This window comes from Sphaeramia orbicularis, chromosome 8, assembly GCF_902148855.1.
Source record: "Sphaeramia orbicularis chromosome 8, fSphaOr1.1, whole genome shotgun sequence".
NCBI classification, from domain to species: Eukaryota; Metazoa; Chordata; class Actinopteri; order Kurtiformes; family Apogonidae; genus Sphaeramia; species Sphaeramia orbicularis.
In genome coordinates this window covers 13,810,627-13,940,615 of record NC_043964.1, presented here as the reverse complement: position 1 = coordinate 13,940,615, position 129,989 = coordinate 13,810,627, and the positions used below count along the sequence as shown (strand labels likewise).

Sequence of the window (129,989 nt, the reverse complement as noted above, 5' to 3'; positions counted from 1 at the left end):
TAATAAATGGTGATAAATAACTTAAGAAAGGTTCAATAGAGACAAAAATTAATTTGGGAATGGCCAGAAAAATAGCACTGGGTCTTTATGGGTTAAAAAGTAGTAGTGACACTAAGAATTAACTAAAAGTTCACCTTTGCTTTGAGGTCGTAAAGAAGCATTCCCTCATCTCGCACTGGAGCTCCCTCTTTTCGACTAGATTGAAACAGAAAGAGAGGACGTGACCAGAGGGAAATGGAGAGCACTGACACTAATATCCTCTCTCCTTCTCTCTGAAATGACGAAACCATGCCTATCGCCTGTTCCAACAGTAATTCCTATAAACGCAAAAGCTCACATATATTGAAGGTTTTCTGGAGGAATAAGCACACAACCATCAACAGGCACATCACTTAAACCACTAGACCAACAACTGTGTCTTCTGGTGTGGAATAAGTTATAGCCTGACACCGAGAGACTTAAAATCAGGTTTCTATCTATACTGTAATTACTAGGTTGGAAACATACTGACACTCTAAGCAGTTGTTTTCTTCTTGTCCACATGTTGTTGTTTTTCATTCGTCTCTTTCCTGCCTCGGCCTACATTAAATCTATATTTTATTCTGTGCACGTGTCTGCTGATGTCTGTGTTTCAGCAAAGGTACAACACAGACGAAAGAACAAGGTGCTGATTAAACACATTAGAGTATGCATGAGAAACGCCCGATGTGATCATCTGTCTGCTGGCCTCCGGACAAAGGACTCACACTTTTACTGTGTGTTTTGTCGTGACAAATGTTCTAAAAATGCTAAAAGTGAACTGATCTGAAAAAATTGTGACAGCCTTCATAGAAAAAGCAGCAGCACTGTAACTAGAGCTTGGCTGCAGACTTGGCAAAGGCGTGCACAGAAGCATTGCAGTAGTTCAGTCGCAACAGAAAAAGCATTAATCATTTTGTCGGTGTCTTTAAAAGCCAAAACAACTCTAATTTTAGATGTGTTTTCTCAGCTGAATAAAGAAAATACAAATGATCTCGGTCTTTTTTCTAATTTCATTTTTAAAACAGGGTTAAGTGTGACAAACTGAAAATGTTAGTTTGTAAAGGGAATTTTGTCGTTTTGGTGACAGCAAAATGCACATTATATCTTTCAATGTACTGAAACAAGATGGACTGATCATGTTACCTGTACCTGAGTCTTCAAATCTGACACCTCAGGTAATGTATGATCCTTTTAAAGGGAAGTCAGACTCTTTAAAGGGGCTATGTGTGGTATTTCTGTTGTCAAATATTTAAAAAATGACCTAACATTATCATTCAAGTGTTTAGAATGATGAGCTCTGAAGTTATGCTGAAGATTTCAATGTATTGGATTGTAGAGATATTGAACTGAATATATTTGTAGCGGCAGTAGGGCAAGTTTATGTTACCACTAGAGGGAGTAGTGAGTCACTCTGCTGGTTTCTCATGGTGAGGAAAATTAATGCCACACCATCTAAAAGTGATCAGATGGGATGAGAACCACTAAGACACACTTTTACTGTCAAAGAAAGTGACAAAGTGTTAAAAGCTTCAAACGCTGTTGTTTTCTTCACTGGACCCAGCTCTAAAGGAAAAGAATGGAGTTTGATGCTGAAATGGCAGCATTTCTTCAACACGGGTGAATTTGATTATGAGGCTTATGAGGAGAAGTTATTATGTGATGTTATTATCTTTGCTAAGTTGCCATTTGTTGATACTTCAGACACATATTCAGACTAAACTGGGACAGTTCTGACCTTGTTTGGATGATTCCAAACAAATCTTTAGTGCAGCTATTGACAAGACAAACTGGACAGAAAATGGAGGCAGTTTGTGGTTTTACTGTGGCTGTTTTCTGTCTAAAACCAGAGCTAAGCTAACAGAGCTAAAATGTAAACTATCAGCTGATGCATGCAGCACATGAAGATTATAAGACACAGCATTATTTTTGATCAGCTGTGAGTTTTTGTTGGAAGAAGAAAACATGATGATACCATAAACCAGTGTTTTTCAACCTTGGGGTCGGGACCCCACGTGGGGTCACCTGGAATTCAAATGGGGTCGCTTGAAATTTCTAGTAATTGATTAAAAAAACAAAACAAAAAAACTTACTAATAAACAATATATTAATGAGAGAGACAATCACAATCCACAAAAGACATGACAAACTGTGAAGCTGAAACTGAAGCACTGTGGTACTGTTTATCTTTCAAATGTTCATTGTGGTCGGTTTCAGATGCTGCAGCTCTTTCATAATTCATAGTTTGAGTTCTTGTTTGTTCAGTATTAATTGTCAGCCTTGTCAATCCAAGCAGGACTGACTGTACATATCCTGACCAAGGAAAATGAAATTCTCACTTTGTACAGTAATCTACACCTGGCTTTTCTGCCTCCGGCCATAATAATATACATTATATAGCCTATATGTCATCTAAAATGAACATTTATTTGCAACATAGTATAGCAAACTATTAAATGATCAAAAACAAATTAATTTTAGCAAAAGCCATTTTAAATGTCTGGGGTCTCCTGAAATTTGTGATGTTAAAATGGGGTCACAAGTCAAAAAAGGTTGGGAACCACTACCATAAACAGATGTGTGTAAAAAATGAGATTTATACTTTATTCAGTGATTCATACAGTGTGTGAATATGTGGCAATGATTCGTTGGTGGTCTTGGTAGTCCTAAACTGTTCTGGTACATAACTTCCTTCTGCTGTTAAGAGTTTGACATACCAATACTACATACAACCCTTTAATTTCCTCTACGTTAAAGATTCATCAATCAGCTGTCTCACTTACACACTGTAATAAGAATTTCTGACTTTCTTACTCCAAACATGTTGTTTCTTTAACATTTCTCACAAAATTACTTTCCTCCCCTTTGTCGTGGTCTCAAAAATCTATAAATGTGTCTTTAGATTACCAGGTGATTTACCAGCAGCCCAATAAGATTTCTTCTTCTTTTCATACTCTGCTTTCCTGAATAAATTGAATTTCTACTTTAATTTATTGTGTCCTCCCAGAGCAGCTACATCTGTACGAAAATGCATTCAATACTGTCTCCTTGAGAGAAAATTGTCAGCTGCAGTCTGTGTCCTTAGAAGTGAATAGGAAAAATGAAAAAAGTCTGTAACTAGACTCAGAACGAAATACGTGGAAATAACTATATTACCTTTTTTGGAGGCAATGAAACAATATTGCGTTATTAAAATGCTGATTTGAGGTCAGGGAGAGTTCAGAAAAACCCAACATGACTCCAGAATTGCAGATTAGAGTATTGTTTCCCTGTGAGCCACTTAGGCTTTTAAAATAAAAACATGTATTTTTAGTTGAGATACCCTGCAAGGAATTCCTCCCTGAAGAATCATTTCTGCACAATTAACCATCTCATTTAGGAGCTGCATCAGAATGTGGATGGATGAGCACAGAAACACTCCATGAATCCAAAAAGTCTTAAATACCAACAAAAGAAACATCTTTTCTTTCATTTCACCTCAAAAAAACGTGACCAGATATGAAAGAAAAGATGCCCACACACTCTGTGCTTTATTTCACCTCATGAAACATCCAAGTACAGAACCTTCCTCTGCAAAAAAAAAAAAAAAACCTTGACCAAAGACAAAATAAATAGTGCAGATTGTGAAAATGTGACACAGACTTTACTTTTATTTTATCTTATTCTTTGTACAGAAAATATCTTTAGCCAAGAAAGTTTCAGTATTAACCTCAAAAATAGTAAATAACTGTACCAGGACTTGAATAAAAATGATGCTAAAAGAGAAATGAAATACTATTATGTTCTTTTTCCATCTAGGGTACTTCTAGATGACTTGATAAAATGACTGTGCCAAATCCGACTGTATTTTATTTCCCAAATATGGAAAAAGTAATATAATAAAAAAAAAAGAAAGATAAATTGGATGACCAGAAAACGGAGTGCAGGCTGGAGTGTTCTGTTGTGGTGTGTTTGAGTCAGCAGTGCACTTCATTACTGACCATCTGATTTATTATGACCAACTTTGGCAAATGGCGCTCCATGTTATACATTCGTACTGTGGGGAATAATTGGAATGTCAAGCAGTCTTACTCACTCAGTATATGGAACAGGGGCAGTTGTTTGGGAAGGGGGAAAGCATAATTCATGTGCAATGTGTGCCCATTTTATATTAATGCTGGTGGGCAAAAGTTGAAGACAGTGCTCCGTATAAATGCAGAAGTGGAGCTTTGCAAATTTGTGAGCATTTTACAGTTAACAACCCTTCACAGAGAGCACTGACCTCTGCATGTCCAGCACACAGACCATCACCAGCCTGTCTAGCCTTTGGTCCTCACTGAGTCTACACATCGGGCACCAGGGGATGCTGGGAAATGGATCTACTTTCAGCCAGTGGAGAGCCATGAAATATTAATCTACACCTCTTCCCTGAAAGTGAGCAATAGTCTGGCAGCTCATGTGCATGTGTGTATCATTGTGCCTGTTCATGTGCATTTACACATATGTGGAACAATGAAAAGTAAAAGGTACGTGCCAGAATGTGGGTGTGTGAAAAGGAAGAGAAGATGAAATAGAGATATCTTTAGGCATGGATGAGATGCAGTAATGTGTTCTAGTTTTTCAACAGGCTATCTGGTTGTTTATATTAAGTGTTAACACAATTCCTGAAATAACTCTAGGTTGGTTTTTTCTCTTTTTGCATGCGGAGGTGCAGCGGTGGGGGTGGACTGTCCTCCTGTCCACACTGTGTGACTCTGATTCAAAGCAGAGTTGGAGTAGCTGCAGAATACTCTGAACAATAATAAAAAAAAACACTCATTCAGAAGTGACTTAAAGATGTACACACGAGCTGCTGCAAGCCACCACTTTTCACTTCATTTTCATCGAAGTATTGCCTTTTTTTCTCCAATCCACTGAGAGTGCACATGTCAAAAGTCCCCACAGTAGGAGGCAGAGGAGGAGTTAGATGGGAAAGGATGAGATGCTACATTGGGGATGAGAGACAGTGTTTCACTTTAGGGACAAGCTGAGGACCAGTGAGACCTCAAATGACCTGATAACTAGATTATAGAGCTTCTAAAAACTTCTACAAATGGTGCTGCTGAGCTATAATGGCAACTGGAGACAGGAATCAAATGTCAGAGTGACCACAAGGTTGTTCTTGTGCTCCACATGCTTTTGCAATGCACTTTCAAGGTCACTGATGTAAACACATCATTGGTTAAACATAATATACCATAAATACATAATATTTTACAGAAAACTGTACAATTTTTTATGTTAGTTTTCTATTTAAATCATATGGTAGGAAAATAACCTGATTATTCTTATTCTCAACATGACATAATGAATTGTGTAAATATACACGCCACTTTTAATTGGCATGTTATCTGTACGCATTATAAGCTTTCTGCGTGTATGTTCATGCTGCGTCAAATACCATGCAATTAGCAGATAGGGTTAGGATTAGCGCAATGTTTTTCAACCTTGGGGTTGCGACCCCACATAGGGTTGCCTGGAATTCAAATGGGGTCGCCTGAAATTTCTAGTAACTGATAAAAATTTTTTTAAAACAATTACTAATAAATAATATTTTTTAATCATTCAATTTATATTTCATTAGAATTAAAACAACACACACTTTTTCTAACAAAAATCCAGTTCAAATAAAATGCTGGATATAATATCTGAGAGGGCATATCTTGATTGAGCCAATCGTGAGCACATGCGTTACTACTCTTCAACCTGTCTGGACACAGTCACAGTCAGAAAACCGGACTGAACAGAGTATATGTATGTATATTATACATTATATAGCCTAAATGTCATCTAAACTAACATTTATTTGCGACATCGTGTAGCAAATTATTATATGATCAAAAACTAATAAATTTTAGCAAAAAAGAAATTCTCTGTTTTGAATGTCTGTGATCTCCAGAGATTTGGAACCACTGGGTTAGTGGTCACGGATGTGTAAACTGCAGATCTTGGCATAAATTGACACGCAATCAAATGGCGCTGAATAACACGCAAAAGGATGAAAATGCATATGTATAACACGCCAAATGCAATAAGAACTGCCGTGACATACAACATGATTTCATGAGATCAGTCTGTTATTCTTGACAGAATGACATGGAATTTATATAAAATTGAAGAGAAGAGATAAAAATCCTACAGCAAAAAATATAAAGACACAAACAAAAAGACAATCTCAGTGAGATCCAGTCTCAAATAATTAGGTTAAATCAAAAAAAGATATATATGTATTGGACAGAGCTAATGAATAGTGACATGATAGCAAGATCATTAAAGTAAGTGACCAAATTTATTAAATATAATATCCTAATAGCATCAGACTATAGTAAAAAAACAAAAGAAACAAAAAAAAAAACAAAATACACATATACTCGTAAGTATACGCGAGAGCAACCTGTATTATCAATAGCCAAGCAATTCTCGAGAAAGCATCTCAAAGGTACAGTGTTTCCAATAATACGCTACACTTTAGCAAGCTGCGTCAGGTGAAATAAAGGCTGTGCTTCAAGATAAAAGTGCGGCCTATCTATTTAGAGGATGACAATATGGGACAGGCGATATGATTCACCACGGAGAGGAGGAAGAGAGATGCTTTTGGTATATACACTATTAAACTCTCTACTCTCAACCAAAGAGAAGTTTAAAAACCAGGTTCGTTTCACAGCTACAATAAATTCCTGAGATTTACCTGTGAGCTGGAGATGTTTCATTTATATTAACACTGTATGTAAGTACCTCTTGCCCAAAACGTGACTTCTTCTAATGTCTATGAGAAGAAAACAAAACCAATATCCTTTAGTGTTTTGCTTCTGAAATGTGTGTTCAAGACAATAACAGTGCAGTGGCAGGGCATTGGTCTTATTTCCCATAACCAGAGATGGTTATCTCATTTTGTAAATGTCACAATGATATACAGATACACAGAGGATTGACTAGAAAAGATGAAAATGAAGAATGTAACAATACCCAAGCTTATTTCAGAGGGATAAGGTTATGTGTTATGGCTTGGAATTGAAATCCCCACTATAATATAATCTTGTTTGGGTGTATAAGCAGGAGCACCATTCAAACCGAGTGGCTTTCCCTGTTTCCAATGAAGCAAAAGGCAGACTAGTAGCTCTCTCCTGGGCTACTGAGATGTTTCCTGTTTTATAGACTGTTTGTCACAGGGGGGGAGTGGGCTGTTTTCTATGACTAATCCTGCTATAAACAGCTCTTGTGACATAGCCTATTTGGTTACACTTTGTCGCTCTTATATTGAAATAAGGCTGTAATAAATTATTGTGCAACAGAAATGAGATATACGAGTTCTATGCATTTAATCTACGTTCTAAACACCTGTTAAAATCAAACACATGTGGGCTATAAAACTAGTATAGAGCACTTATATTTCCAGTCACAGTCCATGAAGAAGCACAAGGAGAAACCTTACTTTTCTTTTATTTTCATGTTTGTAATTTGTGATAAACGGTGCTGCAGTAAGCTGTCTTTAGTGCTATTCCTTCTTCCTGTCTGTATTTGGGAGAATCGCAGGTTTCAGCAGCATTCACCAACAACTGTGCAGGGTGACTGTGTGGGTGGAAAAATGAAAGGCAGAAATCTAAATGTGTCTGACACACCGTCCACCGAGCCTCTGTGGATCCCTCCGAGAACTCTGAGTAGACTGGCTGCAGGTATGAGAACATAATTCAGGGGTGCCTGAAGCATTACAGACAAATATTACAGAAATAAACCCAGCAGCGGGGAAAAAAACACATTAATGTAATGGCACCAGGTCTTAAAAACAACCTCATCAATTCTTCAGTGTCCTCCTTTCTATTGTCCTTTACAGAAATATGACAAAAAACACGACTGTTTATTATGATAAACGTGTATTTTCCTCCATGCCGGGAAATGCCACAATCAATCAGTGGTAAAATAATAAATAAATAAAAAGGTGGTGTGTTTTATGTTACTGCTATTATATTTCTGTCCATCAAAGGGGAATGTCTGTCTGCAACTCTGCTCCTTAAGCTTCAGTGGGAGCACAAGAATAACATCTAATCAAAACCTTTCATCCCGATGGCGGCTGAGAGGAAAAGAAGCTCTCTTCACAGCCTCTTGCCCCTTAGCCTGTCCGAAGGGAGAAGGACAATAATGCAAAGAGCTCAGTGCCATCACGCAGCCAATCATCCTGGCAGACGACTTCAAATCCATTCTTGGCTGATAAGACCTCAATTGACTCTCCATTACCTTCAGGGTCGACTGAGAAGACACATCCAGTGACAAGTCCCTCTTTATTTAGTTTATAATTATATCTGAATGACAGTCTGTGTGTAGTCCTTATCAAGGTGAGGCGTTCCCACTCGCTTTTCAGTACAAGTTCTTTTGATGCCATTAACAAGGTTTTTTTTTAATCATCGTTTTTTGTTTTTTTTTTGTGCTCATAGCTGACTTTGAGATTTGTAGTTATTCATCAAGGCTGCATTAATTACCTTCACAGCAACAACCTGTTTAACATTCATACAGGTCACATTCAGAGTTCCACCATTTTAATTCAAGGTTTCTGTCAGCCACTTGTTTTCTCCATATCAGTGTACTGAAGAGAGCATTCTGTCATGGTTGATTACCCATCTGACAAAGCTAAAGATATGCTGACGTACTGCTCATGTAGTGAATATTGACAGAAAGGCTCTTTTGTTGTGGATAAAACATAAGATTGTCACCTGCCTCACTTGGAGCAAAAAAACCACTCCATTATAACTGAGTGCTTCTATGAAACTGGTCCCTAAAAACAGGACATGGGAGCTAAAAATTCAAACCAGATGTAGTAATGTTATGAAGCAAGTTTGGAAACACTTTGGGTTTATTTTAAAAATAAATAATTACGGAGATAAGAGAAACAAATTTTCAAACAAAACACATTTTTTATATTTTGTATATCATTTTTTATACAGAAATCTGGAAAACATGGTAAAAAGGACACGAAAATTACGTGCTACTATTTTTGCAGATATATTTTTATTCTCTCACAGGTACATTTTGGGAATCGAACTAATTATGCAAGGCAGAATGCTTGACAAAAATGATCACTGTTCCAAAATCACTTGCAATTTATTTGTGTTTAAACTGGCAGGTTCTGCATGTAGTGGACATCATGAGTTACACGCAAAACCTGGAATGAGACTGTCGATTAATGAAAAACCTGCATGTTTGGATTAGAAAAACCACTAGGATCATCAAATTTAACACAGTGTCTTTATTTATAGCAGTATATAAGACCATTTCAAGGCATGTTTTCAGATCAAATGCACTGACACCTAGGTAGCTTTTCATGTCCCAATTTTGGTCCTATTTTTGGCCCCAACATTTTATTAAAAATTCATTCATTTTGGGATGGCTCAGAGCAAGAGTATAATTTTTTTTGCATTTATCTGAGGTCATCATTAGGTACATCCTGGGGGGAAATATATTTAAATTTGTCTCTTATTATTGGGCCTAAACAGCTTTTTTTTTTTTTTTTTAAATATAGAATATACCAACAGTTTTGTCTCCTTTATAATGGCAAATTAATGTTACTTAGAAATAAAATGAGAAAATATTTTCACAACACAACATACTCATTATTGGGACACACTGAATTGAGGGGTTTCATTGCCAACAGGAGGCTAGTCTATAAAATAACAATGACAAATGCCATAATATAATTTTAATTGGAGATAAATATTGCAACATATGTTTTATTTGAAGGTTAATTTGTGCTACATTGTCACCAGTGCCGGCAAAATACTCCAGAATTTGTTAAATCATGAAAAAAAATTCAGTGTAGAGTAAAATTATCATCGTAATTGTTATCCTACGTCTAGATTTCTGAAATATATGTCAAATTCTTAGCATAGATAATCACTTTAAACTACAAGTGAGTGTCAGGTTTCTTCCACTCTTACTCAGGGCAAAACTTAAAAGAAATTTTGATTTGACATTTATTGTGCTAATTATTGACAGCAGCTGACAAACATTTTTATCGTAATATTTCAATAGGAATGGGATGTCCTAAAAACTGTAGGTGTGATGTGCTCAGTATTTTTGTCCTTATATTCTATATTGCATACATCTATAATCTGATGATAAAAACGTCGAACACAGCCTTTTCTTACTCCTGCAGTTAGGATTTCCTTGATATAAAGCTAAAAATTAAAATATATACACTCATTTGTTGAGAGCCACTTTAAGCACTTACACCTCATGGAATTACAAAATCCTGAAAAAGTTCAATATTATGGTGTCAGAAAATTTAAATTGTACATACTATCGATTATTTATATCAAATTTGAGTTAGTCACTATGCAGTTTAAATACCACGAATCTGTTAAGCAGGTTCAGTACATACTACTACAATCATAAAGACTGCTGACTTTCTTATCCAGAAGATACTCACTGTTGCCCTCCACTATGGTTGTAAGCCACAGACGATCACTACAGAGAGGCCTGGCTGTTCACTGAAAGCAGTTTCAGAGCATTCATGGAAAGTTGACAGGAAGGAAAATGTGGTAGGCAAAGGTCGATAAGCAACAGGGACAACCATGGCCTAGAGTAGACTGTCAAGTAAAGCCAATTCAAGATACTGGCGGAGCCTCACAAATTGTGTACTGAGGCTGGAGTCAGTGCATCAAGAGCCACAACACACAGAAGTGTCCAGGAAATGGAATACAAACGTTAAATTACTACTAATGTAAAGCCACCCCATAAACAGATTGAAATAAGTGGTGTCAGGCACAACAAACCTCACCCCTCCAACATATTGTTGCTTATTTTGGCATCGATCCAGCTGATGTCATCATGTCTATGCATGTGGTGATGTCAGCATATCAATCACCTCTATATATGTGCCAAGTTTGAAGTAAATTGAAACAAAATTGATGTTTTCGTAGACATGTGAAATTTCGCCCACAATAAGTAAATGAGAGGAAAAAAAAAAAGATTTTAAAAATTCATTAAAAATTTGATCTTTGACTTCCCAAAATGATGTCACAACTATTCTGGGTCACTGGCAATCTATAAACCCAATCTGGTATGAATTCAACCAATAGTTTTGCTGCTACAAATGTGAAATTTTGCCCATTATAAGTAAATGGGGGAGAAAAAAAAGGATTTTAAAAAATTCATAAAAAATGTAAACTTTGACCTATTTTTCCCAAAATGTAATGACATCTATTCTGGGTCACTAACAATCTATAACCCCAATTTGGTATGAATTTAACCAATAGTTTTGCTGCTACAGACATTTGAAACTTCACCCATTCTAAATAAACAGGGGAAAAAAAAAGATTTTAAAAATTCCAAAAAAAATTTTAACTTTGACCTACTGTTCTCAAAATGTAATGAGATCTATTCTCTATCACTGGCAATCTATAAACCAAATTTGGTATGAATTCAATCAACAGTTTTGCTGCTAGAGTGTTAAATAAACCAAATCAAAAACAATACCCCTTACATCCCCTTCAGGGGGCGGGGTAATAAAAAGTATTTTACCTGAACCAGGGAGAAAAAGAACTGCACCACTGCTAAGTGGTCCAAAGTCCATTTTTCAAATGCAAGTAAAATTTGCATTTCATTTGGAAATCAAGGTCCCAGAGTCGGGAGTGGAGAGGCTCAGAATCCAATCTGCCAATCCAGGCCAAGGCCAGTATGAAGTTTCCACTGTCAGTAATGATTTTGGGTTGCTTTTCACCTGGTCTTACAGTTTTATTAAGTCTGAGGTCAATGCAGCAGTCTCCCTGCATATTTTAGACCACTTGATGCAACATGTTTACTGACAAGTTTTATGGCGATGCTGACTTTCTTTTCCAGCAGAACCTAGCACCTGTCCGGACTGTCAAAAGAACTCAGCACTGCTCTGCTGACCACAGTATTACTGCGTTTCATTGGCCAGCCAACTCACCTGAACTCCATAGAGAATCTATTTGGCATTGTCAAGAAGGTGAGAGATGCCAGACATATGGCAGATGATCTGAAGGCCACACTGATGCACTTATCTTGTGCACAATGAGGCCTGATGAATAAATGAGGGAACTGAATTTTGGATTTTCATGACCTGTAAGCTGTAATCATCTAAATTAAAACCAAATAGGCTGAAATATTTCACTATATATGTAATGAAACAAACAAATGGTTTCACTGTTTGAATTATGGAGAAAAAATTGTTTTTCCTCCAATATTTTTTTTTTTTGTTAAATAGATGTACCTTTAGCTCTTAGATTAATTTGTGCCTGCAGTCCAATATAGTCATTATTATTATTGCCTCTGCCAAAGAACGGCGGAGGTTATGTTTTCGTTAGGGTTCGTTTGTTCGCAAGATAACTCAAAGTTATGGACGGATTTCCATGAAATTTTCAGGAGATGTGCACACTGGCACAAGGAACAAATGATTACATTTTGGGGGGGCGGAGGTCTGTGTTCTCCGAGTGCTTTTCTAGTTACTTAGTTACTAGTAAGGAATGTTCACTCTTACAAAAACAAAGACATCATAATAGTGAGTTTAAATAACATTTACTTGCTCTCATCACACACATACAGAGACAACCATGGCGGTACAGAAGAGACGTTAGCAGAATGTTATCCATCAGTGATGATTGTGACAGTACGACTGCATCTCTTGGTCCATACACAACATGAGCACTCTGCTGTGGCACCACTCTTGGTCACATCAGCTTTCAAACAGTCAAAAACAACGAAAACACAAAAAGAGCAGCAAATTCATCCAAAACACCAGACCGGAGGCAGGTATGATTCCAAAAAAAAAAAAAAAAAAAACAAAAGCTTTGGACTCAAGAAAATGATCAACCTTTAACTATTTACACAGCAAAGAACAGAAATGGTAAATGTAGATGGAGGCCAACACAGGGCAGGATGACATAACGGAAAACAATGTTAAGGCTCAAGTGTAGCTGCGTTTGCCAGCAGATGTCAGAGGTAATGGGTTATCACAATCAAACTGTCAACCAGATAATTATATATATATATATATATATATATATATATATATATATTAAAAAAAAAAAAAAAAAAAAAAAGACTGTTATGTCACTGACCAATTACCTGCCAGAAGCTTCCATTAGCACCTCCCAAGACAGACCATTACTGTAAATGTTAAAACATGGCGTGTGTCCATCATTTCAGCTGCCATCTACTTATCTAGTGAATCCAATCCATTAAGAGTCAGGCCTCCTACTGGGGACAGATATTCAAATTTCTTGTCTTCACGAGCTGTTAGAAGCTGAACAAATGGCACACAGTGCATGTCCACTGCCCCTCCCACCTGATGAAATCACCAAGGTGAGATGTTTGGACTTCAGACATTCAAAAAAATTTAACTTAGCAAATAGAACTCCGATAAACAGAAAAAAATATTCAACTCCTGGACATATGAGTGAGGGGAGGCTTGAATGGCATCTTGTTCAAGTGAGAACGGACCAGATAGTGACGTGTGCCCTCCAGTGCATCACTCAACCAGTGTAGAGAACCGACTCTGGAAACAAGTTTGAGGGTGTGAATTGAAAAAAAAAAAAACCAACAACAACAAATAAACGTGGAAAAGTTAGGGCTAGAGAATATATGCCAAAAAATTTTGCGAAGAAGCTTCACCTTCATAATAAAAACGGCTGTCATCAGTGGATGGAAAGCTGCATGGTAACCAACGAGAAGGGGCCTGAATCACATCCAGAAATAAAGGCATACAGCAAAACATAGAACCCAGTGGGAGGAAAGGAAAACAAAAACCCCATTTCTTCACACAAATTACTGAACTTTTTACATGAAAACATGGAGGCTATTTAAAAAAAACAAGTGTAGAGCCTTTGAATTAAAGCTTGTTGTTTTGTACATAATGCAAGTCCCTTTGCCTAGAACTGTGGACAGCAGCACTAGTGAGATGTCAAACATAAAAAGCAGCCCACAGCTGCTATTGAAAACTGGCTAAACTATCGATAGCTCTGAACATTCTGATACACCACACTCACAGGAATAAAAAAAAAAATTGCTTAAGAGAAAAGACTTAATTGCCAATTTACCATTTTTTCACACTTTTACAAGTTTCAACAGAAATTTAAAATTCAAATAAAATGAGAAAAGTAAAAACTTAATTTACCAACACACTAAAAATCATATTTACACACAAAGAAAAAAAGAAAGTCACCAAATATTCCCATGAAGCGACACAACTGTCCAGTTGGCAACAGGCTGTGCTCCTCAGCGCCCTCCAGGGGTCATTCAGAGGAACACACAGGAGACAAATCCATGGACTGGCAAGCTTTAATGTTCACTGGAGGCGACCAAGGGAAGTTCTCAGTGTGTCCCGACTACTTCTACACCAAGAGGCATTTAGAATATACGCTTGCGCTTAAGGTAGGAGTCTGCGTAATGGCCACCGAGGCCTTGGGAGTGCTGGCCCACATAGCCACCTTCAGGGCTCGGCTCTGGAGACGGGATCAGCCGTGAGAACACACGCTTGTGGCTCCCAATAGGAGTCTAATATGAGAATGGGGGAGGGGGAGAAATTAACAAACAGCAGCTCGACTTGAAAGCATAGTTGTGTACAAAATATTTTATAAAAGTATTACCTTAACTGCATTGCCCAGGCCTGGGGGGTAGCTATTGGTGTGGCTCACAGGAGGCATGCCCACAGCCTGAGGACAAACAACAAACTTTCAGTGACCTAGACTCTTTTTTTAAAACCAAGAGCTCATGCACTTACAGAGCAGCATTAATTATTGAACAGAGACTTGTAGTTGGAACCCAATAGTCCTCTTTTGATCTCTTTTCCTGCTACGTCAATGTTCTTGCATGAACACTTAATCAATAGTTTGAAACCAAAACAGAGGTACATCTAATAGAGTAAAAACAGGCTCACCCTGTTGAGCTGAGTGGTGGGGAGGCTACCGTTACTGGAAGCCTCAGGCCCTGAGCTGAAGTATGAGGACAGAGGTGGGCTGGAAGGGTAACTGTAGTGGGAAAACCTCTCACTGTAGTCAGGGTGACGAGACAGCTGCAGAGATAAACAGATTCACAACTGCATCACATTACCATATGATAACAGTAATCTACATTTAATTTGATAACAGTAAAAGATTTGCTCTTGCCGCTGTCAAAAATACTACCTGCTGTCCAAATCCTGCCAAGGCCCCTGTGTCAAGGTTCTCCTGCTGTTCATATAAATGGGCCAGAGGATCCTGAGGAGAAGCACCAGATCCTCGTCAGACCAAATCACATCATACGGCTAATTCAGTGAACACCAATAGGCAGCGCTCACTGTATATTCAACAGGTCTCTGCTGTATCGTCAGGCCAGCCTGAATCAATTAATGTCAGAAGAGAAGGTGAATGCTTGCCTGATGCAGAGGAGGAAATTCTGGGCTGTACGACTCCTGGTAGCGCAGGTTGTAATTTGGCTGTATGCCCTGGTGAGTGTGCTGGTTGGACACATTACTTAATGTGAGCCTCTTCCTGTAAGGGTGAGGTCTGCTGCTTCCTCCTGAAAAGTGCAGAGAGACATGACATGCTGGGCGCTTGGATGCTGAGCTGATGCAGGAAACAAGAACAGACTGCTAAGCGGGGGAAACCAGAAGCAGAGGGACAAAAAGACTACCTGAGGGATAAACACTGTTGACATTGAGGAAGGCACTCTGAGAAAGGTTCACATCTTTGGGAGGATCTCCTAATATGGACACCTGACAAGGGAGGGGGGGCAGAAAAAGTCATTTAAGTTGCCATAGAAACAAAAACATGGTGGACAAAATGCGGACAGGAGGCGTAAGAGACAAAATTCATAATTATGTGGGATCTCACCCCTTGTGGTGCAAGGCCATCTGCCCCCATCATGCCACCCATCATGGGCATCGACATGCCCTGCAGAGTGGGAGAGGAAGTCTGAGGAAAAGTGCATGACGCTGTGGGGGATTCCTGCTCTCTTGCCAGAGCTCTGCCAAGTGGCAATGGCTTTAAGGGGGCAAGAGGATCTGTCTGTAGACCAAGACCTGGGATTACACCACCTTAGGAAATGAGACAGGACAGAGTTGGTGATGCATTTTTAACATCTGAACTTCTCTCAATGATCATTTTCATCTTGATCGTTTTTTTCTGATCCTGACAGACAAAAAAACATGACCTCAAATAGAACTCATATAAATGACTCAGGATAGTAGCAAACAATTCCACTGATTTGTTGCCATGCATCATCTAGATTGCTATGCGACCATATTTACAAGTATGCGACACAAAAAGGGGGAAAAAAAAGGCCCAGTAAATGTGTTTCTCCATCTCTAAGTCTCCCTGACTTGAGATCTCAAAAGGCAATTACAGACACTGCTTTGCTCAAGAAATACAAACTCTAAGTTGTTCAGATTTAATGCTACAAGGTTGACCTTTGACCAAAATATCAAAAATGTATAACAGCACAGAGGGCCACAGATGTTACACATCATAAGCAAAAGTGAAATCATGCGGTTTGTGGCTCTAGCAGCTAGAGTCAACGGATGCCGAACCTTGAGGCAGGTCTCCAAGCAGATGGACGCCCTGCTGGACAGGCAAAGCAGCCAGAGGATTGTCCCCAATGAGTCCTGATGCCTGCTGGTTAAAGGAGAGAGCAGAGTTCAGTGTCATGGGAAGGTCGCACAGACTGGCTCCAACACTGCTGCACTACACAAGCACTCTTAATCAACACCACTGCTTACTCACCACATATGAAATTATGTCCTTACAGAATGGCTATTTACACTTGTTGTGCATGATGGAGTAGTACACCTACCACATCACTCAGCACCACTCAAAGTACATCCCACACATACACACAATCCAAATTAAAGAAAAAAAAAAAGAAAAGAATGTTTCCTAGCAAGAGCTTACCCACTCAGGCATTGTTTTCTCTGACCAAAAGCATGAAGTCCAGGATTCATCTAGCTTCATCACCTCACACACACAGATAGCCAAACACAAACTCCATTACCACTCACACAAGATACTAGAGGGTTTTCTTTATTTTGCAGCACCTGAGCCCATAGAAGATGATTTCCCAGAAAGGCTTGCTAATGGTGAAGAACAGATAGAAGGGGAACAAAAGCATGAATAGGGCAGGATGAAAAGGGGCTCAGCATCTGAAGAGGAACATGCAAAAGAGAGAAGACTGAAAGGTGGCACTACCTGTTGGGCTTTGGCCTGGTTTTGAAGGAGCAGCTGGAGTAGGGCAGCAGACAGAGCAGGATTGGTCAACAGAGGCACTGTAGGGGCTGCCCCAAGGATACCTGCGAGGGACATCAGTGTCACGATCTGCTCTTTAGGTTAGGTTTATGCCAATATTTAAAAGTTTAGATTCCACACCTTGTTTGTGGCCCTGCGAAAGTGGGTTGAGCAGCATCTTGAGCGCAGCAGGGTTACTGAGGCCTGTGAGTATCTGCATGGCAGTCGGATCAGGAAGGAGGCCTTTCCCCCGGTTCACAGCCTTAAATAGAGGAGCCACACAACAGGCATTTAGCACAGAACCTTTGAATACAACACATTAATTTATCAGGTAGCAACAACTATGGCTGGGTGATACAGTGAGGAAAAAAAGATAGATCCAAGTCTGATTGAATTATAGCAGTTAATATTATAAGGCTGCCACTTGAAAGAGTATCATGATAATAAATGAAGCCTAAAGAAGATGGTTCATTAGATTAACTTGCATGTGAAGCATTGTCATAGTCTCACGGATAGATACAACTCTGCATTTAAACAACGTTTGTGGCCATTAGAGTATAGATATCCAACTTCATGGAGTGTATACTAATGCAACATTTCATCTGTCAGTGCCAATCAGTTTCACCACATGAAGTAATGTAGATTTCAGAGCTTAAATGCAAAGCAGACCAACAGTAGTACAGACCATTTTACATACATAACATGACTACATTCAGCAACCCGCCAGTGTGCTGAATGGTGCTCTGAAATTTACATGGTGTACAGAAATTCTTTCCATATGGACGCTTCACAAGCGTAGCATTTATTTTGCTCTGTTAAATAAGCTGCTAAATGTACCCTAAATCTTGAATTAAGAACTAAATTTTAACAGTAATGTTTTTATAGTCATATAGCCATAATAGTTACATTAAATACCATGGTTTGGGCAGCAATCAAAGCAGCCAACATGCTTCTTCCAGGAGGACCAGGGGCACAGAACGACACCCTGATGTTTGTCCCTCCCAGCAGCCTGCCATCAGTGAGTCTCTGTGCCTCCTCAGCCATCTCAGCAGTGGAAAACTCCAACACTGCAAAACGTCGAAAACTTCCATCTTGTCCCTGAGCCAACTGTAGAGAGGGGGGGAAAAAAAAAAAAAAAGAGAAGCTTTTCTCAACAAAAACATGATAACAGTTAATGCCACTGCCAATAAATCTTTAACACGAAGCATCAACTGACCGATAGGCCTGTGGATTTTCCACTTTGACAATTTTAAAGCACTCTTGGAGCATCTTGTAAATGCCCTGATATGAATCACAATCTCTGCTACTACAATAAAAGTGGTGTGACGGAAAATGTTTTCTGGGTATGGTTATGAATTGCAGTAACAGCCCTTACATACAGTCCTTCATTTAAAAAAAAAAAAAAAAAAAAAAAAAAAACTGAACAAAACCATGATTTCCTCTCTATACAAAGTCAAAAACAAATCCAACACACATTTCTAAATTAAAATATATGAGATGTAGTAAGAAAAGTTTAAAGGCTGTATAAACCCAACTTAACATTGTCTAACTTTGGCTTTTCCTCAAACTCCAATACTGCATTTTCATAGTGCCTCATTTACTGTTCTCCAGCTTCCAAAATATTACATAATGTCTTGAAAATGTTACATTTCTCATAGAGTAAAGCCCTTTGAATATATCCCAACTGTAAGGCAAAGAAAAAAATTCTAAGCAGATTAGTTGCCATGTATAAAACCATTTGCTGGAAAACTAAACTGTTTCTCTTCAATTTTCACATGACCCTTAATCATCAGTGCTTCTGCAACAGTCCTAAAAAACCCTGAAAGCAGCAGAAAAATGCTACTATGCCTGTTGCGCTAAAAGGACACCCCTCTCTCTCTCTCTCTCATTCCAGAACAGCCTGCTGAATGACACCACCTGGGGGAGTCAGGTGGTCATCGCCATAGAAACCAGCAATGCTCATCGCTATAGAAACTTTGAGTGGCCACATGAAAACTGGGGTAAAGGTGAAAGGTACTGAAAATAGGCAGTTAAATAATCTCTGACTCCCATTTAAAAAAAAAAAAAAAAAAAGGAAAAATGAAAACTCCTTGTCAGTTGTAGCATATCCTTACATTACAGATAACATCTGGTCAATAGCAATAAAAGCAGGAATGGTATGTTGCATCGATTGAGAGCTGCTGGATAAAGAAACCACAGAAAAGTTAACAGGAGAAGGTCTCTACACAAGGTTGTATTCAGCATGAAGCTGTACGTTAAGAGTGGCAACCCACAATAGAAACGGTAGCAGAAGTACTGTTTGACTATGGAGGGCTCACCTGGCAGAAGACAGGAGCATGGGTGTCAACAAGTGCGTTGCGAAGGTCTTGTGCAGTCAGCAGGCTCTGAGGCAGGCGGTCCACACAAAGACATTTGGAGTGCAACAGTGGGTAAGTGAGGGATCCAACCTCTGTCCAGTGTACGTACAGCATACGGGATCCCAGCTGCTTCCCCAAGAGCTCCGACTTGGCCCTAGCAGCCGAGTCCTTCTTCATGTACTCTACAAAGCCGTAGCCCTTTGAGTGGCCAGTGGAGGCGCTGTATACCAGAAAGCAGCGCTCCAGGTTACCAAAGGGCCGCACCAACTCTTCAAACTGCTGCTGGGTAAAAGCACGGGGCAAGTTGGCAATGCACAGCAGAGCGTCTGTTGGCTGCAGCTGAACAGATATCTCCCGGTCTCGTAGCATATGCTGGTGGAACTCTTTAATGGCACACTGCGCCTGTTCTCCATTGAGCAGCGTCACGAATGCTGAGGGTTAAGGTGGGCACACAAAGAGGCAGAGACAATTCGATGTCAAGTGAGTGATTTGCAATTATTTCATCAGCGTTCAAAGCAACATCTATCTTTATACGCAGTAGGTCTCAGAGATAACTCTTGTTGTGACACCATTTCTCCTCAAACAGGTTTGATAAAAGACAACGCTAGTGGCATAATGTCACCACATACCAGCTTTCATATCACAACACCTTTCATATTATTAAAACTACAATGGCTGTCATAAATTCTGAGAAGAATCAAAGGCAATGTATTTGGCCGAGTTCCACGGTTGATAGCTAAAATAACTCGCATGGATCTGCCACATTTCAGATGTCTACTTATGTTACAGACCACTATATAATTAAAATTCCCCAAGTTTGTCTTTGGCTCGTTTTTATAAGTTATACACTCAGCATGCTGGCATAAAAGTAAGTAACAAATAGGAGTGTAAGAAAATATTAGTTTCCTTGGTATATCGTGATATTTCATGTCACAATACTGTAACGATATTAAAAAGTACTGCATCGACATTTTTAGGTATTTATTCAAATGCAGACATGGTAGAGGTTAATTTTTGTTTTATATTTTTGTTTGTATTTTTTGTGAATCCTGCAAGCTCTTATTTATATATTCACATGGGTATTTGGCTCTGTCGTTGGTGTACTAAAAAAGTAGTATTGTGATATTGCAGGTCATGCATGTAGTTTTTTTTTTTTTAACTGATAACACTGTTTAGTTAAATAATGGTTATTTCAAGCATCCTAAAAGCACTTTTTACTGTCTGAAAGAGGCAAATGTTAGTTTCTTTATGATGCTGGATGATTCACAGAATGTACACTTTGCATTCCTTTCACAACTAATATATGAGCAGGATTTTAAAGGTGCGGGAGACTTTCATGACCAATTTTTCAACAGATCTGTAAAACCTCAGTCATATCCTCAGTATCACGAATCTGTAAGTCTTTCTGTGATTACTCACCTGAATCTCTTGCATTACCGTGAACAATTTCGACGTGCCATCCACCATAAACAAACAGTGTGTTTACAGTACATTCAGAGCCAGTAGGTCACTCGGGCATCTTCGGAATTTTGTCGCGACATGCATTGTGGGAAATGCCGGTTCATGCTGCTGTCTAGCAGTGGCAGCTGCTACAGACGACGTGGAAACGGCAGGAGCTCACTCCTTTTATGCTTATTCCTCCAGCCGTTTCCGCGTTTCAGCTGTTTCCACGTTGTGTTTCATCCATATAATATCATATGCTCACGCCGCCGCTGTCAGGCAGCAGTGCGAGCCTTCCTTTCCCACAATGCACGTTGTGACAAAATTCCGAAGATGCCCGAGTTACCTCCCATGTAAACACATGGGTTTGGTTATGGTGGATGGCACTAAGAAACTGTTCACCGTAATGCAAGAGATTCAGGTGAGTAATCACAGAAAGACTCAGATTCGTGATACTGAGGATATGACTGAGGTTTTACAGATTTGATGAAAAATTGTAAACTGTAATTAAACTGTAATGTCTGTAAAACAAAATTTTATATATGTATTTTGTGTGTGTGTATTGTACTGGTAAAGTCGGATGTTAAAACTTTATCCAAATCCTGAACTTTGAGTCTTTACAGAGGAAAGTTTTGTGACAAAGCATTAGATCCCGTTCTGATCAAATAAACATTTTAATATTTGGGTTTGATCAAGCGAAAGTGATAATCAACATGAAAAAGTAAATTTGCATACATCATTTATCAAGTGGGCTCATTTTTTAGTTAAAGATCTCTATTTTATGGAACTGTTATCCTTTTTAAAATACCACTTTTAGAAAAAAAAAGTTCCAATCAATTTTATCGATTGTACTTTTTACACCATAGCTCGAATTTGATGCCAAAAATTATATCTAAAAAATGTGAAGATTTATTCAATCTGTTTATTATACACGATTGTCAAGTTTCAAGTATTGAATTGAATGTTAATTATTTTGTGAATATTATTGATATTTATGAGTTTGAACATTTGTGAGTTGCTTATAAGGCCATGTCCAGTTGTTACCACAAAAATACCAATTTTTAATTTTAATTCAGATATTTGGGTGAAACTATCAGACAGAAATGATCTTTTGATACTTTTTGGGTGATTCATACCATGGTAAAGAGTCATCCACGTGTTACTTTGGCAACCTGTCCATTTTACCACATTCTCATGTCAATAAAACAGACACTTTTCAATATTTTACTCTAAATTTATTTTCAGCATAGTTGAACATAATATCTAAAAGGTTTTGTCCTATATGATATCATTATCTGTCAAGAACCACATGTTTTGAATGCTTACATAAAGCTTAAAAATATATGTCCGTTTCAAGTCCACGTGTTACCGTGCAGTAATTTGACATTTTTCACCTAAAAATTTGATCTCCCCAAATTTCGTTACACATATTGTTAAAGTGCTTATAAATACCTACTCAAATATGTACAATACATGCATAGAAGTTACTCTGTTTACATTACAGAGACTGCTGAACACAGAATGTGTCCACATGTTACTGCTTGATCAGACCCATTTGTGCATATTTCTGGTATCACTCAGTTTCCCAGGAAATAATCTTTTTAAACAAGAAACAAAACGAACAAAAAAAATATTGCCTTGTTAACAGTATCATGATTAGGGATGTAACGATATGAAAATCTCATATCACGGTTATTGTGACCAAAATTATCACGGTTATCATTATTATCATGGTATTATTGAAATTGTGCTCAAAATATTCAAAAAGTACTTATACACACACTGAAATAATTTAACCAAGCTGTATTTTAAAATAATAATGATAATAATAATAATAATAATAATAATAGTAAAATAAAATACTAGGCACAATGTACCTTCTGTTGGAAGAAACATTCAAATATTAACCCTTAGTGGTCTGAACCTATTTTGTCTGTTTTTCAGTCTTTTTGATTTTGCCTTTACATACTATATAAACAAATGTTTACTATACCCATGTTTGGTATCTTATATATCATCTGCCTATTATATTTTTACTTTAACCTACTATATCAACAAAAAAGGACAGAAAACAAAAAAAAAAAAAAAAAATCCGATTTGAAAAATGTACACACTTTATTGCATGAATAACACAAAGATGCTAAACAAACCTTTTCAAAGACTTTAAAAGTGAACATTGGTTCCAAATATTAGGTATGCAATTTAAAATTGTAATAAATTAAAACTATACTCAAATATTTGACATAAAAGCATATTTTTACATAGGCATTTTTTTCCCCTAAAAGTGTGGTAATCAAACACGGTTATCATGATAATTATAATTTAAACGGTAATACTAACCGTCTGCAATTTTACTGCGGTTTATCGTTATACCGGTAATCATTACATCCCTAATCATGATACATCACAATATATCATGATCCTAGTATTGTGATTTGTATCGCATCACCAATACACACCCCTAATCAATAACACTGACATATTTCACCTCCAGCAAGCTTTTGGAGGCCTTCATAAGTAGTGTTTTTCATTGAAGTCACACACAACTTGACATAATGAAAACACCAACCTGTGCCCTTGTACTTGTCAACAAAGCAGTACTTCAAGTCATAGTTGCCCAACAGTTCATGGACCTCCTGTAAATGAGAAAATACAATTTACACAAATTTACCACAGAAAATATTTTAATTTCTATGTTGGAAAATGTGCCAGTTGTCAAATATAGATTGCTTATTGGTGATTACATAATTAACAAATTAATGTCCATTTGGCAACTTGCCACGTAAGAGCACCTGTGGGGGTGAGGGAGGTGAATAACTCACTCTTTGTTGTAGGAGAAATTGTTCTGCGCTGCTTTTGCCCATTGACAAACGAATGGCGATGCTGTCTAGCATTTTCTGAAATGTTTTGTCTCCACGCCTTCCAGCTTTTGTTATAATGCAACTCACATCTCGAACTGCCACTACTCCCCCCTCTCTAAACAATGGTACTGCCCGCAGGCCCACTGCTCCCCACGAGTCAGGCACGTTCCAAAAAAATGTGGCATCAGGAGTAAAAAAAAAAAAAATCACAGGCTGGTAGACACAACCAAACATTAACAACAGATGGGCTACTGACAAAGTTGCACCTGTGACCTCAAAGTAGAAAGCGTAAACCCCACTGACAGCATGAAAAGTGACTTTAACCTGAGGACAAAAACAATCAAAGCTAGCAAAATGTTAGAGACAAGGCCGGACAAGGCAGGTCATACAGGCCACAGATGACCATTATTGACAGCTATCTGACCACCTGGCTATTATCATACACCGTGTAAGTCAACAAACACTGACTAATTTTACTATTTTGTTATGTGTTTAGTGGTCCCTGTGGAGTATGTGTTAGCATTTAAGTTTAAATTTGCGATTCTACGCGTGAAATTAAAGTTACATAAAGCTAACGATTTAAATTGCTAGGTAGCTAGCGTTAGTAGCATGGCAGGCATATTGAAGCTAGGCTAATGTTAGCCAAACGAAGCCATCAATCAATCAATCAACCAACCAATCAGTCATTCGACAGTTGTAATCTCCGGCTGTTTTATTGTTATTCGCTCATACCTGGTTGCTAACATCGGAGGGTAGATTTTTTATGATAATTTTCCTGCGGTTGTAAAACTCCCGACGAGTTCTCTCCAAGCGGCTCTCAATCTCCTCTGGGCTCAGTGATGTCAAGTCCTCATCGACCCTCCGCTGACACTCGCGTCCCGGTGTGGTGTCGTCTTCACCGGGTTCGAGTTCGGGGTGCCGATGATCTCCAGGCATCCAGTTTTCGTGATCAGCGGCGAGGTCGTACTTTTCTTGAAGCGGACGAGAAGCGAAACTGAGCGCTGTGTCTGTGCTCTCATCTCCTGCAGCTGTGCTAACAGACACGACGGCCGCCATCACTCAGTTAGGTGGAAGTTTTAGCAGTCTGAAAACTCTGTCCGATTTGAGCAGTTTAAACAATACACACATGGCCCCAGCGACGCTTCTGATTGGACGAGAGGAGGACGCATTCTCCATGACTACGACGTAACGATTGGTGTGGGCGGGGCTACGGCCTGTCCTCTTCCAAACAAAGTGGTTGTAAAATGGTACGGATTTCAACGTTTTCACACTGGCACCATATGGGGCCATAAAAGGCACTTTAATTAAGGACATTTCAGTCTTCAACAAAACACAGAGGATATTTTAATCAGTGTTTTTACTGTGCAATATTATTATGATTACACAGATAATAGTCACTGCACATGTACATAGTCATATTTCTCATAATATCTTTTTTCCCCTCTATATTTTTATACTTTTCTTATTTTTGTTGGGTATTTATTGTTCCTGTATTACTATAAACAGTGAGCTGACTAGCTCCTTTCTTTTCCTTTATTGTATTGTTGATTCATATGTACATTTATGTAAAATGTATTGTATTTCATTACTTTTTCTGTGATGATTGACCATTGATGGGTGCAAATGTAATTGACGTCCATCAGTCCTGGTGCATCTCTAGCCTGTCCGTCCATGGGAGTGGATCTCTCCTTCACTGTGGTTCTCCCCGAGGTTTCTCCCTTTTCCCACTGGGTTTTGAGTTTTTCCTTGCCGAGAAGGAGGGTCTAAGGACAGGGGATGCCCAGGACGCTACTCATCTTCTTGCTGTTTATTTGACTGTTGTTTACATCCAACTGACTCTGTAAAGCCCTTTGAGATAACCTTGTTGTGATATTGGGCTATACAAATAAAACTGAATTGAATTGAACTTCTTGCTTTTATTGTTTTTTTTTGTTTGTTTGTTTGTTTTTTTAGTTCTTTCTTTTTTATTTCAAAATTTTAGACAAGTAAACAAATAAATTGTTGACTGTGTACAAATAAACAAAATCTGAATCTGAGCAGCCAAACCTAATACACAAATCTGGACTACATGCTAAAATTTTACATGTCCTTCTGTAAATATATTTTGTAGTAATTATCTCTGCCAGGAGGTATTGTGATCACTTTGCTTTGTGTTTGTTTGCATGTTTGTTTGTTAGCAACTTTACAGGAAAACTATTACAACCATCTTTACCAATTTTTACCCACAGATAGGCCTAGGCCCTGGGACCAACCCATTAAATTTTGGGCCAAGTAGGCCACAGTTCGAGGTCACAGCAAGGTCACAAAACCTCGAATTTTCCTATCTCTCATCATTGAGCAATTTTCGAAAATTCATAAAAAATTCAAAACGACTTCAATTAGCCTCCAATTTGATTCACCCGTAGCTTATAACAATATCTTGTATCTGGCACAAAATTGTCCACATCCACTGTGGAATGTGGACTCTGTGGACATTTCAATTTAACACTGAAAATCCCATTTCCGACACATTTTTCATTAGAACTCAACAAATATTGATTGGAATTTAATGTAATTTGACATACACATGACTGGTACCAAGCTTCAACCTTTTCTGCTGTATGGAACAACCTTTAAAAAGAAATAGTCCATCCACACATGCACACCATTCGGGGTGCTTGGCAGAGGTTTGCGTTCTCTGAACACTTGTTATTTTATATTATTTGTTTTCATTTTGTGACCTGTCATGGGAGGAGTATTCAGATCATTTAAAATAATCAGGATCAATACAACAATGTAAAACTGGGGCCCCGAGATCAATGTATGTTTTTTTTTTATTTATTATTTTTATAGATTTTTTTTTAAGGGACAGAAATGTTGGCCCTACATCGGTATCTGACAATACTAGCCATGTAGACAGTCACTGGCTTCAGCAAATAAGATTCCATTTCCCCGGGGGTTGTTATATCAAAGCTTGTTTCACAAATTTGTATGGCTGATGAATTAGTGTTATGAAGGTGTCAGACTTTAACACAGTTTGCTTTTAGAGTGATTTATTTCTTTCTCTAACTCAAAAGGGCATGAAAAACAAGAAACAAAGGAAGAAATAGAAAATAACACTGATATTGGCTAAAATCCAAACCATTTTAACCCTTGGTATCACATCGGCGCAGAAGACAGACAGGAGACAAATCTGAAGGTCATGAGACAATTATTGGAGGAGGAAAAATAAAAAAAACAAAGGTCTGATTTATAATCAGCATTAAAACACAGTATCCTGTATCTTGCATTTGAATATAAGTGCTGTACTTTGGTAATGACAGTGAATTGCTTTCCACTACTGATTGCAATAAGACAGCCAGTAGTATAGAAAGCTTTGTCCAGTGGAATATTTTGAAATATTTAGAGCCATCTGTCCATTTATGAGGTTTAACAGGTATTTGTCATAGCATCTTAGTACAATACTAGTTCGAACAAGTGTGTTGGAAATATCCTGTGTTTGTTCCACATATCATGTTTAGTTGGATATAGAACGGTCATCTTTAAAGCAGTGTCCTGGTGGCTCTGCGGCAAGACTGTATTCAACATCTGGGCAGGAGTGACATGTTTTCGTTGCTACAGCCCTTAGTTATAACTGTTGTTAATTATTTTGTCCATAGTATACACCTCCCCCTACCCAGCTCTAGTAGGTTTACACAATACATTTCATTAATGTTTTGATAAGGAGAAATCAATTTGAGTCATACATTAAAAGGATATGAAAAATGTTTTATTAGACTCTTTATCTGTTTTATACAAGACATAAAGTAAAGCTGACACACATTCAAAAATGTACAAACATTAAAAAAAAACAAAACTGTAATGTACTAATTTAGATTTTCAATACGTCTCTATGCAAACCTATAAGTTATCAGTTAACTGAATTTCTGTCTGGTTTTAACCCATAAGGACCCAGTGCTACTTTTGTGACAGTTCACAAATTAATTTTCCTCCCTATTTAAAGTTATTTATCACCATTTATTGTAAATATTATCCTCTATATTTTGTGTTTTTTCAAAGAAAATCAGGTATTTTCCAACATCTAATTCACTGACCATGTAGATAGTCATAAAACCTTAGATGAAAGTTGATTATCATAATATCAGAAACCAAGAAAAATTAAGAAAACATGACTTTTTCAACAAAAAATATCATTAACTGACCATAAACCAAGTGTCTCCATCCACTGTCATTGATCCAGCTTCATGGGTTTTACTGGTGAATCAATGTTGTAGAAGATGAGGGTGTTTTCCACAGTAACTACGGAGCCTCTGAACATCCAAATGGCTCATATCTGATGACCATGAAAAGATGACAAAGTGTGTTTTACAGCTATTTTTTAAAATGTACTGATAGGATTAGTAGATGGACAGGTATTAAACAGTTTAGATCAGTAGATGGTATTCGTCGCCAGTGGCTGTTTGGGTCTTTATGGGTTAATTTGTCAACCAAAAAGAAAACCCACAAATTGATTTTACTCTTGTGTTAATATCCCATATAAGAGGTGAAAGAACCACAGTATACTTTTATCAAAAGGAAGCCTATACACATTTATGTAAGTACATGCATCGAACTGTAGGAAACACACTATATAACTGCCATAGTGCTACATAGTGCTACGAGCAGGCCTTCTCAGCAGATCTGAGCCAAGGAGAAGTTTATGTTAGGCTGCCAGTCATATGTTTGCCGAATACCCTTAAACCTTTCGATGAGGGAACTGAATGGTGGCCGTTTTGAAGGGTCTGCAGCCCAACACTGCTCCATTAAGATTTTCACCTGTTGACGAGAAGGAAGGAATCTCAGACTACTTGGCATAGCACAGAAATGTCAGTTCGTTGAATGTTGATTTTTCCTTACCTCATGTGGACATTCTTTGGGGCAAGGCAATCTCAGCTGTTTCTCCAACAGTTTGATGAGTACCATCACAGTCATCTGTCCCTCAGCCGACTCCATCATTTCAAAGAACTTCTACATAGACGAAGAGGCACATAGTTTGTTTAACGCATGGATCACATGGTTACTCGATTAGCTTCATCTGAAAATGTGCAGGAGTGTTTGTTATCAGAGGCCAGTGATGACTTACTGTTGGAGGGCTTTGGCGATGGTCACAGCGGGTCAGGATCTCGTACAATGTCACACCAAAAGACCAGATGTCAGAGGAAAAGGAGAACTTGCTCTCTTTCAAGCATTCAATAGCATACCTACACCATACAAGAAAACAGTTCAGTTTAGTGGCCAAAATCTTAAAATAAGGCACTGACTATAGTTGAATACTGCATGAACTCACCAAAACACAGGACTGTCTCCATCCTCACGCACACGGTAGTAGATCTCTCCTTCAGGGATGTACTTTGTCAGGCCAAAGTCTCCGATCTTTACCAAACTGTCATTTTCCACGAGGACATTGCGGGCAGCGAGGTCTCTATGGATGTATCGCTTTGAGTGCAAGTACTCCATCCCCTTTAAAAGGAAAGACATCAATATAATATATGCTGGAAAGGGACAACATGTGGATTAAACCTAAAAAAAACGTAGAGCAACCACTGAAGAACTATTAAAGAAAAATAACTTTTACTCGAGCATAATTAATTTCACAATATTTCTCATTTGTTTGGTCTTTGCAATACAAAATTGATTGTACATTCATAAAGTAGGCCTATATTTTTTGATAATGGATAAAAAACCTCTAGATTATAATTGTGAATGTCATTTCTACATTTACTAAAAAAAAAATCAGAGACAGCAGACCTTCGCCCCTTTAGATCATATCCACCACACTGAATAATTCCACTATGTTGTGAAAAAAAAAAAAAAGTATATATATATATATATATATATATATATATATATATATATATATATGTTATACATCTATTCCTTAACCCTTAACACATACTCCTTGGCTTTAACAATGATAGTATTTTTATTAGACTGAGAGTTAATGAATGAACAATATGAAAAAACAAAAATAAAAAAATCTGAACTTACTGACTATGAATGTTTATGTATGGCTGTCGGATATAGACTATTGTATGAAAAGAAAATATACTCTCAGTTCTGGATTATCTTCCAAATCAGCCATAAATTAATCATTCAGCTTAATACTGTCATAGAGAATATGTTTGTTTTGTTTTGTTTTTCAGAGCAATAACTTCTGTAACTCACAGAAAAATAAAAAAGAATGACAAAGAATACTTTAAAAATTCCGGATCCAGACCATTTTCTAGGAGGACAGAGATATTGGACAGACTTAACTTGTGTAAAATCCTTAAATCAAAATTCATGGTTGTTTTTGAGTTATGGATGTGAATAGAGATATACTGACAGATATGAGGGGGAAAATAAATGACAGATGTGCATAAGTGTCTGTTATGACAATAGACTGCATTCTAAGTGTTTACTTCCTGGTTATTGAGAGAGAGCAGAATGTAACATAATGCAAGTGCAATTAAATTCCTTGACTCCAATAAAATTAAGTAATAGCTACGAGGAGAAGCCTTGTGGTAGAATTGAATTAAAGTTTAATGTGATGTAAAGTGTATGGGAGCTTTTAAGAAGGAAGGGGGAAAAAGCTTCTTCTGAAAAAAAGGGGAACAGTTTAACTGATGGTGTTCGTCAAGAAGGTTCACAGATACTCACATATATGTATAAACTCACCTCACAGATCTGTTGAGCAAAAAGAAGGCACTGGGGCACACCCAGCTTTCGTTTGGAAAGATACTCTCGCAGACTCCCCAGAGGAAGGTACTCCATTATTAGCTGCACCACTTGTCCTCCTGCCAAAGGACAATGCAACAGAGCTTTTATCTTTATGTTTCCATTACCTTTCAAAGGTGAGAAAGTCTTATTGTCTGTCCTGGTGGTGAGGAGGTTGTGGTGTTCAGCATGCTTTGTGTTAAAAACTCAATATATTGACATACAAAGGAAAAAGTGTTGGAATATTTGCAGAAAAACACCAGGGACCAAAATTCAATTCCCTGAATTATCCATTGTGCACTGCAAGCTGACAGATCTATACTCACTAAACACTCCAGATATAGAAACACTGTACGGTGACGCATTTTAATAAAATATGTTTGAAACAGACTGTGACAGCCACATAGATGGGATCTGAGGACTTACCCAGTTCAGTGCACAAGCCCTTATACTTGACAATGTTGCAGTGATTAAGCGATTTCAGGATCTCAATCTCCTTCATCCAGCCATCAGGCACATGACCATTCTCTTGTTTCAAAGCTTTCACTGCCACACACTCTCCTGTCCCATCGTTGGCCGGATCATACATGTAGAGAGTCACCTTTCCAAAGTGACCCTACAGACACAACAATGAGCTGTGGAATACACTCTGATGCACAGGAAGATGTAATCGCTAGTGAAATAGCATTAGAACTTACCTCTCCTAAGTCCCTCATCTTTTTCAGATAGCGTTTATGGAACACACTTTGGTTCATGCCAGGGAGCGGGTTACTCAGGGATATATCAGGATCTGTGCCAAGACAACAAACATCTGTTTATTAAATGCACTAAAAATGAATGAAAACAAACTAGGCTTTGCCAGGTAAGAACGCACTCTTGTTCATGATCTCAGTGAGCTCTCTAAGCACACAACGGAATGACGGCCTCTCTGTGGGTTCATAGGTCAAGCACATGCTGATGAACCTGGCCAGTTCCTGGGAAGATGGCTCAGCTAGACGGCCCCTCTGCTGGTAAAAGCGCTCTTTCTGCAAAGGAGAAATGTTCTGGTGTTTGACTCGAAACATCTGAAGATTGTGACTGTTTAAGATACGATGGTAGTTACAGCTCTAGCTACCTCAGCCAATGTGCTGGCACTCATTGGAAGATCACCGTTGTTGCAGATTTCCAGCAGTGTGACTCCAAAGCTCCACTGGTCAGCAGCACTGCCAATGGGCGCACCACTGTCAATGCACTCAGGGGCAATCCACGGGATACGCTCCAGACGCTCTGCAGTGCAAAATAGTAAAAATAAGAACTATTGGTTTAACTTTTGCTGTTTTAAGTGATACCTACACACAGCATCTCACAGTTAGTCATCTGTAAATTGTAGTTTGATGACATTAGGAAGTAGCAAGGGATAATGTGGGTTATTTTCACCATCACAGCAGAGAAAAATCTGACATGTCATGTTTACAGACAAGGTAATGTCTTAAAATTGTATTCACATAGCCTTTAGTGATGCATATTCAAATGCAGCAGACCTCATACTAAATAAAATTATAGATTTCTCTACATCTGGGCACCAATCCAATAACAAAATATCTAACATATGCCTAATTGTTTTTAAGATATGCAGAAATACACAATTAAATATCCTTTTGATTCTCTTTGAATACATGAGCTCAATTAAGGAGTATTGCCACAGACTCTTAATCACAGAAAGATGTGAGGCACTTCTCATTTCCCTATTTTTTGTCTCACTTGTGAAACAAAAATTGATCTTGACATGTCATCTTTAAGAATATTTCAGACCCCTAAAATGACTATTGAGTGTGTAATGTGGATTGACGACCACAGATAATAATAGGTTTAGCGATAAGACCTGTGATGACTCAAAGATGTATGACACATGTCTGGCTTTTACAAAACACAGCAGGTACAGGGCTTTAAAAATTTAAGTTTTCCTCATTTAGGAGTTGTATTTGTGTCTAAAAAAAAAAGGATGACGTCCTTAAATCACCTCCTGATGCATTATGCCATGTTGGGAATTAAATTAAAAATTAATGATTAGTTTACATGAATATTCATCTGACAGATCATAAAATATAACTGTAACTGTCTCAGAATGTCAGACAGATAATGTACAAGTCATGTTTAACTGACATTTATTTAAAATGACAGCTCTGGGACAAAAATGTCTCATTTTGTTAAATGCCTGTTTACTCAGATCCTCTCTCTTCACATTTCCTCTTTGACTCCCCCACTTGTATCTTGGGTGAGTTGAACTAACATGATTAGGAGTCAAGCAAAGGACATGTAGTGGTACAAATTAAGAACTGAGGGGCTGGTTGCAAAGTAGGTCATTAGTACATTTGAGAGGGTTTGTTTTATTGTTGGACAGATATAGTGACACATTGTGAGTTAAATCTGCAAGACAGCAGGAAGCATGTCACAGGAAGTGGGCTGGTTAAAGTTTCCTGTGTTCTTTTTCTGATTAGAATAAAACAGAACATTACTTAAAATACAGGATGCTTGTAGGACACTTCCTTGCAAACAGTTAGTTGCTGCTACTGACCTTCCCGTGACAGGACATTTAGGGCAATCCCTGGATCACTCAGCTTCACAAAAGGAGTAGTACCATGCTCCAGACCTTTCCTGGCCACAAGGATGTTCTTGGCACAGACATTTCCATGAACGAGCTGCTTGGGCTCCTGCAAACATTAATGGCATTAGTGTTAACTATGTGAGATGCAGAATATGATTAGAAAATATTATGACACTTCTTGTGGTAGTAAAAGTGGTGGTAAAAGTGAACTTCACTTGCTGCACTTATCTTAATGTTTGGTGTGATAATATGATTATTTCATTTCCTGCATGACTAAAGCTTAGAACACAGTGTCCAGTTTGAAATGCAAAAGATCGCACTACTGATATTCATTTAGCAGCAGCGTACAACGGATTGCTCAAGCATAAGGCTATCGCTGGATATAAATGCACAACATTAGCATAACTTTACTTAAACAATATACTGTAATGGGAAATCAGCTGACTGGTCATTTAAATGAACTGGATTGTAATTTATCACAAAAAAAAGCAAACAAGGGCATGAACTCACAAGGTAACTAAGGGCACTGGCAAGTTGTTTTGCAACTAGAAATTTCCACTGAGGAGTAACTGATGCTTTTTCTCTACGAAGGAAAACATCCAGAGGTCCAAACTCCACATATTCTTCAACCATGATGTCTGTAAAGATAGAAACAAGTCTGAGAGGTTTATCATAGCCATAAGCAAACATATAACCAAATAGCATCCTCACATGAATGGAACATGGAGAGAGATTAGTGTGACTTTGCATTACACGGTACACTTCACACAAAAAAATCAAACATTTTCTACTGCACAATGATCACAGTTACGATCAGGAAGTCATAAACAAGAAGTCGCGAACCTAAAAGTAGAAGTTAGGTTTTAAAACAGGTGAACAGTGTAATTATTCTTACTTTCAGATCCTTTGACAGACACACCATGTACAAACACCAGGTGACTATGGGATACTTGGCTCATGAGACTTGCGGTTTCAAAAAATGCCTTAAAAGACAAAAGAAAGATTACTGAAAGAAGACATCAAATTCACACAGACATGTTAATACCAAATAACATTTTCGTGACTTCTTACTAGTGCAATATCCTTATGGCTTTGGTCTAGAATTTTGAGAACCACTCTGGTCCCTTTAAGATCTGTGAAGTTGTTGTTGAATTCATCATACTCATCATTAAACCCTCCACCCTGCACCAGCAAACGTCCTGAGTAAATGTTGGTTCTTGTTCCACGACCCAAATGCAGTTCCTGTATAGAAACACACATTCACTGGGTCAGTTACACAGATGAGAACTCAAATTTGGATCATTGAGACAAATAGGAATAGGGAGGCGGCAGCTGGGTCCCATCACCTGTACAATTTCTTTATCCTTGATCTGGTGGAAGCGCAACTGGGTCATGTTCCGGGACAGAGAGTCCCTGTGAACACGGTGACTGATACCTTGCCTCATCACCAGAAGATTGGAGAGCTCTACAAAACATTAACACAAACTCTAAGGTTTAAAATATTCAACAATGCTGTAGTTCAGTCATAAAATAAACCAGTGATTTTGAGCACAAATGGCAAAATATGTCAAGAATTAACAAGATTCAATGAACACTAACCAGCTTGTCGTGGCAAGCAGCACTTTCTAACAGTAAAGCTGTCTGGACCAGACTTGAGCACAAATGTTTTGAGGCTGTCTGTGAGCTCCTTTACACTGGAGAATTCTTTATCCCAGCCCTCCAGACAGAACACCGAACCCTTATGCTGAATCCGAAACTGCTTGTGGCTCGGTGTCAATCCATTCTATGTGGAGAAAGTACATATAAACACAAGTGTCCCCACAGAAGCTGAAAAACTTCACCACCGCTGTAAGAGTGTGGGTGTTGTTGACTTGCCTCATTTTTGTTCAGAACGGCGAGGATGATGCGGCGATAGTCAAGAGCACTCCAACGTACAAGGAAAGCTCCCTCCTCTGTTGCCTCCTTTTTCAGCTTCTGTAGCACGAAATCATCACTGGAAAAGACACCAGACATTCAATATAATGCAGCTTTTCTTAAATGCAACTTTGTATCTGAGTGTGTAATAAGAAAAAAACTCACTGCATAGGTCCATGCAGTCCATTAGCTTCACTCAGCTCTACCCTTGGGGGAGCCACTTCATGACAAAGATAGTGGTGGGCGTCTGCAGTCAGCCGGTAGTATCCATCTAGAAGGGAGATGAAGGAACGAGCCTCCTGGCTGGAGTTCATCTGAACCTCCTACATACACATATAGAAATACCAGTAGCTTACAATCAGAGCTTCCACCTACAGACGCACATATTCAAAACATCAGAATAAAATGCCCAAAGCATAGCAAAACCTAAAGCTTCTTTACTGACAGATGCATAAAACTGTAGAGTATATGAAGTCTAGATGTGCAAGCTTATGGCTCACAGGGGGGTGGCTCATTACTCTAAAAATTAAGTAATGAGACATATTCATACTAGAGGTCAACCAGTTTTTACACTGAAAATGCATCTTCTGAAGTTAATCAGAAGTTAATCAGGTTATCAGATTTCGTTGACAAGTCCTATATTAACCCATTAAGACCCAAAGATCCAAAATGCTTAATAACTTTAGAACCAATAATCCTAACAATATATGTAAATAATTCAGGTAAAATGCAGTTTTTCATCTTGTCATGGTCATCAGATATGACCCATTTGGAGATTCAGAGGCTCCGTCTTAAACATGAAAACACTGTTATCGTCTACAGCATTGATTCACCAGTAAAACCAGTATAGTTTGATAAATGACAGTGGACGGAATCGCTTGGTTTATGTTCAGTTATTGATATATTTCACTGAAAAAGTCACTTTTTCTTCAGTTTTCTCTGTTTCTGGGATAATAACCATCATGTTTAATCTGAGCTTTTATTTACACATGATTTTCACTGGAAAAAAAATGCAAAATACAGAGGATAATATTATAATAAATGCTGATATATCATTTAAGAAAGATTAAATAGAGAGGGAGCTGTCATAAAAGTAACATTAGGTCTTTATGGGTTTACCATCCACACACACAGTCATATCTGTTTACATGTTCTATTTGTATCAGTTACATTCTAGTTGATACATGGACACCTAATATTAATATTTTCACTAAGATCTATGGTGCACATAGACATGGAAGTTGCAGTCTGTGTGAGTTAAAGATGCACTAAGCTTAGTCTGTATGCACTTTTACAGAATGTGATGACTGCGCTGAAATGACAGATGAAAAACTGCCACCCCAATGTAGTAGATAAATACATAACTCCTATTTTTTTCCCTCTAATAGGTGTATTTTTTCTTCTTCGGTTACACAGACATTTAGATCTATCATAGACATAAAGTATCAAGTGTCGTGATAGTATTGTATCATATGTTTCCCCACCCCTAATGCTTACCATGTATTCAGCCACACTTTAAACAATAACCAAATTGATTATTTGAAAGACTGGAGTAAAATATATCAATTACGCTAATGCATTACAAGGAGACTCATTTACCAAATAACAACTGCGCTACAGGCTGTACATAAAACAGTACACAAGCACTCTCACCATGGAGCGGTTATCCTCAGTGATAATGGACACGATGCTTTCTGTGACGGCTATGTGAGTAATTTCAGGAAAATCACAGAAGGAGGTCCACTCATCAGGAGCATTCGCATTTGTTTGGCTGGATTGAGGTCTTGTTATTCTCACGTAGTTCATGTAGTCATTCCTGAGGTATGTGTTTGCTTGAGCCTAGGTAAAGATACTGATTAAGTGGAAACTCAACACAATGGCAAAATGCAACATGAGATCACTGCAGTTTTATTCTGACAAACCTTTTGAGCTGTGACCTTCCTCCACTGGATTCCCTTGGGGCCACAAACCATTATTTCATGTGTGGAAGGTGCACTATAGTTGTCCTTTGAGACACCCTGGGCATGAGTGCTGTTGGAATAAGAGCTACTTCCGTCTCCATCTTTCCTTATTTCTAGGTGAGACACGAAAAAAGTCTCTGTCCCAAAGCGTGGTGCCAAGTGTTCAAGAGTTGAGATGTACTTATACATGATCTCCTGGGCACCCAGTCGCCCCTTATCCACTGTGTGCTGTTGGAAAGTCCGAACAAAGTCTGCAAACACTCGCCGGATCCTGATTTTTGTCAGGAAGTTGTCTTTGGAGATGTGTTTGGCAAAAGACCTTGGAATGCAGCGTAGGAAGCTAAAAAGAGATATACATGTTAATACCATCCGAATCTAGTTAGAGAAGAATCTTAATAATCCATAAGAAACAAAATAGCACTGAAAAAATTATCTAAAATGTATTTGCTTAGATTATTAGATTTACTATCAGTGAATCATTTGTGTTATTTCACCTTTAAATACGTACTAATAACAACAGAGTAAAATCTTGAACAGCAAGTGTTTCAGCTATATTATTCTGACTCCTAAATTTATTACCCGACTTTTTCAGCAACATCCTGTAGGGTGCTGCCTGTCTGCATGGCCAGGTGTGAAAGGTGAAGTACAGCCATTCCCAAGCTCTCATTTTTGAAGCGACTCAGCTCTTCCTCTGTCTTAACGTCTTCCATTTGTACGACTTCATTCACAAATTCATATTTAGCCTTTTGGAGATAAGACAAGAAAAAACAAATAGGTTTCTGAGCACAACAAAAAAACTGAATTTTCAATACTCCCTACAGAACAAAGGAGGCATATTTTATTCAACATGGCAACCATTCTTTGACTATTATATTAAAAATACCCTTTCATAAATAGGTAAAAAAAAACAAGCAAACAAACAAAAAATAAAACAAAGAGCATCCTCTGTGTGTTTTTTTTTTCCTCCTGTTGTTACTGTGTTTTGTCTGGTTTTGTTTGGTTTGGTGTGTATGTTATGTGCGTATTTATTTATTCACCCATCTTCCATTTCCCCTTTCGGGAACTTATAATATATGCATTTATTGATTGATTGACTGATTGCTGATGTGGTATGACTATTTTTGTGGAGCAGTGACCGTATTTTGTATTTTGAATTTCCCCTTGGGAATTAATAAAGTAAATCTATCTGTCTATCTATCTATCTATCTATCTATCTATCTATCTATACACACACATACATACATACATACATACATACATACATACATACATACATATGCATCTCATTGTACCTTGTTTGAAATGTACTTGTATTTGGAAAAACCCCAATAAAAAGAAGTTTAAAAAAAAAGCTGAATATTAATTATGACACATTGAGCCACATTGAATGTTAAATACAAACCTGGGAGAATAAATACTCCAGGGATGTAATCTCCAACAACGGAGAACCTCCCTGATCTGACCCAGACCTGAGGCCGTAACGGGATACAGTTGGTTCGCTCTTGTTCTGTCCATGCCAATTCCGAAAGTAAAACCTTAAACAAAAGGAAATAGCTACTCAGACACCAGCTGACAACTTATGCAACATTCATCGAGTCAACACTTGCGACAGACTGACCTCATACAGTAGTGAAGCACAAGGGAGGAGTTTTCATCTGGCCTGAAAATATGTTTTGGACTGTACCAACAGCTTTTCAGTGGTTCATACAGGGCAAACAACACATGGCACAGAGGTGTTATCCCTGGAGAAGAATAAAGAGAGAGGTTACACACTATTACCAGTGGCAGGCCAAAGAGCCACACGAAAAAGGACAATTACAGTGGAACACAAACAGCTCCCATCTGGATGTGTCTGGGTCATTATGGTCAGGGCTGCCATACCCACCTACGGCCTCGGCAGCAGTGATGCACAGATCCTCTGCTGTGACCTCTCCGCTTGTGTGGGACAGATATTTCTCCCCTTGTGGCGACCAGAACAGATAAACATGGATGCCTTTACCCTGAGGAGGCTCAGTCATACCTGGGCCAGCCCCTGATCTTGCACGCCTGGACAACCTGTTCCCTGACATAGTGGACAACCTATATCACTGGAACACACGCAAAACATAACCATGAGTAAGTGTCATGGATTTACGCACACATTAACCCTTTATCAGGAAAGTGACTATTTTTGGTTATTTCCACACACATTACAAGACAGTGAGAGCAACAGTTAGGACACTGAGTCTGCAATCTCAGGTCCAATGTGGTCTACAGGGTCTGTAAGGTCCACCTCTGCATAAACAGTGAGTGTACTTGCTTTGTTAGGTACCAGGAAGTAATGGAACTAGTGTGAGGAATGATGTTCAACGAGATAATGTGTATGTTGACAGACGTTTGGATCTGCACGTCCGTTGTTCTAATGTTCTAAAAGTGACATTCTAATGTTCTATCACTTGTTCCTTTTACATTACATACTTGTATTTTTTATATATTGTCAGCTTCATGATAAAACCTACTATGTGACATTTTTGGTTGGGAATAAAAACCTGCCATCTCCCCTATTATAGCTTCAAATTTCAGTCTCCTGTGAAAGTTGTTGACATTCCATCATAAGTACCCGCATTAAAGGAACAGATATGTTTTTTTTGTCATATTTCAGTTTCCTGTTATATAAACAGATTTTTGTTTCTCCTGTAAAATTTACCAAAAGTCACATAGCAGGTTTTGTCAGGAAGCTGACGATATATTTCTTGGATTTTTTTTTTTTTTTTTTTTTTTTTTGCCACTTACAGGCAAGGAACCAAATATGGTAACTTCATTGACTTTGATTTTCTACATCACAATAAATGTCAAAAAAAGTAATAAAGTCTTGTTATGTCCTCCAATAACACACTACGGTTGACATTTTAAACTTCAGAGTATATCTATGGGTGCCCTATAAAGGGTAATAGTAATAATAATAGTAATATGTGTTTTCCTGGATATCACAGTGTTAATTATAGACGGAAATAAGGAGTAAAAGTTTTTTAAGGCATGGTATATAGGTTGAAATAACTAAAACATTGCAGCTCGGGTAGATAAAACACATTTAAAAGGTCTTCCGGATATAAACACTTCGAGTTTATCTTTACATTACGCACCAATTTAGAACTATAACGAAACAACAGGTCTATAATTTCTATATTACACTGTCATACAGAGCTAATGCGTCACCGTGTGGCCCAAAAACATGGGTTCCCTAGACTTTACGCTGCGTTTTTTACGCAAACACAGCCCATAAAAACAAAAGCTGACCAGAGCAGTTCATTTAGCGAATAATTGTTAAATGTCTTACCTTTTGGCGTCAATGTTTGGAGATATTACATTAAACTTAGCACGGAAAGAAGAAGAAACAGCACGCCAGGCTTCATTGTGTTGTAAGCGTATTTCCCCTTCGCCTATTTCGGATTCCCGTGAACTGTGCGACAGCGAACTGCTGCTTCCCGAAACCTACGTGACCACTCCCTCCACAAGCATGCGCACGCACACACGCACGCACGCACCTACGTACTCACTTCACAGGATGTACAGCGGGCACGTGAAGTGTGTTTGTAAAGCATTATGGAATTCAACCTTCTCAAAAATTGTGTGGTCAAAAGCATGGACATTACCATATAAATACTGCATTACAAACCAAATTAGAATTTTACATCTCAAAATTGTACATAACGTATATCCCTCCAATGTCATTTTATCTCGATTCTCTGATGTGGAAGAAATATGTAACTTTTGTCATTCTTACTCTGAAAATACTGTACACTTATTCTTTTTATGTAAACATTCTTTTAATTTCTGGTCCAAAATTGAAAAATATATCATATCTAAAAGTAATAATAAGATAACTATAACGTCCCAAAATGTAATTACATATCTTAAACATGATATTCACAGTTTAGAATTTGTTGTAAATTTGTTCATCTTATTTGGAAAATTTCATACATACATAAAAATAAATACACTAAAACACACCCAAATTTTAAAATCTTCCTATTGGAATTTGAAAATAACATTAAATCTTTTGAATTTATCCATAATATTTATTTATTTTTTTTTTTTTTTAAAGCTCTAACACCTTGGCTATTTAGAAACAATTATTTAATATTGACTGAACTCTCTGTTGTATTTATTTATTTATTTATATTTGTTAGATCTGTTATTTTTATTTATTTATTTTTCTATACTATTATTTGTGTATTATGCTTTGTATCTTTCATTTTCTTAAACTTATATGTTCAAATGCCTCTTACTTTGTGACATCTTGATGTTTGTTCAAATTTTTGTACTGTATACTTAAATGTTTTCAATAAAGTTGAAAAAAAAAACAAACAAAAAAACATGTTAAGTATGTTTTCTATGTGGGGAGATAGGGGTAAATGCAAACAAAAATACCTCCCTACACCATCTATAGTATGAACATCATATTATATACACAGAGGAAAAAAATTTGAATGTGCAATATTTCAGCTTCTTTTTATCACCAGTAATGTTAAAAGTGATGATTCAGTTAAAAAAAAAAAACTCTTTTCTTTTTTCCCTCATTGCTTGTTATATTCATGTTTTGGACATTACACCTAAAATATTAGCAATACCAGTGATATAACCGATTTAAAAATTAATAAAGGGTTCAATTAGTTGCCTATTTCGTCAAGAAAGTCTAGTATTGGGGTCACAAACAACTTATGCTTTTACTGTACATGTGTAAGATTTAAACCTATAGTTGGTATGAAGTATTGCACTTCTCCACACACAAGCTTTGGAGGACTGAAAAAGACTCCCACCAGGTTTGTTTTAGCAAGTTGTAATAGCCATTTATACGTTATTCTCAGTCGGTGGTATATAAACATGTATAAAGAAATATTTTTAAAGTGTTTTTTTTTTTTTACTGTGGCCTCCCTTAGCATTTAACATGACTTAAACTTTTCTGTGCAGGCAATTATTGTGCACATTTTTGTGTTTTATGTATATTTACTACTCTGATTTACAAAGCTAAAAGTGGCCAGACATGCACTTTTTCAGTGACCAGACATGGTTTATAATATTTTTGTCCTACTGTTCATTAGATTCATGTAATTTTCGTATCAAATAATAATGGGCTGTGAAGCTGTCATTCACAAACATAAAACTGTAGGAGGTTTAGAGATTTGTTTTGTATCATTCAGATGGTTTTCAAAGGGAGTCCTGACAAATGCTAGTATTTTTAATCCATAATTGCATGCTATATTGTTGCAGAAAAGCTTGTAGAATATCAGTATTTTTCTCAACTGATTTTCCTTAGTTATATGAAATATAGTCAGTTTATTTGAAGACATTTCACTGTTTCAGCTGTTAAAGCTTTCTTACTTTCAAAACAAAAGGTGCGTGAGGAGTGTAAACCACACCTATGCAGCACTACTTGGCAATATGCCACTAACTGTAAAAACAAGGCCTGAAACCTATATGCAAATTGTTGTGCACCCATGCAAGCAGTCAGTGACTCTTGAGTAAAACTGGGTATACCCACTTAACCCACGCACTAGTGAATCATAATGAAAAGCACGTTATATTGGAAAGAACCCAATGCTTCTTAGAGAACTCATGTGCTTGCTGCACGTTAAAACACAGTGAATAAGAGCACTACAGACACTACATACACGTTTTTTGACTTATAATCTAAATACACATTCAAAACAAGTCAGCCACACCTTGAGTAGTTGGATACAATTCAACCTTTAGTTAAGCAAGTCTGTAGAAAATGTCACTTTTGGGGAAATAACCACTTAAATTCACTGGTTGTTTAAGCCCTAAATGCCAAACCATCTTAAATTTGAGAAGGACAAAAAATATATATATATGAACATCCTGAAAAGTATTGAATGTCTGAAAACTATACAATCACAGAGAGTATGCAGGTAGGCACGTGTGTACATGCACACCTACAAAACAAACATGTTTACATAGAAATGTAAGAAAACAAATTTTGTGTGGATAAAAACAATAGACTTCAACACAAGCAACAGGTTCTTTCCCAAGCAGGAGTTTTTGATACAACTGCAGTTGTGCCATTAGATGAATGCTAAGGTCTACAATCTGAGCTAGATATTTAAAACAAGTTATTTCATTGATCATTGATTGGCAAACTATTCATACACATAGTGGAGTTGCAATACAGCGATTAAGTACATTTGCATTTCATTTTCATACAAGCAATCTTGGTCATTCCTTCTTAGTTTCTTCCTGCTCCTGTTTCACTTCTTCGTAGGTAGGATCCTCCTCTTTTTCATCTCCATCGTCTGTCTTGGAGTTTGGGACCCAGAGCCCAGATTCTATGCACCTCTTCATGTGAGCCTTCGCTTCCTAAATGGAGTATCATAGTCACGTTTATCACATGATCTATAGTAAGAATCATCAAAAGACTGCGATGATCGATAATTCCACACATACTCATGCCGATTATCTTTCCTAATATACTTTACGCAAAATATTAGCTTACCGTTGGGTCCATTTTGCTAATAACATCTTGTAACATCTGGATGTCCTTTTCATCAAAACATTTCTGCATCTCCTGCAAAAACACATGTATTGTGATGCATTTTAATTTACAAAGAGAAAAAAGGAAAACACAGAAGCTTCTTGAAAACAAAAGAACTTACAGGTGGCAAGGACTCATACACTTCAACAGGATCTAGCCCTCCTGGCCCCAGGCGCTTTTGTCGTTCCTCTTCTTCATACTCCTTCATGGCCTTTTCTATGCGGATCTTCGCCCTTCCACGAACCCGTTCTTTAAACGACTCCAGTTCATCGTTGAAAGCTTCCTGGTATTGCTGATCTGCTGTCTGTAGAGGCACACATGCAGTTTAATGAATCATACAAAAAAATGTTTCTGATTTTTATATTACTTGGAGCAAAATAATGTCATTTAACCAACAACATAATCTTTAATAAATGAAAATGCATTAATGTTGTTCACACTATGTCACCTTAATCTTTGCAAAAAATTGACGGAAGCAACCACGGGGGTCCACTTTGAGGCTTTTTGCCAACTCTAAAATGAACTGCATGACGATGGTCTGATGAGCCACCTGCTCCATCAATGCATGTTTCTACAAAAGAAACAACAATTATTATTAGAATAAAGTGCATTTTCAAAGAACAATCAATGCAATCTAGAAAAATCAGAAATATAATTATACCAGTTTAGATAGCCATCCTTAAGTAATAGAATATTAGCAATATGTTAAGTTATATGTATGTTTAGCAATGGTGTTACTTGTGTGATAATTTCTTTTTATATTTTTTTTCTCGTTATTTGTGATGTGCAAATAAATAAGTAAATACTAAAACGTACTAAATACAATATAAGAGGGTGCAGAATATCTTCTGTTTTGAAGCATTTACCTCCTCAACTTCAAGGTCAATGCACATGATCACCAGGTAGTTAGCAGTCTCTTCACACACTAGATGAGGGTTGTCAGACAGATACTTTTGGCTGTCATCCCAACGTCGCATCATGCCTTTGGTAAAAACAGCAGTACAGAATTACCATTCATTCAGTAATTGCTGTGAGGCGACAGTACTTAAAACTGCACCGCTGTGTCACCCCTGAAGCAATACTACTACTTTCAAAAACGAACAGCCTGAAGAACAGATGATGAATGCCAATAATGCTTACCAAAATGTTTGATCTGCTTCTCATATTTCTCCACAAAGGTTTTATGCTTTTGCTCCTTCTCTTCCTCTGTCTCTTCCTGACTTTCTGGCTTGACATTAACAATGCTCTAGGGACGACAACATTACAAAATAATAATCAGAAACTACTGCTCCGGTGTGTTTAGAAAATGTCAGGACAAACATCTCAAGAAAATTGTGGTGTATTGATCTACATTTAAGTTCAAGTGTAAGGGATCCAATATGTGCTACCCTCAGACCCACTTGTGCTTTCAGAACCAGTACCATTACCAACCTTGTCTTGTATTAGGGCTGCACAATTTGATGAAAATACACATTGTTATTGTTTTGGACAATACTGCAATTGTAATTTGAGTTAGTCTATCTGCTTGGTGGTCAAGGCCAACACATAAATCACTATTTGCTTTGAAATGTGTTTTTTTTTTTTTTTTTTACTCAAACCAACAAACTAGACATGAGAAAGGAAACATGACACTGAATCTAATGGCACTATATACACATTGAACTTCTAAATTGCAGCCTTTTGCTATTACATAGTTGCACAGGCTTACACTGCAATTGGAGTTTGATTATTTGTGCAGCTCTAGCTTGTATTTAGCTTCTGGTGAGCAAAGAGATACAGCCGTAGCTACTAATGTTACAATGCAATGAGTATTTAAGAACAGGCACCAATGTATATTTTCAGTGTCAAATTTGGTGAGCCTGTTCTGTCATTTTGAATCAGATCAGTTATTTGTAAAGGAATCTGTTGCTTTTGTAGTCAATCAAATCCAAGTATCTGAGAGTGCTGAATATGTAAATAAACCACTGTGACCATGATGATACTGGAGTTAATTCAGTCATGAATGAATAGAGATCGTGAATAAAAAAAATCTGTAATATTGCTTTAAGTTTACCAAGTTATATTTTGTTTAGGGATAAACCAATTCATCATTTTGACCAATAACTCGTTTAATACACTACTGGTAATGACAGATCTTGGTTTCAATATCACATTTCTCCACTTTGAGAGACAGTAAGAGTTTAAAATAAATACAAAAAGAATCATCTACTTTGACAGCTGGTTTTACTAATCACTTTGGCTTAATTTTTGAGTGATAAAGACCTATTGAGTTAGGAAAGGGATGTGTAAAAATATTCCATTTGTCATAACAGTAAGCCATGTCAACTACTTTTTCCTTTTTTTAAGAGTCAGCAATTTTTTTCTTTGGTGTGGGTTTGATTATTCGGCTTATTCAGTTATTAAATCCTAATTAAGGAATTTATTCATTAGACTGAGATGTTTAGTTTAGCAGGTATCTAGGGTCTCAAGAAGTCCAAAACTTAATCCATGGCAAAGTTAAATTTTAGGGGTGACCACTGTGAACAAACATACATTTTTCTACACCAAACTACCACTATTAAATTGGCTTTGACTGGACGATGTACATTGTTTTCTTGTGTATTGGATTCTTTTTGTTTTCTATTGTTATTTTTTACTATTATTTATATTTGAGATGCCAATTTTTACTTTTTTAAATTTTATTTACACGTTTTTTTGTTTTTTTTTTGTAAAATCGGGGACTGTCACAGCTCCCATTTCAATGTCATGTGACAAAAAAAGATTCTATTCTTTTAAAAATGTTGTACTGGTTGATTTATAGTTTTGTTAGATATGTGCTCCAATAATAATCAAAGTGACAGACTACCAGAATTAGTGGAAGAATTGGTCAGCTTTCCAACAACCCTTCTATAACTACCTCACCTTGCTGAAACCATCCTTGCTGAGGGTGTCTACATTCCATGGCATCTTCTTTTCTTCCCGATTGTGATCCTCTAGCTTCTTCTCCCACTCCCGTTCCTCTTTTTTCAGTTTCTTCTCCTCACTCTGGGCTTTGCTCAGCTCTGCTTTGGAATCATCTGTCTTTGAAAGGCTCAGCTCTTTTACTTTCTTCTGTGCCTCTGCCAATTTACGCCGGCTTTCACTGAGTCCCTTAGATAACTCTTCCCCTTTTTTTTGAAATTCTTCCATTCGCTCCACACGTGCCTGTAGTATGTACATATTGTAAAATCAGACACAAACAGATGTAATGCTTAAGATATAACTTTTTTTGTTTATTCAAAAGAGTCTAATTGCATTTGCAAAAACAAACTTGCACAGACAACATCTACCCTTACGAGCTCGTGCTCAGTGTAACGTACACCTTTATTTCTCGCCATAAAACAATATTATCCAACTGTAAATCTCTGAAAATCTTACCTGGTGCCTCCATCTGAACAGACTCGGTGTGTCGATGTTTGGGTGGGTATCATCTTCATCGTCTGACACCTCAATGTGGTCCCACACGCTGTAGTCTATTCTCGACATTATGCCAGCAGAAATCTAGCGCAAACAGAGTTAGCTTAGAACAGGGCTCCGCTAAATTAAAGTCTTAAACGTAGCTCTCAAGAATGTTCTTTCAACAAAACAATTAAGAGAAGACCTCTGCACTTTCGAAAGATGTGTATTTATATCCAAAGCAGTGACTGACTATGATTTGACAAGACCAACAACGATAAACCTACCTTGCGTGTGCTAGCGATTGACTGCTACAAAATTCTAGAAAGAATTGCTGTAAATTTCCGGTTGACGTCAGCGCGTTGCAGAGGCTAACGATGACGCAAGACGTAAAAAATAATATCACACTACTGCAGCAGCAAGGCATTTTCTTTCCCAATTATTTAGATAATTTGAAGAACATTATAAACTCTATAGCGAGTAAAATTAAAAGACTATGTCAAGTATATAATCTTATTTAATTTATATAATTTCTGTTTTTATACCTCGAGCTTTTGTTTTTATTTAATTTTGATTTATTTATTTTTTTATCATTATCATTTTTGCTTATATTTATATCTATATATTGGAAATGTAAAATATAAGTGTGACTATTTTTTGTTTTTTTTTATCCTACTTTGATGTAATATTAGTATGTATATGTACTGTTCAATTGTTCATTGTTCAATAGAAAAAAAAAAGAAAAAAACATAAAAAAAAAATTCTACAGTCAAAAAATAAATAAATAAAAATACAGCAACACCTAGGCACCTCTTCTGGCATTGTTCATACACCAAAAAACTGTGGAAGGACTTCAGCAGATTTATAATCGACCATGTTTTCAGAGATTTTGTCATATCGTGGAAAAATGTACTATTTTGTTTTTACAAATACCCCAAAAAGGAAAAAAAACAAAACAATTTTTTTATAATTAATTTATTTCTCTTATTTGCACATTTTTTCATTCACGAATGTAAGTTCTGTAACACAAAACCAAATATTATTTATTTTTTGAAAGTTGTTGAACTTTTTTAAAAGCTTTTAGATAAATCTGGAAACAAAAAGGTTATAATAACCATCAATATTTGCTCTGATTTAGACATTGTACTATAATAATTGTATAACCTTTCCCCCTGGCAAACCTATTATTTTCTTGTTATATACACTGTTTGTATACTCTTCTTCACTGAATAAAGATTTAATGGGAAAAAAAACACACACACATATATGTATATATATGTATATATATGTGTATATATGTGTGTGTGTGTGTATATATATATATATATATATATATATATATATATATATATATATATATATATATATATATATATATATATATATATATATATTTATACTGCAGCAGCTAGAATTCTGTCAAATTTTTTGGTCCAACCAACTGAAAGCTGACATTGTGATGAAATAGTCAATATTATTACCCCTTCTCCTGTCAGTGGACATATTGTTATGGCTGATTGGTGTAAATATCATCATTAGGTTATGGTGAAGCATCAGCATTAGAGCAGCTGGAGCTGATTTGACCTACTTTATAGTTTTATCAACAGGGAAACCAGATAAAGCTGAGGGCTCATGACATCATTAAGGAGAGACATAAAAGGAAATTAAAAAAAAGTTATGCCAAAATCAATTTTCAGTTTTTAGAATTTTTCTATAATTTGGGAAGATATTAGATGATTCAAACATCAGTTGAAGTGAAATCATGTGAGAAGTTTATTTTGTAATAATTTAAAAGCTTATAAAGTACACTCATTAAAAGCTCACTATCTAAAGCTGACAAACACTTGTAAGGGAAAAGAGTACAACATTTTCTTAGACAGTGGCCTGGCAGTATACAAAAGTAACATAAATAGGAGATAAATATGTACAGTACAAGTACCTCAAAATGATACTCAAGTAAAAGTACTTAGCTGCTTTTCACCACTGTTGTCCATCTGTATCAGGTGCACTAAAGTTTAGAGGGTATCAGATACCAATCAAGAACAAAGTCTAGGCCACATGAGCCAATTTAATAATGTGTTATAAGAGGGTGTTGTACATCCAATAGAACAGCATTACTATAGTTATGCTGACTCTTGACAATTAAGTGTGGACATATTGGTAAGGAACGCTACAGAAAATATTTCAAACATTTCTTTCATAAAAATGATGTTTATCAGCATGTAATGCACATTTTTGAGCAGAAACATCAGCTATGAAAAGCTCATCTCATGCCATTTTAAGGGCATTTTGTCAACAAACCACTCTGCCCAGTGTTTTCCCAGTTGTTACAAGTGTCACAGTCTTAAAACACTGATGCAATGTTTCTTCTTTCAGCTGTCTCCTTCAAACGCATCCCAAAAGGATCTATGTGGTATTTTTGTTCTCCGTAGGCGTTGAATCCTTGAAACCAGAGCAGCAAATGGAGTTTTTTGCATGGGTCTGACAGCACCGCCGCATCTCTCGGATCACATCCTCACACATGCTCTCCACGTATTTATTAGCTGTAAAAGGTCATTGGAGTTAGCATAAATACAATGCTTATGGAGAATATTTAATGATATTCTAATAAATACTCTCGATACCTTGTAAACACTGCTGAATTGCACATGCTTGCTTTTGACACGGATCCTTCTGTGGCATTCCTGTAAGAGGGCACACGATAATACAATTATCGTTAAATTATTCCAAAGTGGCAAAATGTTAGAGACCAAATTAAACATTATAAAGGTCACAAGACCCACCTTTGTCAATTTAGAGTAGCTGACATGGACGTAATGCTCATTGCTGGTCAAAAAGGTCAGGTAATATTAGCCAGTCAAACTACTTCCTGGAGAGAGGAAATGTTTTGATCACGTGGTATGCAACTAGCCAATGAAGTTATCTCTACTTAAAGAGCAACAGTGACATCTGGTGGTCAAAATATTAATTGACTTATTTGCATGAGTATTTACATGAAATATAAGAAATGTGTTTTCCAGTAAAATTACACCACCAACTCAAATAAAACAAAGAATAACGTGACAACATTACTTTATTTAATTTAGCTTTTATTCATAAAGATAAGCAAATTAAGAAAAAGTTCATATTTACAGTACTGATCTTTAAAATTTGTATTAAAGTTGCAGTATTAGTTTCCAGCATACATTAATGCATTTATTACAATGTATCATATATTTATGGTGTGCATTTTATTTTAAAACTACATTTAATTAATATGTACGGAAAATAAGTCTAAAGCAAAAGACAACATAAATTAGGCAATATCCTCAAAAAACATACACTACATACTAAACCAACACTTGTTAATGTAATAATATACTGACAAATTAAATGACAGTTATCAACAAATCTCTGAAACTCAGTCTGACAACAAGATCCTCATAAATACAGTATATGATGAAAATATCTGATGAATGTGACAATTCAGCAGCAAAAGTAAAATCCCCTAAGTTGAATCATCCTGGTACAGTATGTCACATGTGGTCATCTGATTCCCTCTCAACATCGCTTGGTTCAAACGCCTAAGTAAAAGCAAAAGAAGACAGATTAGCACTCAGTAAACAGAGACAGCTTGCACATGAGCTTGTACCTCCCACTTCCCTCTACCTTTGGTCTTGGGCTTGACAATAAACTGTTTGCTTTTCTTCTCCAGTGTGTTGGAGGCAGTACAGGTGTAAGTCCCTGGAAGCAGTGAAGAGGAGGTGACAACAGCTTCATCTTCAAATCTATCCTGCATGGGATGGGAGGACTGCCAGCTGTACACAGGTGTGGGGTTTCCTGTGGCGGTGCAGTTTAAGATGATTTCAGCGCCCTCTATTAGGTCCACAACTTCTGGTTCAGGGCTGATGAATGAAGGGGGAACTAGAAAATAATAGCAGAGATTAAATAAACGTACATGTATTAACCCTTTCATGCATGACGTTCACATTTGAGGACATTAAGCTCACTTTCTAAGGGGTTATAAAGGCAATATTCTCCAAACCACATGGGGGCAGTCTCTATAGACCCTAAGCAATACAATGACAAAAGTATCATCTTAGTTTTAGAATTTTGACTGTTCTGTGATCTCATAAATTTAACCTCCTAAGACCCAGCTTCGGGTTTTCTGTCCATGTTTATGGACAAGAGTTGAACGGCATTATATAAAACAACAAAAACCAGAAAAACTGTCCACCACAATGGATATTCCATAAAAATGTAAAAAAAAAAAAAAAAAAAATGCATCAGATAAAACTGTTGCATCATGATGTTTCCAATATAGACAATTACTTAATTTAAAAAAGCCAAAACTTGCATTTTCCTGGGTCTCAGAATCTTCTTAATAAAACCATATTTTTTAAGAAAATTCAAAATGCATTTCAACCTTTGCCTAATTTTGAGTAATAAAATCAAACTAAAAAGAAATCTAGATACTTTTTTTCATAATTCATGCATGAAAGGGTTAATTCAAGTAACAGTAATGCAATCTAAGTGTACAAGTAAAAAGCCGCCCGTTTGTATTGTCTCTTCTGGGTTTTTATGCCACTTTTGTTTTGTTTCACCTTTCATATCATTTCTGACATATCACATTGTTTTTGTCTTGGTATGTGAGTGATGCATTGACAGATAAACCAAAGAATGTTAGAACAATAGTTATTTACATAGAAACTGATCCTTATATTAGGAGGGTGCACACTGATGCAAAACTTAAAAAAAAAAAAAAAAAAAGCAAAACACAAAAAATCCTTTCAAATGCATCGAAAGCAATGTAAAAAACCTGTTTTGAAAATGTAAACTAAAATGTAAACTCAAAAAAACTAATTAGAAAGGAAAAATGAGTAGAATAGAAATAGAAGAAAAGTGTGTTTAAATGTACTAACATAGTATTTGTACACAGACACTTCCGACCACTGCCCCTCATTGTGTTAAATATGTTTTAAGATGGATTCATGACTCACAGTATACAGAGGCATTAAGAGGCTCTGAGGTCACAGTAGGAGGTGGTTGTGGTCCCTCTGGTCCGAGCTCCAGCTCCGCTACACACCTGTACTGTGCTCCGTTTTCAGCTTTGGTTGGCACGATCACAAGGATAGAAGAGACTTGGACAGGTGAGGAAGATGTGAGGTCAGAGAAGGAGTGGTTATAAACCTCAGTCTGTCCTCGGTACCACTTCAGGGACAGGTACTGAACAGGAGCGATGTTCTGAACCTCACAGAGCAGCTGGTACTCCTTTCCTTCCACCATGGGGCCAGTGTGGTTCACGTGCCGGATGGAGACGCTATCTGGGGTTTCTAATACACAGGAATAAGACAGAAAGCTCATGTCAAAACCAGATTAATGTGAGTCATTCATTTCTACCATGCACAACAGTGGAAGAAGTATTCACAGGTTTTTCTTACTACAGGTCCAAACATCATAATGTGAAAATACTTCAATGCAAGTTAAGTTCCACATTTAAAACCTTACCTAAAAGAATGTAAGCATTAACAAGAAAAAGTCAAGTAAATGTATGTGATATTTTTCAGAAATATTTAGCATCCTTCAAGTATGAACAGTAGAAATAATGTTATCATTATGCCATAAAATCAATGGTGGATGTAGACAATTTTACATGAGGTGTAAAGAGGTCTTTGAAGGGTGACATGGGAGGTACGGTACGCTGGAATTCACATATATCTATACATAGATGAAACATGTCCTCAAAACTTAACACACTAACTCGATGTTCTTAATGCATAACAGGAAAAAGACCAGTGTTCCAATGCAACAAAACTGTGCAGCTCTTTAAAAGTAAAAGTACTAATGGCAAAATGTAAATACTCTACTACTAGTAAAGGTCTTTCGCTGTAAAAATAAAAAAAATTACTGCCTCTAAGATGCAGTTTAGTAAAACAACACAATTCTTTTTTAATATCTTGTGGTCCGAGTTGTGTAGGGCAATAGATTGCTCTACGGTTTTCAGTCACCTTAGACCATGTTTTTCGTTTGAAAAGGGTCAATTCTCCCCATCATAGTTACATAAATAGCTATACAGTGACAGTCAGGTAAGGAATTGTTCTGCCTACAGGTTTAACTAATGGTGTCATATTAATAAAAAATAAACATAAAAAAGCCAATAAACATTGTAAAACAGACATATTAACCTAAACAAACATTAACACAACCCCCCCCCCCCCTTGAACCCCTGCACATAAAATAGAACACAATGAGTAAAATGTCCAGTACCCACAATGCAATGCAGCAGACTGGCACTAATCATCACTCTGTAGAGTTGAATTTTACACCGCATCTGTGCAGAACTTTACACTGACTTCTAACTCTACTGTTAGAGCAGGTTTACTCTCAACAGAGCTATAAATACTCTATCTAGGTTAAAATAGCTTGACTTTGAAATACTGACACTGCATTTTTTACTGTGTACAACACTGTAAAACTTGAGTTGACTTACTGAAGAGGACAAGGTTGAGTTTCTCCTCACACTGTCTTGGAGCTGTGAAAAACACCCCATAACAGATCGGCTCCTCAATCCAGTCAATGAGGCTGTCCACCTTCCACTGGACGGACAGGTCCTGCTGAGTGTGTGCAGCTCCGATGGCCGATTCCCAGCCCAGGACGCGAACTGGACGAGTGGCTTCACAGCTCACAGTCACTGGTTCCCCGAAGCCCACCACTACCCTGGAGGGCTTGAGAACCAGGGAGCAGCCTTCACCTGACACTGAGACACACAGCTACAGTTGTCATCATCATCATCATCATCATCTTCGTCATCATTCTGAGGGTGGGAAAAGTATTAGTATATCTGTGTGTGGTGTTAAATTATGGAATGAATTGAGGAATGCACAAACATAAACCAATTCAAAACACTTATAAGACAATGTTTTTCACAAGATATAGGGATGAGGGTCATTAATTGGAACTAATATGTTCACTGTTGTTTATATTATATATATCTAATATAATATGTATATATTTCTTTCTTTGAGTTATTTATTTATTATTTATTTATATTTTGCTAGCTCAATTAAGAAACACATAGATAAAAGATTTTATGTTTATTTGTATGTGTGTATGTGTACTTGTATGTTGTGTGTATATCTACAAATGTATGTACTGTATGTATATATGGATGTATGTGTGTGAATAGATGTATAAATATAAAAGAGTAATCTAAAAGGAAGAGGGAGATAAATATATATTATTAACTAGAAGCACTCAGAGAGCGCAGACCTCCGCCAAGGCTGATCAGTGGCGCCCCCCATGGGCCCCCCCACCCCCGATCACCACCAAAATTTAATCATTTCTTCCTCATCCCATTTCCAACAAACCCTGAAAATTTCATCCAAATCTGTCCATAACTTTTTGAGTTATGTTGCACACTAACAGACAGACAAACAAACAAACAGACAAACAAACAAACAAACCCTGGCAAAAACATAACCTCCTTGGCGGAGGTAAATAATATTTTATGACGATGAGGTGGGATTAAATAAATTGCACTTCTTCCCACCCCTTTTCAGGCATATAAATGAAACTATTGTTCTGTTCATCTGTCTAAGATTGTGGTGATTGTTGATTTTTGTATTATTGTTTATGTTTTGCCTGGTCATATATATGTTAAATTTCATTGCATGTTCGGAATAAATCACTAAATCAAATCGAAATCAAATCATCATCATCATCATCATCACTAGGGTGGTCCAAAAAATTTTTTTTTAAGATTCTCTGGATTAGAACCCTGCATTTGGTTCCATATCTGGCCAAATTAGTTCGGTCCAAATTTTATGCAAATTAATTAATATTTAGAGGTTGCACAAGACACGTGAAGCCTGCTCTATATACTACATAACATAACTAGCCAAATGAATAAGGCATATTAGAATAATTTGTAATTTTATTCTCAAAATCAAACTGCAACTCACATAAAAATGTTACTTAGAAAGTCCAGCAACCACTGTTGCTTTATTGAAATTACAAAAAATGTTCCTGTGTTCTTTGACAACTTGGAGCAAGTACTGTTTCTGATCTTCATTTTTTGTTCGGCTACAGTTGAAGTCTTGAACAAGCTTCACCTCTCTTTCAGCAACATCATTGACAACTTTTCTGGCATGCACAATTTTAGCAGCCTTCTGAAAGTCTTCATCATCAGCCCAGTCTTCTGGAGGAATTCTTAAGAATGTTTGTGGCAGATCCAAAGTTTCAAAGAAACGCATGGTGCTGGTGGTGACAAAATCACTGATCTGCTTCCCTTCATAATCTGCTTGATTAAGGGCATCACAACGCTTCAGTGGAACCTCTGAACCTTCATTTTCCATCATGTTGTGAACCATCAGCTGCTTCTGCTCTTGTGTCACACTGGAGTCCAAGAATGCTTGGCCAACCAATTCTTCTCTAAAGTACCAAAGATGTCGGTGGCCTTACTTAATACACATATTGCTAGATGAAGCACTAAAACCTTGGTTTTGATAGTGCTGCTGCTTCTCTTAGCAGGTCAGCTCGGCTATGCTGAAAATGCAAAATTAGTCAATTTCCAGGAAACTTCCAGCAACTTGTGCAACCTCTAAAACATCTCCTTTTTCTTCCAATATTTTTCCTAAATCATCTTTTGAATCCCAAAACCTAATGCAGGGTTCTAATTGAGGTTATCTGAAACTTTATTTTTTATCATGATTGTTGGACCACCCTAATCATCATCCTCATCATCATTATCATCATCATCATGGCCACTGCTTCCCCCACAGCCTCCACTTGCAGCATTGTCTGCAGGACAGGCTTACTATTATGCAACCTCGTTACAACACACAAAGGACAACCCAGATAAAAAGTCTGGACCATTCATTATTTAACATTAATTTGTCTGTGTGGAAAGGTAACTGATTGACAAGCTTCTTTAATTATTTCTATGAGTAACCGTGTATTTAACATTTACAGATTAGTTTACACCCACGGGTTATTAAGCAGAAAATGTGTAAATGTGCTTGGAATTTTTATTACTAATTAACAGCCCACGGTGCCGTTATAATTTGTCAAATAATCCCAAACGAGGCGATTTTAAACTTAAGTTTTCACATTATATGCCATTCTAAATAGTGCAGTCTAATAATGTGCGCACTCCCGTTCAATTAAAACTCTTTGTTGCGATTTTCACACCGTTTCACGCTCGGTTAGTCATGTCATTGTTTGCCTTTTTTGTCAATTATCACTCGACTTGTCGCCAAAACTGCACCAAACACAAACTCTAAACTTAAACAAGTGTGTAAAAATAAACTGCGTCCAAATATCTTACCTGTGTAAAACATGCAAAACATCACAATCCGTTTCAGAAAGTTGTTCTCCATGTTATTTTTTTTTGCAGGGAGCTTTCGATTAAGAAGCGAGGGAGAGAAAATTCCAACTTGAACAAACTTGGCAACTCTGCAGGGAACTATGTTGGAACAAAAGGGCCCCCTTCATCCCAGATGACTTTGGGGGTGGGGGGTAAAAAGGGAAAGAGGGAAATTTAACAGGTGGTAGGGCCTCTAAAAAAGACAGCCTCTTTACTGCAATGATCCTACACTCAAATCGTCATTAAAATGACATTAACCCTTTCATGCATGGATTATGAGAACCTTAGTCTTTTTTTTTTTTTTCTTGTGTGTTTTTATTCCTCTTTAGGCATAAAAAAAAAACCCAATGCAATTGGAATTTTTTTTATGAACCTGTTTTTCATGGAGTTAAACAAATGTCCACTCAGCTGGACGTTTTCTTTTTAATTCCATGAAAATGTAAATAATTAGTGTAAAATACAGTTTGTCATCTTTTCATGGTCGTCAGATATGACCCATTTGGACGTTCAGAGGCTCCGTAGTTACCTTGGAAACACATCTTCTACAACATTGATTCACCAGTAAAACCCATGGAGTTGGATCAATGACAGTGGATGGACACACTTGATTAAAGATAGATTTGCTGAAAAAAAAAAAAAAGAAATCAAATCTTTTTTTGCTGTTTTTGCTGTTTCTGATTAAATAACCTTTGAATTTACTCTGAGTTTTAATGAACATCGACATGATCAACAGATTAAATACAATAAAATACCTACTTTATGCTGAAAAATGCTAAATACAGAGGATAATATAATAATAAATGGTGATAAATACTTAAGACAGGTTAAATAGAGAGAAAAAAAAATCATTTGGGAAGTGCCATCAAAGAAGCGCTGGGTCTTTATGGGTTAAATATTAATAACATTTTATTTCCTAGCCTTCATATTCACTCATACAGATATTATGCATGTACTGTTATAGAAGTTCAGGTTAAATTACATTGTAGAACAGCTGTCCACTGTAGTGACCACAATGCATGAAAGGGTTAAAACATTTGCTTGCACAATAGAGTAAAGTCTATTCTTGCAAATTGAAAGTATGCTTTGAGATTTTCTTTCCAAAACTTTAGACGTGGTTATCCTTTGTTGTCAAGTGTCTGAGGTGAAACAAAAACTTGCTGCAAACAGAATCTCATTTTCTCCTCTGCCTGCAGACACATCTCCTGTTGCTTCCTAACTTCATGCTTTGTTAAGTCCCAGCAGGCCGTAGGATTGTTGAGGATGTTTTGCAGCATGTAACCTGTAAGACTCACACTGTGACTAGAATGTTATACAGCACATCAACTCTGACCACAAGTGCAATGCGAGAGCGAGTAATCGGATGCTTTTTTTGGTGTATTTATGGAGAGCACAGCTGGGAATCTCAATATACAGATTACTCATTGGTTTCACTTTGAATACGCTGCTCTTTCCTCAAGTTCTCAAGAGAAATGTGTTAAGCTTGTGTGTCTATAATAAAACTTTTTATTTTCAAACTCCATGACAAATTGAGCAATATCACTCTTGCCAGGTTGTTATAGCAACACAGCCAGAGCATACACAAACAGTGCTTTCTGGCAAGACCTTCAGTGGGAATGACAGGGACTAAACATAAAGAACATGGTTTTAGAAAAGCAGGTTTATATTGGCAACCATGGGCAGGAACAAATACTCTCCTTTACATTCACTTTGCTCAGTGCTAATTAGTATGGCAGGCTTGGCACTGTATAATGTAAGCCAGATTGAATGAGAGAGAAGTCCAAGGGGTTGAAAAAAGGTGGCAGGAAAACATGAAAAGACACTAGTTTGACTTTGCCCCAATCAGTATTCTGCCTAAGGATGTCATGGACAAAAAACTTTATTCAACAATGAACTATTTAATGAAAAATGCACATGCACACATTATACACAATATCAAAAACAACATGATAGTTTCCTTTTTAAAAGGATTCTACTAATTTAGCTTACCCTTTGTTATTTTCATAACAGATTCAAAATCATAACTGTTTTTTTTTGTTTTTTTGTTTACATCAATCAAACTATGCCAAAAACAGAATGTCAAGGGTCATAAAGTACATATAATTCAGTAAAACAAATAACCACCTTGGTATCAACTTACAAGCACATTACAGAAGCAATATAGTCAGTATTATCTGTGCAAAGTAAATCACTATTTCAGAGCAGTACCAGTGCACATAAAATGAGAAAAAAATCCACAATGAGCATAATTTATGTTTCAAACAAACATCAAAATGGAACAAAACTACAAATTCAAAAACTGTACCTAAATATAGTAATAAAGATGTTCAGAGCACTGTCAAGTAATTAATCTAGCTGTATTTTAGTGTTTCATGTCTGTAGAAGAAAAAAAAAAAAAGTACCTGAGTTGATAAAAACAGAAGCAGAAACTCCAGTATGACTTTAAAAGTTGTACATGAATTCAAGATGGTTTGTACTCTTGAGTTGTGCATATATTTAGAGAATAATGCCTGATGAATCAGTGCTCAAGAACTTCCTGTCAATGTCAACCTAAAAGTATGTTGATAGGCTGAGAAAAAAAAAAAGGCTGGGAAAGTAAAACACTCTTTGGTTTCAGCTTGTATATGCAGTCTGTGATCTTTATCAACTCCCAATACTGTACATGCACAGGAAAAGAAACATGAAGGCTCACTGAATAGTTTAATGAGTATGAAAATGATATGAATCATATGCTATGACATAGACAGACAAAGATTTCAACCCAATTGAACACCTATAGGAGAATTTGGAGTAGCATGTTTCACATTAGTTCACTTAAAGGAGCTGTAAGAATTATGTTCCAAGTAATCATAGAAGGGCCCTGAATGTCACCATGACATTAAGAAATCATGTTCATTTCAAACATATCTGATATCACTAGCAGTAGTCCAGCCAGAATATTCGCATTTGAAAACCTACGCACCAGCCCACAAGTAATGTTTATGTTGTCATTTTGTGTTTTGGTCTGATGCTCCGCCCATCACCTATCTGCCAATCACAAAGTCAGCAGCGTTTGGGCATCCAGGTTGCCAGTTCCCACTGAGCTGCAGCTGGAACATTTCTGATCACAAATGTCTGATGTAACTAAACCTAAAAGGTCTCTTATTATTCCCAAATAGGTTGTGACAAAGTAAGAAACAAAACAAGGATATGCATAGGGAATCCGTGTATCATTCGTTCATTCGTTTTTAAATTTAAAACCAAAAATTAAAAACCAAAAAAAAAAAAAAAACCCACTTGATCTTTGGTTTTTCATTTTCAAAACCACAATGAAAAATGGATAACAGTTTATTTTTCCATTTCCCGATTTTGTGCTCAAATGAAAAATGGAAAAAACGACCGTTTCATCCGATTTTGCTATTTTCAATATAGTTAAATTGTCTGACTTGGAAGTAGTTGTTACTAGGGAAAAAATAAACAAATGAAATTTTCCGAATTAACGAGATACTGTTTTCTGAAAAATTTTAAATTTGGCTGTTTTTCTGAATTAATTAATTAATTCAGAAAAACAGAGCCAAATAAATTTTTTGTGTGAATGCAATATGCTTCCGTACGTATCAAACAGCTGCTTAATTATAGCAAAATATTCCTCCAGTCCGGTCATGATTCTGTTTGTTTATTTTTTCCCTAGTAACGACTACTTCCGGGTCAGAACACTTAACTATACTGAAAATAGCAAAATCGGATGAAACGGTCATTTTTTTTCTATTTTTAATTTGAGCACAAAATTGGGAAATGGAAAAACTGTTATCAGTTTTTCATTCTGGTTTTGAAAATGAAAAACAAAAAAACAAGTTGTTTTTTTGTTTTAAATTGAAAAACGAATGAACGAATGATACACGGATTACAGGGTATGCTTTTGAAACATGGAGACGGCTGAAAGAAGAATTTGAAGACCAACGCCGGCTCTCCCGTGGCCCGGGCCGTGCTCTCACCCCACCCGGGCCACAATCTTACCAGGCCAGGGCCAGGGTCTCCTGGTGAAGAGACTGTGGCCCAAGCCCGGGTGAAGAGACCAGCCAGTATTTATTACAGTGTAGGACTCGTTGCTTGCCATGGTAGCTCCTTCTAGTAGATGATCACGCTGGATCTGGCAACCCCTAGTCTGGGAGGAAGGGGAGGGAATACCAGGGGATGCTCAGATCCTCAAGGGCCGGTATCCTGCATGTTTTAGATGTTTCCCTCTTCCAACACACCTGATTCAAATGATAAGCCTATCATCCAACTCTGCAGAAGCCTGATAACCGTCAGGTGTGCTGGAAGAGGGAAACATCTAAAACATGCAGGATACCGGCCCTCGAGGACCGGAGTTTGACACCTGTGCTCTACAGTATTTTGAATGTGATTGCAGTACCAGTTTTGGCCACAATCCTACATACGACTCCTTAAATGGTGGTTTTTCCTTTAATTTGGAACCAATCTGTAGTTGCTCATCTGTTTTAATTTTTTTGTGTTAGTGTGGTTTATTGAATGACTGTGGTTCAAACTGAAATATACTGTAAATTTAGTTGAAAAAATAACAAAGAGCTACAAAATGTTGTACAGTGAAGGGGCTACAGCTCTTTTCAATTTGTTCAATGCACTCACTGTGACTGACTTTTAAACACAAATGAGTAGAAATACCTAATTATCCATGGTAAATACTTCATACAGAATAATTCTTAACACTTACACAACTTTCTATTTTGCTTTGTACATTTAGAATTCATATCTGTAGCGTGCAGGGATGATCTATAAGTATTTTTTTTTTATTATCAAACTTCCACTGTTGAAAATGCACACATACACAAAGTCATGAAGCATATTGCACAATCAGTTAGTCATGGTTCCAGATATTAGTTATGCAAAGTTACAGAACTAATTTAGTATCGTTGTTTAACTCAGCGCATAGAACACAAGCACACCGACATACCATGCTTTCTTTAAGTAAGCTCATTTGTGAATGCATGAAAACATCAAACTCATTAATACAATGACACTGATTAGTGGAGCTGATGATATTATGCATTGTTAAAGCTACAGCATGAACAGAAGCCCACCACACATGCATGCACATCAGCAAAAGCCCCTTGGCCGTAAAGAACATGTTTCTCCAAGAACTAACTAAACTTAAAAGGGCCATTCTAACAGTAAAGCCATGCGACGCCATTTAGAAAAACCAAAACATCCTCATACTGCTCCTGATGATGCAGGCTGATAGCTGGGTTTGCTGCAAAATGTGCCATCAGATTTCACATAATAAAGGCCGGTGATGAGGGCAGCGAATCCCAGGACTGCCGGTACTCCAATCACAACTGCAAGAATTGTTTGATCCCCTGTGGGAGATGAGAGTTCTGGTTAAATTCTCTCTCGGATCACCTTTACAGAATTTAACAGCTTGTAACTGTAGGCTTTCTCTGTTTGTAATAAACCACACATCCCAAAATTAAAACTACAGCTAAAAACACAGCCATTAAAATCCCAGCAGTGGTCCCAGGACGACTACCTGATGGAGAAGAACAGCATGAAGGAATTACAGGAGGGTTAACATTGCAAGGCAATTACATTCAAACAGGTGATTTTAGTAATAATATCTTACTTGGAGCATCGGTGACAATGAACGATTTGGTTCTGGTGCCTTGGGAATTTGAGGCTGTGCAGTTGTATGTTCCTACAAATGGCACCGAAAGAGTCAGAACAGGTTGGTTCGCCATCATTTTTTGCATGGCTGGCGGCAAACTCCAGCGGTACACAGGCAAGGGATTTCCTGTTGCAGTGCAATTTAAGCTTATTTTAAGATCAGCTGGAACCTCCACTGCCTCCACTTCAGGGTTCATGAAAGTTGGTGGATCTGAAGACACATGAGGTTTTGAGAGACAGAGTTAAGATTAAAAAAAAAAAAAGCAGAATCATGAAATGCAGCCAAATTCTTATAATCCAAACAGTATTGATTGGCGACACGAAGAAAAGCATTAAAAACTCACACTGTACAATCATGTCATGTGACTTTGATTCCATCGGGGGAAGATCTGGTCCTGAAGGCCCAAAGTTCAGAGCTGCCTCACACCAGATTCTACTTCCATTATCTTCTCTTCCAGCTGTCAGTTCAAACGCAGATGACTGATTTAGAGGTTGTAAACTGGACACATTACTAAATGTGTCAATATGTATTATTTTATCTCCTTTGTGCCAGTATACAGAGAGATTCCTTGATGGTGCGACGTTAACAATGTCACACCGCATCTGATACTTTTTGCCTTCCACCATGGGGTTGTCTTGATTTGACTGAGACAGAGACACACTCTGAGGCATTTCTGCATAAAAATAGTAAGAGCCAAAGTTAACAAAAACATACAATCGAAAAAGTGCCATAAACAAGAGCCCAGGTTTGCAAAGACTACTTACGGTAAACTGTGATTGGCACCTCCTCTTCACACTGAGTACCATCAAGAAAAGTAATGTAGCACAAAGGGCCTAAGTCCCATGTATACGCAGACGTTATATTTAACAGTACAGAAGTAACATCTTCCTTTCGTGTGCCACCATATGGTGCCTCCCAGCCCATAATTTTTGTCTGGTCTGTTGATGAGGTGCAGTTGACAAGTAGGGGGTCTTCAAATTTCACCACGGGCACATTGGGTTGTATCATCACCGGACACTGGGCACCCACAGGCGTTCCTAGAAGAATACAATAATGACTAAAGCATCCTTTACAAGACATCATGTATAAAAGAACTGAAACACACTTTATTGATATTTATTATTTTGGAGTATAGCTTGCAATAAAAGAGAACTGTCAGATTAAAAAAAGGACTACATGCCTTGTTCAAAATGGTACTCTTGGAAAAACAATAATAAAAAAAGTAATTAGTTAACATTGGACAAACATGTGTTACAAAAAACTGCAATAATACTGAAAAATTGGTCATCTCTTTGTGTTTGTGTTTGCATAAGGTTAAAAAAAACTACACTGTTGTCCATAAAATTGGAATAAAATATTTCTTATTTGTTCTCATGAAATGATTGTGACAATGTTATTTATTCTTGATAGATAAAGTGTAACTGGGGCTCAGTTCATAATCATTGCACCTGGTCAAGGGTGAATACTGATTTGTATAAATAGGAATAAAAAGAGGAATGTGTCTACAAACAAAATTACTCCAACTTTATGGGGAAAAGTGTATTTAATGATAAAAAAAAAAAGGACAAACACTAAAGAAATGTATACTTCTATTCCACGATATCTCAGAAGTAAAATGGTCCTTTTTGCATCACAATATTTCTAGTCACTTAAACAGCTTTAGTTACTGTTAGATTTAGTTTTTGTTTAGTTATAATTAGTTTTTCATCTTTTTTCCTGTCCAGTGAAAACATGGATCTCCAAATAATCCATTATGGGTTGATAAAATTCTCTTATGTAACTATATTTTATAACTCTTGATGAATTTGTCAGAAACTGCAGTGTTGCAAAACTGAAAACAGGTGTTTTTATGAGCTGTGCTGTTCTACACTAAAATTCGTGACCTTACAGCTTACTTGCTGTTATTAATCACCTTTGACATGTTTCTTTTATAATGTTTTAAATGTGTTTCTTTTTCCCTTGTCGTTGTATTTCAATGTCCTGTGTGAAGCACCTTGAAATGCCTTGTTGCTGAAATGTGCTATACAAATAAACTTGCCCTGCCTTACAGAGCATAAAAAAGTTGTTGTCAAATCCAAAACACACATTAATCCTGTATAAGTAGAAATCCAAAAATAACATACAGCTGACAAAAATAATAAAATAATAATAATAAAAATACATTGACCAGTAAAGGTTCATAGGCTGTATTTATGACAAAGCCACTTTTACTTTCCATACTTTACTTACTTAAGTAAAACTATGTAAATAATATGTAAAAATAGTCATTGTGGAGAATTTGTGATATTTGTTCTTTTCCGGGGAGTTCTTCTACTTAACAGACTACTTTCCCCCACAATGCATTTGTTATAGAGGTGAGAAACAAACAGATGGAATCATAAATGTAATCAAATAATGGGCGTAGGCTGTTCTCTGGCAGTCGCACTCAGTGTCGTTGGATTATGTGGATTTTCAAACGGGACACTGAGTCTAACCTTAAAAGCTGTGTAAAGTACACAAACAACCTGCGCAACCTACAACAAAAAACAGAACTTACCTGTTAACGCCATGAATCCGCCGAATACAATAACCCACATCATGTTTTCCGTGAAATTCACAAAACACGTACACGTATAAATAAATGAAAACTTCTGAATGAAGTTATGCAAACGAGGAAGCCTATTTCCAAATGTGTGTTTCCGTACTATTTGTACGTGCTGTGTCTCGCCTTTTACTTTCATAGAAAGTCCCGAAAGTAAAACTAGCCGTGCTGCATTTACTAACACCTCGTCAGAAGGAAACTAAACAGGCGCCTTTCCAGACCATGTTTGGATCCAAGCGAAGGCGGGGTTACATTGGTGAACGATGGAGCCCCAAACCTAAGCTTGTACGGAAGTTATTAATAGTATTAATAATAACAACCAATTTTTCAGTCAAAAGACCAGCATCGCTCGCTGTCGCCTTTTTGTAAACAACCACACCCGAAATGTAATTCAAGAAGCTGCAAACTTATTTGTGCGAGTCTGACATTTCCGACTGTACCAGAAGGCACCACAGGCAAGCGAAACCAGCTGCTTGTTGTCCCATAAGAACAGTAGAATTACAGTGGTTTTCACTCATGTGGGGAGTTTAATTGCCATCTAGACATAAAGTTTTCCGAATTTCCATAGTTAATAAACTATAGAACGAGTATAGGTAGGAGTAGGGGTGTCAAACTCATTTTAGTTCAGGGGCCACATTAAACCAAATTTGATCTGAAGTGAGCCGGACCAGTGAAATAATAACATAATAATACATAAATAAAGTCAACTCCAAACTTTCCTCTATATCAGGGGTGTCAAATTCATTTTAGTTCACGGTCCAGATTCAGCTATATTTGACCTGAAGTGGGCTGAACCGGTAAAATAATAGCATAATAATATAATATAATAAATAATGTCAACTCCAAACTTCTCTCTGTGTCTTAGAGGGAAAAAGTTAATTTACATTATGAACAGGTTTACATCTACAAACAATCCTTTCAAAATATGTGAATAACATGAACAAATTGAAAAAAATAAGTATAATTTTAACAATATTCTGCCTCAGTTTATCATTTACACATGTACATTATAACTTACAGATCACAGTGGGACTACAAACACACAAAACATTGAGTAACAGGCGGAATATTGTTAAAATTGTACTTACTTCTCTGAAGACATTTCAGGTTGTTCATATTTGTTCAGGTTATTCATATTTTTTGCAAAATTATACTTTGTTTTAGTGTAAATACATGAAAATATTTACATTTACAAAGAGAAACATTTGTAGTTGTCATTATTTATGTATTATTTCGATAGTATTTTACCAGTCCTGCCCACTTGAGATTGATTTGTTCTGATGTGGAACCTGAACTAAAAGGATTGTGAATATTTTAGTGTAATTTTTGCATTTCACAAATTCATCTCAAGGGCCGGACTGGACCCTTTGGTGGGCCAGATTTGGCCCCTGGGCCGCATGTTTGACACCTGTGCTCTATATTTTAGAGTGAAAAAAGCAAAATTCTGTGATGAAAATGTTTACATCTCCAAACTATCCTTTAAAACAATGTAAATAACAGGAATAAACTGAAATTTCTTACGAAAACTAAGTGCAGTTTTAACAATATTGTGTCTCAGTTTATCATTTACATATGTAAATATACAGATCACAGTGGATCTACAAATACACAAAACATTTAATAACAGGCAGAATATTGGTAAACTTGTACTTCAGACATTTCAAAATGGTCATATTGGTTCAGGTTGAGTTTTTGTGAAATGATAGTTTGTTTTAGTGTAAATACAGTAAAATGACATGAAAATGTTTACATTTACAAAGAGAAAAATTTGGAGTTTTGAGTATGTTTAAGTTATTATGATAGTATTTTACTGATCTGACCCACTTGAGATTAAATTGGTCTGTATGTGGAACTTGAACTAAAATGATTAATATCTTCAGTGCAATTTTTGTATTTCACAATTCAAGGTTCAAGGTTCAAGGTTTCCTTTATTGTCATTTGACAGTACAAAGTACTTCAAACGAAATTTCATTCAAAACATTCATCCCATGGGCCAGACAGGACCCTTTGGCGGGCCGGATTTGGCACATGTTTGAGACCTCTGGGCTTGAGTATAAGGAGTGTCACCCAATTTAGATGTTTTTTTGTATTTTTTTTTTTTTTTTTTAAACTTACAGAAAACATGAAATTCAATGCCTACCTTGTTTGACACTTAAAGGGGGCTTGACACCTTTTGTATATTTACACGGATATATACTGTACAAATTGGGGATATTTTGAGCTGGTTTTAGCTTGCTCAATACTAAACCAAAGTGACAAAGCTAAAAAGATTAAAATAGAAATTAGAATTAGATAAGTCATCAGGTCTTTGTTTTTGAAAGCATGTGAAAAAAGTGCACCTTCAATGACAAACCACTTAGTTTGAAAAGCAACATTTTTAATATTAAAATACCTGATTTACAAACGTCATAAATATTTACAGCAGTATTCACAAATACATGTCCTCATGTCCTTATTGACATAGAATGGACTCCAACCACTATAACTTGCAGTGTTTACCCCTGTCTGCAGTCCATTTTCAATGCTTGGTTGAAATATTTTTAACACTTCTCATAAATAAATACAAGTTTTACATATACATAATACATTGTTGTAAAAATACAGTTCTTATGGGCGTTATGCATTAACGCCTGAAGCATAATACAAAAACACACACGTGACAAACAAGACAATTTGTCCTTTATCCTCAGAGTGCAACAGAGTCGCACAACAAAGAGCCAGGCACAGAAAAGCTACAAACTCATAAAGAAGTGCAGAGTGGCTAACAAAACATTAGTAAAAGGACAATGTGCTCCATCAATACTATTTCCAAGCAATAGTCTCAACAAAATGAGCCCAGCTGGTCTGCTCTTTCACAGATTTAGTGTCACACTTTGGGGGAAGCAAATAAGCACTAAAATCGATATAGTGCATTTCCTGTTGGTGTGACTAGTAAAACCACAGTAGTTTTAAGATGATCACTCTCTAAGCAAAGTTAAATTCATGTTTGGTTTGCTAAAATCATCTCAGAGGTCTGAGCTTGAGTAAATACTAAAATGGCAATAAAGCAAAAAAAGCATGAATCACATACTCACGAAACAAGGACGACTTAAACATTCAATACTTCCTTTGTGCTCATGAAAAAAGTCAGTTCCTCGCTGAATATCCTTCATTCTTCTCTTCTTTAGATCCAGTGAAAACAGGTCAAATCCAGTAGTAAATACAAAATTAAACATCTCAAACCAGGGTTACTTTATGAACAGATTTATAGATATGCGATTACATGTTGGAGGAAATGATGTTTGGCATTTGAAGGAAACGAAGTGGCCAGTGTATAGCAGCTGATTGAGTGGTATCCAGCCTTTAGAACACTGTAGACTCTGGCGGTAGAGATGCAGCTCATTCAGAGTGGTCAACATGTATTGCTAAGACAGTTTGGTCATTGGAAACTGTGAGTCCCAGCCATTGTGAGCTACGTTACCATTGTGGATGCTGAGTTTGGGGTTTTTAAGATTGTAGTGACGCATCTTGGTGTTCTTGTAGTATATTGAGTAGATGAAGAGAAAGACGATGGAGATGACCACGACAGTGACGGCTACAAACCCAGCTATGAGGGGCAGGTAGTCCTCTGTAATGAAATCAAACACACAAAGCGTTATTGTTTCTGAATTAAAAAAACAAAACAGAATTCTACATGTTGAAGCATGCTGTGTGTTTTGGCATTACTTCATAGGTAGTGTTCAATGTTTCCTGTTTGATGTTTGGCCCAGGGATGCAAGGATTACTGTGTTTGCCCGAATTATGTGCGTTACAGTTGTGCTCATAAGTTTCCATACCCTAGCAGAATTTATGATTTTTTTTGCCATTTTTCAGAGAATATGAATGATAATACAAAAACTTTTCTTTCACTTATGGATAGTGGTTGGGTGAAGCCATTTATTATCAAACAAATGCATTTGCTCTTTTTAAAATCATACTGACAACAGAAACTATCCACATGACCCTGATCTATGACCCTTTAACATCAATGACAGCTTGAAGTCTTTTGTGGTAGTTGTGGATGAGGCACTTTATTTTCTCAAATGGTAAAGCTGTCCATTGTTCTTGGCAAAACACTTCCAGTTCCTTTAAGATTTGGGGTTTTCTTGCATGAACTGTATGTTTGAGACCTCCCTAAAGTGGATCAATGATACTGAGGTCAGGAGACTGAGATGGCTACTCCTTCACCTTCACTTTTTGCTGCTATGAAAAGGACAGAGTTTACTTTAATGTGAAATGCTGCTGCAAATTGGACAATCTATCCTTGATATGTATATCAATTTTGTGTTTTGTGCATAGTCAGAATTTAGTCTGATATGTGTAGGACTTTTGAGTTACTTAAGGGATCTGACATAGGAATTTAGGGTAGGCTGAAGGATGGGGTAAGGGGGCAGGAGACTATAAGTTAAACTTCACCCCACTCTGTTTCAAATGTTAGACTTTCCTTTATATAATCCTTTAGTTGCTTGGTTTTAATGTTATTCGAAATAAACAAACTTTTTTCTGCTGCAGCCAATGAGAGGTCGACTTGGCCTTATGTTTTGGGTCATTGTCATGTTGGAACATCGAAGACCATCCCATGCACATTCTGTCAGGGTATGTAAACTTATGAGCACAACTGTATGTGCATTACTGAAATGTCAGCATTACACTCTAAATTCATGTTTGGCACATTAGAAATGACACTGTCACTGTAAGTGGTAGGACAAGCAGTGTCCTGATGCAAAGGGGGTATATCTGTAATCTCAAGTAGGTAACCTGTGAAAAGTAAAGGTACTACCTGTGGATGCCACTCACTTCCTGATGGCATGCCTGCAACTGCTACAATGCTTTATCTACATTCCTATCTCATACCAGTTCCTGTAAACATGACACGTATGCTGTGTTATATTGCTTCTCCTTTTGTACCATGGGAACAGTGATGATGGCTCATACTTTGTTGGATGCAGATGCACAAATGCAGATTAAGGAAACGTTGCTATCCGTAGTACTTACTTTAAAAAAATAACCGATATGCTGACACTACAAGAAACTATTTTAGGAGAAAAGTAAAAACAGCGAGGTATTTCTGGTAATACCACTTGGTGAGGGCCCATAGTCATTACGTAAAAAGCTGCTGGTGAAAGCTGATTAACTTTTACTCTTTCTAGTTTTAAAATTTCCAAATAACTGTTTTTATCATATCAGCCTTGTTTTGTTGCTTGTTTCTAGCCTCTGAAATGTTTACTGCTGTTGTTCCAGTTATGGTAATTATGAGGCATAAAGAAAATCTTCATGATGCAGCTGAAGTACAAAAAAAATTATTAACAGTAGAGTTACCGACTAGATTGCTATTAATCATCATCATGATATGAGTGAGCATGATAAACATATTACAAAAGTCTATCTGAACTACAATTAATAAGAAGAATAATTTTATTTACATGCACCATGCATTCACATTCCGCCTGTGAATATTAAGATAAGACAAAGGCCTGGAGACATTAATTCACACCATTTGGCCAATCTGTTAAAGCTCAGCAAGTGGTCAGCCACCACCAGATTAACATGTGTCGATAGACAGATGAGGCCTGCCCCCTCCGGTTGTGTCGAAAGAGATCTTATTTTGGTAAGAAAAAAATTATTACAGTCAAAGACAAGACAGATGTGAATTTTTTGGTTAAGATTTGTATTATGCCATCATTTACAGCTGTTTGTCAATTTAAAATATAATTTTAAACTTCAAAAAAATTGCATTTTGCTTTAAAAGTGTTGAATTATCAGACTGTGAAATACAGGGATTTCACACCCAAGTCTTGGAGGTGAGATCGTCTCTCTCCACAAGCTGCTCAGTCAATGAAGACTGAGGTTTGCAATTTCAACATGACAAGACTTGTAGTTACCTTCTTTTTTTTAAAATATATTTTTATCCCCAACTCTTGACAAATGAGGAGAAAAATGCCAAGGTAACGGCTCTTTCGGTGCTGGTAACATGTAATGCGAGATGAGAGATGACATCCACTGAGCACACTGAGCTTTCACACTAAACTAGATGTTACTTCACTATCTTCACAACAAATAGTGAGATTTTACACTTGAAAAATAAGTAAATGAAGCCATAATTTAAATGGCTGTCTCTAGCCACTGACCACCAAGTTCCTAAAAAATATTTTGTATTTTTATGAAATTATTTTTAGGTCCCATTAGGTATACTGGAAAAGGGAGGATGTTCCTTCTATGTTTGGGCGTGATTGTGAGGTTACTTTACTAATTGCTAACCACATCATCATTGCAATATTGCCTGAACAATGTTTTCTTCCTATGCTCTGTGTCCTTCATATTATGCAGGTCCATTATAAGGGAACAGAGTAGAGTGCATTGGCAAATGTTTTGGCCCTACTGTAGTTTTCGGAGACTTAAAATGTGATAAACTCCATCCTCTCCAATTACAGTGTCTTACTCTGCCTGTATTGGTGCTGCATCTGCTGCATGTGTGTATCAGACAAACAGTGATGATGCACTCAAGTTAAGATAACCATTACCTTTCAAAATCACCACAACCTCGTGGGAGGTGGAGTCAACGTCATTCGAAGCATTACAGTTGTACACGCCGGCTTCATTAACAGTGAGCACACCTCCAGACACTTGAAGTACTTTGTCTGAGTTGGAGAGCCACTGGATCTTTGGAGGTGGGTTCCCTTCAGCTTCACAGACAAGCTCTTCAGGATAACCTCTGAATACTGGGATTGTCTTTGGGAGCTTTGTTGTATTAATGGCGGGCTTATCTGTTGGGAAATAATGACCAGTTGAGCAGCAGCAGGTCAAAAATATTCACAGTAGATGAAATAAGCTCTAGTGTCTATTTCGATTATAAAACAGAAAGCATACATTCAATCACTTCCTCACTTAATTTGACATTGTTCTCTTAATTGTAAATATTTGGCAGCAAATATAAACGTGATCTTACAATGGACAGTGACGTTGATAGGACTGGATGTCATGTTTGGAGGGTCCTCTAGTTCCAGGTCCATCACAGCTTTGCATCTGAACTCTGCTCCATTATGCTTTTTATCCAGAGTTATAGTGGTGGTAAATGACATATTGACAGGGGTCTTGATCGTATTGATGTCACAGTTGGCACTGCTTGAAGGACAGTGAATCTTTGACGATGTATCTGATGAATTTTGAAAAAAAATTAAAACACAAAAAAAAAAGAAACTGATCATCCAGTCATTGTCATTTATGTATTAGTGATTCTCCCTACATGTATTCAACACAGAGTTCAAATCCTTTTTCATGTTTCTATTTTCAGTCAGTTTTACAAAGTAGTACATCTCTTTTTCTCTGTCATATTAACATTAGCCTCTTTTCCACTATGGTAGTTTGAAGGTGAATTTGAATCAGAGCCTAATCTCTCACCAGTTCTCCATATTTCAGTAGCTAGGCACCAAGAGAAAGCTAGCTAAAACCTTTTGGCCGTCACAAAAAGTAGCACAAATCCATGAGTTGGAACAGGTGTGCTTGGATGTGAATGCATGCTTGCAAAACCAAGAGCAACTCTTGAGTGTTCAGTGTGGGGTATTTTGTGACATTTAGTCCCTCAATACAGCCAGTGGTAGGTTGACCTGATTTGTTTTTAGCCATACTTAAAAATAGTAGGTGAAATATGGCGATACACTTCAACGCAAAATGCCACCTGCCACAAAAGGACGTTTGCTCAGAGGTATTGCAAACGTATGGATGTGCAACATGATGGACTTGCTCTGTCTTTAGATATTAACAGTAACATAACCCAACAATGACCATTTTCATGTAGTGGTACGGTATAAAAATAGAATTACTAATATTATATTCCTTTTCTGTGATTAAATCTACATAGATCTTGCACACAGGGCCTTTAAAACACCAAGATATAAGATGTTAAGAAACATATATTTATCTTAATCACTTAATTTCCAATGTGTGAACAGCTCATAACATGTCTTGAAGACTGACCTTCCATGACTTTTTCAGTTGCTTACATCTATTATAACAGTACTCTTATCGCTATGGCCTCAAGTCAGTTTTTATGCATGACAGATATAACCATTAGCTTGGAAATAGACTCTATTAGTGTCAACAAGTGATCTTGGCCAGCCCAACACAGATTCCACATAAACACACAAGTATGCATGAATGCAACATATTGAAACTTTAAAGAGAAATTTTAGTGTGCCCCTGTTGTGTTTCAAGTTGCCACTAGTGTTACTGTGAAAGTGGAGATATACACAGTTTAGAACTGCATATTGTTTTCCAACTCAAAGATAAGAACTTTAAAGTGTAAAATAAAAACCCACTAAAACTTTTTAAGTAAAAAACTTCTCAAAAAGTTTTCAAATAAAGAAAGTCCAAATGACATAAACATCAGCTCAGTACTAACTCTATTTGGAAAGGGAGCATGATTGGGAGTGATGAGAGTATGAATATGAGATGAGTAAGCATTTCATAGTTGTTTATCTAGTTCATGTCAGCGCATGTCTGATGATGTATAACAGTCAGTTAAAGATTTACACTATAGGTTTTATAATCACTAGTCAAACTTGTGTGTAGCAAGATTCCTTACTTGTCAGTCCTTCCATGGTTTTATTTCCTTGGTACCATTGTACTCTGAGGCTTTGTGCTGGCGCAAAGTTGACAACATCACATCTCAGAAAACAATCACTGCCCTCCACAGGTGAGCTCTCATTATTCAAAACCCTGATGGATACACTGTCTGGTTCCTCTGGATGGGTCACAAAAAATAGGAACTGTTAGAAAATTCAAGAAATTCCTGTGCAGTACACTTAAAGGTCATAAAGGCAAGTACATGCAGTTTAATACATACTGTAAAGAGTGAAGTTTAGAGACTTGTTGCATGGTTCTCTCCCAACAAATGTTGCAAAACAGGCAGGACTTGGGTCCCAGTCATTTTGGGTGTCAGGAGTCCATGCTTTCCTGCTGATACTGATGCCTGATATCTGCCAGTATTGATCACGAACATTTTCAGACGAGGTTAGCGTTTTGCATGTTACGTTCTTTTCCATGCCTTGGTATTGTAACAGCATCCGGTCTGGATTTATTTCCAAAGGACATTCTATCTTGGCACCTGCAGGAAGAAGTGCGTAGGGGAGAAATATTATTCAATCCAAGTCTTAAGTCAGCGTCTTATCTTAAAACAACATTTCCACATTCAGTGGTAGTAAAATTGTTTTGAAAAGCTGTTCAGGAGGCAACAGGAAACGACTCAGGAAGGATACACCCCTCCCTTAGAGAAGTATGCACTTGCTGCTCACTATTCTTTGTACTGGCCATATCAATATCTCAGTACAATGTGCCACATTCTTTTCAATCCATTTTATTTAGTCAAAAGGTACAAAGTAGCTCTAACTTAGAGATATTCTGTGTAACATGACAACTACAGTATAATACTCAAAAATAGGAGAGGAGTTTTAACCTGAGACCCAGCAATGATTTTTTTTGTGCTTTTTTGACAAGGTTCACAAAAACCTGTTGTATTCTAGAATTATAAGTTATAATGTATCTGTCATGTTGTTTTTACCCTTGGACAATTAATTATTTTATGCAGAAAATCCAAAAACTTCAACTTTCCTGGATCTCATAAGGTTAAGACAATGGATTGGCAGCATATATCACTAAAATTAACTCTATTCAATACTCAGTTATACTTCAACTCTTTCAACAACATTGAATATACATATGCTTTATTTCTTTCTTAACTTTTTAACAAATCACTGTTGCTTTAAGTTAGCTCCTCATAACTTAGCACATAGTCAAGCCAAACAATCCCGCTAATTGTTCCCTAACATGCTATCAGCCAAATCGGGCTATTCCAAACCCGACAGTAAATGCAAACAGTATGCTAACTGTGAAGTAGCTCAACTTACTCGACTCTGTCCCGTTAGAAAGCAAGAGTAGCTTTAAAGTCAGAAACACTGACAGCAGCCGAAAACAGCTTAACTCTTCCATTTGGATGTAGTCTCGGAGGATTTAAACAGCTCTACCCGCTCTGCCGTTACACTGACTGGCTCTTCTGTTTCCCTTGCAGCTGTATGGGACGGACCAGCGGCGGCTTTCGGGGCTTTTTGGGTGAAAGCTATGGCTGCACGGACCAGGAGCGGTGCACGAGCAGACAGGAAGCACCCCCCCACACACACACACACGACCACGCGCACACAAACACCGCCTGTGCCTAAATCTGGTAATGGAGTTGGCTGCACACTTAAACTGTACATAAATAATTTGTAGGCCATAAATACTTTTTAAATACTTAATATACACTGTAAAAAATGACCCTAGAATTTACACCAAAAAAGTTGTAAAATTGCAACATAAAAAACTGTAAGTGACAATACAATGCAAAGTTGTTTATTTGAAAAGATTTTTGTGGTAACGATTAAATTAAATATAACTGTAGTTCTTACAGGAAGAGTATGTGAACAAAACCAGATATGTATGTAGAAATTATGTATTTCTATTGTTTTTAGAAAATAAAACTGTAAATTGAAATACAATGCGGTGCCATTTAAATTGCAAGACCAACAAGTTGAAATAATGGTGTATTTGCTTTACACACACACACACACACACACACACACACACGCACACACACGCACACACACACACACACACACACACACACACACACACACACACACAGGGTGGGGAAGCAAAATTTACAATGAACATTTAGTTGTTTTTTCTCAGCAGGCACTACGTCAATTGTTTTGAAACCAAACATATATTGATGTCATAATCATACCTAACACTATTATCCATACCTTTTCAGAAAGTTTTGCCCATATGACTAATCAGGAAAGCAAACGTCAAAGAGTGTGTGATTTGCTGAATGCACTCGTCACACCAAAGGAGATTTAAAATATATTTGGAGCGTCCATAAAGACTGTTTATAATGTAAAGAAGAGAATGGCTATGGGCAAAACTATTATGAGAAAGTCTGGAAGATACTATTAAAGAAGAATGGGAGAAGTTGTCACCCGAATATTTGAGGAACACTTGCGCAAGTTTCAGGAAGCGTGTGAAGGCAGTTATTGAGAAAGAAGGAGGACACATAGAATAAAAACATTTTCTATTATGTAAATTTTCTTGTGGCAAATAAATTCTCATGACTTTCAATAAACTAATTGGTCATACACTGTCTTTCAGTCCCTGCCTCAAAATATTGTAAATTTTGCTTCCCCACCCTGTATATATATATATACAGGGTGTCCTATAAGTCTCCATACATAGGAGACATAATACATATGGTTCTAATATGTATTTCTTTATATTTCTTCTTTATAGTTCTTCAGCAGTGGAGGACACGCATTGAAATGTGTTCCCGACAAAATGGCAGTCATATAGAGCATATTATATAAATAAAAATGGTTTATGTCAAGAAACCTTTATTTTTCCTATGTATGGAGACTTATGGGACACCCTGTATATATTTCATTATAATTAAAACACCACACATTTTCCCTAGTAAAAATCAAGTTCAAATAAAATGCAGGATATAATATCTGAGAGGGCAAATCTTGATTGGCTTGACCATGTGGCCATGTGCATTAGTACACTTCAACCTGCCTGGACACAGTTGCAGTCAGAAAACCAGACTGAACAGAGAATGGAAAGATTTCTTCACCCGCCTGGCCCCACTAAGGCATCTCCAAGAGAAACTGAGAGGCAGACACCAAAAAGGTGCATTATATACATTATATAGCCTAAATGTTGTCTAAAATTAACATTTATTTGCAACATAGTATAGTAAACTATCACATGATCAAAAACAAATTAATTTTAGCAAAAAAAAAAAAAAAAAGTCTCTGTTTTGAATGCTTGGGGTCACCAGAAATTTGTGATGTTAAAATGGGGTCACAAGCCAAAAAAGGTTGGGAACCACTGGTCTAAAGGGTCTAATCTGGCCTATGGGATACAAAAAAACTTGTGTTGAACTCATTTTAGTCCAGGGGCCACATACAGCCCACTGTGATCCAAAGTAAAATAACAGCATAACCTACAAATACTGAACTCTTGAATTATTCAACTCCTAAATTATTACTAAATTTTCTCCTTGGTTTAAAACTGCATATGACTTTCGTCACAAATTTTCCATCAAATCTATAAAACCCGAGATAGCCTGAAGTATCATGAATCCGTTAGTCTTTCTGTGATTATACACCTGAATCACTTCCCTCACGGTGAACAACTTCGAAGTGTACTCCATCACAAGCAGTCCATTTGTTTACATACCAAACCATAATCAAACCTTCACTCAGGCCTTTTCAGAATTCCACGCAGCCACAGCAGCAAGAAGCAATGATGCCATTTCTGTGTTTGTTGCTGCTGCAGCCATACTGCAGCTGCGTGGAATTCCCATTGCTACAATGCACTTCACAACAAAATTTCTGAAAAGGCCAGAGTGACATATTGGTTTGGCATGCTTCTTTGATCCACATCGGACTTCACATTAACACCTCCCCAAATTATTAAAATTTCATTTATTTTTCTTTAGACATTTCAGGTTGTTCATATTTGTTCAGTGTATTCACATTTTATTGTTAAAGGATAGTTTGTTAATGTTTTAATTTTTAAAAATTTATTTATTTGCACATCACAAACAGCAAAAAAAAAAAATAAAGTTTGTTCAAAGTTTGTTTGAAATTGTCATTATTTACAGGCATAATGTCATATATTTTTTGATGTTAAATTAAGAAGAAAATTTGGAGTCATTATTTATAGGCTATTATGCTGTTATTTTACTTTAGATCACATTGGTCTGAAATGTGGAACCTGAACTAAAACCAGCTCAACACCATTGATTGTTAATATCTTCAGAGTAATTTTTGCAAATTCATCCCACGGGCCGGATTGAAACCTTTGGCGGGCTGGTTTTGGCGCATGTTTTACACCCCTGTTCTACATATGTTCTTCATTTTGAAACCAATATCTTTCTCACTTGGTTTTAATGGAGGGTGTTTGTCATGTCAGTTCTGTAGTGAATTCAACCATCTTTGGCTTCAGGGAGATGCCCTCATACGATGCATCTAGGTAGTTTTACACAAGTACCTTCCTTTCCTGTGAAAACCATGTGTCTGCAAATTTAATTTGGTGTTACTTCTGAAAGAGGACTTTTCCCTGCCATTATAAGACTTAGACAGCACATTATTTTTTTTTCACAATAGCAATGCAGCCTAACAATGTAAGTGTCTTTCACAGCACTAACCAGATACTGTAGAAAGTGAAATAAGATTTTTTTTTTTCTAGTGGTCTCTTATATGTGAGGTTGAACTGACTTAATATATGACTAGAGTTGTATTTGTCTGAGCTGTTTTCTCAATATTGCAATATATAGTAGATCTAAAATTTAATGAAAATTGCATAAAAATGCAAGTTCTTAGTTGAGTAACAATAACAAAGTAACATCATAGCACTTAAGCCTTCATAGGGAATGGCATGTTTGTAATAAATTGAAGGACATGTTCGTGTATGAGTCCTTTTTGTAATAAATTAACTCTGAGCTGGAACAAGCAGTCTCTAAAAGTAAAGAGGGATGTTTTTCTGAAAAAAGAAAATGTGTCTTTTAGAGATAAGTAGGGCATGACTACATCTACTTTTCATACCTTAAGTACCCAACAGTTTGCTGATACTATCTACATACTTATACTTAAGCATGATTTTGATACTTTTTTTGTTATTGTTTTGTTATTATTTATTATTTATTTATTTTGTTATTTTGTTATTTATTTATCTAGACAGGGATGATGCACAATATACATTAACCTTAAACATGAGAGATGTAGTGTGCCAGGTTGTAGCACTAGTACTAATTTCCACCTGTAGTCCCTGGGCAGGCTGATGTTATCATTAAAAAAGCAGACATTAATAAAAACTAAAACATATAAAGAGCAGTATAAGATGCATTTCCATAACTCCATCTATATATATAAAAAAATCATTCACATCCAAGCATTCACTCTTATTCGTCCCACTGCAGTCTATCACACACACTCTAAGCATGTTTACATCACATTACATCATGGCTACAGGTTTGATTAGAGAGTGGCTGTTTTTTCACCATGCAGGAAAATGTGTGATAGTTTGTAATTGTTAGTAGCTCTGTTGGTAATGTGTTCCACTGTCGCATGGCCACACATGAAAACGCTGAATTTGCAAATGCTGTTTTGTGCTTTGGAATCCTGCACTCGCCACGTGCATACTTAAAGCTGCAATGCTTAAAAATTCCTTTTCTTTCAGCATATTATAATTAAAGTGGTCTGACAGGACATGATACTTGCATCTACTCCTGTTCCTCATGTTTTCAGGCCGTACAAACAGGCATTTTCAGCCAGGAATATCAATATATGATTGACTACAGTAATACTAACCACTGTTTGTTTTGGTCTGGTACTGCTCTGCTCCATGTCTCAACCTGGAAGCGTGGAAATGTAGCTCCACTGCTCCCATGACAGCATGAAATTTTGTCATCTTAACTATCTATATATACAGTCATTTATTTGGACTGAGAGTAGAGACCTGATCATATTCTACAAAATCAAAGTTGCAATCACATTATTTTGACCTTACCTTTTACACTGACTCTGACTGTTTTAGAGACATTTCCTTCCATATTGGATGCTTGACATGTGTAGGTGCCCATGTTGGACGCTGTAGCATTGAGGATCAGCAGACGAGACACTCCATCTTCATTTTCCTCCACCACATTGTCAGTCCGGTAATAATTCCAGGAATATTCTGGTCGTGGGTTTCCCATAGAGGAGCACTTCAGTGCAACAGTAGAACCACGTGCAACCTCGGTATCTTCCAGCTCCAGTATCTGTGATGGAGGGTCTAGAAGTGGTAATGCAGAGAAGTGTTAGGGGAAGAACACCAGTGTGATAAACGAAAAGTACACATTTTATCAGAGATATGTGTGTTTTACACGCCAAAAGATCCATTGCAATGTTTTAGAAAAAGATCAGCAGGCTGAGTGTTACATACTGGGTGAGGCAAATGCTGACAACTTTTCCTTTGGAGAGACTGACGTACATACGAAAAGGAAGGCAGGATATGTTTGATAAGATATGGGAACCTTTTAAGGTGTTTGTTAAAAGTATCGATTTCCGCGTCGAGGGAGACCACAAGGACATTCACAGCACACTGCTGACAGAACTGAATCACGTTTAGAAGACGTCTGAGATTATTACAAGAATTGCGACCCTTAATAAAGCCTGTTTGGTCAGTATTTATTACATTGGGCAAGATACTTTCCAAATGTGTTGCAAGAATTTTAGACAGTATTTTTAAATCAACATTAAGCAGTTAGATGGGTCTATAAGAGCCACAATCTTCTGGAGGTTTTGTGTTTTTTTGAGAATCAAGGATATATTGGCTTCCCTAAGAGAAGGGGGGAGGACACCAGTACCCAATGAGTCACTTAGCATGTCTAAGTAAGGCTTTGACAATAAATCCCTAAATTCTTTATAGAATTCAGATGCGAATCCATCCAGCCCTGGTGCCTTCCCATTCTGAAGTGATTTAAAAGCCCTCTCCACTTCCAGCTCTGATAAAAAAAGTATTGATTTAGCAAATGACGAGGAAGAATAAACATTTAGTTGTGTAAACCTTATGACAGGGTTAATGAGTTTAAATACCCCTAATTGTAACAGAGCATTAAATTGTGCACAAATGTTTATGGCTGAGGAGTTCGTAATGTGTATGTGTACTGTTTATTTGTAATTTTTGTTGGTTTTTTTTGTTTTTGTTTTACAACACTTGTAATACTGCAGGTGCCTTTGTTAGTGAGGCACAGGTCTATATACTTGCTATAATTGTGTGTACATTACAAGTGTATGTGTGTGTATAAGAAAAAATGTCAATCAATCAATCAATCAATCAATCAAAAATAAATAAATAAATAAATATATCAGAATAACTTACATGTGACAACTATCTCTACAGTCACGTTGACAATGTCGTTCTGATTTGAAGCAGCGATGACATATTGTCCTGAATCGCTTCTTGTGAGGTTCTCTGGAAGTTCCACCTCATCGTTGTCTTTGTACAAGGTAATTTCAGGTTTGGGATATCCTTCAACTTTGCAGGTAAGGTTGAAAGGAGCATACTCCGTTGTTGTATAATTGAGTGGACATGTCAGCTCTGGTCCATCTAAAACAAATAAACAAAAAAACTGAACTTAAATCAACTTTAATCAGCATTTTTAACTTTTTTTTTTAATACTTGTGCATATTATTTAGCTGTCACACAATGTAAACACAAAATGACAAAAGCACTGCAAAACACAACATAATTTGATTATTTTTTACTCTAAATTGAACAACGCAAAGACTGATTATTCCTCTGTGAAAGAAGTAAAGACTTTTGGGTTTTTCAACTCAAAGTTGAATAAAAGATAACTTTCTGTCTTCTTCAAAGTGTACTCACATAGCACTAAGACTTGAAGATTCTTTCTGATAAAGGAAATCCCTTCAGCCTCAACAGTGTACCAGCCTGCATTTTCCCGGCTGAGAGGGATGGTAGGTTCTGTGGACTGTCCATCTTTTTTCCATGTGACAATCGGGGCTGGATTTCCTTTCACGGGGCAGTAACTCTCTATAGTTTCCCCTTCTAGCAACTCAACAGTAGAACATAGCATTTCTGGTCCATCTAAACAGGAGAAAACACAGCAGCCATACAAAACATTTTACTTTGATATCAAACATCACACATTAAAATGGAAATTTTGGTGCCATTTGGGAAATACAATTTTTAGTGTGAGACAAATTTCTGCCACATTAAGAGAAAACCAGTTATTGTACTGTTAATGTATTAATCTCAACATTGAAGACTTAACATTACATTTTATAGATAATTTATTTAACCCTTTATCGGGTAAGAAACTATTTTTGGTAATTTCCGCATTCATTACAAGACAGTGACAGTACCAGTTCCAGTGAGTCAACAACCTCAGGTCCAATGTGGTCTACAGGGTATGTAAGGTCCACCTCTGCATGAACAATGAGTGTACCTGCTTTGTTAGGTACCATGAAGTAATGGTACTAATGTAAGGAATGATGTTTAATAATATAAAGCCAGAAACCAAATTATTTAATTATCATTATTAAGTATCAGGCATATTATAGTAAATAGTATAGATATGTTTAAACTAGGAAGGTTATTATTGCTATTAATTATATAAGGAGAAGGGGTGGGAGTTTATAAGTTATACTTCTCACTCCTTTTCGAATATGTATTATATGTCTTATGTTTAAGTGTTTTGTTTATTTATTGCCTTCTGTTTTGACATTCATATTTGAAATAAATACATCAATCAATCAGTCAATCAATGTTCAAAGGGATAATGTGGATGTTGACAGGTGTCTGGATCAGCACTTATGTTGTTGTAATGTTCTAAAATACATATTCCTGTCACCTGACACATGTTTTTCCTTGTATTTTTTTTTTACATTTACTTCTTGGAATTTTTTTTTTTTTTTGCCATTTATGGGCAAAGACCCAAAAATGGCAACTTCATTGACCATGATTTTCTACATGACAATAACAAATTTTTTGAAAAATTTCACAAAATTAATAAAGTCTTGGAATGTCCTGGAGTAACACACTAAGGTTGAAATTTTGAATCCCACAGTATTTCTATGAGTGCCCTATAAAGCAGTGTTTTTCAACCTTGGGGTCGGGACCCCACGAGGGGTCACCTGGAATTCAAACTGGGTCACCTGAAATTTGTAGTAGTTGATAAAAACAAAACAAAACAAAACAAAAAACTTACTAATAAAAAAATATGGTGAGTTGAGAGAGACAATCCCAATCCATAACAGACATGACAAACTGTAAGTCTGAAACTGCAGCACTGTGGTTCTGTTTATCTGTCAAATGTTCATTGTGGTCAGTTTCAGATGCTGCAGCTCTTTCATAATTCATAGTTTGAGTTCTTGTTTGTTCAGTATTAATTGTCAGCCTTCTAAATCCAAGCTGCACTGACTGTACATATCCTGACCAAGGAAAATCCAATTCTCCCTTTGTGCAGTAATCTACACCTGGATTTACTGCCTCCGTCCAGAATAATAAATATTATGTAGACTAAATGTCATCTAAAAATAATGTCTATTTACAACATAGTATAGCAAACTATTAAAGCAAAAAAAAAAAAAGTCTCCATTTTGAATGTCTGGGGTCGCCAAAAATTTATGATGTTAAAATGGGGTCACAAGCCAAAAAAGGTTGGAAACCCCTGCTATAAAGGGTTAAGCATTTCCACTAAATAATTAGTAAGTGCACATGATATACTTACAGTAAACTGTAACGTTGTACTCCTGTGATGTCAAATAAAGTTGTGGTCCATCTGGACTCAGATCCAAATGGGCTTCACATCTGAACGTGACTCCACTATCTTGTCTAGTTGATGTAAAGTTGATGACAGACGACTGATCCACTGGTTTCCGACTGGAACTGTCAAAAGTGTCCGTATGGAATAGTGTGTCGTCTTTGTACCATCTCATAGTAAGCCTCTGAAGGGGTGCCACACGCTTTATTTCACATGTTAGGCTGTATGTCTCTCCCTCTCTCACCACACCATCAGAGCTACCACTAGAGCTGATATCAATTGTCTCTGGAAATGCTGGACAAAAATTTTGGTGATTAGATACAATCAAAGCGTCATTCTGTAATTTGCAGAAATAACCAAGACTTACTGTAAACAATAATATCTGGGACTTTGCTGCACTGTTTACCAAACTCTGGTGATGGATTAATGAAGCATTCAGGAGTAGGATTCCAGTCTGTTACATTCGCTAAAGCCCAGGTCAAAGCAGGAACCTGCAGTACTGTCGTCCCTCCATGCGGTGCCTCCCAGCCCATTCCTTTGTGCTGGGGGTCCAATGTGCTGCAGTTGATTGACACCGGGTCTTCATATTTCACCACAACACTGGAGGGGATCAACTCAATGGGACAGCAGAAACCTGAAAGGCATCAGAGGGCAGATTTGTGTGTTAAACCTGTACTACTTTCTCAAGGGAGACATATATTATTACTTTTTTAAGATTTTTGCAATTATTTGATTTTTTTTTTAAATTTTATATTACTCATTTTGAATTTAGCCCCTTCTCAGGTATGGTAGAGAGGAAGGGGATCTGATGTTATGTTAACATGCTTTTGTCTATGGAGAAGTATCTACATCCATTATTTAATGTAGTCCAATTAGGTTCATACTGTCAACTAGAACTTATACAGATTTCCTTTTCTTATTTGTCAGACAGATGGAAAAAGAGTTAATTCTTTTACCTTGACATGTTTTGGCTACAACCTGTCTGACAAATAAGAGAATGAAATCTGCATTATTTAATGTACTAATAACACACTGTGAAAATGCTCCAGTAAAAGTCAAATAAACTGCCTTCTAACAAAAAAATATGGAAGTATTAGGAGCAATGTCAAAGTTCGCATGCTGTGAAATGGTCCATGTCAGTGTTTTATGAATAGATATGATGTTTTTGGATTTGGATGTTGCATTTTACAGCTGAAAATGAATAAGGTTGAGTTCACTTTAACTAATTTACATACTTGGTATCATGCTACCACTGCCCTTTGAGAAGCACATTTCTCTGAAAAGTCTATTTTTCATTAGGTCAGAAAAACATCTCCGCTTTCAGTTTTGTAACTGACACAACAAACACATTTTTCAGCAAAGAGTTCATTTATTTTGAGGCGGAGGATTTTTAATTCCACCCACACGTCGTTCTCCAGTTTATCACAAAAATTGAGAATCAATGCAGGAGGGTGGTAAACATTACCATCTGCAAAACAGGAGTTAAGCGTCAAGACAAATGAAGTCAAATACCAAATACAAGTTGGCACAAAAGTACTTCATTAAAAGATGGCTACATCAAACATTGCTCATATAGGCCTGTGAGTTTTGTTGGAAACCAAATCAAAGATTCAGAGAGAAACAAATTTCTTTGGTTTTTTAGGACAGGAAACTTTATTTACACTGACCTGACCTGTGATAACATTGATTTAAACCAGGGGTGTCAAACTCATTTCAGTTCAGGGGCCAGATTCAGCTAAATTTGATCTGAAGTGGGCCGGACCAGTAAAATAATAACATAATGATATATAAATAATGTCAACTCCAAACTTTTCTCTATGTTTAGAGCAAAAAAAGTTAATTACCTCCGCCAAGGAGGTTATGTTTTTGCCAGGGTTTGTTTGTCTGTTTGTTTGTTTGTTTGTTTGTCTGTCTGTTAGTGTGCAACATAACTCAAAAAGTTATGGACAGATTTGGATGAAATTTTCAGGGTTTGTTGGAAATGGGATAAAGAAGAAATGATTAAATTTTGGTGGTGATCGGGGGTGGGGGGGCCCACGGGGGAGGGCCCCGTTTGTCTGTCCGTTAGTATGCAACATAACTCAAAAAGTTATGGACAGATTTGGATGAAATTTTCAGGGTTTGTTGGAAATGGGATAAGGAAGAAATGATTACATTTTGGTGGTGATCGGGGGTGGGGGGGCCCACGGGGGGGGCCACTGATCAGCCTTGGCGGAGGTCTGCGCTCTCCGAGTGCTTCTAGTTTACATTAGGGACAGGTTTACATCTACAAACTATCCTTTCAAAAAATGTGAATAACATGAACAAACTGAAAAAAATAACTGTAATTTTAACAATATTATGCCTCAGTTTATCATTTACACATGTACATTATAACTTACAGATCACAGTGGATCTACAAACACGCAAAACATTTAGTATTAGGCAGAAAATTGTTAAAATTGTACATGCTTCTCTTAAAACATTTCAGGTTATTCGCATTTTTTTTTGCAAAATTATACTTTGTTTTAGTGTAAATACATGAAAATATTTACATTTACAAAGAGAAACATTTGGAGTTGTCCTTATTTATATGCTATTATGATAGTATTTTACTGGTCTGAATGTGGAACCTGAACTAAAAGGATTGTTAATATCTTAGTATAATTTTTCCATTTCACAAATTCACCCCAAGGGCTGGACTGGACCCTTTGGCGGACCGGATTTGGCCCCCGGGCCGCATGTTTGACACCTGTGATTTAAACAATGATCAATTTATGGGGTAAGGGGGTTTCTTTCTTTCTGTTTCAGTCAAAATAGACACATGGCGTCAGAATGTCTAGATCTGACCAGTTTTACTTTCTTTTTACCCCCAGGACCAGTAGCCAATATGTTCATGAGGCTCTAGCTGCGGAAGATGGTGAGTAATGCTCCACATCTCCACTTCCGTTCACAACACGTGACCACCACTAGGATTAGGGTGACGTTACTGTGGAAGTGGAGCTCATGTAAGTGGAACTCCAGCTTCTCCAGCCTTCCACTGCTAGAATCACCTCAACAGGTGGACAAGGAGCCAACAAAGACAGATGAGACAAGCAAACAGTAAAGAAGAACTGCGTAACAGAGTGAGATATCAGACAGATTAAATTAAATGGTGATGATATTTGAGAGGCATAAGGGAGAGTTAACTGAATAATTAAGAGAGAAACCCTTTAATAATATGAGGCACCAGTTCATTTCAAGTCAGTGGTGTGGTGTTTACCTCAAATTGTGTGGACTATTCGCAAAACCCCACAACTTGAGTTCCTACATCTGTCACCAACTCACAATAATGTATGCAACGTTCTTTGAACTTCATAAGAAAAACCATAAATAAAAATACAGCATAACTTCAGAAAGTAAAGTAAATCTTATTGATATATTTAGCAAAACATTCCACGTTCTTTGTACGCAAATAAACCTACTATGATTAAATTGCATAAAGTTTACTTTTCTATGCCAAACACTATTTGTGTAATACACAGACTTAAGCGTCAAGAAAAATGTAGTCAAATACAAATTGGCACAAAAGTACTTCACTAAAAGATGGCTACATCAAACATTGCTCACATAGGCCTATGAGTTTTCTTGGAAACCAAATCAAAGATTCAGAGAGGAACAGATTTCTTTGGTTTCTTAGGACAGGAAACTTTATTAACACTGACCTGACCTGTGATACCATTGATTTAAACAATGGTCAATTTATGGGATAAGGGGGTTTCTTTCTTTCTGTTTCAGTTAAAATAGACACATGGCGTCAGAATGTCTAGATCTGACCAGTTTTACTTTCTTTTACCCCCAGCACCAGTAGCCAACATGTCCAAGAGGATCTAGCTGCGGAAGATGGTGAGTAAAGCTCCACACCTCCACTTCTGTTCACAACACGTGACCGCCACTAGGATTAGGGTGACGTTACTGTGGAAGTGGAGCTCATGTAAGTGGAGCTCCAGTTTCTCCAGCCTTCCACTGCTAGAATCACCTCAACAGGTGGATAAGGAGCCAAAATGGACAGTTGAGACAAGCACACATTAGAAAAGAACTGCATAACACAGAGGGAAATATCAGACAGAGTAAATTAGAAGGTGATGATATTTGAGAGGCATAAAGGAGAGTTAACTGAATAATTTGGAGAGAAACCCTTTAATAATATTAGGCACCAGTCCATTTCAAGTCAGTGGTGTGGTGTTTACCTCAAACTGTGTGGACTATTCACAAAACCCCACAACTTGAGTTCCTATATCTATCACCAACTCATATGTAAGTACGCAACGTACTTTGAACTTCATTAGAAAAACAGTAAATAAAAGTAAAGCATACCTTCAGAGAGTGAAGTAAATCTTATTGATATATTTGGCAAAACGCTCCACGTTCTTTGTAAGCAAATAAATCTACTATGATTAAATTACATAAAGTTTACTTTACTACGCCGAACACTATTTGTGTAATACACAGACTTAGGTTATTACAATTATATCATTAAAAGAAATTCACTATTTGGCGAAAAATACTGGACACATCATGTGACTGTTCTTCCTTAGAAGTCGTTACACCGACACCATTTGTCCTTTTTATTTATTTATTTGTTCGTTCGTTCGTTTTTAGACCCTGGTTTTTGTCGGCCCACAACCTCCTATCTCCATGTAAAAAAAAAAAGAAGAAGAAGAACTGAGTGAACCAGTTGTATTGCATTAATTTGTATTGTAATAATATGGTTTCCTTGTCTTTTATCACCTAAATGACTTGTCCGCTAACTTTGGCGCATTTACACTTTACATATTTTGCAATGGTGTCCATTGATGTGCGTTGTCCCCTTCAAATACTGCCCCCCCAAACTGTATTTTTCCTTACGGTTGCTGAAGTTTTCTTGCTCTATTCTGTTCCACATGATGCTCGGTGTCAGATTAAATCACACTGATATGAAGACTAAACAGTGATCTGTGTCTTTTCATATAATACTGCTCCCTTCTGGTTAAAACAAAGTTATGCAGTCATGGTACGTTCACAGTCTTAACAGTGAAACCGTCGTTTTATAATATTAATTGGATTTTCATTTTAATTATAAGCAGATTGTATTTCGGGTTTGCTGTTTTACAGGGTTAATCCACTTTAGGATAAATATAAGTATACATATGTAGGATACACTATATAAAGCGGACTATTCTTACTGTGAAAAAGCAGAGAAAGTGGAAATATCTTACCTGTCGCACTGAGGAGAAACCCCACGAAGAGTCGAACAAATGAAGTACTTTCACTCATTTGACTTGTTTACTCATTTGACTCAAACAATGGCCCCTTTGTGGTTTATTCCAGCTCTGTTCAGTTTGGGATGCTGCGCTCTCCTGATCCTTGTGAAGCGATGAAATACTGTACATTCACAGGAAAGAGAGAAAGAGAGGGAGAGAAACAGCCAACGCACTGATCCTACTGCCTCCGTGTCTCTCTCTCTCTCCCTTTTTACTACTTCGTGCACTTCTCTGATTTGCATGAGGAGAATATTTCTGTAGGCTGGCAATGTTACAGAGTTCAGATAGGTCTGGCATACTGATGTATTTTTGAGCAATGTTGTTTGATATGAGAAAAAAAAAAAAAATCTAAAAAAACAAAAACAAAAAACAAACAAAACAAAAACAAACAAACATTGAACTATTCACAAACTTTGCTTGTTTTTAAACCTTTAGAACATTTATTTGAAAGTATAGGCATTTCTTAGTGGCTACTGTGTGTGGAAATACATGAAGTCTTAATGTTTTTGATCAACCAATCCATAAATTTGAATATATAATGTATTGTGCCATTGTGCATTTTATGTAGGCGTCAAAAGTGAAATGGAGAGGTAACATACAGAGCTGGTGTTTACAGACTTGTAGTTTAATCCTATATCCTCTTGAGACCCAGTAAGTAAACATTTTCACCATTTTACATTAAATAATCATCTTAATTGGAGACAGCATGATGCAACAGTTTTTTCAGATATATTTTTAATTTTTTTTTTAATGTAATGTCCTTTTCAGTGGACATTATTTATTTATTTATTTATTTATCTAAACTCTTTCATGCATGAATTATGAGAACATTAGTCAATATTTTTTTCTTGAGTGATTTTTTTTCCTCTTTAGGCATGAAGAAAAACAATGCAACTGACATTTTTTATGACCCTATTTTTCATGGAGTTAGAAAAATGTCCACTTAGCTGGACACCACGCGTTTAATTTTTGAAGCAAAGAAACATGTATTTAAAAGCCATCATTAGAAAGTGATAAACTGTGAAAACTATGACATAAAAACATTTTTAATGCCACTAATGCCATTTGCTCACATTTGAACATACTCTAATACAAGTGGTTTCTCAATTCATGGAGATAATATGCAAAAAAAACCAAAAAACTTTTTGATCAAGAAAACTGTTATTTACAATCTAATAATTAGCAATTGATTTACACGAAAACATGTTACTGCAGATCAGGTTTATCAAGAAAAGCAAAATTACAGCAATGGTATGAACTGCAGTTGATGGGATTGTGCATAAACGTCCACTGTGTCAGCTGATATGGAACTAAAACAACAAAACCCATGAATATACAAGAGAACAGCTGGAGAATAACTGTCCACTGCAGTGACCAGTATGCATGAAAGGGTTAAATAAAGCTATGAAACTCTTGTCCACTACAGAGGACAAAAATACATTGCTGGGTCTCAGGAGGTTATAGGGCACTCACAAAAATACCCTGAAGTAAAAGATTTCAACCTTAGTGTGTTATTGGAGGACATTACAAGACTTTATTACTTTTGTGAATTTTTTTCTAAATTTTTTATTGTTATGCAGAAAATCAAGGTTATTGAAGTTACCATATTTGGTTCCTTACCCATAAGTGGCCAAGTACAAGAAAAACACATGTAAGGTGAAAGGAACATGTATTTTAGAACATTAGACCAACATCAGTGCTGATCCAGACACCTGTCCACATCCACATTATCCCTTTGAACATCTTTCCTTACATTAGTACCATTACTTCATGGTACCTAACAAATCAGGTACACTCACTGTTCATGCAGAGGTGGACCTTATAGACCCTGTAGACCACACTGGACCTGAGATTGTTGACGCACTGTCCTCACTGTAACTGTTGCTGTCACTGTCTTGTATGCGAAAATAACCAAAACTTGCCTGATAAAGGGTTAATCAGTGCCAGTAATTAAATAATTGATATAAATAGTTAAAATGAAATCAGTTCATTCATTCATTCATTTTCTATAACTGATTAGTCCTCCTGAGGGTCATGAGGTCAAATTAACTCCACCTTTAATAAAATAAAATGGGATATTATACAGATGACTTTAAGAAAAAGGATTTTAAGAACATGAAACCCTACATTTTTCACTATAACTCTTATTTTTTTAGTTTAAAATTTAAATTGTTTTGCATCATTTCGTCAGGTATACATTAACCTATGTTTGGTTTGGTTTGTACTTCCTGGACATGTAGTTTTGCATTAATTTTGTATTATCTTTGGATGTATTTTGTTTGGTTTTTCTGACTTTATACAGTATGACTTTATAGCTAGCTGTGTATCGCTAACCATTAAGGCTATTATTATTTAGAAGGGGTCAGGAAATATAAGATTTTCTTCATCCTGCTCCTTTTCGAGCATGGGTGTGTATATGTTTGTTCACCTGATCATTATTGAATGTCTGCTGATGAAATGCACAACCATGAATGAAATGAATGAAATGAAAATTTGGGTTGCAGTGTATAATAAATATTGTAACTGGATACAAGCTACAGCATTAAAATTTCTCATATATTTCACTGCATGAGCCACATAAACTGCCCATTTACTCTTTAGTTTTCTACAGGTGGATGAAAACTGATATCAATGATAAATGCTTTATGCTGCAAAAAATAGACAAGGCAAATTTGCACTACCCAAATTGTTGTTTGGCTCCTTTTCTCAATCACTTAAACAGTCAAAAATCTTTTGTATTCATGCCAGAATGCTTCATTATGCCCACAACTCTTGAGGTCAGCAGCGCATAGATTCACGCCCACACACCCGCATTTAGTGGCAGATTGCAGTTATACCCACGCCATTTATCCACATTTTAGACTGCATGTATTAAAAGCCAAATTAGACAATATTGCTGTTAAATTTTATGCCATTTTTGTTTTTCCAAAAATCAGAAAAGCTGTGATAATGATTCTGGAGTTAGATGCGACTCTTTTTTTTTTTTTTTTTTTTTAAATAAAGAATCACAAGGATCACTGTCACCACACTAAAAATAAGAAACAGCTTTGTAATGAAACAAAAATGTCGGCTAATTTCCTATGGACACTTTCATTTCAGTATGCTATCATTCACACTCAGGAAGAATTGAATGTGACCTTTGGAATTTCCACACTACACAGCTTGTTGTCACATCCTGTTTTTAGTAGATTAAGGTTGCATGAGTGAAGAATCTTCCAGGGTATTGCAGGATAACTATTCCTTGGAAACTGAGGATATTCATTATGATTCACAGTATGGTGATAATTTTGTGAGAGAGAGCTTCAGTGATAGTGAAGATATTTTGTAGGTAGCCTTGGAGCGGGTAGTGTAATCACATCCTCCCAGACATGCTTGTGACCCATAGAAATAATAAATGGAAACAAGAATAATGTGTTTAGGGAACGCTGCGACCAAACAGCTGCACACAGCAAGTTGTCTTTAATCCACCTCAGGTTAAAGGTCATTTGGACTATCATCAGATGGGAGCAGAGGGAGACAAAAAAGATGATATGCAACAAGGGAGGCCCTGAAAGACAAACAAGGGAGTTCAGATAGGAAAACAAGCATTGAAATTCCAGTCATGCTGCTGAAGCACTCTCAAGCCACCAAGAACAAGCATTACGTGCATTCTTCTTCACTCCCCCATTCTGACTGCAGAAGGTTTATGCACATTGTCATATCAGACTCAGAAGGTTAAATGTGTTTTCAATGGTTGATGATAACTCTCCAATAATATGCTTCCTTTCATCTCTTGATAAGTGTCTCCCGTTTCCTGGCAACAATATGAAAGGAAATGGAAATTAAACAAGTTGTGCTGCCAAGTAGAATAAAAATGTGCAAAAGTGTATTTCGACATTCTGACTAGCCTGCAATGTGATCACTATCACACTATTTTCCATGGGTGCTTCCTGTTTATAATAAAAGACACTCAGGGGATGACTCCAGAGAGCCTCGTCAGCCATTTCTAAAGCTTTTTCAGCTCGATTTGATGAAACATGCTCAGATACTTACACAAGTGAGTCACAGAATAATTTATGGTGTGAAAAATGACAGCTCAAGTGCAAGATTTGTTTGTCATGAGAAACATTTGGTGGTGGTATGAAGCGTGTTGATCTATTCCATGCAACATTTTAGAGTATGTATAACACCAAATGTTTTACTGTTGTAAACATTTGTTCTTTAGAAAAAAGACTGATCACTCATAAGAGACAGATATCATTTTTCATTTTTCCTTCCTGTTTGACATTAAGATAAAGAGGAATCACTTAAGTTGGGAAGTTCCCCTTCCCCTTCCTCCAATGTAACAGGAAAAGGTAGAGTGTTGAAATTTCAACCAAGATAAATTAATAGTTGGAAACCCCCCCCAAGTGTTGTTTCTTGTGTTTTTGGTAAACCATGATAGCGTCTCATCTAAAGGCTCTTTGTGTTAACGCCAAGGCAGAAAAACAGAGAGTAGGAGGATGAATGAAAGGAATGATGGTCTTGATTTGCAAGTAAACTGCAGAGGATCTTGAGCCCATCAAAGTCTGACAGAGAATGTGCTTTAGTTTCAACTAAGAACACAAAAATAACAACCTGTCTGGACACTGATAGGGTGCCCTTGTACTTTTGGGGCCAAAGTTACATAAGTTTGTGTTCACAGGTGTTCTTTTCTCACCCTCTTAATTTCTATGTTACAAGTCTGTGTTTAATGTTCAACCAGGAGATTTGCAAATACAGGAAAAACACAAGAGACATTCTCATCGCAACAAAATGCGTGTTGTTCATTTACCAACTAAGGCGAAGCTTACTGTAATGTGATCATGGAAAATGCATGAGTCTAACAGAGGCCCCTCTGTGTCTGCACAGTCTTTGTTTCTCTATTGGCATTTGTAAGCCATTTTCTGTATCTTGTGCAAGAGAAATGATCCCAGTGTTGAAATGGCTTGAGTGTTTTATGCACATAGGGGAATCTGGATATATCTCTGCCCAAAACACAGTCTATTATTATTCCACCTGCTGGGAAAACTGTATTATCAACCAAAGAGCACAAGTTCAGCTTAGTCATCAGGTTTCCAGAGTGGATCTCTTACTCATCTCCCTTGCAACTTTGTCAACAGCTCGGAGGAATTTCAGATTAAAACTACTCCTTGTATTTCAGATCCAACATGATCCAACACGCTGTTAGACAGAGAAGGATTTTTAATGAGCCCGACTAGAATTTGCTTTCGACACAGTTTTTGTGATTTCTCGGCAGACCCCCAAAAACTCCCCACTGTGTGCTAGGACCCCACATACCATTATGCTGAGAAAGATGAATTTGCCTGCCAAGCTCTGCATTCTTTTTCTTGATCATTAAACTGAGCATAGGTCATTTCTGGAATGCATGTGTGCCTCTAAGTGCATACATATACAGCTTATCACACAAAACTGTTTGAAAGGTTCCCACAAGTTGCAGGTTTCCAGATGTGGTCTTTTCTGCATTCAGAATCATTGTGTAAAAATGTAGAAATAACTGAACAATTACAGAACATAGTCACACACAGTTTTACCTTTATTTCTCGTGATGCATTTGATGATCTCATTGTAAATATCTGCCTATCTTCAAGAAGCTCTTGAAGACCTAACTCTTCAGAGAGCACCTCCTGTCCTAGCCCTTTCAAACATTCCATTTTGAATATATTATTATGTTTACTTCTGCCAGGAAGTATTGTGATCACTTTGCTTGTGTTTGTTTGTTTGTTTGTTAGCAAGATAACTGAACACATTGCTGAACACATAACTGAACACATCGCAATGACAACACCTCAAATAAGGACATATATTTAACATATATCCATAGTGTCCAGGCAGGGTCAAAGTGCAATATATACTTATCTCTACTGTTTCTTGGTTGGTGACATGCCTGTTTTTATTCTACACACTTTTCTTTTCTTCTTCTTTTAAACTGTTTTGCACTACGCAACTCTAGAGAGTCGTCTCTTTTAATTTCGTTGTACATATGTGTAATGAAAATAAAGGCATTCTATTCTATTCTATTCTATTCTATTCTATTCTATTCTAAAAAGTTATGGACAGATTTGGATGAAATTTTCAGGAAATGTTGATACTGGCACAGGGAACAAATGATTAAATTTTTGTGGTGGGGTGTTGGGGGAGGGACACACGACTGATCTGCCTTGGCGGAGGTCTGCGCTCTCAAAGTGCTTTTCTTGTTATTTTATTGTTTTATTTGGTACTTTTTATTTCACTGTTTTTAATTGTACAGCTGTTTTTATGTTTTTTAATGTATTCTTATATTTTAGTCTATCATTTTGCTTTTTTATTCTTCTGTACAACACTGTTTTTTAATTGTACAGCTGTTTTGTCTTTAATCTATTCTTGTATTTTATTCTTTTATTTTGTTTTTTATTTTTTTTATTCTTCTGTACAGCACTTTGGTCCCCTGTGGTTATTTTAAAGTGCTTTACAAAAGAAGTAGAGAGGGCGACCTTAATTGTTAATCTTTTCCTGTAAGTCGTTTTGGAAAAAAGCGTCTACCAAATGCACAAAGATAAATGTAAATGTAAAGAAAACACACTAATAATCACGCGCAGCCTCACGTGGTTCCTTTTATTAGCACAATTAACACAGTACACTCTGGCTATTTAGACACGTCCTCACATCACTTTTTGTGCCTCATTTAATTGAAAAAGCGTGACATGCTTTTATAAACAGAGATGGAAATCTTCCAGCACACTCAGTATTAGCAGGTTTGCTGTAACACATGTAGGAACCAGATAACAAACAGGAAGCATCCAATTTACTGAGGACATTTGTTGTAAGGACTTAACAAAGGACAGGAAAAGTGTTTAAAGCCAGTGTGTCAAGGCAGAGTCCCATTAAGGATTATCACAGACTGGAAGACGGCTTTCCAGGCCATGTCCAGTGACCTCCTGTTCCATTTACTGGGCACCATGTGAACTAATGTATCAGTTTACATTAGTTCAGTGGTTCCCAACCTTTTTTGGCTTGTGATCCCATTTTAACATCACCCCAGACATTCACAGCGGAGACACTTTTTTTGCTAAAATTAATTTGTTTTTGATCATGTAATAGTTTGCTATACTATGTTGCCAATAAATATTCATTTTAGACTGCATTTAGTCTATATAATGTATATTATTATGGACAGAGTCAGAAAAGCCAGGTGTAGATTACTGCACAAAGTGAGAATTTTATTTTCCTTGGTCAGGATATGTACAGTCAATCCAGCTTGTACGCTGTAAAAAAGAAAAATGTAAAAAAACAAAAAAAAACAAAACAGTATTATTCCGGCAGCAGGGGTGCCGAAAAACTACTGTTACATAACGGAAAATAACCATCTCGTAAAAATACAGTAATTTTCCATAATTAAAATACAGTTTTTTGTTGTGAAACCTCCCATAATTACACAAGATATTTGTCAATTAACAAACAAGTCTTGTTAAACTTACAAAACAAGTACTTCTTTTATGCTTAATTGTCAGTAATTTTATCTTCCTTTATTATTATTTTTTTTTACAGTATTAAATTTTAAATTAACAGTTTAATCTCATAAATAGAAAAGAAATATTTGTGAAATTACGATACATTTGCAAATGTATTTTAACTGTATTTTTCTGTGAAAAAAAAATTCTTTAAAAAAAATGGAAATTTTATGGTAATTCACAGTTACAGTTTTTTCATGTTATTTTACATTTGACATGTAAAATAACAGTCTATTTTTGTCATTTCATTGATATTTTCCCATATCTTAAAAATACAGGAAAAATCTGTAAAATAAACAGTAAAAATTATGTTAAATTACAGATTTTTTTTTTACAGTGTAATTACAAGGCTGCAAATTAATACTGAACAAACAATAGCTCAAACAATGAATTATGACAGAGCTGCAGCATCTGAAACCGACCACAATGAACATTTGAAAGATAAACAGTACCACAGTGCTTCAGTTTCACAGTTTGTCATGTCTTTTATGTACTGTGATTGTCTCTGTCAACTCACCCTATATTTTTTATTAGTTAAGTTTATTTTTATCAATTACTAGAAATTTCAGGTGACCCCATTTGAATTCCAGGCGACCCCACATGTGGTCCCGACAGAAAGGTTGAAAACCACTGCATTAGTTAATCCCACTGTGACACTGTTGCGCTCTTTTAACCTTGTCTTCACCTTCCCTTATTAACAAAGACATACATCCTGTGCTTTGGATGTACTTTGAGTAGATTTCGATCTGTGCTGCTGTGAAGTTAACGTAATCCTTCCCATGTCTCTACTATTCTGTTGTAAATCACCCCCCACCCCCCTCCATTCCACTGTTATACTTTCTGTCTCCTTTCTGCTTTTAAATGCAGCAACCCTCTTCAACTGGAAATGAAGCAATGTTAGTCCTGATAACTATTCAGCTCACCGGAGACCTCCTTTCACAGTAATTACATTGTTTTCTTTTATTGTTTCAAGAAAGAGACTCACTCCTGTCCAGCTGAGTCATAGGAGACAGCCCCTCCAAGACCCCCCTGCCCCTCCAGTGCTCTACTGTGGGCTGACAATAATCATCTGACGTTGGGAAGGGAGGATGAGTCACAGGATCTGCCAAACAGGCCCCTAATCGTAAGTGTAGTGTGGGGGAGATAAAGCAGGTCACCTATTACATTTGTGGAATACTGATTACTCTGGAACTTGGGTTTTCCAACGTGTTTAAATGGGGATTTCACACAGTTTTTGTTCACAACTTTAAGCCTCCAGAACAGCAGGTTTGAAAATCCTTCTGTTTAGGCAGGATGCACCTTCCCTGTCCAAGCCTCATGGTCCCAAGAGGGGATCATCTCGCTGTTCTGCAACATAAAGCATGACACCATAGACACTCCCATATGTTTATGGTTTTAGAGGCTGCATGTTGGGGAAAGAAGAATGAAAAGCTCTGACAGAGGTTTACCTACTTTCCATTTCTTTTCCCTTTCTTTTTAAAATCTTATTTTAGTATCGTCTATCAAGTGCTTTCTTAAAAATAATAAAATAACTTGTGCCACGGATGCCACTGTGTGTTAATACATTCAAGGACACCGCATGGGTTTTACAAGACACAAAATTATAAAATAAACAAAATAAAATACATGGATAAAAATATTGGAAAACACTGAATTCCAACAGAAAGCTGTGATGCAAAACAATAATGAAAAATGTAAAAAAAAAAACAAAACAACAACTTCATATTGTGATAAATATCATTTCAATAATTGCTTTTATTTTGTCTTCAAAGTTAGTTTTCTTTACAGTATCATCTGGGCTTACAAAATGGGTCAGAATTACTTTTTACATAATTTTCTTCAACTCTACTCAATTTTACCCTGAATGTTTGACTTCTAGTCTTCTGAAAAACTTGTCATGTTCTGACCATAAATAATTATTTAGACTGCGAATGACTTTCTTTAGCTATAACTCAGGAAAGAAAAATCAGCCTCTAGATTATAAAAAAAAAGGATTTTACATTTATTGTCATGATTATTGACAACAACTTACATGAACATTTTTATCATATAACATTTCAAATTGACAAGCTGTAAGTGTCCAGGTATTTTTGCTTATATAGTGCATATCACATTCAAGAGAGGGAGTACGGGGGAGACATTTCTCTGCAGATACAGAAACTCCAGTGTGTTTTGCAAAAAAAAAAAAAAATCTGATAAATCCCTCACACTGAGTCAGTAAAAAGTGGAGCCAAATACTCCATCTGAATTGATTATTTCTTAAAAACCATTATGCAAAAAATATGACTCAAGTGAGGCTGATTTTGTTAAGTATATATCTTGAAATTATGACTTTTTGTTGAATATAAAAGCAGAATTTATTTGTTTATTTTTTTATTAGGTACAGTGCATATTAATGAACATCTACAACAATAGTAGCTGTAAATATGGCAGATTGTAGCAACAGTGCTAATTTCCATCTGTAGTCCCTAGGCAGGACAGACTACACTTTCTTTTAAGGAATAAGTTTTCCTAACCAGTAAAATAACTTTAAGTAAGTTGCTTTTACTCACAATATTATTCTCATAACAAGCTCAGTAAATTTTTTCCAGATGAAACACTGTAGGTCTTGATTAGATCAGGAGATTTTGCATTGTTTTCTCCATAAGGTCCCTTTCATGTGTATAAAAAAAAAAAAAAAAAAGCTGATAAATTTGGCTGTAGGAGACTGTGAAAAGTGATGTCATGCTTCTTCAAAGTAATAAACTGTATGTGTGTTTCCAGTTGAACAGCAAACACTCCTACATCATCAGGGTGAAAAGTCATTCATTCCCTTCGCACGGCATTCTTCAAACCTGCTGACATCTGCTCGTGAACTTGAAGGAAAGAGAAATAAAAACATATGTCAGTGATGTATCTTCTGGCACAGGGTTTATTTCAGCCCAGAAGCTGCAGAAGCCTCTTCCTCTGAGCATCGACACCGACCTTTGGCTCCCTCGTGTGCTAACTGAGGAAAATGAAAGTAAATCACAATGTGCTCGTATACATTTCCAAAAATTCTTACTATGACACACAGATTTTGAGATTTATAATGTGGCTCAAACATTAAGCATTTCAGGTGACACAATGTTTTCCTCCTTTGTGCTATAATTTTAATAACATATGACATTACACTGCAAATGATTATTATTGGTTACCACTAGATAGCAGTATAGTACAAATGAAGCACCACAGATCTGGCACTCTTGCACTCTTTTTTTTTTTTTTCATCATACAAATATGGGAGATTTGTGAGTCTGGCAGCCTCATGGCGAAGGTGGAGGAGGGGGCAGCTGCAAACACTAAGGTATCACATGGATTTGGGAAACCTCAGCAGTTGCAACCACAGTGACCGCATGCATTCACTCTGAGACCATAACAAAGCTTCTGGGAAAATCTAATTAGCAAGGTCAAAGCTGGCTGCTTTGAAACATGGGCTTCCAGTTATTCATATTTAATCATTATTAGTGATAGCTAAGTGAGTGGTATGTTTTTTTCTTTGGAAACCCTGAAGAGATGATGCCAGCTTCTTGACATCACAGACAGCTGTTGAAATATTTGCAATTGGAGTTTTTAACACACATTTACCAGGAAATGTGATTCAGATGATGATTAATGATACATCATTGAAACTCAGATGAATTCCGTTTGAGGCATTTTGATCATTTTTTTATTACTATATACATTTATCACTCAATAAACTATGTATTAGTAGACAATATATAATATGTTAAAATGAATATTTCTCAATAAGTAGTAAAGTATAGAGTTATAGATCTGCTCCCAAGAGTGTCCTTCAAAATTATGCCAGGCCATTAAAAAAAGAGATTTATTTATATAAGAAGTTGATGCCACTAGGGGTGTATATTGGCAAGAATCTGGTGATACGATACAAATCACAATGTTAGGACTACAATACAATATATCACAATACTGTTAACAAGGCAATATTTTTTGTTTATTTTGTTTCTTCTTCTAAGACAGTATTTCCTGGAAAAATGTAATTATACCAGAAATATGCAGAAATACTAAACAAACTTTTATTTGATCAGAATAGGATTTAATACTATTTCACAAAACCTTCCTCTGTAAAAAATACATTTTGTTATTAATATTAATAAGAAATAAATCAATAAAATTATGTTTACAGACATTACAGTTTAAGATCCTGCTCAAATCCAATCCAATTTTATTTGTAAAGCACTTCAAAAACACTGCAGTGGACCAAAGTGCTGTACAGAAGAATAATTAAAACCAAAATAGAAGAATAAAATACAGAATGGATTTAAAGACATAGAAACTGTACAAAAAAATAAATAAGTGCTATACAGAAGAATAAATAAAACCCAAATAAAAGAATAAAATACAGGATAGATTAAAAAGCCATACAAGTAAAAACAACAAAATAAAGAAATAAATAAAGTAGATAAATAAGAACAATAAACTACTACCAAATAAAAACAATAGAATAAAGATAATGCCTTCAAACATCTCACATGATTTCAAAAGCCAAGGAGAAATAACGGGTTTTAAGAGAGAGGAGGCCTGTCTGATATGGAGAGGCAGATCGTTCCATAGTTTAGGAGCTGCTGCAGCAAAAGCACGGTCACCCCAAATGTTCATATTCTGTAAGTTCATAAAAGATTTCATAGTGCACAGTCCCTGAATCCTCCAACATCATAACATTATTTTGTGTGATCCCAACAAAGAAATGAACATCTGCCTCTCTCAGACAGTAAAAAGTGCTTTTAGGATGATTGAAATTACCATTATTTAACAAAACAGTGTTATCAGTTTTTTAAAAAACTACATGCATGACCGGCAATATCACAATGCTACTTTTTAGTACACAAACAACAGTGCAAAATACCCATGTGAATACAGAAATAAAAGAAACACAAAAAACAAGAACACAAAACAAAAAAATGAACCTCCGCCATATCGCCATTTGAATAAATACCTAAAAATATTGATACAGTACTTTTTGATATAGATACAGCATCATGAAATGAAGTATCACGATATATTGCAAAACCAATATTTTCTTACACCCCTAAATGCCACATTGTTTACCCAAGTTTTCAAAAAACTTAAATGCTTTCTCCCAAAAAAGTGTATTGAAAAGTAATAAATTGGCTAGAATTACCCTGTTAAATTTGCTAGGTGAAGCCTTAAATATAATTCCAGACTTTTCCTTCATCTGCTGTCCTGCAGCACTGTCTTACCTCTGGGCCTTTAGGTGGGCCAGCCAGTGGAGTAGCTGTTACAGAGATTATTGGTTGTATTGTGGTGAGATAAACCACAAAACTGACAATTTCTCAGACCTTTGAAATGGTAACACGGTAATCCTTTGTTTATAAGAACTTTAAACACTGAGATTGGCTGTCTTTCTGTGGTTTAATTTTAACTTGTTTGCTTTGGGCCGTCTCCAACATGTGCTGCAGATGGACACTTTCTCACAGAGCTCCTCAGCCTGGAGCTTTTTTCTCTTTTCCACAAGTTCAGTCTGTCCTCTGCGTCTGAAGCTGTGTCGTGGCCTGGGGACCCATTGAATCCACTGGCCAGCTAAAATGTTGTTGTGTCGTCTAGTGCTGTGTCCCTTTGCCCCAGCTATGCTAGTATATGTTGAATAGTCTTTGCCTTGTGATGCCGAACCAACAGAAACATCCAGAAAACATCATTAAAAGCCGTCCTGAGTCACTGAGAACTGCATTTCATCATCCAGCCACACAACACTTACTAGCAAATGAGCCTGAATAAATACTGTAGGGTATATTTTCTATTACAGCCAGATGAGTTCCTTTGCCGTAAAGACACTTAGTATGTAAAAAAAAAAAAAAAAACAGGTCCTGAGGGAATGCAAGTGTTTACTGCATCCCATAGCGTGTTAGGGTCCATACTGAGAAACAGATAGGGCCGTATGGATTGGCCTTTTAGACATTAATAGAGCACAGCTTGGAACATTGTAAGGAACATGAATCTGATACTGCGACGCAGGATCATTTAGTAGGGTTATGGTGAGGGAAAGGAGGAAAGATGGTAACTCAAGATAGCTCTTGAGAGAAGTTATTGATTTTGTGTGCTAGATGTCTAGATAGAGATAGACTGAGCAATGAGAAAGGAGACAGAGAGTTAGGATGATAAGGAGCAGCTGATACAAGATACCTACAGGGCCAACCCAAAGATGGAGACAAATGAAACCTAATAGTATCTACCACCATGACCCATCTGGATAGAGAGCAGCTGCTGAATACTTTGTTATGTTGTTTGTGAGCGCACCTTCTTTTCTTACATGTAACCAGGATGTCTTTTTAAACCACACCCATTCTGAAAGCCTGTTGATCATTGCAAAAGAAGACAGATCACTGATTATCCTGTGAAAGGGAAAGGATGCCAAAGTCTTTTTATATGCTCAGTAGGAGTTTGAAAGATCTTGTGACCCCCCTTTCCTCCCCATCCCCCATCCAAGGCCTCCTGGGCATCATTAACACCATGAGAGAGGGGTACTGACTTCCAAAGCTTGGTAGGGCTGGAGAATAGAGTATCTCAACATCTGGAAGGCATTATGCTGTTGCTGCCTGAGGGTGAAACACAGGGAGACGATGACGAGGGACTGAGTGTGTGTTTTGACCATGCTGTGTGCGTGTTTTACAGAAGATGACTTAATTGCATTGTTTTGCAAGAATAAGACTAAGGTTGGTAATGGGAAGTAAAACTGAGATTAAGAGATAGTAAAATACAGTGAACCCTCTTTGTGTGTTTGAGGGGTGATGTATGGGTGCAAATGTGTGTGGCACAGCACACAGTCTGTATGGCTCTTTGTTCACGCAACTCGTTTGAAGACTGGGTCTTTCACTGGGCGGCAGGATGTTGAGCTATGGACTCTTGGCAATCGAGCAGCTCCATTTGAGCCTGGCCTAAAACAAGATGGCTTTGTATGTGTGATCATCACCATCATGGTCCTGCCCCTCCCTTCCTTCCCTAACCCCTACCTATTGGGCTGCAGCCTGGGGCTCAGTGCACCAGGTGCTCCTCTCGGTTCGCCTCACAGCCACTCAAGTCCTGCTGCCTATAGAGAGCATAAGGCTGCATTCAGACTGCAGGCAAATGTGGCCCTAATCCGATTTTTTTAGCCCATATGTGACCTGTATCCAATCTGTTAAAGACAGTTTGAACAGCACAAATCCGATTTTTTCAAATCCAACCCAGGCCACTTTCATATGTGGTCAAAAATCTTATACGTATGTGATATTTTGCAATGCAACTTCAGTCTGAACGGCCAGGTCGCATTTATCTGACCTTTACATGATTGAAATGCGACAAACATTACAATTCTGCATCCCAGGAGGAGGAGGGGCAGGAAAAACAGATTCACTTCCAAAATCACAGTGCGTGCCTGCGTGGTCACGTATTAGGTCAGGACCTCTTTTGCGCATGCAGGTCACTTCAGGGTCACATTCAGTTCATACTCAAAAGTAATAGAAGTCGCATTTAATGTGTAATATGAGCAAGAACACAAAAAAATCAGATTTCACCAAAAAAAGTCCAAATTGTGCATTAAGACCTGTTGTCTGAATGTAGCCTAGGTTACCTCAGCAATCTGACCTTCAGGCAATCTGCTCTTTAATCAAGAGTGCTCTGACATCAGCCAGAAGCCAACGAAAGCAGGCCTGCTGACAGGGTACAGCATGTGATATCACCAGTCAGATGTTCTTTATGCTATTTATAGATTTCTTCCCTTTTGTGCACAGTTACTTTTGTGCGACAGAATTACACAAGTTGAACAGAAAATCATCTGGCTGCTTGAAGTTTTCATTTTGCTGGTCACAAATGAGTTTTTTGGCATACGTACTATTTTCTGAACCCACAGATTAATATATAAAGGGATGTTTTTCAGTTTTACACACTGCCTCAGATAGCAATTACAAACTGACACATATGTGATTAATGAAAAACTGGATTTGGGGGGAATATTCTAAGCCATTTGGTGAGATTTTCCTGGCTGTGTAGTTTTCACACCCCCACCCCTCTTCTGTGTATTTTTTTAAGAGAGAGCTGAGTCCTCTCCATGACATGAACACATGCTGTCCTCCGCCAACTGCCTCAGGCTCTCTGGAGACAAACACTGGACAGTCTTTTCTCCCCTCTCCTCCTCTTCCACCCCCATATCAACCTGTCGTCTACTCCTACCCCTGGAACATGTACTATTCCCTCCTTTTTTGTCCATCCTCCCTCTCTATTCGTACCCTGCTGTCAGTCCACTGTTATTGAGCAGGCATTTTACAGACACTCCCATTGAGACTAGTGACCTCATCAGCTGCCAGGAAGTCAGAGGGTTCATGTTCCTCCTGTGAGAGTAATCCCACACATATCTGCGTTTTGGATTCAAGATGACGGGAGAGCTTTGTGGAGCCATGGGGGTGTGGAGTCCCCATCCTTCCTCGATTCTCACTATCAAACCATGCCACATCATTATTGTCATTCTCATGACCATAAATATTTTTATGGTCCACAGCCCTGGAAGAGGAACATTCTCAGTGGAAAACTAGCTCAATCCAGGTGTCTCTACTTCCCCAGCTACAGATGGTTGCAACGTGGCAGTGGAACAATGTGGAGGAAGAGATCAAATTAGAAAAGAAAGGAGAGAAGAGGAAGGCGCTTTTAACAAATGATGAAAATGAGCACATTGTGTATATTTGCCCTTTTATAGACAAAGGCGTAGTGTGTAAATGACCAATAATAGACAAAGACTTCCTTTGTAGTTGTAAAACTGCGAATAATCATTAATTTGAAACATCAGGGACGAACAAAGTGATTGGTGGCTTTTTCACTGAAGTGGGTCGATGACCCTGACTGTTTGTCAGTCCCTTCCTGCTAAACTTCTGGTGCCTCAACAAATGACATCAGTGGGAATATAAACCAAAGCTGTATTGACTCCTGGACGGACACACCCATTCAGTCTTATCGAGTCTTGCATACATGTTATTTTTCTGTGGTTATGTTGCAAGATTTAAGTAGCTTTTAATGAGACTGTAACAGACCAAGCCACATAATAATATGGAATAATCGCAGTGTAAACAGCAAGGTTTATAACAATAAGACACACTGTTGAAGGTAAAAAGAAGAAAAAGTAAAAATAAAATAATATACAAAGAAATTCGTCTCTCATCATGCCGTGTCTCTGCTGGATGTTTTGTGGAGTGTGTTTGTTGTACTACATTATTGATCCATTTCCGTTTCATCCATAAAAACTGTGGCATGTGAGTACATGTTCACACTGGATCAATGGTGCACCAATTAAATGTAACCTGGAGCTATAATGCAAATACACTCTCTCAAAAGCATGCTACAAAAAGCATGTGCAGATTATAGACTTCCAGTGTGACCAGACACATTTTCCCTCACCTCCCATGCACACCTCCCACTCCTAAGTTACCTCTTGTGTGGAGCCAGAAATGACTGAGTTGCAACACGTTTGTTATGTGCAGGTCTTGGTTTGTGCTGAGTTTGCAGAAAAACACTTCAGTTCCACAGAATTGCGTCTGCATTTGGCCACTCCCGGCTTGCACGGCACAAAGATGCTAGATATGCCAGAAAGCCCATAGCAATTTCATGTAGAAATAGAAATACGGAGATGCCCAGAGGAGCTCACAAGACTGGGCAAAAAATCTAGGTAGGGTGTGGGGCGGGGGAGGGGTTGTTGAATGTAAAATAACTACGAACTGGGCAGCAACTCAACTCAGCTCATCTCAGATCTTTGCCCAAGGGAACATTGACGGGTTTGTGCCCAGATGTGTAGGCGAGACACAGAGCTGAACAGTCATATCCAGTGTTTGTGAATGTGTTCCAACTCATCAGACACAGTCCATTCTCCTCAATAAATCTGCTGTACTTCCAGGCTCTTGGCGTCAGCGACTTGTTCACGCATTCTAACACACACACAAATAATGAGCTCTTTTGGCCTTGAAAACAGTATTCATGTGTGTATGCACTTCTGCACTGCAGCTTTGTATTAAGAAGAGAAACAGAAGGAAGCGCTAACATGTATTTTTATCTTAGACTTATTCAGAAGAGGAAGAATGCAGCGATAAAGCGATGCAATTTAAACATGACCACATGTCTGTGAGGCCCACTGTCACCAGTCTGTATCACAATCAGCTTTCTCTGTGTCAGATATGCAGTCAATGTGGAGGTTCTATGTGTTTTAAGAGCCTTTTCTCCACTTTATCTGACTCTGTGCCAATATTCATACTTTAGTGAGACAGAACATTCAGAGAGAGACAGCAGTGAGGCTGGGAGGACATTCACTGATAAACTCTGAACCCTCACAATGAGAACATTCAGACTTTGTAGCCAAGGATGAACTGAACTCACTCAGCACCCGGTGGGTCACTATGGAGCATTCAAAGATTAGAAATGCTTCAGGGATGCCTTGGAGATTATCTAATTATGTAGTTACTAACTTAGAAAGGTACCTAGCTTTAAACTACTTATGTTAAAACAGAATTTCATTCAAGCAGAAGGTCAGTGGAATGGAATGAATTTGTGGGTTTTGAAAGGGTTACTTTTAACATGTAAAAGCATAGAGGTTAGTTATCCTGTTGAAATTTGATTTTAATTCTAAATCAGGGGTGTCAAACTCATTTTCTTTCAGGGGCCATATTCAGCCCAATTTGATCTCCAGCGGGCTGGACCAGTAAAATAATAACATAATAGCCTATAAATAATGACAACTCCAACTTTTTAGTGCAAAAAATAACATGAAATTATGAAAATATATCTATCCAAAACAAAAAAGATGTGAATAACTGGAAAAAACTGAAATTTCTGAAGACAAATAAGTACAATTTTATCAATATTCTGCCTCAACTTATGATTTCTACATGCGCATTACAGATTAGATCTACCAAGACACAAAATAGGCAGAATATTGTTAAAATTGCACCTATTTTTCTTTAGACATTCCAGGTTATTCATATTTGTTCAGGTTATTGACATGTTATTGTCAAAGGATATCACAATTTAATGTTCTCTGCAATAAATCAATGAGAAAAAATTGGTGTTGTCATGATTTAGAGGCATGATATCATATTATTTTTCTCACATTAAAACAAAAAAATTGGAGTCATTAATTCTGGGTTCTTATGCTATTATTTTTGAGTTTGATGCCCTTGACTGTTAATATCTTCAGGGTAATTTATGCATTTTGCACTTTGTAAATTCATCTCGCAGGCCAGACTGGAACCTTTGGCGGGCCGGTTTTGGCCCCTGGGCTGCATGTTTGATACCTGTGTTCTAAATACTTCAAAGAAATGTAATATACATAGACATGTGATTTTAAACTGAACTGAAAAACTTATTTATTTAGCATATTTATCTTACACAGTAGACAGTGGTAAAATTTGCATTTACTAACACTGAAAGGTACCCTAGCATGACAATATAGCAACAGCCTTGATACGGTCAGATTTTATATATACTACATATAAACTTTTTTTACCAAAAACAGTACATCCAGATGTCACACTGATTTGCAATTAATATACTTAGAGGTTTGTTTTTTCTCACCAACAGTAACTGATCACAACAAGGTTATAATAGTTTTGGATTTTTCATTATAGTTCAGTTTTATTTAGCTTTGACTTTCTTTTCTCTAACTCAGTTAGTTTTAATTAGTTTTTAGAGCCGTTAGTTTTAGTTTTTTTTATATCTTTTATCTTCTTCACCAAATAAAATCTTCTTATCTTCTTCTTCAAATAAATCCCAGACAGGACTCTGCTGCTTTCTTCCAACTTTAGTCTCCATGTTTCCAGGTAGAGTGGGGACCAGAAGACGACTCTAAACCACAAGTGACGGACCATTAAATATCATATGGTGCCAGCAGCTAAAATTGCTAAAGCGAAATAAATCGCTTTTGTATCAATTCGACACTGACAAAGACGAAAACTAAGGGAATTTTATCCATAATTTTTATACGTTTTAGTTAGTTTTGTAAGCACACAATACAGTTTCAGTTAGTTATCATTTTTTTCTTTTAATTATAGTTTTTATTTATTTCAGTTAACGAAAATGTTTTTACAATTCTAGTTTTCGTCATTTCATTAGTTTTCATTAACGATAATAACCTTGGATCACAACTATATGTGTTTTGTAATTACATTATGTAACTGGGTTACATCAAACGTATTATTCCTCAACGCTGTGGGTAGTTGTGTACTTACAGATGTAAAGAAAGTGGGAGAGAGAGGAGGAGTGATAGAGAAAGCATGTGAATGTGAGAAAGTGTGTCTGTGGAGATAAGTACAGGTCACTGGAGACTAGTCGCTTTGGGGTCAAGAAGGTCAGCAGTGATGTAGAAATGAGGGACGTCATGAACCATGGCTGTGTGGGAAAACTGGGAGAAGCAATAGGGAATATTTTCAGGTCTGTTTGGGATAATTGAAGTGCGTCCTTCAGCTGGAGTGTGTGTCGGCGAAGCGCTGGTCATACAGAGGAGGGAGGGGAGAGAGAAGAAGAGGAGGGTAGGAGATGTGGTCCTTGAGCAGGTCTGGTTCCCATTAGACCAGAGGCCCGGGGTCGGTTTGTTTGTACAGGCAGAAGGTCCCTAAGGAGAACAGAGGCAGCCTGATGTTGCTCCTCCCAGCCGGGTTGCTATAGAGGGAATATCAGCTGCAGTGCCTCACTCCTTCACCCTTCTTATCCCCATTCGTTTTTTTTTTTTTTTTTTTTTACATCTTTTCTTCCCACCCACCCTACTGGAACAAAGTCCAAACGGGTCTTCTAAACTGTTTACGGATGTTCTCTGTTTATGTGCTATTTATGAGAGCTGTGTCGAGAGTTCCTGTCAGAGTCTTTGGCTTGACTCTCCTACAAACCCCTGGCTATGTCAGTCATATGTGAACCTATCCCTGTGTAATAATCAGCTTGCCTGTGTCTAATGGGCATGCAGAGACAGGTCTATCACTCACATGGGTTGGGCTATAGCACAGCAGTCACACGCTCCTTTTAGGCATAATCACAGGCCAATCAATAAAAAAGGCTTTCCACTAGAATTATAAAACGCTGCTTGTGTAACACTTTTTTCCATTAGAGTGTGTTGTGTCATGGAATATTTTCCTAGTATAAATTTTGCAGCTCTTTCCTTGTCAGCTAGAATTTTTTGCAACATGAGCATCCCCCTAGCAATTCCCTTTTCAAGAGTTTTTTTTTTTTTTTTTTTTATGTCTGCCACTGTGCTCCCTGCAAGTACAGATAGCAGTCAGTCAGACTTGACAGGCACCGTTAGTGTTGAATTGCTGGCAATAAAGGGTTTACACCGTGACCACTTGCAGAAAGAGGAGCAGGTATATGGGGCAGGGAGACTGATTGAAGCAGCATGACTTTGACGCCACCGTGGTGTGACAGACAGGGCTGTAAAGATCTGAGTGCACAATAAGAGATCTGTTGAGTTTGTGATAAAATGGTGAGGAAGTTTTCATCTGGTCTGTTACACTGCTTTAAAACAGCCAGGGGAAGGGGTGGAGATGAAGAGGGTCGGGGAAAGGGAAGGGGATGATGTTTCTCCCCTAGTGCTCTGCAGGGAGCGGCTGGGGAGTGGAACTGTGATTTATGGAAGCCAGAACTTCACTCCAAGTTTTCCTGGAATTCTGGAGGGGTGGGGGGTCGGTTAAGGAAAGGGTTAAGGGGCAAGAGAGGTCTGAGGCCAGGATGTAATATTTCATTGATGCCGTTAAATCAATTCACCTCCAAACCGAACCAAGTTAATGAACATTTTGTCTTTAACTTTTGCAGGACATTCTGACTTACAAGGCCTGTCAGAATCCCTGCAGGTTGAATAGTTTGAAAGTTGGAGACCTACAATTTAGCTATGTTATTGGAACCTGTTGAGGTTAGCAGTGCAAATCATTATGTGACGAGTATTCATCTTAAGTATAAAGTTGGAGAAGAAAGCTGCAATTGAAGAGGGAAAAGGAAATAAGGTAGAGGTTTCTTCTAAACAGTTGTAAAACTGGCACACTTAGTTCAAGAGACCCTCCTCGTCTTTTCCACAGGGAGTCGTGTGAATTTATTTGAGCGGTCAGTGAAAAATGTTATTATCATAATTTTAAAAAGGAGACAAGTTGGCTGGTGAAATACTAAGTACCATAATAAAAAAAACATGTAGTTCTTTAAGTCAAAGTCTGTGTTTACATTATAATACACTCACAGAACAAGTCAGTATTTGTGAGTCATTTTGTGTGTGTATGTATGCAACATCAGATTTGGGTCTGGATTAGTAACACTATTTAAATATAGTAAAAACTGTGGTTCTTTTGCTGCTTTACCATAAGGCAGATTGTCTTATTCAATCTGTTTTAGGTTAGTAAGATTACTGCCAGTCATAGAAGAATTCGTGTGAGCTGTTAATTAAAACCAGATTTCTTTTTTTTGTTATCCAGCAGCGATATTCGCCTGTTTTATTGTGCATTCTCAGTGGCAGCTGCAATGTTGCCAAATTCTACATTTCATTATTGAGCACTGACACACATTCACACATGCATACACATATTTGTGCACACCTCTGTTTTTGCAATTCCCAGCATTATCACCAACTCCAGCTGATTTAATGGCTTTAAGTGAAGATTGTTTACAGCAGATGAGAAGCCTATCAAACCTACTGTCTGATACTAATGATGCAGCAGTCTCCTTGTTCCACCTGGCACATTTAAAACTCTAATGGCATGACTCACAGATCTCAAAGTACAACCAACCCAGCTGGCAAGCAGCAGCATGAGCTAACAGTCATAATCATCATCACTCACAGATGTGTGTATCCAGGTCTAACAGACGCACTGACGTTACGGCTTCTTGAAATTAACCCAGTGAGAAATCTAATAGGGCGGCGCACTTTAGTCATCGTGGCTCATTGTGGACCTCACTAAGGAAAAACTGACGGCTGGGTGTCATGATTATTTAGTGATGGCCTATTGTGACTAGAATGGGTTGCCAGTTCTTGAGCAAGTCTGTGGAATCTGGAGCTGCAGTTAATTACATTTTTTTTTCTTTACAATTGTTTATACTGTGATTCTACAGCAGTGCTTTTAATGTGCATAAGAGGATTAACTTGCAATTTGGCTGTCTCTCATAGAATATGGTAACATTCCTTTAATTGCATGGGTTATTACAGATTTGGCAGTAGATAATAAGTAATTATGGCCACTGAGGTCATTGTACAATTGCTGTATCAATATCGACAGTCCCTATGTCATTGTCTGTCTGCCACATAAAATGCTAGGAACTTGTGAAATTTACATTTTTTTCTATATTACTTGTTTAAAAAGAAAGTCTGACTTTGCTTCACCACAGAAAAATATGTTAATTACTAAACAGTAAAATTGGAATGATTAAAATGTCGACAAGTGTATGAAATTAGGTTCCAATATTATGAAAAAATAAGGACTGTTCTCTGCTCTGATGTGAAGGTATAGAAATCAGGCCCACTCATAGGAAAGGCCTCGCTCACATACCAAATACACTGAGCCCTGAAAAATGTAAGCTCTATTTTTCTGATTTATTGGACATGTGTGACCAAACATGTTTGAGCCAGAATCAAATTGAGGTCATATATAGAGAACTGATCTGCCTGAGAATTAGTCTCATTCCAGCAATAGAGTGGTACTTTTTTTTGCCATTCATGTAGGGAGGCATTACGTATCACTGAGTAGCATAACCTGCTGTGACCAACCGTTGTAACCTACTCTAGTTTTTAGATTGGGGTCATGCTAATTTTGCTAAATCTGGCTCAAGCGCATCATTGAACCATGATCTGTGGACAACACCCCCCCCCCCAAAAAAAAACAAAAACAAAACAGCAAAACCCAGAAAAACAGTCCACAATTAGACTCGAAAGAGTTTGTGTTTCACATGTTTTCAGCCGTTGCTCTCTATATTATAATGTACTTAAAAAACATATCTCTGAATTTTCTGTGTTTCAGATATTTTTATTTCAAAGCTTTATCATGGTACAGGTTTGAGATCCCCTGACTGGTACTTTATGCTTCATTTTTAATATCAACACAACACAAAAAACGCACATTCAGAAATAAACAACATTGATAGAGTGAGAAAAGAGGAAGGAAAGAAGAAGAAGAGAAAAACAAAAGAACCCCCCCAATCAAAAAAAAAACATACTATTTAACATCTCATCTACTCCCCCCCCCCATCCCCAGAGCCATTAAGATAGGTCAGTGTATGCTACAATTTGGACTACTACTTACATAGTCATTCACAGATCATTAAACCATGATCTGTGAAACACCCCCCACACACACACTCACAAAAACCATCTAAAAACAAGAAAAGATCTTGGAGAGTGCAGACATCCGCCAAGACAGACCTGCCCCCCCCCAGATCACCACCAAAATTTAATCATTTCTTCTTTGTGCTAGTAACAACATTTCCTGAAAATTTCATGAAAATTCGTCCATAACTTTTTGAGTTATCTTGTTAACAAACACACACACACGCAAACACGCATGCAAACACGCAAAGACACAAAGCAAAGTGATCACAATACCTCTTGGCGGAGGTAATACTGATGAAAAACAGGCCATAATTTGACAATAAAAAGTTTGTAGTGTTTCACATGTTTTCAGCCGTTACTCTCTGTATTATAATGTCCTTAAAAAACATATTTGTGAATTTTCTGTACACCGTGTTTATGAGTCACATTCAAGTTGGCTCACATTCAGTCCAAACATGTTTATCATAGAGACCAAAGGACTTGAGTAAGACTGTGTTCCACTGTGTAGCAGAGTTATTTCCTTCTTTTGTGTGTTTGTTGCTCTTCCGTCTTACATGTAAATTAAATTAATCTCAGGACAGTTTGTAAACTGAATTAAAATTACATGATTAATTGCTCAATTAAACAAAAATGCTGTTCAGTCCCACACTGGAGTAAATCACACAGTACAGTGTCAGAGATCACAGAAAACAGAAATAGCTTCAATGACAAAACAGTTAACAGAATAGGAAAAGGAAAAAAATCATCTATCATAGCATGCAACTGACTGACCAGATAAGACAGATTCTTTCTTGCCAATAATCATTTGGCAGGAAAACACACTCTAAAAGACCCTAAGGATGCAAAGTAATCTCAAAACACTTTCTGTTTTCAGTTCATCCATTATGACACATTAACAATCTCATAAAATGAGTAATAAAAATATCAGAAAGCCACAAATATATAATGAGACAGTGTTTTCTGACAGGATGCTGCAAAACTAAGCTACCAAGGTAATTTATAACAGCACTTTTCTACTGCTGAAGTCAATGTCTCAGATGGAGTCAGCCACAGAAAGAACCCATTAACTCTGAAAAAAAAAAAAAAACTACTAGCAGAAGGATTCTCATTCAACTTCAGCTGCATCTGCATCTGCATCTGCTAGCTTGAGCTTAAGTCAAAAAGAAGTGATCTGTGGCAGGTTTGTGGGAAGGGAGTTTGTCAGCACGACCTTGGAGGAGTGAGGTCTGACCAGGCTGAGGTGTTCCAGCTGCAGCCAATAATAAACACAGGGGGAAGAAAGTGAGATGGTGATGAGAAGAATGTGTGCAGTGCAATGATCAAAGCATCACATCCCGGGTGGTGTGTGGAGAATGACCACAGGGGATACAACACTGGCCTCAATAAACCTGGGTGGGGTTTTCCCTGGCTCAAACCCGACTTACAGTGACACAATAAAACATTCAAGATATTACTAGAAAAAATTAATTATTATTTATTAACAATGATTATCATTATCTTTAATGTCCGGTTGATGTGGTAATTGGAGCTCTAAGTAGCTTATGATACAATCATAAAACCTAGAAAGAGAGGACAGTAATTTATAGTTTCCTAAATCATATGATCAGCTGGAAAAAAATAATAAATCATCTAGCTTCCTCTTTGAAGCCCTTTTGTTTTGTCAGTTTATAAACTTGTCAGCGACTTTGCTGAGACTTTGGCATCTACTTCCTTCTTGCAATGACTGTTTGGGACGTATAAAGACGTGGCCCTAATCATGTTCACTGTGTGCATATGAAATGTTTAGCCCTTTCATGCATAGTGGTCATTACAGTGGACATCTGTTCAAAGCTGTTCTCTTGTATATTCATGGATTTTGTTGTTTTAGTTCCATATCAGCCAACAGAGTGGACGTTTATGCATCATCTTATACACTGCAATTCATACCGTTACTGTAACTTTGCTGTTCTAGATAAACCTGATCTGCAGTAACATGTTTGAGTGTAAAAAAAAATTGCTAATTGTTATTAGACTGTAAATAACAGTTTCTTTTGTTTGTTTTTCTAAACAAAATGTTGTTTTCATTTTTTTTGCATATTATCTCCGTGAAGTGTGTAATAACTAGTATTAGAGTATGTTAAAATGTGAGAAAACATAAGATTAGCAGCATTAAAAAAAATTTTTTCACAGTTTTCACACAGTATATCAGTAAATACATATTTCTTTGCTTCTAAAATTAAACCCATGGTGGACAGCTGAGTGGACATTTTTGTAACTTCATGAAAAATAGCTTCATGAAAAAAATAAATCAATTGCATTGTTTTTTTCATGCCTAAAGAGGAATTAAAACATTCAGGAAAAAAATATTGATTACGGTTCTAATAATTCATGCATGAAAGGGTTAAAGACAGAAGGGCTCCAGGCTATATCAGGTGAGTGTGAGACGTAGAACCCCACTGATCTCCTGCCACTTCTACTTGCATTTTGAAGCTACTTTAACAACATAAGTATGATGGTTCTGTGAAAAGTCCTATTTAAGGGCATACAGAGGAGTACAGGTCATGAGAGAGGCTGGCATAAGACAGCTGGATTAAAGTAATGGCCCGACCCTGATCCTTCTTATCTGATGACCTCCAACATTGACCTCTGCAGCCAAGTGCCAGTCCCCCCTTGGGAAACAGAAGACAAGCACTGCTTGGGGAGAGAAATGTGCACCTATCACGTATGTGCTGGCACAAACACTCTTTTGTAAACAGTTTTACAAACAAATAATGAACACGCAGCCTTAAGCAAAATAACACACAGATCTGTTCATTGAGCCTGGCTTCTCTGTCTCAGCCATACACTGAAAAGTCTGCACACAAGCTTCTCCAGGCGAGATTCCAATAGGTGCACGCTTGACCTGGTTACTGAAAGCTTATTTTACCCTCTATTGACCAACTTTACTTCACTTCCTTCCCTCCCCTGCTTACATACATCCACATCCATCCCTTTTCTATTTCCTTTTTTGAAACCTTTAACTTGCCGCTCCATTGCCTCTGTCTTTCCCCTTACCTCATAAAACATTGAGAGATTCTGCATGGGCACACAAAGAAAGACAGGTGTGTCTCTAGTGTTGTGCTGGATGATTGGATGATCATTGCACAACATCCGTGGGCAAACTCTCTTTTCCACCTCTGTAAGCATTTAGGACTTTCTGAAAGGCTGCAGTGTTTACGCCAAAGAATGAGAGCAGATGATGTATGGACATTACACATGTGACAAAATTACAGAACAACGGGATCTCATGACCACCCTATACCATTTGAACACTGGGTTATGTGAGGCTCCACTGTATTGGTGTGATGATTCTAGTGAGGTGGAATGTAAAAAGAGAAAGACAGATTGTGGCTAATTATTTACACTTTGGTTCCTGTTCTTGCTCTGCATTTCCACTAAAACACATACACACATGCCCTCACAAACCTATGACTAACCTTTTGAACTTATTTTATGGTCAATGAATTAGGAGCAAATGCCAGGGTTGGGTTTCTTTTTCAGTGACGATAGGAGCCACTGATGGCTGCCATATGGTTTCAGGTCAAAACAACAGATTTTTTGCCATGCCCTTTACGATGCCTCTGAAGATTAAATGACAGGGATCCTATCTGATGCTAAACCAAAGTTTTTGTGCTCTTTCTGCACCTCAGAAAAGACATCTCTATAACCACAAAATATCGGTTTGACCACGGATTTGACAGGACTTGCATCACTTCTTCTACTACTGCTCCTGTTATAGAAACACACAGTAATAATGCAGGCAGAAAAAAACTCTGATAATGGACGTGTGGATTTGGCTGTGTTTTGCTAAGGGTACTTCAGCAAGGCTCTATAAACACTGCCCAAATCTGCAGGAAGTCATGACTCCCCAACCATGTGGGCCCCCACACTTTACTATCCACTAACATTCCCTGCTGTAGACCTGAGGATGATGAACACAACATCCACCCTGATGGGTGCAGAAGTGAGCCATGGGAACAGCCTTTTCAGGCCTGACTATAAAAATAAAGTAACTCTATACTGCAATAAGACACACCTTAGTAGAGTACTGTTATTGATGAAAAGCACCAGAGAAAAAATGATCCTCATTTCTTTTGTGTGTTAGTAAATAAAGTGACCTGAATGCAGGCAGTGATTCAGACTTCACCCCTGCTCAAGAAAAAGATTACATGTAAAAAACCGGTGTCCCTTTGTGAAGAAGAGGAAAAAAAGCGATGTTAGATGGTCTAGAGATAAGCTGTAAGATAACACTGCAGGTCTTGGGGAAGTGAATGCAAGAAGGATTTCTTCTAAACCTGTGAGCAGCAGAGACATGTGGCACAGCCAGGACTTAAGCCCACTGTTTGGAGTGTAAAGAAAGATAAGGCATTCTGACTCCAGGCCACGCTCGTGCTGTTCAGTGTTAAGACAGGAAGTCAAAAATGTGCTATCACAAATGCTCATCACAAGTCACAAAAAATGGATACACCACAGAACGGTGTGTTGTTGTTTTTTTTTCTTTTTGCTGCTCTAAAAGCTAGTGCCGTTTTTGAAATGACTACAACTATGAATCCTCTGAGAATCATATCGTCTGCACCACATCTGATTAACTCTGCTGAACATGACCCATATAACCCCCTGCTAAATGCTAAAATTACACATCTCTAAGTTTGGTCAGTGTGTCTGTGGTTTAAAGAAGGTTTCCTCAGACACATTTTATTGTCTGGATCACTTTTTACTTGGAAGAGTCAGTGATGGGTGCTGCTACCTTATGTGTTGGTTTTGAGTGTTATTTTGTGCTTGGAATTAAAACAGATTGGTATCTTCAGACATATTTTGTCTGGATACATGATACAAAACCACCAATGACAGCACTGCAGAACACTGAAGTGCATATAGCAGGGCCCTTTGTGTCATATATTACATGCTGGGAAGTTCACCTGTTGTTCCATCACAGTGTACATACGTTATACGTCAAGCAATAGAAAGTGACTGAACAATACAAAACATGAGAACAGTAGCAGTGGTTGTGACTTCCCCTGTGAAATCCTGTGTCTAAAAGTAGGAGCATACACCATTTAGCTGCTCTCCTCAGACTACTTTGCCTTTTAGGGTTACAGAGATGAGTAATATACAGCAAATAACATAGTTCCTTGGCTTTGGATTTCAGTCTGATGCGCCACATTTGTCCTTTTGCTGCTCAAACTTTGTCTTGAAACCTGCTTACTGATCACATCTTCTCAGTTCAAACTTGGGTCAGGTGACCACAGTCTTCAGAAAGCACTTTGCAAATGAGGCATTTTAGCAGCCTGTCTGGTATACAGTGGTTGATGTTTTGGGGAAACAGTCTGGTTAAGACTGAGATGAGACGATTTGTACAGCTGTCGTGTTTGTGTAGTAAACGTTAGTGTCTCAGTTCAGTAAAAACTGGAAGTAAAAGTGACATGATTCTGAGAGAAAATAAGATCTGCCTGCTCACAAATTAATGAATTTACCCATAAAGCTGGAATAATTTTTTTTTTCAGACACATCCATCTTTTTATTATTCCTATTTAAACACATCAATAATCATCTTTGGCCAGGTGAAATGATTACATACTGCGTCCCAGTTACACTTTATCTGTCCAGATTACATCACATTGCATCAGTAATTTCATGAGAAGAGGTGAAAAATATTTTATTCTAACTTTAAGGGCAACAGTTTACATTTAATTAAAACATGCATGCGCTGGGTGTAATGTGTTAAATTAGCCAGTATCAGGAAGTAGAACTGCACTGATTCATTGAATAGCTGATTTTAAAAAAACTGTAACGATCAACAACTATGTTGTTGACATATGTATCAAAAAAATGCCCTGATGGGATGATCAAAATATTTAACATATGTGCAGCCTCAATGGCATATTATTCAGGCAAAAAGGAAATTAATGTTCTCAAATGAAGTTCTTAAACCCCAGTTTGTCTCCTATGATATGAATTACAATCAGTATATTTATTTATTTCATTTATTTATTTATTTGTATCAGACTGGTAAATAGTTACAGTCCATAGAGAAAAATAAACATTAAAAAAAAATAATAAAAAGGGTTATAAATATAAAAACAACACACATGCACACACCCTGTTTTCAATAACAAGTATAAAGATGCTGGTGCTAGTATTTAACGAGTGTAGAATAAGCATAAAAGTCAGAGTTAACAATTGTAAAAATCACAACATTTCTAGAGTGACTTAAATGCAGTATAAAATTTAAAATTACTTTCCGTAACATCTCATAATAGGAGCGAACATTATTAAAACAGAACATACCAAGCACTACAACTACGATAAAAACCATGTATAATATGGAATGCATTGTTAAAAGCGACTCTGACTGAGTGAGCAGTACAACGTTTAAAATTAACCCATAAGTAACAGAGATAAATATTCAAGCAAAAAAATATGAACAATTTACTCTTAACAGTAGTGGAACAAAAATAAAACCAGCGAGAGATAAAATTACTCCTGCCATAAAGACTCCTAACCTTAGTTTGAATGTCATTATCATCACTAAGATTATCAGATACAATACGTCCAAGGTACTTGTAGGTTTTGACATATTCTAATGGAAGGTTATTCAACTCAAGTTTAGTTTTTATATTATTAGTATTTAGTATTATTAGTATATGATTTAGTATAAATCATGTTGTATTGCTACTTGCAATTACAAAGCTTTTTATACATCTAAAAGGCAATATAAATGCTGTCAGTGCTGAAATCCCTATGTTAAATAGTTATGTCCTAATTTTACCTGACAAATCCCATTTAGTTTGACATGCACTCATGACATGCCCCCCAGGATGTTTATTATGAAATGTATTTTGGGGCACACATCCACTGGCACATATTGTAGTATTCCTTTGGGGTGGGGGAGTGGGTACAGGAGGTTGCTAATAACAGCTGCCAGATGTGCAGAGTCCCCCGAGCCCGTGCACATTCTCACAGACAATGGAATGCTTGTGAGGAGCCCCAACAGGAAGTGAGGTCAGGGCTCTTGACCCCTCCCCTTAGCTCAGAGTAGGAGAGACACAGCAGTGGGGCGACTGTAGTGGAGCAGCTCCTGAAAGTGTCCCATCAGAAACCTGCTGACAGTGAGCAGACAGTCCATAAAGCCTGTCTCTTACACATCCATTAAACCCTGCTCATTGAACCTGCCAGCACCTCAGCTGAGAATAAAAAGAGCGAAGAACAAAAGCTCTGAAGGTGCAGCTTTAAAACAGACCTCACATCCTGTATTTGCAAGCTGAATATTTTTGAACAGCTCAAAAACATAAGAATTACAAATTTTAGCATTGCTTTTGTATCACAAGTTTTACTTTTTGTTCAGAGTGAGTTGTTTCCACATACCAGCTGCTGCGGGGGCGGCAAGGATGAGTGTGGCTAGTGTGGATTGCACAATCTTGGTTCTTTCTCCCCCAGTAAACCATCAGCAGACACGACATGAGTCAAAGTAAGACAAACTGTTCAGTAGACACCAAACATACAAAGATACATTAAAGGATCTGATATATTCCACTGTGGATGTTTCTTTCAAAAGTAGACCTTATGGCAAGCTATACAGATGTCTTCCTGTAAGTTGCGTGTTCTCCAACCAGGTATTAGTCATAGTGAAAACCTGTAGGCCTGAAGTTCCCCTCTGCTTCCACCAAATAAAATTTACATAGAAATCATAACTGTGGATTTTCATTTATGCCATCATCTTTCAGTTTCCATTTCGTAGCTGTACATTTTGAGGGGGAGGGAGTCTGATCTGAAACTGTATTACTTAAACCAAAATCTTTTCATTTAGATAGAACTATATTTAGCCCAGAAGTCAGAAAGCGTCTAGATATTTTTGCGAGATAAGTGATACTATAATAACATTAAGCAAACCCCTTCTTCTTATCGCAGACAAATGACATCATGACCACTTGGGATGACTTCGACTTTCAAAGCAATGACTATGAAGACATTATTACCTCCTCTAGAATTGGATAGAAGCTCTTTCATTGGAGTCAGTAGCACCTGCCCAACTGTGCGTCTAGGCTCAGCCCTGATGACTAACAAGCCCTGACTTACCTTCACCTCACCCTCCCTATTACACCTATATTGTAACCTGAGGGGTAAATGTAGAAACAACACGCAGAATTATGTTTATCTTGAGAAAAACAACACTAAAGAAGTAAAAGCAGGTTGGAAGTTGATGGTTTTTTAATCAAACTCCCTGAATATTAAAAAATAATAAAAAATGTCCAGTTCATGATTGTCTGTTAGTAGGGCAAATACATTTACAGATGGCCAGTGGTCTTAAAGAGAAACTGAGTAAGGATGAGCTGAAATGTGTGGACTCTGGTTCATGCTGGGATCTGCTTGGAGAAAGGAAGTGAGGAGGTGGAACATCTGGACTTCATTTGTGTGCTCCAGAGTGAAGGAATTGTCCAGAAATAGGCTTGAAAAGTATTTTCCATATTAATTGTGGTACACAAATCCGTATCATCATATATATTTCGATTTAGACTCGCCACTCTTTATGGGCTTGTGACGTTTCCACACTCTGGTCTCTGGTGTGTGTGTGGGTGTGTGGGTGTGAGTTTGTATGTGAATGTGCGTGTGGCTGCGTATTGTGTGCGCGCCTCGCTGACGCTCCACAGTTGTTCCCAGACCGCCAGGAGGACAATCAGACGGACTGCTGGGATTAGGGCGACTAAAGAGAAAGTGCAGTCTTGTCGAAAATAAAACTCTGCCGAGATTTTGCTCAATGGAATAGTCGCCCAATCGGTTCCTTTCGCATGGTTTTTGGCGTTGACGCACGGACCGGTATGGAATTAACATCGACTAGACTAGACACGCCGTCTAGTCTTCCACCGAAGTTTTGACTGTCATCTTTGCTTCTCGACCCCCGGTGCAGAGGAAAGCGCTGAACTTTGACGCAGCATTGAAACCGGTAAACACATGTGAGGACATTTGGACACCATTCTTTTGTCGGAGAGTCTTTTTTTGGTGCGCTTTAATATATTTCTCATGGGGTGAGTTATGTTTTCAAAAATATTGAGCGTGACAGTTTGCATGTGCTGCTGCAGCCCAACAAAAGGATCTGCTGTGCCCTGCTTATTAGTCTAAAAAGCAGTTATTCATAGTTAAAGATTATATTTTATAAAGTAATATAGCTGTTGAGACTTTGCTTCCAAACAGCAAATCATGATCCTATACCTGTACTTTGTTTACAGATGTTGGGCAAAAACTGTTAATTGCATCATCCATTGCAATAAAAACGAACTGGAAATTTCAATTGACGCTTAAAATCTCGTCACAACTTACGACAAAAGAAATGACCCATATTAAGCAACACACGATTGTGTTTCTGTTTAGTATACAAAAAACCAGTGGTGCAGGCACATGGATACTGTGTGACAGCTGTGTTTGTAGAACACAGTGTGTGTTTTAATGGATAACATTGTATTTTGTTAAATATTAACGAGCAGGGATAGCTGTCGATTATTGGGAGGTAGGGGGCAGAGGGGGGTCTGTATAGTCTGCTGTATTATGTGTAGTATTTAGGCTACAACAGTTGTTGGAGCTCTGATGAGCTGCATGCACCCCAGGCGCGTTCTCGCCGGGGCCTCCATGCAGTTCCTAGGACCGTTGCGCAGCCTGCTGTGCCCCCCCCCCGGCGCGCTGACCCCTCCGATGTTGTTGAGGCTTGTTCATCCGTCACTCTAAGAAGGCATTGTATTGAAAGGATGTATTAATAAGACAAAAGACCCCATTATCCCCATGTACCAGAGTTAATCTCGAGGGTGAAGATGGGCCAGAGAAAGGAAGCACAGAGCTTAGTAAAACAAAGTCCAATAACACCAAATTAGATTTTTAGTTTGAATACATTATCACCTCTCAAGGCATTTAAAGTTTCTAAAAGTGAATTGTGTATTCTCAATACTAGGACTGGTAATTTTGGATATTTGCGTGTGTCATCCCATCATTTAAGGATGCAAGGACACTTTGTTGTCATTCTGTACCTGTACATGATACATGAGAGGAACAAAAGTAGGAAGTCAGGTTTCAGTAAAAAGGCATTGCCCAGATAAGAAACTAAAAACGTTTTTAAAAATGTAGAATTTAGATAATACAATACACAGTCATAGTGCCACATACTATATAGGCTATCTGGTAGTTAGATTAGACTACACTCTCCACAAATAGACTACACAGACTAAATATTGATTTCTCTCTAGGTTTACAAAATGCTAACACCTAGAGAGGATACGTAGGTGTCAGTACTTTAGTCATGAGGCATCCTGTTGTGAGAGAGCTCACCAATCACAGTGAGATAAGATGATAAGCTAAAGGAACTAATGTTTATTGCCCAGATAAAAGCTCCCATCTATCATTCTCTCTCCTGTGGTCAGTCTAGCTCAGTCTGTATGGTATGTCGTTCATTAGCAGGTTTATCTGAAAAGGACAGGATTTGTGGTGATACAATCTCAATCGACAGCTGAAGTTGGAGTGTGAGAAACCAAACACTCAAATGCACATAAACGTTTCAAGCTTGTTGAACTAAGATCAGCAAACATCTTTAGTGAGAACAACACGAAAGGAGGGGCAAAGAGGAAACATGCTCTGCAGCTTTAGGAGTGGACTATCGAGTGTTGAAGGCCCTGTCAGCAGGTTCATTGATGCTGTTGTTGGGCAAGAGCAGCTTGGTTTGTTTGGGGAAAGCACATCCGCTTATGGATTCAGGTGCTTCTCCCAGCATGCCTTAGAGGGGCCTGTAGATAGGGCATGATGCAGCCAGCCTGCCGTCTGCCTTTGGACCATATGATCTTATGGCCCATTGCATCAGAACAACAAGAACCACCAGCAGGACCACCAGGCTGGACTGCTGCCAGGCTTCACACTTCGCCATCCATGGTCTTGGCAAGAGTGACCCAAGGGTACGGTGAACAGCCTTATTGGCCACATGCTCCACAGCTCAGATGGTGCTGGTCCTGCTCGTGTAAATAGAGGAAATATTTTTTTTATGTGAAAGTGAAGGGAGACTGGATCGGTTCAGTCCATGACATCATCAGTTGAGGACCCGTGTGTCGCTGAACCAGCTTACTGTTCTCAATGGGCCTGTTTTCCACTGTAATCAGACCCTTCTCAATGGACACGACTTGGGATAGCGTGAGAAATGAAGACAAGTAGATGGGCTGAATAAATAAATAGATGTATAAGTGCATGGGCAAGTAAATAAATTAATGGTAATTCAGCGGTGGGAACGGGATTTGCGGGACTTTTTTTAATGGAACAGGTCACTAGGGGGTTGAAGGCGGAGATGGGTGGTGGGTGGGTTATGTCGATCCCCGAAGGATGCTCGGGTTTCAGCTCAGGCCTGGGAGCGGTCCGCTAATAGGAAGCAGTGAGAAGGCTTTTCCTTTGGGACACTTTCTTCTCTTTTGTTGTCTATACACACCACTTTATTCAGCTAGATCTGAAAGGTAACAACACTGAAACATCAGAGGCGTGACCTGCAAGGGACGCCCTGGTTTTACTTGCTTAAATGAAACCAGTCAGAGGTCAGTGTATACAGTAACCTTTGAAAAAAGAAAAAGAATCGCAGAAGACAAAACAGGCAGTTTAGGAAGTTTGGGGCTTTTCTCTGTGATATTATTAGTTTTTTTTAGTGGACAGCTGTCTGGGTTCTCCATACTAAGAGTTTGAACCAGTACTCCCCCTTCGCCTGAAAAACACTTTCCTTGGGTGTGGCAGCTGGAGCAAAATAAACTCCTTCTGTTCGCAAGCTGCCCAAGCACAAGTCACAACACACAGCTGACAGCATGTAGTTTTCTGATTCGCAGCCAAGAGTTGGGAGTGCCATAGATCAGAGAAATAAATATGGCGTTCTCTGCTTTTACCCATTTGGTAAGCACAACAGAGATTAGGATGTCACTAAAAACTGTTGTAGCAGGTACAGAGATTCACAAACACATTTACTTAACTTATGCATTTCATCTTCTTTTTAAACAGATTATTCTCACAAACTGTCCTGTTTTTCTTATTACACAAACATTTACATAAGGTGAAATACAGAGGAGGAAAAAAAAGTAGGTCTGACTATTTTAGGAAGGTGTTTTACCCATTGAATGAATCCATTAACTTTAAAGTCTCCTGTTACATTCCTTTTCTACTTGAGGGACTTGGACAAACTATAAGACCCCCCATGACCATGCACTGATGCTTGTACCAGCATGCCAGGATTTTCTGACACTTTCTGGGACAGGGATGAGGGTGTTTCTTGTCTGTCACACATCAAGCCGAGACCAGCCCCAGTTGTAAAATTCTGCCAGTTGGAAATAATGCTGAAAATGGTTTTTCAAGACCTGACTGGCATTTTTTATTGTGCAATGTTGCTCTGCAGACAGGAATATTATACATCTTTCAGAGACAATGATAAGTAGGCTGAATACAAGGTTTCTGGTTACTACTGTGGTTAGGATGGGATTGGCAACACTTTGCAACTTCTCTTTAGGTTGTTCAGTGTGATTTATGAACTAGATGGGAGCAACCTCATGCTGTCTGTTCTAGCAGCAGGCTTAATCAGTGTGGTCATGTCGTGGTTTCCTGATTTCTGGTCATTTGCTGCACTCACTCTCTAGTGATCTTGGAGCAGGTACACATGAAGATGATGTGGTTTTGGAGCCCTCCTCCTCCTCTTTCTTCTTCTCTCTTGGAAGCCTTTGTTATGTAGTCAGCTTTGTTTGTGCAGCTGGAAAACTCAACAGGATTACTTCAACACCCCACCTCCCCATATCCAGAAGTAAGCTGGAGACCATTTTCTTGGATTTTGAATTGTCTTGTGCAGCCAGCGGGAGCTCAGAAGTCTACAATCCTGCTGAAGCCATTCATTTTGTTTGCAAATGAAAGTCCCTTCTGCTAAGAAACATTTTTACATTTTTAAGACTTTGAAAATAAAGCAAACTGATGGCTATTACTATTGTTTATCCTGTTAAAGCCTCAGCTTCAGCCTTTCTAGGCTTTAAGAAATGATGGAATTAACCTCCAGCCAAACACAAGCAGGGGTCATGATAGAGGCCAGACTGCTCCATTAAAACAGACAAACTAAGTGGAAGTACATGATGTTTACTTGAAGCTAATATGGCATCTCCTCAAACACATCCATTTAAAAGGACCCAGCTCAGGTCATAGTCAAGTAGCTGTTGTCCCAGACTCACTGGAAAGCTACACTATAGAACCAAAACTAACTTTCTGACCCATTTGTTGTTTTTTGCAAAATATCCCCTGGCAATCCACTCTTTCCAAACTTTGAATCAGGGCATGTGAAGTTGAATAAAAAGAGTTATTTATTGTGGGGCCTTTTCTATTTATATTTTTCACTCATGTAATTTTGCCAGGAAATAAAAGACATAGTATCTCTCCAAAACTTTAAATACCCATGGGTCTCTTTACAGGCAGACTTTAACTGGTCTTTAAACACAAGTTATAACCATATCGGCCCTGCACATTTTCTATACTTTAAGATGCAAATGTCTTGTGAGTGTTGACATCACAAGGTTTTTTTTTTCTAAACAATATATTTGGTCCTCAAAGTAGGACATTTTCTAATTGTATAAAATACTGTGGAACAACTTTTGGGCTATGTGGACACAGCAATGTTCCCTCTCCAGGCAACAGTGTTTTTCTCCAATAACAGAGCCGTGTTTAATGGATCTGTGTTTGCCAGCGTAGTCTGGAGTTGTTTTTCCATGCTGGACCATGAGGGGAGATGGAGGGCCTCCATCGATTCATCATCTTATCAGGCAGAAGCAATCAGGGTAGCTTTGTGCCCTTGTGAAGATGCTATCATTTTCCATTGTGCAGGGCTTTGCTTTGTCACCAGCACCATCCTCTACTCTCCTTCCGCTTGTCTTTGATTCTTGGCAGGTTGTCCCATGACTGTCTCCTGTGATGTTCAGAGAAATATCAGTGGAACAAATGCAAGTGTCACAGTTTACAGCAATTCTCCACACACAGACACATTCACATGACAATGACGCATTCACATGGGTATATGTTCTCATGTCTTGTGTTTGTTGGCAAGATATGCAACAAATAATCGCAAGCTCTCTCACGACAACCTCACAGTTTAGCACTGACACAACAGAACATGAGAAGGGGTGGAGTTCAAGGTCTAGCAACAGAGGAGAATAGAATGAGAGAGACAGGACAAAAGAGACCTAAAAGAGGGTTCAAAGCCATTCATTAGGGGAGACCTCATTGTGTAGACAAGAACATGGGAAGGTGTGAGAAGGACAGAGTGACTGAAACTTGAATCAAGCACAACTTTGCCTTTAGACCTGTTTTTTTTTGTAATGCAGGCCAGGGTGCAACTTTGTTCGACTTTAGACAAGACACAGCCAGTTTATGTTGTGCGTGTGCTAAGGGCGCCATGTGGTTAACACTAGGCTACCTTTGCAATCGCATCCCCAAGCAGTTCACATAGGGCATGTTCATTTGTGGTTTACCACTGTTCTATGTAAAGAATTTTGAACTTTAAGCTGAGTTTTAAGATTTTATATGCTGCACAATTCAGTAGTAACAGCTACAGATTTTGTACCGATTTTGTGTCCTCAAAGGTAAGGATAAGAGTGATGGTGTATAATATTTTAATTATTCTCAGTAAAACTATATGAATCTTCACTCACATTTTAACAGAGGGATTTAGTGTCTGAAAAAGTACCTTCTTTATGTGGAGGCTCAGATTTTCTCCAGAGCTGATTGCACAGTACGTACTGTAATGAAGTCTTTAATAGGGTACTATACGATGTCTGCCGCAGATGTGTGCTAAATAAATCTTTCTTGAAGTGGATTTAATCACCTCTTAGTGGCCTTGTCTTTTGATCTCTGTGGTGAAGTTTAAAATATATAAGGGGAGGGGGGGGGGGGGGTAGTGGTCCTGTAAATCAGAATGCTGCATGAAAACGGAATATGCAAAACAGACCAAAATAAAAACATGAATAATTTGGACCCCAGTGACTTAATTTGACAGGAGTGGTCTGAGGGTGAAGGTATTACAGTAATTGCCTCTGAGGCGCCACCCTTGGAGATCCCCCACCCCCCAATGGGGCAGACATGAGGGGGAGGGTGTCTGCCGGTCATGCGGGTTATGGCTCCTGAGGCTCTATGATGCCCTTCTTTAGGCAGCTCTTTGTCTCCAGCTCTTCTCACTGCCACGCTAAGAGTCTCACAGCACGTGAATAGCTGCTGTAAATAAAATTACAAAGTTGCAAAGATGAACTGACTGTGGAGACAAATGCGACAAGTAACTGTGACATACAAAAAAATGCTTTTTCATCTGCTGAATAAACGGTGTTTACAGACAACACCCCACAGAAGAGGCTGTACTCAAACTGTCAAACTGTTTGACGAGCAAAAGGGTAATCCTTAATGATATGGAGAAACCCCATGTATTGAGGACACTACCCTACCCCCTAATATCTAGCAGCTTATACATGGCTTAAAAAGCACGGCTGTGTTAGCATAATAATGGACAAGGAGAGGGAGAGGAACATTCGTTTTTAGAGCTAAAATTGAACCTAGAAGGAACCGTTTAACATGTCTTTAAAAGGGGAAGTCCTTTGTCCTTTCTCATCTGACACCATCATGCAGTTATCATGACACTGATGCAAATATGTAATAAATACTTCTTTTTGTTGTCGCAGAAAAAGGATGTGATATGTGTATGTTTGGACACGGTTTGGCAAGTAATAGGTATTTCGTTGCCAGGTTTTTTTTTTCTGTTAAATTTGTTGTTCCCCCTCTTGAGTTCCTCTCTATGCTAGAAACTGTGAGATGTTGCAGGCCCCAATCTCGTATCGTTAGTCTGTTCAGCCTCTCTGTCATGCAAGTTACAGCACTGAGACAGGCCTTTTTTTTCCTCGTTCTCACTTCCCCTTGGTTTTACATTTCTGTGGTGATTTCGCGAACCGCTAGTGTTTCGTGAACCACTAGTGTTTCAAAACAACGGCTCCTGAGGACTTACTTACCTCTATCCTTGAAAGTTTTGCTACAGAAAGTGAAATTATCATGAATGCATTTATACTTTTAGTGACCAACTTTCATTTGATTTGAGCAAAAATGAGAACGTAAGGTTTTGAAAACTGTTCATGTCACCTTTAACTTCACGGTGTCTGGCATCAGTTTTATCTGTGAACTACTCGGCAGCAAGGCATGCAAGAGAGATAACAGAGACAGCTTAAGATAAGTTCTGGCAGTCATGTCTAAGACCTACTCTGGGCTTACTTTGACCTTATTGAAAAGGCCCTGTTGAATGTGAATATCTGTTAAATCTGTTAAATTGTGACCAAGGTCTTTTGAAAGATGTTGCTCATTCACGTCATTGAAATTGCTCATCACGTTTACAAAGGTTTTGAAAACATTAATGCTTTTTCTGGGAAACTGACTGTGGATAATCAATAATGTTCCTGTGATGATGTGAAAAATTTCCCTCTTAGACTTAGTGCACAGCGACAAAACATCAGAGAGACTGCCACCTGCTAGCAGCACAGCCCATTTCTATGCTTTCTGTAGATGCTCAGTTTGACTGCTTGGTGCAAAAAGAGTTTGCCTTATTGGGTACATGTGTGCAGTGGCCTTTGACATGGACCACAGAACTGTCAGTACAGACAGCAAGGTACAGCCTGGTAAGTCATCACTACTAAAGTTTAAGAAATGGAAAAAATAAGTGCACAGAACTGGGGGTGTGCACTGAAAACATGTGCGCAATTTAGTAATTTCTTTAGAGCTGAAGCTCCTGTGGTAGCAGTGGTGAAACTTTGAGGTGGTTAACAGTTAGTTGTGTTTTCTCCTGTGCATGAGACATGTCAACACTTGACTTGGGAAACTTTCTGACTACATTGCTGTGCTCTGCATCTGGAATTTTTCTCCAAGGAGCCTCATTTCTTTTGCCGAACCTCCACTGTACAGACGTTTGTACACTTCTATGTTTAATTAACTTAAATTTATTTGTTTACTATACACTCTCAAAGGCTTTTCCTTGTTCTTTTCCTGTTTAGCAGCCAGCGCACAGGGTTTGTATCTCACATTGTCACTAATTGCCTGCAGCGCTTGTATTTCTTCCTCAACTGTGCACTGGTTTTAATAGTATAGTAAACAGCTCTGGAGCTCTGTCAGGTCAGAGGATGTTGGAGGGCAGGAAGCAGAGGGAAGAAGATGTGAGCAGACTGAGCTCATTCACTATTATAGCCCCAAGCATTGTTACAGATAAGTTATACACTAATACCCCCATTAATAGCAGTTAAACAGGAAAGGACAAATCATAGCATCAAAGCTTTGTTTTTGATGGATTACATTGTGGATGTGGATGCTCTTAAAACTAAGCAGAGATTAGTCTGTCTCTTTTCTCAGAAAAAAAGTTCTACCAAGATCCCTTGTGTATTAAGTCTTTAAATTTCCTTAAAATGGAAAATATGACATGTAATACACATGATGAACTTTTGTAATACTGACTTCACAAAGAAGACAAATCACTTCTGAACTTTTAAGAGCATTTTTTATACAGATAAACATGCTAATTCGATAAGTAAATTTTGTTGTCCGTAGATTGGCCTTTAAGTGTGAAGGCCAGATGGAGAAAGATGCGTTACAGGATGTTTCAAACCACAAACTGCTAAACACCAAAACATGCTGAGTGATTAAATAAACAGTAAACACATTACAATGCAAACAAGATAAGCTAGAAATGTAAACTGACCAAAGACAAGGTTAGTCGTTGCTCTTATCTAGACTAAAATATTTGTGAGAGATTTTACATGTGTGACAGTGTGTGTATATGCAAATGTGTTATTGCTTGCTGCATCAGGGCTCAAAAGCTGTGGTTTTAATGTTTCCCTGGAGAATGGAGAGTGGTTTGTGACAGGTAACAGGAGGCATTATG

The 129,989-nt window shown here is 37.5% G+C and overlaps 6 protein-coding genes across 10 annotated transcripts in view; 1 reads left to right on the top strand and 5 right to left on the bottom strand.

Moving 5' to 3' along the window:
• Window positions 1-12,548: 12,548 nt before the first annotated feature.
• On the bottom strand, window positions 12,549-25,075 carry raver1 (ribonucleoprotein, PTB-binding 1). Of its 2 annotated transcripts, XM_030141353.1 has the most exons (15): window positions 24,634-25,075; window positions 23,610-23,676; window positions 19,562-20,031; window positions 18,159-18,350; window positions 17,385-17,505; window positions 17,208-17,308; window positions 17,057-17,092; window positions 16,553-16,637; window positions 15,858-16,060; window positions 15,658-15,739; window positions 15,401-15,543; window positions 15,171-15,242; window positions 14,924-15,058; window positions 14,634-14,699; window positions 12,549-14,541 (listed from the first exon to the last, which is right to left on the bottom strand). In XM_030141353.1, the coding sequence occupies exons 1-15, from the start codon at window positions 24,955-24,957 to the stop codon at window positions 14,395-14,397; spliced, it is 2,244 nt and encodes a 747-aa protein (XP_029997213.1). In that variant the 5' UTR covers window positions 24,958-25,075; the 3' UTR covers window positions 12,549-14,394. The 2 variants fall into 2 exon arrangements, with proteins under 2 accessions (XP_029997213.1, XP_029997214.1); XM_030141354.1 differs by lacking the exon at window positions 17,057-17,092 and having other exon boundaries at window positions 24,634-25,074.
• Window positions 25,076-28,254: 3,179 nt separating this feature from the next.
• Window positions 28,255-40,549, bottom strand: tyk2 (tyrosine kinase 2). Of its 2 annotated transcripts, XM_030141351.1 has the most exons (24): window positions 40,391-40,549; window positions 38,960-39,161; window positions 38,693-38,816; window positions 38,477-38,609; window positions 37,654-37,817; window positions 37,036-37,414; window positions 36,767-36,952; window positions 35,279-35,436; window positions 35,075-35,192; window positions 34,799-34,982; window positions 34,546-34,664; window positions 34,271-34,441; window positions 34,095-34,182; window positions 33,710-33,837; window positions 33,170-33,305; window positions 31,730-31,881; window positions 31,490-31,640; window positions 31,314-31,405; window positions 31,042-31,231; window positions 30,577-30,695; window positions 29,207-29,379; window positions 29,003-29,120; window positions 28,777-28,887; window positions 28,552-28,695 (listed from the first exon to the last, which is right to left on the bottom strand). In XM_030141351.1, the coding sequence occupies exons 2-24, from the start codon at window positions 39,141-39,143 to the stop codon at window positions 28,552-28,554; spliced, it is 3,522 nt and encodes a 1,173-aa protein (XP_029997211.1). In that variant the 5' UTR covers window positions 39,144-39,161; window positions 40,391-40,549. The 2 variants fall into 2 exon arrangements, with proteins under 2 accessions (XP_029997212.1, XP_029997211.1); XM_030141352.1 differs by lacking the exon at window positions 40,391-40,549 and having other exon boundaries at window positions 28,255-28,695; window positions 38,960-39,143.
• A 2,175-nt stretch (window positions 40,550-42,724) lies between these two features.
• LOC115424463 (cell division cycle 37, HSP90 cochaperone) lies at window positions 42,725-47,378 on the bottom strand. The gene is made up of 9 exons (XM_030141738.1): window positions 47,305-47,378; window positions 47,000-47,122; window positions 46,505-46,786; window positions 44,744-44,849; window positions 44,470-44,585; window positions 44,052-44,174; window positions 43,725-43,907; window positions 43,565-43,636; window positions 42,725-43,428 (listed from the first exon to the last, which is right to left on the bottom strand). Exons 2-9 carry the CDS (start codon window positions 47,105-47,107, stop codon window positions 43,288-43,290), a joined length of 1,131 nt encoding a protein of 376 aa, XP_029997598.1. The 5' UTR covers window positions 47,108-47,122; window positions 47,305-47,378; the 3' UTR covers window positions 42,725-43,287.
• A 1,388-nt stretch (window positions 47,379-48,766) lies between these two features.
• On the bottom strand, window positions 48,767-49,912 carry cmc4 (C-x(9)-C motif containing 4 homolog (S. cerevisiae)). Its single transcript, XM_030140110.1, has 3 exons — window positions 49,801-49,912; window positions 49,642-49,701; window positions 48,767-49,560 (listed from the first exon to the last, which is right to left on the bottom strand). Exons 2-3 carry the CDS (start codon window positions 49,697-49,699, stop codon window positions 49,424-49,426), a joined length of 195 nt encoding a protein of 64 aa, XP_029995970.1. The 5' UTR covers window positions 49,700-49,701; window positions 49,801-49,912; the 3' UTR covers window positions 48,767-49,423.
• A 183-nt stretch (window positions 49,913-50,095) lies between these two features.
• Window positions 50,096-88,375, bottom strand: LOC115424216 (hemicentin-1). The gene is made up of 23 exons (XM_030141336.1): window positions 88,190-88,375; window positions 83,341-83,607; window positions 82,941-83,267; window positions 81,074-81,295; window positions 80,570-80,797; window positions 79,217-79,480; window positions 73,458-73,718; window positions 73,197-73,355; window positions 71,562-71,768; window positions 71,137-71,379; window positions 68,003-68,204; window positions 65,024-65,031; window positions 64,553-64,774; window positions 62,781-63,053; window positions 62,360-62,689; window positions 61,975-62,226; window positions 61,572-61,711; window positions 60,332-60,501; window positions 56,322-56,482; window positions 53,487-53,753; window positions 51,997-52,329; window positions 50,666-50,920; window positions 50,096-50,580 (listed from the first exon to the last, which is right to left on the bottom strand). The coding sequence occupies exons 1-23, from the start codon at window positions 88,245-88,247 to the stop codon at window positions 50,573-50,575; spliced, it is 4,857 nt and encodes a 1,618-aa protein (XP_029997196.1). The 5' UTR covers window positions 88,248-88,375; the 3' UTR covers window positions 50,096-50,572.
• Window positions 88,376-120,662: 32,287 nt separating this feature from the next.
• The window catches only part of s1pr2 (sphingosine-1-phosphate receptor 2), a 15,888-nt gene continuing 6,561 nt past the window's right edge, over window positions 120,663-129,989 (top strand). The window contains exon 1 of one of the 3 annotated variants that reach the window (XM_030142033.1): window positions 120,663-121,083. The gene's annotated coding sequence lies outside the window, so the exon portion shown is untranslated. The remainder of the gene's footprint in view (window positions 121,084-129,989) is intronic. The other 2 variants (XM_030142034.1, XM_030142032.1) reach the window with 2 other exon arrangements.

Bases quoted from the DNA above. Each gene is read 5' to 3' on its own strand.
- raver1 (XM_030141353.1), bottom strand. From the start codon at position 24,957: ATGGCGGCCGTCGTGTCTGTTAGCACAGCTGCAGGAGATGAGAGCACA. The intron at 20,032-23,609 runs GTTGGTGTTTTC...CTTAACCCTCAG, and splicing joins TGACAAGTACAAGGGCACAG to CATTCGTGACGCTGCTCAAT. The intron at 16,638-17,056 runs GTGCTGCAAAAT...TCCTTTAACCAG, and splicing joins ATCATCTTCTATGGGCTCAG to CAGGCATCAGGACTCATTGG.
- tyk2 (XM_030141351.1), bottom strand. From the start codon at position 39,143: ATGTCAGGGAACAGGTTGTCCAGGCGTGCAAGATCAGGGGCTGGCCCA. The intron at 34,442-34,545 runs GTGATGGGACCC...GTTTCTATACAG, and splicing joins AGGATAAAGAAATTGTACAG to GAACTGCATTTGGGTCGTGG. The intron at 29,380-30,576 runs GTGAGTTTATAC...TTCCTTTTAAAG, and splicing joins TTGCTCAACAGATCTGTGAG to GGGATGGAGTACTTGCACTC.
- LOC115424463 (XM_030141738.1), bottom strand. From the start codon at position 47,107: ATGTCGAGAATAGACTACAGCGTGTGGGACCACATTGAGGTGTCAGAC. The intron at 46,787-46,999 runs GTAAGATTTTCA...TACATACTACAG, and splicing joins TGTTCAGATGGAGGCACCAG to GCACGTGTGGAGCGAATGGA. The intron at 43,637-43,724 runs GTAAGTTCTTTT...GTGTTTTTGCAG, and splicing joins TGTATGAGTCCTTGCCACCT to GAGATGCAGAAATGTTTTGA.
- cmc4 (XM_030140110.1), bottom strand. From the start codon at position 49,699: ATGCCACAGAAGGATCCGTGTCAAAAGCAAGCATGTGCAATTCAGCAG. The intron at 49,561-49,641 runs GTATCGAGAGTA...GACCTTTTACAG, and splicing joins AATTCAGCAGTGTTTACAAG to CTAATAAATACGTGGAGAGC.
- LOC115424216 (XM_030141336.1), bottom strand. From the start codon at position 88,247: ATGAGTGAAAGTACTTCATTTGTTCGACTCTTCGTGGGGTTTCTCCTC. The intron at 60,502-61,571 runs GTATGAGGATGT...CCTTCCTCCCAG, and splicing joins AGCCTGCATCATCAGGAGCA to ACTAGGGGTTGCCAGATCCA. The intron at 53,754-56,321 runs GTAAGATATTTG...TGTGTGTCTCAG, and splicing joins GTTTTGCATGTTTTACACAG to TGTCAGGTGAAGGCTGCTCC.